This window comes from Lates calcarifer, linkage group LG19 (assembly GCF_001640805.2).
Source record: "Lates calcarifer isolate ASB-BC8 linkage group LG19, TLL_Latcal_v3, whole genome shotgun sequence".
Lineage (NCBI taxonomy): Eukaryota > Metazoa > Chordata > Actinopteri > Centropomidae > Lates > Lates calcarifer.
Genome location: NC_066851.1, coordinates 13191242 through 13314667, shown reverse-complemented (window position 1 = coordinate 13314667; position 123426 = coordinate 13191242). Strand labels below are relative to the sequence as shown.

General features: G+C 41.9%; 2 protein-coding genes across 5 annotated transcripts; both read left to right on the top strand.

Moving 5' to 3' along the window:
- The first annotated feature begins 10497 nt into the window (after positions 1-10497).
- colec11 (collectin sub-family member 11) lies at positions 10498-12986 on the top strand. Of its 2 annotated transcripts, none has more exons than XM_018683924.2 (7): positions 10498-10696; positions 11132-11296; positions 11393-11464; positions 11915-11986; positions 12089-12142; positions 12261-12356; positions 12519-12986. In XM_018683924.2, exons 2-7 carry the CDS (start codon positions 11161-11163, stop codon positions 12926-12928), a joined length of 840 nt encoding a protein of 279 aa, XP_018539440.1. In that variant the 5' UTR covers positions 10498-10696; positions 11132-11160; the 3' UTR covers positions 12929-12986. The 2 variants fall into 2 exon arrangements, with proteins under 2 accessions (XP_018539440.1, XP_018539441.1); XM_018683925.2 differs by having other exon boundaries at positions 10511-10696; positions 12537-12986.
- Positions 12987-16127: 3141 nt separating this feature from the next.
- LOC108888151 (doublecortin domain-containing protein 2) lies at positions 16128-99466 on the top strand. 3 transcript variants are annotated; one of them, XM_018683991.2, is made up of 12 exons: positions 16128-16658; positions 17120-17168; positions 17298-17374; positions 17487-17618; positions 18151-18303; positions 18443-18491; positions 22094-22226; positions 24036-24136; positions 24689-24814; positions 27799-27868; positions 97092-97218; positions 99061-99466. In XM_018683991.2, the coding sequence occupies exons 1-11, from the start codon at positions 16213-16215 to the stop codon at positions 97094-97096; spliced, it is 1341 nt and encodes a 446-aa protein (XP_018539507.1). In that variant the 5' UTR covers positions 16128-16212; the 3' UTR covers positions 97097-97218; positions 99061-99466. The 3 variants fall into 3 exon arrangements, with proteins under 3 accessions (XP_018539507.1, XP_018539505.1, XP_018539506.1); XM_018683989.2 differs by lacking the exons at positions 97092-97218; positions 99061-99466 and adding exons at positions 45542-45695; positions 46236-46333; XM_018683990.2 differs by lacking the exons at positions 97092-97218; positions 99061-99466 and adding exons at positions 29915-29969; positions 31064-31204.
- The last annotated feature ends 23960 nt before the right edge of the window (positions 99467-123426 follow it).

Genomic DNA, 123426 nt, shown 5'->3' with positions numbered 1-123426 from the left:
AAATAAAAGCTTTTACTAATTATTTTCTGTGATAATATTTTTTCAGAGCTCATCATCTGTGACAGCTCTTGGCTCTCCTGACTGTAACCTCTCTGTGGCAGCTTCTCACAGACTCAATCAACTCCTCTTCCCCTCCCCCCTCAAACACAAACACAAACACACCCACACACACACACAAACACACAGAGAAATACCCCCTCCCAAAAGGAGATAAAACTCAGTTTTAACTTGAGTTTACAAGCTTTGAGCTTTGGAGCAAAAGCATTTTTTAAGTTCTGTTATTGGGTGCATATATAAATCATTTATGCTTAAACAAGGCTTATAATGAAGTTATTTGAACAGTGAATATCTCATCTGCCTAAAGTCAGGGCGAAGCCACTAACCAGCTGTAGGGATGGGTTATCATTAGGATTTTATCTTTATCCATACAGACCCCTATCAGTCCAGCTCAGACTGTTACTGGTTTAAGAGAGTGAAGTTTATAGCAATTTGCAAAATTTTGAGATTAGTGACAAACTAACCAGTTAGACTATATACAGACAAGCTTTCATTTTAGCTGTTAGTAACGGTTTGCCATGAGCTTAATCAGCGTGCTGTGCTTCATGTTAAACATGTCATGAGACTGTGGACAACGCTGAAAATATTACTTTACTAACTACTGGCCAAACAGGTGCTTTGACAAAGAAAAGGTAAAGGCCAGCAGCTTTTACTTTTCAATGCACTTGTCGTCAACTTGAGTGGCTTATATTCAGCTGGTTAACCTCGACGCCGGTGGACCTAGTGCACTTTTCCTGTCGCCGTACACTGAGTAACACGAAAAAATCAGCTGACCCTTTGTGAAATTTCCTAACTGATCAAAACCAAACTGTAAAGACAGCATCAATCCACGCTCAGCTTTGTTCAAGGGGAGACATATGGGAGAAGATGAGTAGAGAGATAGAAAGAAACAGAAAGGGTGATGGAGAAAGATTACATCAATTCAAAATAACCTAGAATTCCTTAAAATTAATTTGAAGCCAGTTTAATTTTTTGAGCCAGCTTTTGACATCTACAGATATGAGTTTCTGAAGAGGGGCCTGCTGAGGTTAGATGTGCTGAATAATATCCATTTTCATATCAGAAAAAACACTGCATTAAACATTGTCTTAGCTCACTGAGCTGAGGTCAACAGGTAATATAACCAACCTGTGAGGTGGCTCACCCCCGTAAGATAAACACATAAATGATCCCTGATAGAACCGATAATTAAAGGCACATCAGTGACAGGGAATGCTATTAAAACTAAACTATAAACTGGTGACATTAACTGCAAAAGAAGATTTTTATTGATACATTTCAGGTAGAATTTAGTTTTCAATAAGGGAAACAGTGTAAGAAACCTGAATTTGTTGCAACAAATTTAAAATAAAAGCTTTTATGCTAATTATTTTCTGTGATAATATTTTTCAGAGCTCATCATCTGTGACAGCTCATGGCTCTCTTGACTGTAACCTCTCTGTGGCAGCTTCTCACAGACTCAATCAACTCCTCTTCCCCTCCCCCCTCAAACACACACACACAGACACACACACACACAGAGACCCCCTTCCAAAAACCCATCAAAGAGTAATACAATGGCTCCATCTGTAGGATAAAGTAGAGAGTCGCAACAGGAAGTTACCCCAAAATCTGAGGTTTCAAACAGGAAGTTGGGTTTCCGAACTTTGACGGGCCAGAACCGGCACACGCTTCGACCCAAACTCACAATTTTCGGAGCCAGTCTTCCAAAAATTGTCAAGGAGGGGCTGACAACATTTGAAGTGAATCTGGGTCACCCGTCTAGAAACTGGACATCACACTATAAAATATGTCATTTCCTGCTATAAATAGGTGGCGCTACAACAATTGTATGAATATTGACATATGGATGTGTGCAGATAGGTACCATTAACAATCCTGTAAAGTTGATGCAGTTTGGACAAAGTATGGCCGAAATATAGCAAAAATAAAGCAACTTCCTGTTTCGTGGCGAGTAATCGAACTTTGAGGGGCCATAACTTCCACGCCCTTCAACAAAAACTCAAAATCTGCCGCAATTTAACATCGTCTATGTCTTAAGAACATACTATTAAGTTTTGAAGTCAATGGGATAATGCGTCTAGGACTAGTTCGCGTTCAAGCGACCCTGGAAATGGCCAAAAACACACAATTTTTTCACCTTCCGGTCAAAATAAAAATACTTTCTGTTGGGTTTAGAATATGGCTCCAAGAGACTTTTTGGTGCGTCATGGGATGTTACATATGTGTGCAGATTTTCAGATTTTTAGGCGCAACGGGCTTGAGGGGCTGTTCCGTTTAAAAATGTAGGTGGCGCTACCGAGGGCATTTTACCACGCCCATGCTCAAGACCCCTAAATTATTAAATTTTTCGCCGTGCCTGACGCGTCTGCAAATTTTGGTAAGTTTTCACACATGTTAAGGCCCTCAAAAAGCCGATCTAAGAGGCGGAAAAAGAAGAAAAAAAAATAATAATAATAATAATAATAATAATAATAATAATAATAAACAGACCGAAAACAAGAGGGTCCTTGCAACTCGTTGCATGGCCCCGTTGGGCCCACGCAACTCGTTGCTCGGGCCCTAATAATAATAATAATAATAATAAACAGACCGAAAACAAGAGGGTCCTTTGCAACTCGTTGCATGGCCCCGTTGGGCCCACGCAACTCGTTGCTCGGGCCCTAATTAAAGCTGCGAGCAGCGTTGAATGGGCCCTCGCACCGGCGCCCGTCGGGGGAGTGGCGACCGCGGGACCCCGGCAACCGCGGGGTCAACGCAGGTCGCAGGGCACACGCTGGCGTAACAGTTCACACTTCCGAGATGTAAAAATTTTAAATAAAAGCTTTTATGCTAATTATTTTCTGTAATAATATTTTTCAGAGCTCATCATCTGTGACAGCTCTTGGCTCTCCTGACTGTAACCTCCCTGTGGCAGCTTCTCACAGACTCAATCAACTCCTCTTCCCCTCCCCCCTCAAATACAAACACAAACACACACACACAAACACAGAGAGAGATACCCCCTCCCAAAAGGAGATAAAACTCAGTTTTAACTTGAGTTTACAAGCTTTGAGCTTTGAGCAAAAGCATTTTTTTAAAGTTCTGTTATTGGGTGCATATATAAATCATTTATGCTTAAACAAGGCTTATAATGAAGTTATTTGAACAGTGAATATCTCATCTGCCTAAAGTCAGGGCGAAGCCACTAACCAGCTGTAGGGATGGGTATCATTAGGATTTTATCTTTATCCATACAGACCCCTATCAGTCCAGCTCAGACTGTTACTGGTTTAAGAGAGTGAAGTTTATAGCAACTTGCAAAATTTGGAGATTAGTGACAAACTAACCAGTTAGACTACATACAGACAAGCTTTCATTTTAGCTGTTAGTAACAGTTTGCCATGAGCTTAACCAGCGTGCTGTGCTTCCTGTTAAACATGTCATGAGACTGTGGACAACGCTGAAAAGATTACTTTACTAACTACTTGCCGAACAGGCGCTTTGACAAAGAAAAGGTAAAGGCCAGCAGCTTTTACTTTTCAATGCACTTGTCGTCAACTTGAGTGGCTTATATTCAGCTGGTTCACCTCGACGCCGGTGGACCTAGTGCACTTTTCCTGTCGCCGTACACTGAGTAACACGAAAAAATCAGCCGACCCCGTGTGAAATTTCCTAACTGATCAAAACCAAACTGTAAAGACAGCATCAATCCACGCTCAGCTTTGGTCAAGGGGAGACATATGGTAAGATTACATGAATTCATGTAATCTTCTTTGAGGCTACAATTTCAGACTTAACTAAGTCATTCACTAGTGTCTTGGCAGCGTTTATGGGGTCTTTAGACAGGTCTCTCACTGGTTTTCTTTCCAGGGTGATTGAAATCTTTGGCTTCCTACCTCTGCCAGGCTTGTTCTGCACAGTGTGGCTCTCCTTGAATTTCTCGGTGACGCTTCTCATTTGAGTTCTTGACGCTTGGAAATGCTGTGATAACTTTGTATATCCTTCTCCTGCTTCCTGAGCATCGACAATTCTTTTCTTCAAGTCTACAGTGATTTCCTTAGTTTTTGGCATGATGCTTTCTCAAGTGACAGCTCAAATCTTAACTGAAGTTTTTATACCGCGTGTAAAGCAGCTCTTGGCTCTCCTGACTGTAACCTCTCTGTGGCAGCTTCTCACAGACTCAATCAACTCCTCTTCCCCTCCCCCCTCAAACACAAACACAAACACACACACACACACACACACACACACAGAGACCCCCCTCCAAAAACCCATCAAAGAGTAATACAATGGCTCCATCTATAGGATAAAGTAGAGAGTCGCAACAGGAAGTTACCCCAAAATCTGAGGTTTCAAACAGGAAGTTGGGTTTCCGAACTTTGACGGGCCAGAACAGGCACACGCTTCGACCAAATCTCACAATTTTCGGAGGACATCTTCCAAAAATCGTCAAGGAGGGGCTGACAACATTTGAAGTGAATCTGGTCACCCGTCTAGAAACTGGACATCACACTATAAAATATGTCATTTCCTGCTATAAATAGGTGGCGCTACAACAATTGTATGAATATTGACATATGGATGTGTGCAGATAGGTACCATTAACAATCCTGTAAAGTTTGATGCAGTTTGGACAAAGTATGGCCGAAATATAGCAAATTTAAAGCAACTTCCTGTTTTGTGGCGAGTGATCGAACTTTGAGGGGCCATAACTTCCACGCCCTTCAATGAAAAGTCCGAAACTTTTGCAATTTAACTTCGTCTATGTCTTAAGAACAAATTATCAAATTTTGAAGTCAATCGGATAATGCGTCTAGGACTAGTTCGCGTTCAAGCGACCCCTGGAAATGGCCAAAAACACACAATTTTTTCACCTTCCGGTCAAAATAAAAATACTTTCTGTTGGGTTTAGAATATGGCTCCAAGAGACTTTTTGGTGCGTCATGGGATGTTACATATGTGTGCAGATTTTCAGATTTTTAGGCGCAACGGGCTTGAGGGGCTGTTCCGTTAAAAATGTAGGTGGCGCTACCGAGGCCATTTTGCCACACCCATGCTCAAGACCCCTAAATTCTTAAATTTTTCGCCGTGCCTGACGCGTCTGCAAATTTTCAGGAGTTTTGACGCATGTTAAGGCCCTCAAAAAGGCGATCAAAGAGGCGGAAAAAGAAGAAAAAAAATAATAATAATAATAATAATAATAAACCGAACGAAAACAAGAGGGTCCTTGCAACTCGTTGCATGGCCCCGTTGGGCCCACGCAACTCGTTGCTCGGGCCCTAATTAAAGCTGCGAGCAGCGTTGAACGGGCCCTCGCACCCGGCGCCCGTCGGGGGAGTGGCGACCGCGGGACCCCGGCAACCGCGGGGTCAACGCAGGTCGCAGGGCACACGCTGGCGTAACAGTTCACACTTCCCAGATGTAAAAATTTAAAATAAAAGCTTTTATGCTAATTATTTTCTGTGATAATATTATTCAGAGCTCATCATCTGTGACAGATCATGGCTCTCTTGACTGTAACCTCCCTGTGGCAGCTTCTCACAGACACAATCAACTCCTCTTCCCCTCCCCCCTCAGACACACACAGACACACACACACAGAGACCCCCTTCCAAAAACCCATCAAAGAGTAATACAATGGCTCCATCTGTAGGATAAAGTAGAGAGTCGCAACAGGAAGTTACCCCAAAATCTGAGGTTTCAAACAGGAAGTTGGGTTTCCGAACTTTGACGGGCCAGAACAGGCACACGCTTCGACCAAAACTCACAATTTTCGGAGCCAGTCTTCCAAAAATCCTTAAGTCTGTCCTGACAACATTTGAAGTGAATCTGGTCACCCGTCTAGAAACTGGACATCACACCATAAAATATGTCATTTCCTGCTATAAATAGGTGGTGCTACAACAATTGTATGAATATTGACATATGGATGTGTGCAGATAGGTACCATTAACAATCCTGTAAAGTTTGATGCAGTTTGGACAAAGTATGGCCGAAATATAGCAAATTTAAAGCAACTTCCTGTTTTGTGGCGAGTGATCGAACTTTGAGGGGCCATAACTTCCACGCCCTTCAATGAAAAGTCCGAAACTTTTGCAATTTAACTTCGTCTATGTCTTAAGAACAAATTATCAAATTTTGAAGTCAATCGGATAATGCGTCTAGGACTAGTTCGCGTTCAAGCGACCCCTGGAAATGGCCAAAAACACACAATTTTTTCACCTTCCGGTCAAAATAAAAATACTTTCTGTTGGGTTTAGAATATGGCTCCAAGAGACTTTTTGGTGCGTCATGGGATGTTACATATGTGTGCAGATTTTCAGATTTTTAGGCGCAACGGGCTTGAGGGGCTGTTCCGTTTAAAAATGTAGGTGGCGCTACCGAGGCCATTTTGCCACACCCATGCTCAAGACCCCTAAATTATTAAATTTTTCGCCGTGCCTGACGCGTCTGCAAATTTTCAGGAGTTTTGACGCATGTTAAGGCCCTCAAAAAGGCGATCAAAGAGGCGGAAAAAGAAGAAAAAAAAAAATAATAATAATAATAATAATAAACCGAACGAAAACAAGAGGGTCCTTGCAACTCGTTGCATGGCCCCGTTGGGCCCACGCAACTCGTTGCTCGGGCCCTAATTAAAGCTGCGAGCAGCGTTGAACGGGCCCTCGCACCCGGCGCCCGTCGGGGGAGTGGCGACCGCGGGACCCCGGCAACCGCGGGGTCAACGCAGGTCGCAGGGCACACGCTGGCGTAACAGTTCACACTTCCCAGATGTAAAAATTTAAAATAAAAGCTTTTATGCTAATTATTTTCTGTGATAATATTATTCAGAGCTCATCATCTGTGACAGATCATGGCTCTCCTGACTGTAACCTCTCTGTGGCAGCTTCTCACAGACACAATCAACTCCTCTTCCCCTCCCCCCTCAGACACACACAGACACACACACACAGAGACCCCCTTCCAAAAACCCATCAAAGAGTAATACAATGGCTCCATCTGTAGGATAAAGTAGAGAGTCGCAACAGGAAGTTACCCCAAAATCTGAGGTTTCAAACAGGAAGTTGGGTTTCCGAACTTTGACGGGCCAGAACAGGCACACGCTTCGACCAAAACTCACAATTTTCGGAGCCAGTCTTCCAAAAATCCTTAAGTCTGTCCTGACAACATTTGAAGTGAATCTGGTCACCCGTCTAGAAACTGGACATCACACCATAAAATATGTCATTTCCTGCTATAAATAGGTGGTGCTACAACAATTGTATGAATATTGACATATGGATGTGTGCAGATAGGTACCATTAACAATCCTGTAAAGTTTGATGCAGTTTGGACAAAGTATGGCCGAAATATAGCAAATTTAAAGCAACTTCCTGTTTTGTGGCGAGTGATCGAACTTTCAGGGGCCATAACTTCCACGCCCTTCAATGAAAAGTCCGAAACTTTTGCAATTTAACTTCGTCTATGTCTTAAGAACAAATTATCAAATTTTGAAGTCAATCGGATAATGCGTCTAGGACTAGTTCGCGTTCAAGCGACCCCTGGAAATGGCCAAAAACACACAATTTTTTCACCTTCCGGTCAAAATAAAAATACTTTCTGTTGGGTTTAGAATATGGCTCCAAGAGACTTTTTGGTGCGTCATGGGATGTTACATATGTGTGCAGATTTTCAGATTTTTAGGCGCAACGGGCTTGAGGGGCTGTTCCGTTTAAAAATGTAGGTGGCGCTACCGAGGCCATTTTGCCACACCCATGCTCAAGACCCCTAAATTATTAAATTTTTCGCCGTGCCTGACGCGTCTGCAAATTTTCAGGAGTTTTGACGCATGTTAAGGCCCTCAAAAAGGCGATCAAAGAGGCGGAAAAAGAAGAAAAAAAAAAATAATAATAATAATAATAATAAACCGAACGAAAACAAGAGGGTCCTTGCAACTCGTTGCATGGCCCCGTTGGGCCCACGCAACTCGTTGCTCGGGCCCTAATAATAATAAACCGAACGAAAACAAGAGGGTCCTTGCAACTCGTTGCATGGCCCCGTTGGGCCCACGCAACTCGTTGCTCGGGCCCTAATAATTAAAGCTGCGAGCAGCGTTGAACGGGCCCTCGCACCCGGCGCCCGTCGGGGGAGCGGCGACCGCGGGACCCCGGCAACCGCGGGGTCAACGCAGGTCGCAGGGCACACGCTGGCGTAACAGTTCACACTTCCGAGATGTAAAAATTTTAAATAAAAGCTTTTATGCTAATTATTTTCTGTGATAATATTTTTCAGAGCTCATCATCTGTGACAGCTCTTGGCTCTCCTGACTGTAACCTCTCTGTGGCAGCTTCTCACAGACTCAATCAACTCCTCTTCCCCTCCCCCCTCAAACACACACAGACACACACACACAGAGACCCCCTTCCAAAAACCCATCAAAGAGTAATACAATGGCTCCATCTGTAGGATAAAGTAGAGAGTCGCAACAGGAAGTTACCCCAAAATCTGAGGTTTCAAACAGGAAGTTGGGTTTCCGAACTTTGACGGGCCAGAACCGGCACACGCTTCGACCAAAACTCACAATTTTCGGAGCCAGTCTTCCAAAAATCCTTAAGTCTGTCCTGACAACATTTGAAGTGAATCTGGTCACCCGTCTAGAAACTGGACATCACACTATAAAATATGTCATTTCCTGCTATAAATAGGTGGTGCTACAACAATTGTATAAATATTGACATATGGATGTGTGCAGATAGGTACCATTAACAATCCTGTAAAGTTTGATGCAGTTTGGACAAAGTATGGCCGAAATATAGCAAATTTAAAGCAACTTCCTGTTTTGTGGCGAGTGATCGAACTTTCAGGGCCATAACTTCCACGCCCTTCAATGAAAAGTCCGAAACTTTTGCAATTTAACTTCGTCTATGTCTTAAGAACAAATTATCAAATTTTGAAGTCAATCGGATAATGCGTCTAGGACTAGTTCGCGTTCAAGCGACCCCTGGAAATGGCCAAAAACACACAATTTTGTCACCTTCCGGTCAAAATAAAAATACTTTCTGTTGGGTTTAGAATATGGCTCCAAGAGACTTTTTGGTGCGTCATGGGATGTTACATATGTGTGCAGATTTTCAGATTTTTAGGCGCAAGGGGCTTGAGGGGCTGTTCCGTTTAAAAATGTAGGTGGCGCTACCGAGGCCATTTTGCCACACCCATGCTCAAGACCCCTAAATTATTAAATTTTTCGCCGTGCCTGACGCGTCTGCAAATTTTCAGGAGTTTTGACGCATGTTAAGGCCCTCAAAAAGGCGATCAAAGAGGCGGAAAAAGAAGAAAAAAAATAATAATAATAATAATAATAATAAACCGAACGAAAACAAGAGGGTCCTTGCAACTCGTTGCATGGCCCCGTTGGGCCCACGCAACTCGTTGCTCGGGCCCTAATAATAATAATAAACAGACCGAAAACAAGAGGGTCCTTGCAACTCGTTGCATGGCCCCGTTGGGCCCACGCAACTCGTTGCTCGGGCCCTAATTACTCGCTTACAGGAGGGTGGAGTAAAGAGTTAAGAGCAGGGAAGGGATCCACCGGAGACATTATGGTGAACTACAGTACTCATATACGGTAAAATCTTAATTACTTATTTCTTGACACTGGATGACTCATGGGCATGGGATTACAAAAATCTGCAGAAATGGCTTAGACAATGAAAGAGTCAAACAAAGATAAACTGTAGTTATAAGACAAATACTGTACTGTACATGTCATCTTCAGGGTACACTGAGCACAACCCCAGAGTACAACTTAAGGATAATATTTATTTGACAGTGAATCACAGTGTTATTTGAATGAGAATAAATCCTCAGTTAGTGTTTTGCAGAGGCAAAAACTGTTCATATTCCACTCTAAAGCTCTGCAAAGCAAAAATCTGTGCTTTCATGTATATATTTGGGTATGTTTGGTCTCACTAATCTTGTTTATTTGTGTGTGCCCATTTAGGCTACATTAATTTTTAATTAAAAAGGAATTATATAAGATGATGGATATGGAGTGTGGCACTTTACAAGGTGTGATGGTGCATTTTTAGAGGAACAAATGAAAAAAAACTTGTTTTTAATCACACAGACACTAAGAATACATTAGGAGAACTAAAATCCTCATATCATTAATACAGAGCTGTGCATTAGCCATTTCAACACAATAAAATTACAGATTTATAAAAAAGCAGAGAAAGTTTGGACACAAATTGAAACATAGGCAAAGCAATACCACAGCTGCACAGGTGGCAGCATAAATGTAAGCCATGTAATTTGTCCTGCGACAGTAATAAATGTACTGGTCTATGAAATTAATCTATTTAAATGCTCTCTTAAAATATCTAAAATACCTTATAATTTTCCATTGCTTTACCAAACATCTGACAGAGTTTGAAGTTAAGTCAGTGGATTTATCAGGCCCCTCCACTGTCAATCACTCGACTACTTTCCCAGCCAATTATCTGCGGAGCCCCAGCTGCTTTGGACTTTATCTGTGAACTGTTTACGAATGTCCTATCACACACATTCTGTGGTGCCTGTGGGGGAACATGAAATGTCTCTGTAGGACCACCACCGCTCAAAGCTCCTACAAGTCTTTGCAAGCTGGCAATACATTTCCCCTGTGTGGAAAGTTTCTCTACAGGTAGGCCATCCATATTCTGAAACTCGGTTTACTATTTTGTCCTTTCTAGGTACGTAGGGAGTTATTGACATTGCCAAGATTATCACAGTGAGGCTGAATATGTATTTGGTCAGGGCAAATATAACCCTGGATGTGACTTCCATGTCTTTTGTGAACAGCTATTTGTATCAAGCATTATTTAATGTAGTAGATAAATACAAATTAGTTTAAAATCATGTCTTTTTCCTTATTAATACAATAACGTCAAATGTGTGGTGGAAGTTATGTTATGCTAATATATTATGGGATTAATTTGCATTACTGCTCTGCTACTGAAACAAGTGTTTAATCCTGATCACACTATTTCGGTTCTGTAATACTATTTCCTCTGTGAAATCTATCATCAAACTTGGGTTACTTTTTGAATAATTTTCTCAATTTCTCATGATTCTCCAGTGTAGCCTCCTAACAGCCCATGTGGAAGAATGAAAGGAGAGAAGCTGTTAATACCAATGGTACTAATGTCTGTGATGATGAGTTTTGTACCAATACAGACATCTTATGGACAGCACTTGGCAGAGGAGACCTGCACTGTCCAGATCCTTGTCCCTGGACTTAAAGGCATGCAGCTAACACACACACACATACACAATACAAAGTGAACAAAAACAGAATCAGCCTTTCTATTTTCTGATTATTTTTCTCTGCCCTTCCCAGGAGAACCAGGAGAGAAAGGACAAAAGGGAGCACCGGGGAGACCGGGAAGAGTCGGCCCTCCTGGAGAGATTGGTATAGTGTATACACCTGCAACAAGTGAAAATGACTGCAGGATATTTTTCTTCTCATAAATGCAAGCTTATGCATCTCTTCATTTTTTTCACCAAGCTGAAACAAAAATGAACCAGGGTAAAGATCACATTGCTTGGGCTGATAATGCGCTGTTACATCACTAACAGGCCATCCAGAGATGGCCAAGTGTTTACATTTGGGTGAGAGGTTGGAGGAGAAACAACTTGCAGAATCCACTGCTGCGGACAAGTGTTTACTGAAGACCTTAATGAGGAGTGGAGAGTGTTCTCATACTTTTAAAGCAGATTACACAGACTCATCGTTTTAATTAACGTACCTTAGCGGAAAGTAAAGGGTGGCTGGAGAATTTTTTCATTAACTTTAATTTGTGGTCTTTTCAGATGTATGGCTTTTCATTTAAAATATTCCTATCACATGCACTTTTTTCAGGCCAAGCTGGGCTTAAAGGAGAGAAAGGAATTATGGGTCGCTATGGAAAAGTGGGCCCAAGTGGAATGAAAGGTCATTATAAAATGTACAAATATACTTTAAATGTAGTTGTTTGGGAATTAGTTAAGTATACCATATTACATTCTTTATGAATAATTATATTTCATATCTCAGGGGTAAAAGGAGACACCGGGGATCCAGGTCCAAGAGGCCCTAATGGAGAGCCAGGTGAGATAATTATTCAGTTTGTCAAACAGACTGTCGCAGGATTAAATGCACACATTTGGTGAAATTTGAGAATGAATTATGGCAATGATGTAGTGATCCTCCACATTTTTGTCTTCAGGAGTTCCGTGTGAGTGCACACCAATGAGGAAGATGATCGGAGAAATGGACATTCTCGTGGCCCAGCTATCCTCTGAACTGAAATTCATTAAAAATGGTAAGATCTCAGCATTCTTTTAAAAAAGTACTTGTGTGTTTTGACAACATTCTGACGCCTCTTGTCTGACTTCTTGTATCCTTGCTGTTGTATCCTCAAAGAACTGCAAATGCTGGGCATGTCAATGTGAAATTTATAGAAATACAAGTGCTCATTTTTCAGCACTGCCCTCCCCTGCAGCTGTTGCTGGCATAAAAGAGACAGACAGTAAAGTCTATCTGTTGGTGAAGGAGGAGAAACGCTACTCCGACGCCGAGCTCTACTGCCAGACGAGGGGAGGGCACCTGGTCATGCCCAAGGATGAGGGAGCCAACGCAGCCATCGCGGGCTACATCACTGAGGCGGGCCTGAGCAGAGTCTACATCGGCATTCACGACCTGGACCGAGAGGGCGTTTTCACCTATGTGGATCGCTCTCCCATGACTACGTTCAGCAAATGGAGGAAAGGAGAGCCCAACAACGCCTATGATGACGAGGACTGTGCTGAGATGGTGGCCTCTGGAGAGTGGACTGATGTGGCGTGCCACCCAACCATGTACTTTATCTGTGAATTTGACAAAGACAGTGTCTGAGTGCAGTCCTTACTGAAGAGCTGTGACAAAAAAAAATGATAAATATAAATGAGCTACACATTAGTTGTATTCAGAGTGTTTGTGCTTTACCTTCTATCTGTAAATATGATGACAAAATGACATGTAAGTTGTGCAAACTCATATATTTCCTTTCTTTTTTCCCTTATAGCCTGATATTTATTTTCTTATCTCACAAACAACCTGATTTTTTGTTCTTTTTGTAAAATTTTTAGTTATTGTACGTACACCTTTAACCTCATACTCTGTGATTCACTAGAGCTCCCAACAGCCTGCCTGGTAACACACTGACTTTTTATGTTATGCAAAGTATCCACTGAGCAATATTTGCTCCAGTGCCGTCAACAAACAAGGCAAATAAGCAAGTGCAGAGGGCTGCAGATTTTGTAGAAAAAATGAAATTAAAAGAAAGATTTTGTAGTTCCAGTTGGGTGCTTTTAATCAAAGAAACTGAACACACTGTGCATTCTATATTCATATTCACATAATAGGTTATGTGGCGGTTGTTGCACAATAAACATTCACTAATAATTTTTAAAAAAAGAGAGATGGTGTCTGTACATTATTTTCTGCCCCTGAGCTGACTGGACTTATTTAGTGGAACCAAACCTTTGAACCAAATCCTGAGCCAGAGTGAGACTGTCTCCACCCAGTGCTTGAAAACTGTGCTGCACTGGAATAGTTTCTTACAGTGGGATGTGTGTTCTGTGGCTTTGGATCAGTGGGCTGCTCAATGGGCCTTTTTACATCAGACATTTTGACTCATGGAAGAAAATGCACAGGTGTTACTGATAACACTAAAGATTGCTGAATGAAATTGTGCCATCATTATTTTATTTATTTATTTTTTTTGGACTGTGACATGTCATAATGTCCTACAATGATTTTTAAAAGGGTATCTACACATACTAAGATAGTTTTTAAAACCTTTATATGGCACTGAATAAATGCTTTGTATGTTATACCCACTATAAACAGATAAGACCTCCCTCTGTAGCATACCAAGTCCTTTGGGTGCCGTAATTCACACAAAATATCTTATGGGTGAACAAAGTCTGTGTCTCATTTATTATCTAGGGAGCAGAGAAATTACATCTCAGTGACCTCACATCTTAAAACATCCACGTTCTGTGTTTCTAGCTTTAAACAGTCACAGGTATTGACTTAACTACTGGGGGAAACGGTGATTACAGACTGTTCAAAATGTGATTTTTAAAAATGGGTGACACTGACCTTTAAGAGTGTCAAAGGAAACTCTCCCACCGTTACTTCCTGGTCCGCCACTTGAGAAGAAACAGGAGTCAGCTCTTTAGGTAACCACACATTTTATTTCAGTTGCACTTGAGGAACATCACTAGGAAAAATAAAACATAACCATTCGAGCAAAACACCATGTCGATTTTAATCTATATAGCTGATTTAACTGTGATGTTTTAAAAGGGATATTTACTTGTACTTAACTGTTGGAATTTTTAAATATATTAATATTGCTTTGGAAAAAATGTTGAAATCTATCTTTGGCAGTGAATTAAATCTAATGGACTGGAAGAAACACACTGGCAAGTAGTGTTGATTGGTTAGATTAACACAGACGTTTTTTCTGTGACATGACTATTATTAAAAAATAATGTATCATCTAAACACAAGAGGGTTTACAATAATAATAAATTGATTACACTTGGTAATTGTTTGACACTGTAATGTTTGCTGAATGACAAAAACAAGACATTACACACCGTAGGTTAGTATGACATTTTCTTCTTTGAAAATCCTCTATGGTTTAGTTGTGTGATTAATAGAAGTTGTCTTACAGCCCTGGCTGCTATTGTTTTTTGGGATGGGCATCCCAGCTGAGATAATATTGCATGCCTCTAAGAAGAGGAATTTGAATATGTATGATGCAGTTCTCCTAATAAAGCACAGCACCGGTCCCTTAAGAAATGAATAATTAATGCTGAGATGAATTATGCATTTAATTGACCAGGAGTTGTCTGGCCTGAACCAATTAGGTGCCATTGTTGGTGCAATCTCTGGTTACATTTGTGGTAAACAATTTGGACAGCTCTGATTAACAGTGGACTAGCAGATAATCTGTAGTGAAAAAAAAAAAAAGCCTGTGAATAAGAGATATGGCGACAGTGCATGAAAATAAAATAAAAAAAACACACACCATGCATTTGCAATATTTTAGCTTGTGCTCATAATAAATGACTAAAATTCAACTTGCCTCTGCAGAAAAGCAAGGATTAGAAAGTGTACTTTGAATATATACAACGAATAAAACTAAAATTAAACACACATCTGTAAAAATAAGCAGCTAAATGGATACACTTCTTTGTCTCTCTCCACAGTATTTCATATACTTAATAAAGTAAATCAACATATCTTGGTAGATGTGCTAAGCTCTAGAGGAGGTTGGGGAAACATGCATATGGGTATGTATCAATAGCATCAGCATCTGCTTATCAGTTGACAGCCTCCAGCACATACTGGAAGATATACTGAGGAAAATTCATTAAAACACATTTCTAAGCAGTTGTTGGACTTCACTCTGCAATTGCCAGATGTAGAAGGTAGTTTAATGAAACTGCCTATTACATCTGGCCAATGTGGGATGTCTGTCTTCTTCTTCTTCTTCTTCTTTTTTTTAATATGCCTGATGTAGCAGTTTAGTGTATATAGCATATCAAGGTTTGTGGCTGCAAATACATATTGGAGTCTTTCTGTTGCAGTCAGACTTAACAATTGTAACTTTAATACAATAAGGTTATTTTGCAATGCAAAACGTAACTCATGTTGCAGCATATGATATAAAAGTCTTCAAAATGCTGATCATCTATGACTGCTGAATCTGGTTCATTTAATATAAGTCCTGTAGTCCAGAAGTTGCTGAGATACTATGAATCGTGGCCCCCTGCAAAGTACCCCAAAATCCTGGTTGAGGAAAGAAAGCAGACAAAAACCTCATACAGCCTTTACCAAAGAAAGCAAGGAAAGGGGAAGCTTTAACATGGGTAAGTAAGTCACTGTACAGTGATATTTGAAGCAGTATAACTCAAATTACTATAGGCTCGATCTAATGTGGGCATACATCTTTAAACTGCTGCTGTTTGCGTTACTACTACTACTGATTAAATAATGTATTATTTTCTGGTGGCTGGTTGCCTCGGAGACAACTACGTTTTGGAATCAAACACTAAATTAACGTTAGCTGCACACAAAAGAAACAGGCCAACAAACAACACAGACGGTGGATTGGTTTCTTGATGCTGCTCCTCTCATGTGGAGGAATTGGTTTCCATATCAGATGCTATCTCCAGTTACGTCTCCGGAGACTCATCACCCACCTACCAGTGACACATTTACTTTTGACACCAAGCGCTATTATTGTTTGTTGGTTTAAACTGCTACTGTTTGCTAGCTTAAAGATGCCGGGCACAGCAGGGACAAGTGATTTGCCACCAACAAAAACAATAACTGTTTACAGGAACGGAGACGCTTTCTATCCCGGAAGGAAAATAGTTGTGAATCCGCGGCAGGTGTCAACCTTAGACAGTTTTTTGACCACTTTGACCAGGGCCGTTGAGGCTCCGTTTGGCGCCGTGAGGAGGCTGCATACTCCCGTACAAGGCCACAAAGTTCAGCATTTGGACGACTTGAAGCACGGGAGTGTGTACGTTGCAGCCGGAAATGAACAGTTCAAAAAACTGGAGTAGGTAGCATGCTGTAAGGTGTGTGTGTGTGTGTGCGGTTTTAGGAGGGAGGTCAGTTCACCGAGGACAGGCTTCACTCTGGGGCCTGTAAAAATACATGTGTTCCGGACAGTGAGCTATCTTAGCACAGAAAGTTTCTGAAGTGTTTGCTGCTTTTGTCCTGTGAATATTCGACGGTTTTAGAACTATATAGTCCACAAAATGCGTCGCTATCTCAACGTAAGTACCTACGGTTGTAAATATCCTAAACTTACACTTAAATATCTTTAAGTAAAGTCTATAGTGGGGTATACTGTGCTGTTTTGCGTATCAATATTCTCATAGTGTAATTGGCTTAATCTAACACTTTTTAGTTTATATTTAGCTGTGAATGCAGTTTCTCACTGGCAGCCTGTATATGTTAGCAGCTTAAGCTCGGGTTTAATCCACTTAAATGATTTTTTTTTTAACTGTCTTCCAGCTATTGTGAAATAACAACCAAGAGGCCCCAGAAGAAGAAAAATCACCAGGTAATGTTGGAGCAGGTGCACCTGCTCTAACCTTTGTTTTCAGGTGCTGTCTTGTTAAGTATGACTATGTGATAGAGTGTTTTTAGTGAGACTTTAAAAAATCTAAATCCCTATTTATATGATTTTCAGATCCAACCTGTTGTTCACAGCAGAATAGTAGTTTCTGCTCGCTGGAGTAGAACTACTGATGAGTCTTGCACAATAAAGTGAGTATTGAATGGATATAAACTTAAATCAAACGCCAAAAGAGCAGTGTCCTCTGTCGTGTTATGCAATGATAGAAATATATTTTTCTTTTTGCGGTATTGTGTTTCGCAGTGTCTTTACCAACGGAGATGTTTTAGTGCCTCCAGCTCGAATACGGATTCCAAAGTACACGCTCAGAAGTTGGGAAAATGTTTTAGCCTTGGTGACAGAGAAAGTGCATCTTCGAACTGGTGCTGTGTACAGGTAATGTCTGACATCAGTACATTGTATTAAGTTAGTCATGTATCAGTGAGTGGCAAGCAAAGACATAACCTGTACTTCCTCTGCATTAGAAAGATTGATCCTCCTTTTAGTCTCCTACTATACTATGAATCATGACACAAATAATGTCCTTCAAATTAAAGTAGTTTATCAAAAATGGTGCACATGACTCTAAAGAGTCAGCTACTCTAATATAGATGAAGGAAACATGATTAGTGGAGGCATTCCAGTCAGTTTAAATGCATTTAGCAGAGTGGAAGGATTTTTTTGAATTAATTAGTGGTTGGGACTATGTTGGGCTATGATGTGCTGTGCTTACTGGAATTCATCCAAAACTGATTAGGCAAACACTGCTTTGATGGATATTTGAAAACAGGCTAACATTAAATTCAACCACAGTATCTGATACATCTAACTATGTCATACTCATAACCAAAACACTTATATTTATAAGCATAGTTGAATATGTGTTGTGTTTATATATTTATATTTTTGCTTCTTTATTTGTTCATAGGCTTTGCACATTAGATGGACATCCTATCTGCGGTTCCACTGAACTGGAGAACAACCAGCACTACGTTGCAGTTGGGGCAGAAAAGTTTAAAGCTTTGCCATATGACCAGTGCGTCCCTGGGGTTTTAATCAGGGAAAACAATGTAGTCGAAGGGTATGAGAATTATGCTTTTTAGTCAGCGAAATACATTTTGATTTACGCAAATCAAATAAACACTGGATTCCTGTATTGATGTAAAAAGGAAAGAGAAAATATGTTTGTCAGTATTGGTTTCCATTTTTCTTCCCTGCAGCCAACACATCCTGCCTCCTATTAGGAAGACAAGACATGCAAAGGATGTGGTGAGTACAGAGTTGGGTGCAATTTTCCATCTGGTTCACTTTCTTGCGACATGCTGAATTGTTGATTTTTAAAAATATTTTCTAGTTTATTGCTATAACACCTTGATAGCATTACAGTTGAAAAACATATCTTTGCACACACAGCATTTCAATTAACATTTCCCACGTGCGAGACTTCTTGTGGGGGTGTAATTCGTTATGAAACAGCACCATCATCAATCACTGTCTGCAGGAGGCATTGAGTTACCGTTGCTTTCCACTTTGATGGGTAATCCCCACAGAGACAGACTGGCCCACTTGATCAAGTGCAGTGAGCCTCACAGACAGATCATATGCACCAGGGGGACTTCACTGACTGAAAACAAAAAAAAAATCTCTTATTCAAACCAGAACCGGGACAATTTGTATTGTGATTAAGTAGACAGTGAAATGCTTTGAATCCATGTGAGGATTGCGCTGCTGTGGGCCTCGAGATGAACACCAAATCACACAGTGAAGATGAGAACATGCCCACTCAGCAGGTTGAGGCAGAGACAGGGGCCCCTTGTGAGAGATGTGTCTGACATCTGATTTTTCTAACCATGAAAGATGACAATGCTGTGGCAGATGCCAATTTTTTCAGATGGAGAAAAATACCCCCACCTCACCTCTAGCTGTATCTGTGGTAGACTTCCATTATATTTAGAAATCAGATGAATATTTATTAGTAATATATCAGAATCTGTTTAAATGCTGTGACTTATTTGTAAGATTTCTTGAGCTCATTAAAATGTATCCCGAGATGAAACAATAGATGAAAACCACAACCAAACTTTGCTTAGTTGAGGTTCGCTCCTAACACAGGTAGAAAATCTGAATCAACACTGCTGAGACCACAGACTTTGCCATTTCACACAGTACCATGAGGTGGAGACAGAGACAGAGCTATGCCTCTGTTTTGCATCCACCAGCTCATTGTAGTATTAGTCATTCACTAGACATGATGCTGCCGCATTTCACTCCCCTCTCCCCTTCGCCTGATCCCTCATGAATTTGTAAACATGATTTGACCAGTTAATAAGGGCCTTTCAGAGGGGAAAGATACATGTGACAAATATTGCCCACTCTGTCTTGATCTGTCAGTTGTTTAGCTTACTGATTATACATACATTTATAGGGTCATGTCTGTCATTAATTTCAGTTTGACCTCACAAAACAACAGCAGTCTGGTTTGAAATGCCTGTAAAAAGATCCTTTAAACATGCCCAGTGAGGCTGTGTAAAATGTAACCTTGCTCTGTCAACCTCGCTGTATGGGAATGATGTCTGTCCTGTCCCATCTGCACCGGCGGCAGAGAGTTTCTGTGCCGCTGAATGGGACATCTGGTCTGGAGCAACCACTGAAGTCTAAACTGACGGCTCTGCAGAGTTTAATATTGAAACTCTCTCCAACATACCATGTTCCCATCGGTAGCAAGCATATATGCTGAGTTAGGTGTTCACAGACATGATGAGGTAGAGAGATTTTGAGGTAGACATAGCATGAAGAGAAGATTAATAGGGGAGAGAGGAATGCAAAGAGAAGAAGATAAAAAATGAATAATGGTGTACATCAAAGCAAAGTATTACAGTAATGATAATGAGCAGTGCAATTGTGCTTCAAATGTATAGTAGCTCACATGAGGCATCCTGTGAAAACTGCCCAGAAAGTCTGACTAAACCTTTAATGGCTGCGCTCTCTGACATCAGCAATGACTTGCTGCTGCTGCTCCCCGTTTCTCCACTTTTCTCAGATGATCTCATTGGTTAGGGGAAGTAGCAGTGCCCTGTGGAAAACTATACCCCCTCACTGCTGCCAGCATGTCTGCTCGCTGAAGGACCTGGCCCTAGGAATGGCTCCTGCTGATACCACATCCAGTATGACTGGGGGCCGGTCGGTCCAATTGGTTGGGACCCCTGGTTTTCCCCTGGCTATCATATCACAGTGTCCTCTTGTTGACTCCTGTTCTCCGCCACTTGAGAGGGCTACAGATTACTTGCTGTTTGGTCCCCCTGAGCCCCCTTCACACTAACTCTAGCACTCTCTTTCTCTCTCTGTCTCTCTCTCTCTGGGGCCTCCTGATACACACAGTTGTCTGCTCCCACAGGACACGGTACTGTAGATATGTAATGCAGAATGAGAGGGGAGATGACCTCAGCTTTTCCACTGCCGTGTTTCCAGTTGTGCTGCTACTTGTACTGTACTCTCCCGGTACTGCAGCACCCCTCGTCCTCTGCTTTCCCCTCCCCAAGTGAGACAGTCTTGATTTAACTTTGTTGATTTAAATAAGATCTATTTACATCTCACCACCAGGCGGTAAACATGGAACACAAGTTGTTCATTTTTTGGCTGCCCTGATATATTTTGATATTGAACTTTTAGTAAGAAGTTGTTTCACATCACTCACAGATGAATTGAGGTTATGAAACTGAATTAACAGCTTACCACTGCGACAGTGCCACTGCTCTTCTGTCTTTGATCTTGTGTGGTTGTGGACACTACAGCACTAGAGTGTGAACTCTGTTTCAACTCCCCTTCGCTGAATATACCAGGCAAACTTCACTCTTCTTTTGTTGTTTTATTTTTCTCCCTCGGCCCACCAACGGCTGTAGAAATTCAAAAGAATATCAACAGACTTTGCCTCTGCATTAAAGAAAGCAAACAAGTGAAGAAACAACGCTGCTATTCCCCAGACTCCATGTTAGTGAGCTTGCAAACACCATTGCCAGAAGTGTATTCTGGTGGAAGCCTGAGATCACTACACTATCCCCCGAGCCAGCCCAGGGATCCAGCCAGGCAGCTGCAGTAAAGAGCACTGTAGCTGAAAAGAAACATTAAGTCTGCTCTCTCCTGCTCTCTGTGTCTGTGTCTCTCATTCTCTGTAAAGGAGACATACCTCACCTTGCTACCTACAGAGGGGATGAGGAGCCTGTGAGGAGAAAATTGCCTTTTGTGGAAGCATTAATTCAGATGTGTACCCTGCTGTCTGAACATCACTCTGAACTCTCCCCGCTGCTCGCTCTCTTTTCCTCTCTTTTCCTCTCTTGCTCCCTCACTCGCTCACAATGCAACTAAGTCCCAAGCCTGTTTTTTTTTTTCTCTTCCCTCTCCATCAATAACCTTCTGCCGTCTACTGCTGAAGAATAAGTTATTCCCTACAACTCCCTCCCTTTCCCTTTAAGCTTGTTTGGATTTTCATTGTTTGATCTGGCTTGATAAATAAGACAAATGCAGTTAGAAATTCATGGCTGCCCCATTTCATCAATAAATGATTAGTTTGCCACACTCCCTAGTGATTGATAGGTTGTGCATGGGATGTATTGGAACCAGATGAATTCAATACAGTAGGAGTCACAGGGGAGCTACAAAGCATATCAGCTCATGAAAAATTGAGGTCAATGGAAAATGTAAAAAAGCGTCACAAAGAGAGGAGAAACAAGTTTCGCCCCACTGTGTTTTGTCTTTTTTTCTTCTTGCTCTTTACAGAACAACAGCAGAAAAGTCAATGATGAATCACAGAGAAATCTGAGGAAATATGCCTTAATCTGTGCCCCTGATTTCTCCCCTTTTGTCTCTCCATGTAGTTTGCTCACACAGGCTTTGGAGAGGACCTTGAGCACACAGCCAGGGGCCAGATGAAGAAACACACAGCCAAGCCAGAGAGAACCAAACAACAGAGGCAGGTGTCCAGAAACCCAGTTCTGCTCTTGACAGGGGGTAAGCAGAGCAATTCTATAGTAATATCTCTCTTTCTGTCTCTCTCTCCAACCCCCTGTCCTCATAGTATGTTTATTTTATCTCCTACACATCCTCTCTCACTGTGACAACATGTAGAAACCTGTTGGCTGCTGAAGACAAACTTATATGTATATGCATGTGTTTGGTGTGTGTACACATGTGGGGCACACATGAAGGAGTGTGTAGCATAATATTTTCCTGTGAACGTGTAAGTGCAGAGATAGGAGTCTGGTGTGTGTTGGGAACATAAAGAAAATCTACCGTTTGGCAGGTGGAAGAGCTTTCTTTGAATTCTCAACCTGTTCTTTAAAGTCCAAAACAGAACACAGCTCCCTGCTCTTTGAAAGAAACACTACTCTTTTCTGTGAATATTAAACAGAATAAGACTTCAAACACTATCAAGGGGGTTTAAATCATAGATGAATTCAATCAGGCCATTTTGTTGAATATGAATCCAGAAAGCCCTGCTAACTATGTGTGGGGAAAACAAAATGCTCTAATTTTCTCCTGATGCCGGGAATCAAAATGGTAATAAGTTATTAATCAAATAAATGCTGACAAAGACTATAAAAATGACAAAATACTCCTTTAGATTGATGGGTTTGGACATTTCATCAGTTGCGCTGTTTAAAAGTGATACTCTGTTAATCATTCATAGAGAGTAACTGTGTCTTTACTTCTTCTATTTAGTTATTCAGTAGGTGTTGTTTCATGGGTGTTTGTTTTACCATCTGTGCTCAGTAATACAGTGGCTCAACTTGAAAGACTCATCCTGGGCCATGAATAACATAATATTATGTGGTAGAATAAATTGGATAATTGCCACAGTTTGAAACCTGCCATGCTTTCATATTGAAAGGAAAAACAATTTCTTTCTCCCATTGGGCTCATGTCAAGATGCTGCTGTTGTTTGTAGTGAGGCCAGAGTGCAGCTTCCTGGCCACATTTTGGAACTCTCATCATGCCTATAGTATGGCTTCCTCTCACTAAAGTCATCACCAAAGGCCTGGAAGTTAAAAAGATAAAAGTCAGGAGGCTTCCTTGTAACTACATCACGGCTTAGAACCCTTTGTAAAGGCATGTAGTGTTCACAAGCATCATCAGCTACAGGAGCTTAGGTTTTGGCAGCAGATTTCTTTCATCATTTTGCTTTTTTCTAACGAAAGTGAGTCTAGAAGGAGATCCAAAAGTAATGCCTGACTGAAAAATATAATAAAGCCTACATATTTTGCAGCTGTTTAACTGCCTCTTGGAGCTAAACCTGAGAATGTATTTTTCTGAACATGTTCCTTTGGTCTATGACTGATGAATCTACCAGACCTGGTTATTTACTATTTAGCTGAAGTAGATTCAAGCTCAGTAGTGTGTTTCATTATTCACATTCCACCCTGTATCAAATCCAGCAGCTGCAGACAAAAGGGAGTTTGTTTACAAGAGAAGAAACACTATGACGTTGCTATACAAGCTATTCCCCACATGCATCAAGAGCAACCTGTCACTGTCAGGAACTAACCCTGGACTGAAAGTTCACGCTGGCTGGCCATATTTGTGGCGTGGCAGCTGTGGCTTTCTGTGGCCCCTTTCGTCTGTGGGACCATTCTAAATAAATAAATGACTTGACAGCAACATTGATCTCTTGTGAAGTTGAACAGGAGAGTAAAAGGGAGAGGACAGGAGGGCAGTGAGGGATGGAGGGATAGAAGAGAGGGAGAGAGTGAGAGTGTGCAGAAGAATAAGAGGGCGACTGCCAACAGATGAGGTAATTGTGATTAATCACTTTTCACTCAGAGGGCAGCGTGTTCAATGCACAAAACAAAAGAAGTGAGATGGCAGGAGCAGCGGAGGTGCAGGAGGACCGCCAGCTGAAGGTGGACCTGCCAATTGATCAGGTAAAAAAAAACAGTCCCACACAGTATTGCAGCCTGATGAGCTCTTTAGCATACGATCTTTGAACAGCTCGGGCCTGTTTATCTGACAGGAAGTAAGAATTGATCCCAGTCTAAAAACACTATCATTAACTTCACCAAAGATAAACATAGGCTATGTGCTGAATTTCATTTAACTGAACAGTATGCTACTAACTGAACTTATCAGTTCATATGATTCAACAACTTGCTATCAATGAAGATTAACAGGACAGTATAAATGTTGAAAAAAAAAACAAGGTGTTTACAGCTGTTTTGATGCACAGTAAAATGAATGGGTTAGATTGGAAAAGTGTCTGCTGCTGTAGCATAGCATCCTTTCCCCATTTTTACCTCTCTGTGTGTTTTTCAGCAGAATTAAGAATATACTTCTAGTACAGTGCAGCATAATTTTCTGCTCAGAATAGGGCTCATGAATAGAACAAGTTACATAAATATATAAATATTTAGCAAAATCAATACAACAGTACAGTACAGTGTAAGCCAAGGGGGATCTTGTTTTTTCCCTTCCTGCAGGTTGAGGCCAAGATAGTTGAAGAGGAGTATGAAGATGGGAGTTCTGCGAGGCCCTGCAAGGCCTTCCTCCATGATTCAGACAGCTTGTATCTGCAGAGGTCTATGTCTCCAGGTTCCAGGAAGGATGTAAGTACCCTTATTAAAAGTTTTATGTAGTTAGTATTTCATGTTTAGTTCATTTTTACTTTATAATTATGTCCAATTTTTTTATTTGCTTTTGGATTAGGTCACACAGAAATGGTCTAACCAACAATTATGGTAATCACCATTTTTATAATTGCAAGAACATCACATGGACATGCTTGCAGCAACTATACTTTTATGTAATGTGTGTGTAACCTGTTTTTCTGTCTCCATGGTTCTCTCTGTGTATTGTGTACTGTGTGTTTACAAGCATAGCCCTTCCTCAGGGCAAGGAGAGTCAGTAAAAGGCACAGGGCACAATACTGGCACTGACATAAGATTAAAGACACCTGAGCTCCAGGTCCAACTTTATGTACTATGAGAAAGCTTAGCTGTAGCCAAAGATACTGTATGTTTCACAGCAACATCTCACTTAAAAATACAGAGAGATTTGTGTTGGTTATTAGAGTTGTGCTCCATAACAGCATGTGGTTGTATTTGATGTCTGTCCTTTACCCTGGTTATTGTGTACGCTCACAGTGATGAAGTAGGCCTGAGCTGTGTATACAGATGTTTTTGCATGGATCTGTGGTTCCTAGAAATTACACTCATTTAAATACACTTATTTTGCTCTAATAATCCTCGAGGGACAGCAATATGAAGCAGTGTAACTGTGATGAATGCACACAATAGTTGGGTGATATTACTATTCCAAGCAATTTCATTCGGCTTTGAAATGAGAAGATATTGAGTCTTATTTAAGCAATCAATAACCTTGAACATTTTGTTTTAATGAAAACTATAATTTCAAGCAGTGGCAATTACACCATAGGGGAATGTTTTGGTGTGGTGATGATTTTGCTGCCGTATGCACTTTTGCAATAAAGATATTCTTATCAGGATTATTATTGACTTCTGGGGGCCAGTTATGACCCTGGCTAAAGACCTCATCAATAGCCTAATTCATTACTTATCGCTTTTAGTCGAATGTTGCTGATTCAGATTGGCTATGGATCGCAGGGAATGACCATTAGATAATGGAAAATAATAATAATAATCCCAGTACAGACTCAGCTACTTTTTGCAATAATCATCTTGCCAGGCAGTTTTTGATTTGTCAGCTAACGAAGACTGACGTAAGGAGAAGGTAGGGTTGTTGTTGCAAACGCTCCAGTTGAAAATATTGTGCCACATCTGCAGGCTACAGTTTACAGTACAGTCATCAAAACTGTGTCAATGCTAAGGACATCATTTAAGCCTAAAATGTAGAAAGTTACAGTAGACAACATGAAGGGAGGCAACTTTTTTGATTTGGAGCACCTTCTACCTCACGAAAATCTACCTTTGCAGCAGCCTGTTTTATCTTCATCCATGTTTTATCCAGGATTACATTATATTTATAAAAGTCGTTGTTAGGCTAGAAATGATACTGCTGCAAGTGAGACTTACCTCACTTAAAGTCTGACCATCATTCATGCATACTCTCCTCTTTTCCCTTTGAGGCCAAACAGACTGTCGCTGTCTCGTTGTCGGCAACCTCATCATTTAGAGGGCTGTGAATAATAATGAGGGATAACTGCACTGCTATGACTCATACTTTGAGCTGAGTTCGGACAGATTTCCTCCCACTCCGGTGCTCATACGTGCTTGTGAAATGCCCCTTGTACTCTGTATATGTGCACGTATATAGTAGATATTGATGACCAAATTCAATTACATGATTACATTTTCAGCCCATGCTTTAAATGATTTATTGCATTGAATTTAAATAGTGAATACATTTACAGACAGCACACCGGTGAGGCGGTTGCGCGCGTGTGATATTGACCTGTGTGGTCCAGGCCAAATAAAGAATAACGAGATTCAGCATCTCTGCCAAGTGGAGATGTCCGCTGGGAGTGAAGGCAGGCTATCTCAGTGGAAGAGAGCGAAGGATGGCGAGCTCGAGTCTGATGCACATTTATCAAAGCTTTTCTTATAATCACTTGACTGACTTTTGTTGGGCTTTCTGAAGGTTGGGTTTTCCTTTAGAGTGCACTCTGTTAAGGAGCTGATTGATTTCATGAGGGGGGACTCTCTGTCTTATGTTGTAGATGTCACACACTTTGAGGAAATGCAGACAAGGGTATGTTTGCACCCACTGGTGTGGTATCGTGTTTACAGCTATCATTTGTTTTGATTTAACAATATTGGCTGATTTATCAACCAGTCAGCTAAGCATTTTTTCTTAATTAATATTGTTAGAAATGCCAATACGACTAGGGATGTTTGATCAATCGTCTTCCTCTTCTTAAGAATTTTGTGATAAAAAATCGAATCATTATTGACTGCCACATTGATCCATCCCTTTCCTTTTCCAATCTAAGTCCATTTCATTTGTCTTTCAGCTGGTTTTCCATGCTCCTATTCCCCGAAGCTTAGGTTAGCCATTTCAAAGGCCTTATTCACCCCATGCAAGGTCAACTATAATCAACTCTAGACAATGTCACAGCCTTGCTTTTCCAGTGAGCGAGGCAGAGGAAGACGATTCCTCTGGGCTTTTAAGGACCTGCTGCATTATACCATTCAATTACTGTTCATTAGACAGTGTACAGCCATTAATCAGACTGAGATGTTCTGCTAGTCCTCAGCGGGGACAATGAACTAGGGAAATTTACCCTAGCTTCCTGTCTGAGCCACTGTTTAGTGGTAAGGCGAGAGATGACACTTTGGAATGCACTGAAGCTTTCAGTACAGAGACATCCTCAACTGAACTGCTACTCCACTCCCTGTGTCTGTTTTCAAGCGAAGTTCTCCGCTTCATGCAGCCCTGTCTTTGAATTTTAAGAAACATAGGCTTTGTCAGAGATTTACTGCATATGTGGGAGAGTATTACGGATCTGATATATCACTAAAAGGGGAGGAAGCTGACAGATTTACTGATTAGAGCTTCATATGCATTGAATATGACTAGATGATGATATGAGAAACTGATTTATGTTTTCCAGGAGGCTAAAGAGAGGGAGGTGGCTTCCAGGCTCAGCAGAATACGGTCACGCATGTCCCGGTTTTTCAAGGGTAGGTTCATCAAAGCATAAAGCCGGGTAGTAGCTCACTGGCAGTAGCGGCGGCGGCCCCCGCATTCCCCTCCACATCACCTAATGCACCCATAAAGAGACCACTAATACACTCTGCATTACCAGTTCCTCCTTCACATTGCATGTCACCAGATCCACAAACCACCTCTCAACATCTGGGAGAGCTTTACGCCATGCTTTATGGAGACCATCTGGTTGAGTGGGGTTTTTTGCCTCCCCCAGTCTCAGATGACTTATTCTAGTATTAAAGGCACCTGCACATCAAGGTGTGCCACGCTGAGAGCCTGGGATTATTCACCACTCTTTTTATTTCCCATGTCATTTGTAATTTGGAACCAGTCAGACAGAATGAGAAGGATATGTACCTTGTTACTATGAAAATCCTTGTTTTTCTCCATGAGTCCTTATTCTGAGTAGAATTGCATGGTCTTGCTTTTATTTGATTGATCTAGAGAAGAACACATCTGAAAAAAATACTAAATAAGTGCTATACACATTTGATTATTGGTGAAAAGAAGATAACATAGTGTTAAAACACAAGCCAAAGCAATGATGTAAACTTGGCATTCTCTTTGTTGGGGGAATGTGCCTTTCAGTTGGTTCAGGCAATTTCATTCTAATTGCCTACAAAACATAGGCTTTGGTCGTGAGGCCCATTCAGTGGTTTCCCAGCGTCCTCCTTTTGTCCCTTGTGAAAATTCCAAAGGTGACTAATGGAACACGATGTGAATCCCTGTGGGTGGTTATCACTGTCTGCCCTTCAATCTGAGGTCTGTGCTGTCAGTGTGACACCAGGAAAATCACTGCATCCTGTACTAACAGCAGGCTCCCTACCTCACGCACGTGTCATCCCCGCTATCATGAAAGTACACAAATACACATCCATGTGCATGCACATATGCACAGTTATCTAACAGACAGCAGTTTACATCAAATGTTGCTCTTGTACACATGTGCATGATTTTTCGTACGTACGTGTATTCTCTTTCAATTACCCTCATATTGATAGTACTGGAGGTCGAGATGCAGACTTGTACACTCCAGCACTGGCTATGATTTCCCTGCAGAATGTCAATGGGCACTGCAGGGGGCATTTGAAATAAATCACAGCACATTATTGCTTGCCGACTCCAGACCGACATACTCATTTTTCTGTCCCTATCACATTATATTGTTGTTGCTGTTTATGAATGGTTCTGCATCATTCATGCCTCATATTCCCTAGCTGTCATAGTGGATCTGCAGATGACACAGATGCAAAGCACAACTGGAGACTCAGAGCCGTAGAGGCGGGAAGTGGGATGTGAAAGGAAATGTAACAGAATCAAACCTGCCTGCCACCTGCTTTGCATCAAACTGTCAATATCTTGGCCAGTTTTTATACTTGGAAGGAAATTTTTCAGCTGAGAGAAAATAGTAGGCCTTTTTCTAAGAGCAAATCTACTATCAAAGTGCTTACTGTACCCTGCCTCCTTCATATACTTTACTGGGGGTGTTCCATCTTGACTTTCTTGTGTGAAAGCAGGAGATACTACTGGGTTCAGTTTTGCTGAGATTCTCCTTCAAAAGTTATTGGCACCATGTACAATGGCCTTGTAATTTATGAGAACTGTTAAGGCCTCTGACAGAAGTTGTAAAGCATCTTGACTGATTGGGTAGATATGAGATGTGTGCAGTCATGGCATATTGTCGTCTGTATGTGCGCGCGACATGCAGAGAGTTGCATGGCTTGCTCTGTCACAGATAAATTACTCCACACAGTCAAATTAAGTTGTTGTAAATCACCTTGTGGACCCGGGACTAGTCCTGAGTGACGACCTTTACGCCTATTTGACTTTAACTCTTATTTATGTTAATCACATCTGTATTATACCGACAGTAAAATTGTGTCATATTCTAAAAGGTCATTGTTTTGCAGCTCAGCATATGACAGGGACAGAAAAACACACTAGTTTTGTGTATTGTTAAGCGTAAGAAGTCTTGACTCTTATTACTACTATATATTTTCATTCTCTCATTTTTGCAGAAAAAATGAAACATTAACATGCCTTGTTTTGATCTGCATGACATTCATTCAAAAGGTATGTGATATATAAATAACCTAATTATGTATCTCTTTGATTATGAACTGAAATACATAGAATGTAGTAGAGCTCCATACAGAGGACAGAATTGCTCATGGACCATGTGGGGATGCATGGCGTGTCCATGTTATTGTAACACATTATAACAGCTTGTGAGCATTACAGATGCTTGATGTGGATATTAAATGCTTATGAAATCTCTGTACAAAGACCATTGTCATGGCTTGTATGACACTGAAGTAATCATGTGTTCTGTGGATGTTAGTCCACTACAGAACATATTTTATTTTTCTTTAGCTTCATTCACGCATCTGTGCAAAGTTTTATTCGGGCAAAGAGCAAATGGTATCCTTGGGGATGTCTTTGCTGAGGGAGCTTTAGAGCCTCTATTAACTACAGTAAAGTTGGAGGAGAATGTATGCTTTTCTTCTCATTCATCATATACATGTCATGAAAGGCCTTCAAAAGGCAGCAGCTCCCAATAGCAGTAAGTGTCCTTTTTTTTTTTTTAACCACATTTACATGGTGAAAAATAATAAGTTCCAAAGACTGTGTGTTGAAAATCAGCCATTGTGATGTGAGAGACGCGTCTGCGTGTGATCTCAGCTGCACTCGAGACGACAGGCTCTGTGAAGTGCACCACTGCCCAGTTACACATTAGCTTTGATTGCCAGTTTGTTCTGTGCATAGCCCATAGCTTTGAACTGCGTCTCAAGATGAAAGCCAACCTTGTCCACAGTGTGTCCACTGTAGACCGCTGTTGCTTATTTGCTTCAGGCACCATCAAGGGCTTCAGGACTGTTTTTTTAAAATAGTTCTTTACCATGCTGGGATGAACATTATGTATAATTTATCATACAATGCATCCCGAGACAGCACCCCATCTCAAGTCCATTTTAATTTAATGCCCCTTCTTTCTTTCTGCATCTTGTGTTGACTGTGGTCAGTGTATGATATCACTAAGGTATGTCTTTGTTGTGTCAGGCAGATAAGACTTTGATATTAGTGGTTCCCATACTGAGAGCATCACCATTCAGTGCTCATTCTATCTCTCCCTTTCTCTCTGTCTCTCTCTTTCTTTCCTTTAACAGCCAGAGCCGTAGAATACAGTGTCAGACTGCTAAGGACCAGACGTCCTCATTCACTTCTTTCTCCAGAAGCCAGCTGCTCATGTATAAGATGAAACAGTGTTATAAACCAAATAAAAATGTCTTGCCTCTTGACAGCCCCACCGTGAATATATAGCCTCTTATTTCAGTGAATATATTGCATAATTATGTATGGTTATGAATATTACATGGAGCCTCACACTGAGCGCATGGTAAGATGCCTAATTGCAGAGTTTAATTATTAAGAAGCAAAGGTCCTGAGCGGATTTTGTGAGAAGCACTTTTGATAAATTATTTTTTGCAGTTTTCTGATGAATTATTTTGGGGGCTTGTGTCTAATCAGCAGGCATAGTGGACGGCGTAACTGCTCTTGAGAGAGACTTATCTTCCCATGGAGAGGAATTACTATGCTGATTAAATCCACTGAAATCAACTAATAACTTAATGATATTGGAGTGGATCAAAAAAAAAAAAAGAAAAAATTATTGCCTCTCATAGTGGTGGCTATGTAGAACACAAGGGCGCAGTGATGGGTAGAATGAGGGCTGTTGCCGTTGACCTCGGGGCACAGCTTTAATATTTCTGTGTAGCGTAATGGAGGGAAACAGAGAGCGTGTGATGGTATGTACTATAGCAAACCTCATATTAAACACAGTGTAGTACAGCTTTACTTTATACTTCATATGAAGCACTTCAAGGAAAAAATCCAGAGAGGCTGACTAAACAAGGAATAATAAACTAGTTCTCCCTCAAGTACTGCCAAAGCCACCAAACGGAGGCGCTTGCATAACTACACCACTCTTGCTACTGCCTCTTCTTCCTCTCCAGCATGTACTGTAACTGAGGCGCCCACACAAAAATATTCCTCCCTAGTTATGTATTCAGTTCAAGTGCACTCAGTATGCAGAAAAGTTTAAGTCTTGACCTCGGAATTGTATCGAAAGGAATTTGAAAATGAATAAAACAGTCTTCTTTGCGTGTTACTTCAAATATAGAACTGGTGCACATGATGTATTCTTTCCATAAAAGCTAATGGCTGTAATGCAGACAATAAGAATCATTGACCCACTTAATCGCAGCTCTGTGTCACGCTGTGACAGTGCGAAAGTTGGCTCACCTCAAGCGTAGGATCAAGTGCGGGGTAATAGCCGGGCTCCCTCCATTCCCCTCCTACAAAATGCATGTTGGTCTAGCACTTATGAAATGCAGTCAAGCTGCTTTTCGCGAGCCAGCACAAATATGTGAATAATTGATTAATATTGATGTGAGGATCACCTCGGTGTATCCACTAGTTGTTTGGTTTAGAAGTCTCCTGTGGAGGTGCGGGAGCCGGGGGCTATCTGTCAATAACATGTCAGTCGTCTGACACGCTGGGCATTCTGACCAGCTCAAATGCTTCAGTAAGCAGCTGAACAATTGTTCTCAATGTGATGTTAAATCAGCTACTCGGGCTCTGAATGGAGACTTGAAGCTTAAGTGTTTTAGGTCTGTTTCAGTCAGGGGTCTACAAAGTTGCCTGGGAATAACGGGTACAAACTAAATCTGCTCTCTTGCTGTGATGTATTTGCAGTGATTATAAATGATGGATTGGATGGAATAATGGTACACATTTTCCTTTTTAACCTTATCCCAGGTGAATTGCCTACAAACACGTCTTTACAGCAAACATATAGAAAAAAATAATGTAGGTGTAGGATGTGGGAGCTGTTTCAGGAGCACAACAGTTGAGCACTTTCGGGTTCAAGACCTTGCTCAAGGGCACATTGCAGTTGTTACAGACGTTTTTTTTTTAGCAGGCTCAAAAAGACAAAAGTGTCTGAACTTTTCTATCTTGTGTAAGTGAAATGAAAATTGTCAAAGGTTAGTTTATACAGAGGCTCCACTGCCTTTAGACCTGTATTGTGCATCCTCGCAGACAAGATGGACAGGTGGTGTTATAAAAAGACCTTTTTCGCCACTGACATCATCCAGAGCCAGCAGGAGGCCTCTCTCTCTCTCTCTCTCTCTCTCTCTCTCTCTCTCTCTCTCTCTCTCTCTCTCTCGCTCTCTCTCCTCTCTCTCTCTCTCTCTCTCTCTCTCTCTCTCACACACACACACACACACTCACTGCCTGGTAGCTACCCACTGTCTGAAGCTAATGGCTGGAAGCACAGCTAAAAGCTCTCAGTGTGATAAGGTACTGTGGAGTCAGAGGGAGAGAGCACTGTATTAGTGGGGCCATATATACTGATTATACAGTGATGAGGAAATGGTCTAAAAATAAAAACAAATGGAGAATGCTAGATGATATCACTGCACCCAGATTGCTGACTGCAGTGTTTGGAGTCATATCCAGATGGTTATGAAGTGGGGATGACGGTGGGAGCCGAGACTTACTGCTGTCCTCTCAACTGACCTTCCTGATGCCGTGCTTAATAAAATAAAAGAGAATAACATTCTGTTTTGTAGATTTATGAATATTAAATTAAAAACATTACATAATTCAGGGATATTATAACGCTCCCAGTGTTGCACTCTAGTTGTTATATTGTGCTTTTATCTGTAGTAGTTGGCCAAATGAAGCTTTAAAAGTAAAGTTGGCTCATTCATTTAATAACAATTCAGCCTTTCTCTGACTACCTATTATCATTCTGTACCACAGATGTTATCCACTTTAGACTTTTGTAAGTCTGTAAATGATCACAGCAGTACCAGAGAAAAACCTGCATTCTGTGCTTGTGTAATTTGCTTTCACTGTCTGCAGATGATGCCTGACTAGTTTAGATTTCTGTTATAGCCATATTTTTTTCTCTGCTCTCACCTCACTCATTTGCCCCTTTGCAGCTTCCCTCACAGACATACACACACAGACACACGTGTGTACACATTTACTATTCCATTTCAATTTTTTTTTCTCTGTTTCTTCCCTACTGCTTCCTTTTCTGTCCCTCTCTCCCTCGCTTTCGCTCTCTCTCCCCACGTTGTTTTCCTTTATCTCTTCCCAGACTGGTTGTCCTTAGTAAGATGGATGTGTGCATTCCCAGGGCAGATGGCCCTGTTGTTTCTCTGTGTACCCAGCTCACACTTTAACACCCGGCCTGCTTGTCTGGCCTGACGGGCCATTGCCTGGGGAAAGGACTCTACTTGTACACCGTGCAGCGAACGTGGGGTTGTGCAGCTAACCGCATGGGTGCTCACATCCTTTTCTGTAAGGGAGTAGACTAGCAGGCTGTGTGCCAAATACACAGATGGGTTCTTTCTTTAAGGATCACAGGTTTTGTTATGGGAAGGCTTCAATACACATTACTATAGCACATAGCAAGCTATTTATTTTGGTCTCATTTACGTAGATGTACATGAAGATATTTTTGACATTTAAAAATAATGATCTCTATCTACCCCCCAGAGTACCAGAGAGGATGGGACACCAACAGCAAAAAATGGAAAGTATTTTGTATATCTGCACTGTTAGGTGGCAAGATTAGATGCAGGGCAGCCTTTTTGTTCGATTTCCTGTTAAAAGGGAACTTCTCAAAAACTGAGACGTTTCAGCCCAGGGAACAGTCTCTTAATAGAGTGTAGGCAATTGCCAGGTTCAAGTTCAGGGGCTCGATCCTCTAAAGTCAGGGGTTTTTGAATGAATATATTTTAAGAAACCAACCAAGGCTTATCCCTTTTCAAAGACTCCTCCAGGTTGGGCTGTAGAAATACAAGCTTCTTTGACCTTAATTTTGAGCACACAAAGGTGTATCCTTTACTCAGTAGCAAATGTACTCGCTTAGTTGCCATGGTAAATAGTGAACCCTAAATAGAAAATTGTATGTAGGATTCTGTCCCTACATACTTACCATAATCTTACAGTAGTTCCAAAACAGTTTCTGTGTTGTTTGTAGAGTTTCATATTTCAGTTAAGTTTGCTAGCAATAGCTGCTCTCTGTTATTGTTTAGCCTTGTGTTTAGCTTACTGGACAGCTGTGTATGGACATCTTTTGATGCCAGTGCATATATAGTGTATATTAAAATCAATCATCATCACATCTGAAATGCCTGTTTGACCACTGACACTTACTGTTTGAAGGCTTTAATTATACCTACCAACCGCTTGCCTTTTCATTAGATATGAGTCTGATCAAACAAAAAAACAGTGTTGCTGCATGCATATGCTGCATACGTTCAATCTTTTTGACCCCCTACCTAATAACCACCTCAGATTGGGCACCATTTTGCATGACGGCAACCTGTGCCTTTTTGATTGATTCATTCCATTTCATTGCCATGATAAACTTTTATAACAGCTATCATTTACTGGCAGCATGTGTAGACCTCTTTAGGATATCTGTGCTTGATTTCTACATGGTGATCTAAGGATGATAAATCACTGGGTACACATAAATTACATCAGTGAAATCACATGCACTACGGGCCTTTTGTGGGCACATATGTAAATCCAGCCAGGGATGGTTCAGCTGTGCGAAATTGCAGTCTTTGTCTCCCCTCTAACCATACAATTTCTTTCATTTCAATCTCAGCACGCAGTTGGAATATTGTCCCTTAGCTGCTGCTATCATATGTAATGAATGTGCTGCCCCAAAGGTGAGAGCAATAATTGATTAAAAACCATAATGTTTTTTCATGCCTCAGTGTAGTCAGTTAACGATATCTGTGATCTGTGAGTATGTATGTATGTAGGTATCCTGTGTGTGTGAGTGTTTGTGTGTGTATCTGTATGTCTGTGGGTCTGCGTGGACAGGACAGGACATCAAAGTCACATGTGCTGTGGCTCTGTTTCATCCTGGCTAATGAAGAAGCTGTGAGTGTGCTTCTGGGTCACAGTGGGAACTTGCACAGCGAGGTCACTTCAAAGGCAGGATAATGACGGATTAAGTCTAAATCATGGCCGCGCTTTAGTCGCTGTCTCACATCTAGCCTGTCACTTTGCATTTTATTAACAAATCATCGCAACATGATCTGGTAAAATGTGCCTGCCTTAATTTTCCTTGTCCGTCTTCCCCAAGCAAATCCTCTACATCCAGATTAATGGATCGTGGTGGGCAGAGTGGTGGGCCTTTTATAAACCCTTGATGGTGATGAAATATTCTTTCATTAGTGGCCATATATCTCGCCATGTATTCATGTTTTAATGCACTGCTCTCTCTGCAGCTCCTTATTGCTTTATGTTGTGTCCATGACAGTGGTGCAGCTTTTCATTTATGGTAGCCCTACAGCTTGCAGCCAAGATATTCCATCCTTGGCTAGTTCTGTTCTGCTTTCAGAATTAACCAACACACCCACAGGCCTTAGCACTCAGTCGATGAACAGGTACACTGGAGGAGTTTCTGTATCGTATAGCAAAGGGATCTAATGCTCCAACCCTTAGAAGTGTGCATGAACTAGAAATGGTTTGCGAGAGGACGATACTCCAAGATTATTGAGCTCCTGGCACTCTTATGTGTAAGAGGATGGCACATGAATATACTGTTTTACTGCCATTCATCTTGTTCAGTGTATAACCCTCACAATCTTTGACCTCAGGCCTGCAGTAGCTGTGGAGTTACAGGTATGTAGGAAGCACTCAGGGAAGTGTAATTGCTGCTGGAGTGATTTATCCTCCTGTAGACCCTCCAAGAGCACTCAGACACTCAGATACTCTGGTCAAGAACACACCCTAGGATTATAATCAAGGGGACAAGCAGTGGGCTCAGGCACCAAAATGCTTGTTTGTGATGGAGAGGTGCAGTGTCAGGACATATTTGATAAATTTCAGCAGTAATTTGGGCAAAGCAGGTCTGATGTTATTCAAGGTTCCAGTAACATTGTCAGAATGAATCCAGACTATTGCTGAAAGTTTGTCAATTAATTGGATTGGATTAGTCTACCCACTGTATAACAGCACACAAAAATGCAAATACAGAAATCTCTTTTGTGAAGTAACCAGAACTGTTCAAACTTTCGCAGATTAGTTTTTGTTCGCTTGGGACCCCATCGCTCATACTAAGAAGCTGTCAGAGAAAAAAAAGTTTCCAGAGATCTTACGTAATTCTTCAGGCAATAATGCTCTTTTTTCCACCTCTGTGATGTGAAGATTTATCTGTTTTATAACAATATAAAATAAATAACTTTGTGTTTTTTGACTGTTGTTTGGACAAAACAAAGAATGTGAAGATAGCACCCCAGACTCTTGGAAATTGCAGTGGTCATTCTTCACCGTTTTGACATTTTATAGACTAAGTGAGCGATTATTACTCAAAAAATACACACACGTACACAATCCAGGCTACTCTGGATGTTAATGTACACATTCCTGTTTAAGTTCATTCACCCAATACAGACACTTAATCCAGTATACTGTGCATAGATTAACAAGATACACCACATAAATGTTCAAGTGAATACTTAGTAGGGGATTACTGGAGCTGAATGTGCGTTGTCCAGCTTTTGTCCGGAGAGGAAATCAGCCGAGCCGCGGAGCCTCATTTGTTGGAGCCTCTGTGGCAGCTCCCATTTCACCTGGGCTCTCCCATGTTTAATTGGCCTCATTATGTGATTAACTTAGCAAATTTACCTCTTACCCTCAAGGCACAGCTTTGAACACTGGCAGACCACAAACCTTCCCAAAGTCACTCCATCACTGAAACCACAATGTCAGCATTTAGGCTGGCCATCACATTCCAGTGGGAAGTTTTCATTTTCCTGCAGAGATGCCTGTTTGCCTATATTAACCTCTACACCTTTGACTCAACACACCGCTTCTTAAAAATGCAGTAATTCATTCTAGGATGATTAGCAATATATCATTGTTTCCTTAGAAATGCTCAGTATGCATATTATGTTGCTTATCATGCTTTATATGCTTAGCGTGATTCCTGCAAGCACTGTAAATTGTTGTATTATGCATGGCTTGTGTGGTGTCGTTGGGGGTGATGTTTGCATTCAGATCTCAGCCCTACGCTTTCAAAGAGTGAGAAGTTTTATACATGAGATATAAATCTATTTTATTTCAGGGTACAACAAGCACATGTTGTAATGCAGTCTGTTCATCTTCAGTGAATTAGGTGGATTTACGTGTTGCCTTTGCCTCTCAAAAGAAGCTCAACCATGGAGTGAGTGGAGAGAAACAGTGGCTTGTCCAATCCAACACACAAAATCTAATATTTGGAAAGCTCTAGTTGTTTGTTTGTGGGTTCATAGATATTGGTTTCATTCTGTTGATGTCCATGGAGAATAGTATGGAAAATGAAGGAAGATGAAAAACAAAGTCCATGATGTTAATCTATCTTGTCATCACAGGAAATCTCCCAGGTCTCTCTGTGGGCTCCCTGACAGTAGGATGAAATGACCAGTAAAGTGCCAATTTTACCAGACCACTTGTTATTTGCCAGCAAAGTCATAGGTTTGCTTCCTTGTTTAATAACCAATGGTGGAGAAGGTGATGAAATGGGGTGAAGGAGGGGTGTGTGTGTGTGTGTGTGTGTGTGTGTGCGCGCATGCATGTGTCCATAAGCGGAGGGTAGAGGAGGAGGAGGAGGAGGAGAAAGAGGGGCAGGAGGGTAGAAGAGAAGTTTACAAATGGGATCCATCATTTTTCATGCACAGGGGTGACATCCCTCTGTCAGCCAATTTCGCTCCGATAGCCCAGTCCCTTGGTTCATTGATATCTGCATTAGGGACCTTTGTTAAAGGTCTCATCTAAATGCATTGAAAAACGCCTTGCTCCCTCTGTGTACCTCCTACTGTTAAAAGTGTGTGCATGCATGCATGTTACTTGTGCAAAGATTTGCAGACTTGGCTTTGTCTACATTAAGGTTAGTCTTTGTGGCAAAGCAATGTGATGTCACTGAACCTGGGAAGGAAAAATAGCCAGGGAGAAAAACCATCAACAAAGCCACAACAAAAGCCAGCTGCTCTGAGTGCTCTCAGATCAGGAGCTGCGGGTGTTTTTTCACTCTGTTGCTACTGAGTAACTCTTCAGTGTCTGTTCGTGTTAGTAGCATAATGAATTTAATACATCTATCCAAATTAACAGAAAAAAATGGAGCATGACCTTTAAACTTGTTTCAAGCATAGGGCAGGAGGCATTGTGAAGGAGCTCATTTCAAATTGGTATAAATATGACAGTGCCTTCTGTATGGCGTTAGTTTGAGTAGGCCCATTAACCAAAACACTTCAAAGCCACTTCATTTTATTCCACTAAAAACACCACCCTTGATATTCCCGCACTTGTACAGTCCTGCAGTTCATGGCAACCTGACTGTACATCCCTCGCTACTATTAAGACGATTTAATTTGCTATTCCTGTCCATCTATTTTACAAAGCCACACTGTGATACAGCAGAGGTGCTGAGGGGCTAATGTCGCTGTCAATCCGCCGTCCCCTCAGCTACAATCTCATAGCTTAATTTCCACACAGATCCAAGTACCCTCAAGCCTCGAGAGGTCTCATTCACACACTTGAATCAAAATTGCCCCAAACTCAACACTTTGGTTATAAGCAATGTTGCACTTTGAACAATTTTAGCAGGTGTGGCTTCATTTTGGCTCGTGAACTTTCAAGTAAAAGGCGAGCTCCTCACCAGGCCAATCCAGTATTTCATTAATATGTTTTAATATAAATGTATGTCGAGCATTTCATTTGCAGCTTTTAGGTAGTTAGGCTATATCTCCTGGCACTTTCATAAGATATATTAAGAATAGTAATTAATAAACTTGATAATCTGAAATTGACTAATAATTTGGTGCTTGAGGACATCCCTGCAGTATGGTCCCATAGGGATCACATTAAAAGTCCTACTGACTATAATCTATAGTTGCACAGTTGTGCTATATGATTCAACCATGTTGCCCTTGCGACAATATTGAAATCCACTTTCAAATGACTTTGGAATTAATAATTTACATTAAGTCTATAGACCCTGTGGTACATCACAATAAGTGTTCCTACATGAATGACGTGTCCCAGAATGTTTACAAAGAGAATTGCACTGGGACCATCTGTCACTGCCTGTCACTAGTTTGAAGAGAAAATATGAGTGTTTGACACATGCTATTACTGTTTTGTTGTTGTCCCATTTTCAGATATGGTGCGGGAGAGGACAGGTCCATGTTAATGTTCTGTAGTCGGAGTTAGTATTCCTAAAGATAAATTAAAGTGCAATTAACAGCGCAGAGGCCTTGCCCCTCACTTGAATAATACTCAAAGAGAGTGGTGCCCACTCTTAATGCACACGGTGATGCACTCTCTTTTAAATAAACGTATTGCTGCTGTCGTCTTTTATCATGCGAGGCGGAAATGTCAGCGCCAACTCAAACAGGCCCAGCCAAACCTCCCAAACATGGCGGGATTGGATGTGAAATCAGTGCAAGGGTCACTGACAAAAGAAATTGGGTTTTATGCAGAGCGTGCCTCAATACACAACACTCCCAAACCAAAGGTAAAAGCAAAGCCCTTACCGGCTATTTTCGACCCATCATTATTTCTCATAAATCCCAAACTAGCCAAGACCAGTGCCTTTGACAGCATGACTGATGAGTTTGCCGTTGTGAATGTCAGGAGAAATGGTCTCCTGCACCTTATCTCCCCTATTTCTCATTGTGAGTGAGACTTGGGGTTTTTATGGAGAAAAGCCACGGCCGTTGTGATGAGCATTACCCGGTGATAATGAAGGGCACGCTGCTGTACTGTCAGCCTCTACAGACAGACAGGCAAGGGAAGCGGGCTGGGACCCGCCGGCTGCTGAGAGACGTTGTCCATTCAAGCGTTTATGTGCCCTTATGTCTTTATCTGGAGACCAGGATAAATGAGAATATTTATATATTTACACTATGTCAGTGCTGTGATTGCCTTATCTACTGCTGCCTTCATTCATGGGGGGAAATGTCAAGAGGTAATCAAGTCAGATGTGCCTTTTGTCAATGCTATTCATGGATCTCACATTGTATATTGAGGTGATGGGTCTGTAAAATTCCTCCTTTCTGACATATTTGTTTGAACTGTTTCCATACCGTTTGATTATTCATATGATCCACCTTTAAGCCACATACAGTTCCATACATAATGGAAAAAATAGAAACCATACATACTTAATGTTTGGGTTTCCACTCAGAAAGTCTTACCGCTCATTGAACAATTACTGTCTGAGTGCATTTGAAACTTAACCTCACAAGTTAAGTATAGATTTTTTTTTCTCTCCAGCACAGCTTACTGTATGTTTTTAAAAAGAAAAAATAACCCTCTGATTTGATGAGCCTGCTTTCTAGTCCCGGGAGCAAGCCACATATCCCACTGAGGTTAACGTTAAGGGTTTTTTTTTTTTAGTGATCCTGCCTGTAACTTGGCATGCAAACCTGCCGATGCAGACGAAGGATAATGAGGTCGGACCTGGACCTGAGCGGTGACTGTTAGGCAGGAAGCTGCATATTTATGATGGCTTTAAGAAGCATTTATTGCCTCGTTTCCATCAGAACATTGTCTGCAGAGACCTGACAGCTTTCCTCAGAGATTAGTCTCAGATACCTCCTGTTTAGATGGCAGTCTGGCCAGATCACCTTCCCCTGCTGGTCTGCTCTCTCTTTGTTTCTCTGTTTTTCTTTCCCCTGTCTTTATCTCTCTTCTTCTTCTTCTCACTCCCTTCTCTTTATTTACTTTACACCCCCCCCTCCCCTCCCCTCCTTGCACTTTCTCCTCCCTCTCTCTCTCTCTCTCTGTCTCTTTCTCCCACACTCTCTCAGAAGTTCTCCACACTTTGTGTCACCGGCGTGTCCTCCGGTTACGCTGATACAAATCAGGGTTAAAACATTTGTTTACTGTGAAGAAGGGGAGAGCGAGAGAAACAGCGCTGTGCTAAATGTCAAGGATGATGAGGTGGGTCAGGCTGGCAGTGCTGCTGCGATTACGGCTGTCTTCGCGCGGCATCATCACAAACTCTGACAACTGCGAATCGACTGCACAATTTATGCTCGGGAGGGCTAAGTCTCCCAGTTCCGCTGTTTGCCCGAGAAATTAAATTCACATGTTATCTTTGAGAACATCCTTCCTCTCTCTCCTCCAATACCAGTGTCAAGAGTAAAGGAATGTGTGGTGTCAAACTGCACTGTTCAAATCAAAGAATAATGAATTCTGGCATAAGAAATCGCTTCTGTCTTTCTGGGCAAAACCACATCCATAAAAGCATACTCCTATATGCTTACTGTTGATGTCTGCTTCCCTCAATAGTTAAGCAGATGTATAGGCACTAACAGACATTCAAACTACATAAGAAAAGTTTTATATCATTTTTTAATGACTTTTTAACCACAGAAAACCAAGCAGGTTGTCAACTGTTTGGCCTGCGGTATGACAGGTTTGGATGTGCTCATGCCTACACTCCACGCCTGTATGTTTGCTGAGTGCCTTGTGTATGAGCTATATGATTCTTTCATGAGCTATGTGGTGGCTGGTCTTTCATAGGCGTGCTCTCATTGAGCACTTAATCAATACCTGTCATCTTGAACTCATCCTCTAAAGTGGGCCCTCTGTTCTTTGTCTGCCCCGTAATCCATCTCCATACAGCTATTTGAATTTGTATTACACACTAAGAGGACTTTCTTTATTATCGGAAGACTTAACAGATTGTTTAAGGGCCCTCAGTACGCATTTTCATAAGCACAAGCCCCGGTTTATAAAAATCTATATGAGGGGCTGAGGACCCGGGGCATTGTGGCAAGCAGGGTAAGCCAGGAACGTGCGGAGAATTTCAGATCTGGAGGAAGGCAATTTCAGTGTCTTGGTTTTTCAGATTGTTTTGTTAAAGCTGGTTTTATTGCTGTTGCTCAGCTCTTCTGTCTGTCTATTTGCTTTGGGTTTAAGGAGTCGCCAAAGGTAATTTATAGTATCCCACACCCCCGCGAGAGTATTTGATAAGGCACTTCTAAAGCTGCCCGACTACAGGCTCGAAAAAGGGGTGCCTTTGGATTCCGCACAAGTACGGTTTCTAAATCACTGGCAGCGTCTTGTGATTGTACTTTTGTGAGTCTATCTGTAGTAAAGACTGATAGTACTCTGGGTGCAATGCAGCGGGCAAGTTTATCTGAAGTAAACATTGGTAGTATTGGAAGAACAAAGACACTATGCATTTAAGTGTTTTTTCCTCCTCTTTATTCAACTTCTGCGTTCCAGTCCTGCAGCTCAGCCTCCTCAGAAACAAATGTGCAGTGATCCATGCTCGTAACACAGTTAAGAAAATAGTTTTCGAAAATTGGACCTTGAAGAATTCAGAGTGGGTGAGTAATTGGAGGTCAATAGAAAGCAATGCTCCACGACAAGAGCTGAACCCGCAGAGAGAGAGCGAGTGAGATAGAGAGACGGAGAGTAGAAGAGAGAGAGAGAGAGAGAGAGAGAGGAGCCAGCAGAGTGTCAATCAGCCGGCGTTTTGCCCGCATTGCCCCTTAATTTAATCACTGTTTAATTACTGCTGTCCCCTGAGGGGTGCTCTGCTAGGTTCAGTTACTGAGCTTTTCTTCTTCCTCTGCCTCCGTCTCTGGGTGCGTATTTAGCCCTCGGACACTCTCTCCAAAGCGGGCCACTCTCTCAGAAGCCTCAGCAGTATTTCAACCTTACCTCTGGGCCCCCCTAGCACAAATCTGCTGATGATAATGTCAAGGGCAAGCACATATGCATATGTGTGATGAAAGCTGCCTGAAGGAGGAGAGACACCACAAACACACAACTTTATCCAGCAGAGCAAGGGCAAGAAAAAAGCTGGGAACGTCTTGAAGGACCAGCTACCCACCCTCTGTCCACTCCACCAGGACCACCCTTTCCTCATGTTAAGTCTCTGCACGCAGGGTTTGGATGTAATGTGAAATCCAGGAGCTGTGCAACTCATCATTAAAAATCACTGCTGGAAGGGGTGGTCAGGTTTACATAAAAGCTCCCTGGCTCTGCATAATGTGCACTGCCATATCTGTGGCCAAACACAGCGCACATGTTGTGGTTTCTCTGGATTACCAGCAGCCCACCCCTGCAGATCCTACACAGGGACCGCGTCAGGGGAATAACTCACATTTAGCTCTTAAGCTACAGCAATCAATATAAATTTAGCATGGTAATGATCAGGTGCAGGGGGTTTAAGTCTCCTGTGCCTCTCTCTCTCTCTCTCTCTCTCTCTCCCCCTCTTTTTTCCTGGTACAAACCATGGCACACCAGCTCCCAGAGGCCTGTGGGTAACACAGCTCGGGCTCCACTCTGCACGTCAAAACCTTAACTGAGGATTACAGCGGGGGAAACAAACAAACAAGGCTGTCTCAGAGTCTTAGTGACAGGCATAGGCAATAGCCCACGCTGGTAATGAAGCCACTGACGGCGCACACTTACACACACACACACACACACACACACACACACACACACACACACACACACACACACACACACACATACATACATATACATACCTCAACAGCCCTCAACTCTCCACATTTCCCTTCCTGGAGCAGCAGAAATATTTTAGACTGTGTTAAGGATATAATGGGACAAATAGAGATAATATGATGATGGGTGTGTGTTTGTGTGTGTGTATGCGTGTGTGTGACTGACTGACTGATAGATGAGATGCTGTCTCTCAGGAGAGTGTCCGTGATGATGACTATCGCCAGGGGAGGAGAGTTGAGACAGTTGTGACTCCTGGGTATTCAGATCGGAGTGTTGACAGGTTTATTATTGAAGTTCGTCCCTCGCCCACCCCCCAATTCTTTCTTTCACTGCACGGGTAGTGTTGGGGTGTGATAGTCACTGTCTTCTTCTGTAGTTTCCTTCTTGACAGAGAACAAGTCTGCTGTTTCTACACCAGCTGGTCTCCTGCCACTCTGGCAGCCATTTCAAGACATTGGGAGGTGGCTCTTTGAGACAACAATAATGTCAATTAATTAATACACATAACGTCTTGCTGTCTATTTTTACACTAGAAGTTGTAAAAAATTTTATACACCGTAAGAATTGAAATTGGCTAGAGGATTGTGCCAAATGTAATCCCTATCAGCCGGCTCGCTGGCCTCGTTTGTGTCAAACAGGATGCCTAGCCTGAGCGCCAAAGCCTGTAATGCAATTGACGACCTGCTGCCTCTGACATTAATAAAGATGGAACATGTACAGGAAATTAAACTCTCACTTTCCCATTGTAATGAGATCTTATCCATCATGATACTGTTTACCTCACAATCAGATAAAATGATCAAATTGAAGCTCAGTCAGGGCCTCGCGCAATGCCATCGCTGTAACCTGCCGGCATTACTCTTCTAAATGGATGGAAAAGTGAATGGGATTTAAATAAAGACTCTATATGTTAATGGGCAAGGCTTAGCTCCCCCCCCTGGTGATCCACTTCCTACAGAGACAGGGGAGAAGAGGTGGAGGGGGGAGGCATGGAGCTGGCACTGAAGATGAATGTCAGTAAAGTGTTGTGTTATACACATTTCTAATCTCGTTCTCTGTGTGTTTAAAAAATGCAGGAAGGAGGAAAGTGAACATGTTGACCTCATAAGTGTCTCAGGGATCTTTGGTGTCCTGGTTGTCCACAAGAGGGAAGTAGCTAGCTATGGAGATGGGATACAGGCCACAGGTTCATAATCACACTGGAGAGATGTGAGATATATTAACTAAAAGGTATTGTCATTTACTTTTATAGATCACTGGATATTTTTTTTCATTACATGAGCCTGTGATCTTTGCTATAGAAGAGGGAGAGAGTACTGTGGACAAGGAGATGAGGCAATGCAAATTTAATGGTATTGGCTTTTATAGGTAATAAGGGGGCCACTGATCAAAGGTTCACAATACTCAAAAGCAGCTAGGTTGCACTCAGGAGGGGGACCAAGTGCTCTCCAGCCAGGCTGAGTAAATTGCCAGATCAGCTAATCAGAATTCAACTGGAAGATGTAAGTTAGTGGAGACTAATTGAAGACAGATTTAAGGGGCATCCATCTGGATATGGCAATGCTCTCTCCTGCTCTCCTTAGTAATTTCTGGTGAATATTAATAATGTGTTTTATATAATAGTATATGTGTGGAGTGTGTGGGGTGGGGGTGTAAGGGTTCTCCAAATGAAGCCCCTAAAAAGCTTCAAATGTACAGGATGAAATTACTCTGAGGATATCTCAAGCAGGCTATCCATTTACTTGCCCTCTTTGCTTCTCTCGGGCACAGGAAGGGCAGTGGTTGGAGGAGCTGCACACTTATGAAAAACAGCGCATGTGGGATGTTATCAGCACCTGTTCAACACGGCTATATGAGCCAATTAAACAAGTATTGGTGTATGTTGTCCTCCTCTACATGATTAGAATCACATCCCCGGCTGTGTGGTCCTGCTTGACCCAGCTCACGTTAAGATTGAATATTCCCTGGAAAAAGGTTCAGTTAATGAAGAGTATTGAGCTACAGCCTGATCAAGAAGTAGGCCAGGATGGATGCAACTGCAGATTAATGAAGTTGTGAAGATGAGAGCGGATTGAATTTGCATAAGACACTCAACAAGAATTAATGGTATTATATATGTAATATAGGCAGTGCAAGTGCAGCAGAATAAATCAAGTCTTACCTGTAGACTGTATAGAGGAATATGCACTAAATGAAAAAATGCACTTCCTCAACTTGGTTAAGTTAAACTGGGCATTTCCAGAGAATTTCTACGGTTAGAGCCATAAAGCTGTTTTTCCTCACATGGTTCTCACATGATCCACGTTCTCGGTTTCCATGGATTCAATTCTGTGACCCTGTGACATCATTCCTTCCTTGTGCTTTCCAGCAGATCCCGCTCTGTCAGTGAAAATGCAGGGGCAAAGAACATCGTCAATATGGCATTCACAACTGCTGTTATTTCCCCCAGGGCCTGGAATCACACATTTGAAACAATCCTCCGGGGACGTATTTAGACAACAGACTGATCTGAACTGCTGGTAACTCAAACCTCACTGTCACACCGCTGCTCTTAACAGGCTATAAAAGGGGAAGAAAAAAGATAAAGAGAGCGAAATAGATAGATGTAGAGACCATATCAGTTGCCACAATCTGGGACTTTACTTTATTTGCTCAAAAAATAAAAAAAATAGATATACATATAAATAATATAAACAATGTGTGTCTATTGAAAAAGCTTTGGTCATCAGGAAGGCCCTAAGTCGGCTTTTGTTGTCACCGAGAGGTGCATATTCCTTTTTCACCAGAAGTATTTAGCGAAAATAATAAATCCAAAAAGCTGTCATCATCATAGTGATCCCATTAAGGTATGATTACTGTCCCAGATGTCAGTGATGATGGAGGCGACCAGGAGGAGTGTTATATTAGTCCCCAACGCCTGACAACCATAATACCGCTCCTATTTTACAACCTAACTTTCTCTTACTCACCAAGGAGATCTTTTCACTCTGCTGCTTTGATATGCCTGGCTGCTTGGTAGCTGTTGTAGAAGAGAAAAGAAAAGGAAAAAAAAAAAAGCAAAAAAACAAAAAAAAACTACTGCCGCACCAACAGGTGTCTGATTTCTATTCCCACGGCAAACACGCCACAGCTAGAAGCAGATTGCCTGTGGAGATCACCGTTTGTGCAAAATAATAGTGTATCTAGAATTACTGGCCCTGGGACAGTCTGCGGGCCTTCAGATGAAATGTAATGTTTGAGAAGAAATGATACAACAGTGAGGGAGTGATTGCCATAATGATAGATCCCTAACCAGACATTTTTCATAAATGGAAACTTGGATTTAGGCCTGAAAAGAATGAGGAATGGGTATAACGACATGCAGGACAATTTAAAGAAAATGTTTTTGCACTAAATTGCTGCATCATGGATCCTCGGGATGCTTTGAGGTAATGGAGTTCACGTCAGGGGTAGAATCGGTCGATACCATGAAAGTTTGAGAAGAGTCTTGTTGACAGACTAGAAGAAGGTGAAAAGTTTTTTCATCTGGCTTATCTTAAGTGATTTTTTTGATTGATGGGTTTACGTTTGACATAATGCACTGCACGGCCATGAATAAGTGGATTACTTTTTACATATATTTAACACTTTCAGTATATCAAGGCTCCCCTTCAATGCCATTTTCCTCTGGTATGCAAAATGGAAGGTCTAACCTGAGGGTGCGACAATATGATTAGAATGGGAAGTCATTCCCCCTCCTTCCTCACGGCCACTGTGATAAAAATATAAGAAAGTGATTAGGGGGTTGAAAAAGCTTTGGTTCATTTATATTTTATACCATATGAAAAAGTAATCTGACCTATAGACACTGTGGCTCATACTTGATATGGAAGTAAGGAAGCCTACATCTGTTTGAGACTGCTTAATTTCAATGGAATTACTGCATTATTTACATCATTAAAATCCAGGACCACTGTATAACCCATATTCAGGGGACAAATTATGCACTAATACAAGGCTGGAGATGAAAATAAGGTGACAGCACGAGTACTTCCCAAAGAGACATCCTAAATCAGCCTGATCAGTCTAGTATAATGTGATGGTTATTACATTTAGGCTGTATATATGGATATCTGTCAGGGAATATGGCATGCTGTTAGTGTGGGATCATATTGAATGTAGCCTGAGAGTTTGACATCAGAAAGGCATTTGTTGAACTCCATACATTATTAGTGTTGGGATGTGTCAGTTTCAATTTTCACTCAGTTGCCCTTGTGGTTGATGTTTTGCAGGCAGTCAATATCTACATTCAACAGTTAGACTTCAAATTTTGATTTGTATCCTGCCATAATCCTGTAGTAACCAGTGTTTTTTGAAACTTGGTAGCAGCACGGACATAACACTTATCACTGTTGAGGGTGATATGGTGAACATGTTATCAATCAGTTGCCTTTAGTTGTGGGGTGGGGTGGGGTTAATTAGCTAGAGGATAACTTCTTCTGCAGTACAGAGCTGGGCTGGTAGTAGACATTGGCTGCTGCAGTTTTGAAAACAATGAGCTAAAAGATGCTTAATTGTTGTGTAGAGATGAGTGGACCTGCAGAGATTTGTCACAATGACAAACTTCTTTAATCATGTGAATTAACATAATTATAGCAGCTTTCAGGCATTTATACTTGCATACCTATTTTCATAGCATAGCATACAAATGTGCAAATCTATCACTTATTGTTGCAAACCAATTCAGCACACACACACAGAGTATAGTGCTGTTTATGCAACATACTATTATGGTGTTCAGTATTCTGTTTTAGTGTTGCTACCCGCATACACATTCTGCTTTGCATCACCAAACCAAGGTGAAGCAGGATACCGACATGCATTAACTTTGACCCTGCCCAAACATTTACATACACAAAACACAAACCTCATCTGTTGATGCCCCCATAAACATGACACATATGTGAAGTGCCTGTCACACACAGCCCGTGTCACTGTGACCGTGTGACATTGTGACAGGGCTTGTATGCCTATGTGCAATTTGTGTACACGTGTGACATGGGAGCGTGGGGGCGGGGTTGCATTTTTGCTTTTTTGATGAGTGTGATTGCGTGGGCGCGTTTATGCTGCCTCACTTTGACAGCGCTGGTCTGGCTCCATCTTGCAGGTCAGCTGGGGTTTAATTGTCAGCCTTAAATATTCATGGGCACATTGAGTAGATAAATGAAGGTATAAGCACACTGTAAAATTTTCAATAGGTCAGGTGTCACTGACTTCACCGGATACAATTTACTGTATGATCCGACATTCGCTGTAATGCCAATTAATATGTTAAGAGCATGAAAAGAAACCCTAATGGCATTTTCCATTTATGCATTATGAAGTAATCTACAATGAGATAGATACCGTTAAGACTAAAGGTGCACTGCAATAAAATGGTGTGCTTTATGAGGGTGTTTTATATAGGTATGAATCTATATAATTCTAACATAGACTCTCACCTTTGATGCTTTCAGTCATTACTTTTTACCTGAGCATGAGTTCCCTCCTGATAACCTGGACATAGTGGTCAAATTATTTCGCAGTTTGTCATTATACTCTTCAAAAAAGCATCTGTATTATAGGCTGCCAGGAGCTGCTCGGCTTGCATCAGTTCTTAATAAGTGCAAATGTACTGACAATTTAAGTTATCAAGTGCAGATTTACACATCGCTATAAACTAGTTCTTATGTAGAGATTAGTTGTTATTTAATATTTACACTGCGTAACTGCCACGTGTAACAGTTGTTTAGCTAACTAAAGTAAGTGATAAAGCTAATGATAAAGCTTGTTTGCTAATATCAAAGTGAAATGTAATGTATGTAATGTAATGATGTAATGTAATGTTGACTGAAATGCTGTTTAGCAATGATGAAGATTGGCAATATTTTAGATTACATTTCACAAAAATAACACATATCCCTCAACTATAAACTGTTATGCTAATTACACCTAAATGGATAGGTTTAAGCATCGACTAGCTGCATGAACGCTTCTATTTTGGAAACACATATCTCTCACCATGTGTACATAATTAAAAGTTTTATATACATACCATTTGTGTGATATATTGTTAGGCCTTCTAAAACTGTCATTTTTGGAAGCTATGCTACAGCTTGTGATGCCACAGTGACTTCTTTATCTAGCTGATTGTTTTAATTTGATTTTTTGATTTCTAGCTAAGCCATTTTTTAAGTTTTAATGGTGCAACCCAATTTAATAAATAACTGGCTTGAAACTACCTTTTACTTGCTAAGAACTTAAGAATGATTTTCATTTTTAGTTGTGTCAAAGGCAGCCTCACCTACCAGCGAGGACAACCACTACAAACACCTTGGCTGTAGAGTGTAGTCCAATTATATCGTGTTAAGTAAATATGTGAATTTTGAAGCTTATTCTTCTGTTCTGTCTCAGTACATTACTTTTTGGCTCTTTCACAAAAGCTAGTCCCTCTAGAAATCTGATTTTTACGCAAACATGACCAAGTTAGAGTCCGTACCTTAGCAACACAATCAATGCCAACTTAACCTAACTCAGCCACCCAGCTGTCGCCCTCTTGCCAAGGTTAGCATCCCCTCATCCTCTGTGCTTCCATCCTTCTCCTTAATGGCTTATTTGACGATAATTAACCCTGAATCCTACAGAGACAGGCCAGTGAGAGATTGATGGCCTCGTCGGCCTGCAACACCTGTTCTGCTACAAGACTCACAGTTACCAAACCATGGCCAAATATGACTGCCCTGGAGCCCCACATGTTAATGTCAAAGACAAACACGGGTCCTCCCCAGTGGCCTGGGTGTTCTGTATAGGGCAACATTGTGACCACAACCTCTGATTACAGTCATTATTCCACTCAAGGCTGGCTGCTCTAAGGGGGCATCCTGCAGTCCCTTTTGTCCCAATTAGCTGCACTGTCCCTTAAAATGTCTATCCATTTGCTGCCACACATCTTCTTGCATACAGATGCTCTGACTTACTGGAAAGCATATTTTATCAGGCCAGTCCTTTCGTCAGTGAATCCATTGAAGGAGGGAAACTAGTGCACATTTGGGAATTTTGTAGCTCATGGGGACTGTATAATTGACAGTTGAAGTGAAATAGTGGTGAAAGTTCTTTCATTTTAACAGCAGTTGCTGTTTTGCAGACCTCTCCATTCTTTCCATACTAAGTTATTATGACCATGCTTTTGCTCACAACTTAGCGAATTATACATGTACCACTCTTGATTTTGTTGTCACTATTTAGCAAACTGTTTTTTGTTGTGGTGGATCACTGCTGTGAAAACAGATCATCTGCTGAATGGCATTTCCAGGCTTCATGTGCTTACTATTACCATGAACAGATGTTAATTACTTCTTCTTTTTTTCACTTTACTTGAGATGTTCCTCACTCCTGTAGGTGGAAGCCCTGGTCTTCTTCTCAGCATGTTGGGGTGAAGCATGGGCTTCTGTCTTGTTTGCTGCAGAGGGGCTTTCGGGAGTGGGGGAATAATCGAATGCAGAAAAGTGATTAATTTTTCATAAACAGAGGAACCACCGAATGCACACAACTAACAATGTACCCCAAAGCAGATGTAGAGCGTTTTTAATTTATGGAGAACTGAGCAAAATGGGCAGATGGAGCAAGAGGAGGTGGAGGCATGCTGAGGGACTCCACTTTTCTCTCTTCTCACCTCACAAACAAGAGAAGCCTGTGAGCGTGTGCCACAACACACACAAACACACTCCCACACACACCGCTCAAAGACACGAGCACATGCACAAACGCAGACATGTACCACCCCCACCATTTACACGCATACTTCCCACCGCCGCCATCACTTCCAGCACAGACACACAAATTTTTTCCCCCATTTTTCAGCACAATCCTGCAGAACAAAAAACACATGGATATAACCCCCCAACACACGCACATACAATCCAACCAAAACTGATCAACACCATCACGAGCCCCTCTTACACACACACACACACACACATACACACACACACACACAGGCAAATCCTTAGGGTTCGACTGGACCCAATTGAGAACACCCAGTAATGAACTGCCTCATGCGCTCTACAGAGTCTGCAGCAAGTAGACAGGCTTCATTCTGACGGGCCATATGTAGGTATGAATATGCATGGGAATCTGTCATACAGGCAGCAAACACTACATATATATGATGCCAAAGGTCACCAGTGTGAGGAGTGAAATTAGCTCTCTGTTGGGCATTTGGAGACATGTAAGACTGTGTTTGGAAGGCGTGGGTGGACTGTGAATCATGCTAATGTGTGAATGTAGTCCTTGGCTCACTTTTAGAGGACAACATTGATTGAGAAGTTTGGCCACTTAGTATTATCTATTTTCATTAGAGGTAGAGGAAAAATGGTGAAGTCAATGGGTGCATGTCGCACATGCACCAAGGGCGCTCTAGAGATGCAGTGGCCCATTAATGTGTGTGTATATTTTTGTCTCCCATGCTAGAATTGTAAGTAAAGTTCTTTTTTTAAAGCACAAAGTAATACCTTATGTAGAAAGGAACAGGACTATCCAACAGTTGTTTATGTGATAAAGAAATGAAGTGTATATGGTGACCAATAAGTCATAAGCAATTGCTGTATACAAGTGTCTGTGTTTTAGGTAATTCAGCAGCAGTGTCACTGCTACACAGTTTGTTTCTTGGAGAGTACAGACAGGCTTATTTTTCAACTGTATAACAAGCTGCTATAAACAGCACTGGGATGTGAGCCAGTTTTGATACAGTGGCCACAGTTGGAACATGCAGCTAATATATACTTATATAAATCCGTGAATATATTTTTCTAAGCATCGCTCACACTCAAGGTACAATCACATTTTGAGCAATTAGTTCCAAAAAAAAAAAAAAACATAACTTTTGTCCAGTAGTTCATTATTTCATGCCATTGATCTCAGAGGACTCTAATGCACAATGCACATGCTCTGTTGGCCCAAAACCACAGATGCTTTTCAGCACATGCATCCATGTGCAACATCCTAGAACACAGTATTCACTTAGAAAGTAAACATTATACCATTATCTAGTATTTTTAAACTCCTAACTATTGGTAACAGACTCAAAAATCCAGTACTGGCCAGGCTGTGCTGTAAAGTTATGTAATTCTTTATGAAAAAAATCATTGAAGGCACATCACTCCCCTAACATGCTTGATAGATATAAAGCTACAAAACTTTCATAGCTTTTCTTTTTAAATAAATATGCACTGAGTATAATATCTGCACTGTGCTGACATGTTGCCAGTCACACTGCAGGAGTACTTTTGCTCTAAATCAGCATCTTTTTTGACTTTCTGTTGTTGGCATTTGATTGCACAATGTCTCTCTCAGGCTCTGCTGCTTGACATGATTTTGTCAGAGTAAGATTTGGCCCTACTGTAGATGCGTTTCATCTCTCCCAGCTGACTTGTCACTTCATCTCTAAACCTGAAATCTTCCAGTAAAAACTAAAGAAATGAGATATTTTTGCGAGCCAGGCTGCAGTTCCAACAAGCACGACTATCTCCAGCTTGTTAACTATTTATTTGCAGTGACATTAGACCAGCATTATGCTTCACCAAAACACATGTGTCCCGAGGCATGGCCCAGACGGCCTCACTGTCCCGCAGTCTTTCTGCTGTAAATTCCCCACTTAAAATTTCATGATCTCCGCTCGGCAGGATACCACTTCCATCATGAAAGAGTTCTCAAACCTAATAACCGTTACTACTCTGGCGGAGCCATCAAAAACCTATTTGTTTCAACAAAAGCCCTCTCCCCCATGCAATGCTGCTGGGTAATAATGCCAGATAGGTTTTAAGGGCAATGAATTGTGGAATTACCATTTTCTCCTCTCTCTGTCTCTGTCTCTCTCTTTATTTCTTTTCTCTCTCTCTCTCTCTCTCTTTTTCTCTCCCAAGATCATTATATTAAACACTTAATTATTCATTGGTAATGCCTGTCATGGTGAAATATTGTCCTCTGCCAATCTGAATGCATCATACTGCCTGGGCCTGCCTCTCTTCCCGAGGTTAATGGCACAGCCCTCACTTGCATTAGCTTGGCTAAATGCAGTGCACCTCATAAGTCAAAGTTCCCTAAGTGAGTGGAGAAGTCATCACCTCGAGTGCTCTCTTTTTCTTTCTCCTTCAGCACGTGGGTCAGTGAGATCATCTTCACACAGGAACTGGCTGTGAACACACACACGCACACACAGGCACACTCGCGCACACTCGCGCACACTCGTAGGTGTTCACATTGGGTCTTTATTGTTTTATCTGAAAGATGGTTTGGGCCTGACGGAGCGGTTGCATCCGGATGGGGCCTGCCATCAGGGCTTTTAAAGGTGAGGGGTGAATGGATCACTATTCATGCAGTGCACTCATGGACTGAACATCCGTAGATGGGCCCTATAGGGTACAGAGTGTTATGACTAAATTATGAGACTGACATTAGTCATTCCATACCACATGTTCAATTTGGGAGGACATAAACAGTATTAAACAGATTACAGGAGATAGTGGTGACAAGGATCTCTCAGGTCTGATGCGAAGATGCATGGCATCCTCCTTGTGTTAATACACTCTGGCATGCAATATTTCTTCAGCAAATATGCAGTGCTAACAAAAATGATAGTTTTGTGCACTTAAGCAAATTGCACGTTGATTACATCTTCCTGATAATGCTAAAATGAAATTCATTTTATCACTGGTTAGCGGGGTATTACACGTAATAAGAAATCCTTCTGGAATAAAGGAAAAAAAATGCAAACATTTAGTTGTGTGCCAATAACGCTGAAATGCTGACATATGGGTAAACATTTCACCAGCATTGCAGCTTTTCTCTGTGGCAAATAATACCAAAAACAATTAATTTTATTTGAAGGGAGGTCAATCTGTTTTAACCCTCGCTGAATGAAGTGCCAACGAAAAGGGGGCAAAAGGATGCCGGAGATTAATACCTTGTCTTAAAAGCCAATATGGATCATTATTTTACAGCCTTCTATTACCTGGTTAAACATGTATGACTTTATGTCAGCACATTATTAAAGGTGCCAGCGAAAATGCTTCTTTGCCCTGATGCTTACCTCACCACTGGGGCATCTGGTAAAGATTGCACATGGGGGAAAAAAAAAAAAAGTTATTGGAAAAGCTTGCAGTCTGCCTCAGTGGATTGAGTACCCTCTCAAATAATGAATACAACGTGCTTACATTTGTGATTTGATCCGAATCTGCACAACATATATAAATTGCTTGTTAATTTCCAGATACTGTTTACCCTCACCTGAGTTGTTTTGTACATTTGTGGCTGTGGAAAAGCATTAAACATTGTGAAATTAGACCGGACACGTCGTCACAAATCAATTCCATCCATGAGGTGGAACTGCTCAGTGTTTTTCTTTTACTTTCATACTTTAGATGCTCATTAAAAGCACAGAGAGGAGAGAGAAAGTCTCGAGGGACCAACAAAAATACCATAGCTGGTTCCTTTAAATCATTTGTTTGTTATTAGTTAATGACTCCTGAAGTCCAACAGCACATTTGAGCGATGAAATTTCTGACCTTCACTTCACAGTTGACTCTCCTCACTGTAGAGCTCATTAGTGAACCATCTAATCTCATTAGACGATGCTGGGCTAAGATGGCACCGCGACAAAGTAACCAGCCTCCCTCTCTTCCTCTCCCTCCCTCTCTTTCTCTCTCTCTATTTCTCTCTCTTTGGTTTGGACCAGGAGCAGAAACAGGTGTGGGAGCGGGCGTGCGAGTCTGGGACAGGCAGAGTCCTCGCTAACCCTTCTCCTCTAATTGCCGCGGATGCCAGTATGCTCGCTATCCGCTGCCTCTCATAACAGTTGGTGTTTGGCAAGGGGCTTTTATGTTGATTTTAGCTGATGCTTTGCTACTTATTGTGTCTCTGTCAAAGGAATACTTTTGCATCCTCGGTTGAACTGAAATGTGCGCGTCCCTCGTGGATGTGGATGCCAACTGCTCCAAGACACATTACAGGGAAACAGCCACTTTTGAAACTTCCAGCAACAATCTGATGTTGATTTAGTATTTTTCTCTAACTATTTACAAGAAACTTCTGCACATAGTGGAAGAGACAGAGGCACTGCAGGACAGCTGTGGGGATTAAACAGTGTATGAGCAGCCTTACTGGTTTCAACAGCTCCTTAGGCCTTAGGCATATAGGGCTAGTTATTTCCATGTTGACAACAAAGATAATCAAATTTTTGCTTGCTGTAACACGTTAAGATCTTAGATCAATCATATCAGTCATTTTCCATCATATTATACTTGAGCTTTGTTCTGGAGCCCAGCTTCAGTTCAATAATGAGCCTTTTTTCTGATATACCTCACCAATATTTGTCAGTCTCAACCTCTGATAACCTCGGCTCCAAACTTAGATTTTACTCCTCTGTCTGCACATTTTGCTCCATGAGGCTCATATTCCAGATCATGCGGAGCCGTATTTATCGTCGCAGCTTATTTAAATAATCACCGGCATGTCAACGCACATTATGGCCCTCTGTCAAGGTAATAACACATTGTCATTGCTGTTGGGAAGCAAATATTAAACCATAGATCAACGTTTAACAATGCATAATGGACTGGATCTGCATGTTCCCGTTTCCATTTCAGTTGGCCTTCGGCTATATTAGAATAATTTAATGCTCCAAATAATATGAAAAAAAGGCTGTTGTTATTATTGCTTTTTTGATAAATAGTTAAGGGAATCAGTGTTACATGTATTATGGAATATGAGGCTGTTTGCATGTGACAGTCGTTTGACTATGATGTTAGTGAGCCTATGCCTTTGCCTTTGTAGAAACAGCAGAGTAGCAAAAACTGTGTAAACCAAGATCACATATATAAACTCTAAACTCTATGAATCATCTTCTTTGATTTATTTATGCTTGCTGCATATTCATAATGAAGCAATGATGCATTAGTGGTCTTTACTGTTTGTCCTACAGAGACTGTATCTGGGGTTGTGGGTTTTCTTTTGATAATGCCATATTCAGGGGATTCTGGCACATGCTTCATGCATGTTATTATTCTATATGAAACATTTGCAGACATATAGAAAGATTTAAAACCTGCAATAATAATTGATTTTTGGGGTCGTTTGGGGTCAGTGGACACAAGTTGTAAGCACAATACTGCCTTTATCACCATTTGTTAGCACACATGTTAGCAAGCAGGTGCCTGTGTGCACATCCAGTAGTTATGGCGCAATCTTATCTCCTTTTTTGAGGTGTGCTTTTGACCACTTGGTAAATGTGTGTCCAATAAAAGTCCAGTATTCACTCTTTTAGTTCAGTACTGCTAAATGCTCCATTATATTCACTAGCTAGTCACTAACTTTGTACAGCATATCTGCTGTTTGGTGGTGGGCAGGTAGTGTACAATTCCTTCATCGTTTACTGAGACAGCTGCCTGCTGCATCCAAAAAATCAAAAGAAGAAAATGCTACGTGAGCAGTGAAAGTGAAAAAAATGCTTTCTGGACAAACAAACCAAGACAGTGAGTTGAAGGAAATGCTAAAATGCTCCAATAAACTGGTAGGGACTGCAGAGTTGCGTGGGTCTGTCTCTAGAAGCGGCATTTTTCACATGCAGTACATGTGATCCATTGCTAATAAGAGATATTGCATATTGACAGCTTTAGGTTAGCCAGTTACTTGGAGAAGCCTGGATTCAGTATATGATTTATTTAATGGTGTGTACATAAAAATCCATTACCCACATGTATGTATGTTATCAAAACATACAAAGACCAAACTAACTAACTTAAGTAGAGACAATTAGACAATTTTTCCAGGTGCACATACACACTCTCACTCCCTCCTCTGTGGTGATTCTGCTCGAGGTTCAATGAACCATCACTTGGAAAATCTCCACGGCTGATCCTGTGTCAGTGTGTGTTGGGTGCCAGGCCCGCAGCGCTTGCCCCAGGGATTCCCTCTTGGATCAGCTGTTGCTAGCTGAGCCAGCAGCTAACAGAGCACAGGGGAGCTCCAGGTGGGTCTGATTAGCTCTCCATGGAAGAGAAGGGTCAAGGGAAGGCAGCTCAAGTTACCTTCACAGAGGAGGAGAGGAAGAGAAAAAAAAGGGGAGGGGGAAAGAGGAAAGCAGTGTGTGGTGGACAGGCAAATGAGTGGTTGTGGGGCAGTGAGTGGGGAATTAGGCACATGTCGGCCAAGGTCTCAATTTTCCTGCTATCAGCACGACACCTGGCCTCGTCTTAATTGGTCAGGATACCTCACCTAATCCATCGCCTGTCCTCTTCAGTGTCTGGAGCCCTCTAAGCTTCATCCGGCGCTGTGGCGAATGGACAAAAGCCAGGGATGAAAAAGGGGCCTCTCTTTGAGGCCTAATCCAATTAGATAACTGTTAGAAAACCGTGAGTAGAGTTTCACGTCCCTTAAAAGTAGACACGAACTCTGGCAACCTCTGTGACCTCAGAGTCGCAGCAGGGACCCCTATCCCCCCTCTCTTGATCTCTCTGACCAGAGGGTGTGTGTGTGTGTGTGTGTGTGTGTGTGTGTGTGTGTGTTCATGAGCAAGAGACAGAAAGACGGATAAATGGTCCCGACTCATAAAGCAGCTAGTCTACATTTCATCCAAGTCTAAAATAGATCAGGATCTGAAGGGTCTCTCCTGATAGTTCTGTAATGGAGCTTGTATTTGTTTTTCAGTTTAAACTTAATTAACTCTTTAATACTCTTATGTAAACACAACAAAACAAAATAAAACAAAACAACACAAGAGCCACTGTAGCATATAAGAGTACAGAAACTGCACTACAGGGACCTATCTGATTTATTCATATTTACAGACTCCTGATTGCCTTAGGTGATATCTGCGCCAGTAAATACATGAATATGTATCGCTGCTTTTTGAGACATGCTATGACTTACACATTTCCCACACACCTCCCGTTTTTATTCATGCAGAAGCGTTTCGGGGGTGCCGCATTAGAAGAGGCAGCGTTTTTCCATTTCTGAAACACATCTAAGTATCGTAAACTTGTGATGTGCCCTGCCAAAGTGGCACGGCCTTGGAGACTGGCCCTAAATGTTTGCTAAAGGGGGGCACTGGCTGGCCCTCGGAAATACCCCATAATGTCCCTGCATAGTGATCAAACAATGAAATTTAATCAGTGGCCTCCAGTCTTCCTCCCATAAAAATGTGTTCTCTAATATAAAGTTCATTTCTATGAATATTAAAGCAGCATATCATCTGTTGAATATTTCATTTGATCTGCACCTTTAATAATGCAGAATGAGGAATTGGACATTCGCCCCTTTTCCTATAGATGATGACTTTGTCCACTATTGTATATATCACATACGGCATTACAACCTGTAATATACAGCATATGTAGTTAAAAATTGCACCTACTGCAATGGATATTACATCACTGCTTAAGGCACATTGGCTGTCATTGATATGTAGTGAATCAGAATGATGGAGGTTTAAGCAAATGGAGTTAAGTGAAGCATTGCTTGACACCTGCTCACTCTGGATGTTTATTGGAGTTAACTTTGAATTAGCTAGGTGGCTGGAGACAGGAAGTGGAACAGACAAGCCAGGCAGCAGATTTCTTTCCTGATATTAAAGGTAATGTAAGAAATAAAAATGGTTATGTAAGGGCCTGTACAAACTCTCTGCACAGCTTTGCTTATCTAGAATAATTGTGTGACATTATAAGGATGCAAATGAAGTGTGTAGACATGGCAACCCTGTTGGAAAAAGCCTTGAGGCTGTCTCCCCTTTGTTTCCTTCCCCTCTCAGCCATGTTCTAATTATATTATCCCCATCATTTTAGTTATTTGCTTCTCTCTCGTTTTCTGTCGCCCTCCTCTGAATGTCTTTGTATGGCACAGTCATCAAGGTGATAATTGCATTGCCAGTCCCCAGTAAGAGACATTCTTAATTATTTCAGCATTAGGTGGTAGTTATACAGGCAATTAATGCTTGACTTCACAATTATATACTTTGTTTGATTGCCTTTTATCAGCAGGATACAATGGGCTTATTTGCGGCTGACAAGAGGAACACCACAGTTTTATACAAAAGATAAGTGATGTGACATTCCCTGTATGGCTTCCATTCACATGCAAACATCGCGTGTTGCCTTGAAGTGCTTTTTAATCTCGCAAATAACCACACACATGAAAATAGTTGCATGGAAATGTGTGGACACTGAATGAGCTGTCAAGCCATGAAAAGCAGTTTGGGTCAGCCTGTTCTTTTGAAGACTTGACGTCTCCTCCTTTTAAAATCTCCCAGTCATTATCCGGTAGAGCTTGGTCAGAATTGTTGACACCTTTCTTGGAACACGTGTTTCTTGCTCATATGGATTGCTCAAGTGCTATGCTTTTTATGTGCGGACGAGCTGTTTGACCCTTTGTACTTTATTGTTAGTTGATGTGGTTTCTCTGTATCATTCCTTGAGAGTCTGCAATCTTAGTAGAAGTAACACACTTAGAATATGCTGCTAATAAGTGACATTATATTTTATATGCTGCTTTATAATTCGATTCAGGCCTAATTACACTGTGGTATACACCTGGCACTAGCCCCCACTACCACATTCCTCTGTCTTTAAAGTCTTGGCCAGGGCATCAAAGCCGTCTGGTTTTGATGATATTTTGGCACTGGTCTGTGTTGGCTTCTACTTAAATGGGATTAGAGTGTTGCATGTTAAAAAGGCCTCTGCTCTTCATCTCAGCATAACAGGATATTATAAGCATTTTTCAATGTCAAAACCAAATATGCAGCATATTATCATTTAGAAGTATTTCCGCAATCTCTTCGTCCTCAGCTATTGCACGTCATTGATATTGTAGACATATGCAACAGACTAGATTTACTGTAGCGGACCCCTTTCAACAGACCAGTCCACTAACAGTCCAGTAAAGTGCACCTCTGGGCCGAACTTTAACTGAATGCTGTTTGCCTGCCAACATTATTACAAGCTAAAATTGGGTTCAGATATTGCTAGTCAGCGCACCAGATGTCAAATTCAATAAAAAACTCTTTTCATGACACCTGATGGCATGGGCAGAACAGACAAGTGAGGGGGAGAAGCCAGTATTCAAATGAAAGAAAATTCAGTGCACACTATTCACAGATGTGCATTTACATTGTTTGCTAACTGCCAGTTCATTGCTTATTCGGTTTTTAATTATTGTCTGTAACTGCCAAGCTGGGCTAGTTTTTGGCTGTAATATTGATCCATAAGGCTGGAACAACACTACTGATGTAGCATGAATTATTCTAGCTAGTGACCAAAAGAGAATTTTAAAGCTGCACTGGGTGATGTTTTGACCACTAGGGGGCAGGGCTTGGGTGTGAACAAACAACAAGGAACACAACATGAGCATGAAGCAGCAACAAATATAAATTCAAATCCACTTTCTTTTTAGTTCTGAAATGGTACACTAACTCCTAGGTTAAAATGTCTACATCTATAGCTGCCATATGCTAGGTGATAGTACCATTATGTCATCATGTGTGTCTTCAAAAACAAACAGTTATAATGAATAAATAAAAGAAGTACAGAACAGAAGCTTGAAAGAAAATGACAGATACTGTGACTGCATAAATAAAAAGGCTCCAAGAAAGACTGCTCGACTCAAAATGTCTCTTGTATAATTTATTGGAAAAACATTTGTGTGTTTGTTTTTTAGATATAAAAGGCTGAAATGCTTTTTCTTTACAATCATCACTGAGTCTGTGAAAAGATTTACTTTGCCTGAGCTGCTGTGTTGGAATAAGGGTGCAAATAGGCTACACAGAACTAATCAAGACTTAAATGATTTAATCGTAATTAAACATGCAGCCCACAGTTTATGTATATATGCAACAATTAATGTGATGAATCATTGATAACTAAAATCAAGTTGCCTCCTGCTGTTTTTGTTCTGTGTTGAAGTAAGAGTGGATAAATGGCTACAAATATTTCTGATCTTTCTAATATAATAATCATGGAAAGCAAAGTGATTTTACAGATTTGCAAACATGTCATCTGAGCGCATTAAGATATGATACTTTAATGTTTTGTTTTGCTTCTTAAATGTAGTACTTATGTCAGTCTGTAGAATCATCAGAGTCTTGTTTAATAGTTAGTCTAATCTGATCTCAGCTTGCTAAAAAACAGGAAGAGCATCAGTTGTCCCAGCAAGTGTCTTGAAAAAATTTACAGAAATGTGTTGAAAATGTTTCCTTCCTCATAATGCATCTGTGAAACTGATTTTTAAAAGATTTTTTCTCCAGATTTTTTGTGATTTTTTTTTTTTTTGTGTAATTGAAAATGCACAAGAACAGGTGCACGAGGAAAAAAAATTACCTGTCATTCTAGGTTGCATGGAAAACAATGTTTTTTGTCATATAATTCGGAGATCTTGTTGTCCAAAACAGGCTAGCCATGCAGCATTGGTTACTGTGGTGATTAAATAGTGTAAAAGTTTGCTGACTGTGTTAAGCCCAAAATTAGCTGGTTAACCAGTAATCATAATTCACCATACCGACACCAGGTAACTGTGAGTTACAATATGGTTAACTGTACTTGGCATGAATGTTAGAGTCACAGGAAAGTATAGAGGAAATAATCGTAGAGCTCTTCCACTGAGAGAAATGAATGCTGACACATCCAATCATTGCTGGGATTAGAAATATTATTACTATTTACTCACTCAAGTCTTGAGGTGCACCACAGTCAGTAAAGGCAGGGGCTTGAGTCACATTACCCAGTATAATCCACACCTTCCTGCCTGATATCTACCCACAGATAAACTCCATACACACTGGCATCCACCCACCCACACACACAGACACACATGCTGCTGCAACAAACACATGCACAGCAGTCATTGCCCATGCAGCAGGACATACATCAAGACCACCGTGTGGACATCAAAGATCAAATTACACCTCCCAGTATGAGACGCATTGATAACCCTGATGTCAGTAGGAATCCAATCAAAATCTAAATTGTGCCCCACTAAAACGGCCCCCTTGATTAGTTCTCCAATAAAATCCATTTCCTGCCCTCATGCCTATTTTAGGCAGTTTATTTCCCCTGTGGTATCAAGCAATAGGCCCTACCCAGGACTCCCATCTCAAAAGGCCTAGTGTGATGTGTGTCTGTCTGGAGTGCTTTACAGGAGCTTGATGCTTCTGTCCGCCCTCCGACCATTCCCAGTGATTATACAAGCCCCACCGTTAGCTTTTCCAATATTCACTGCTGGCTCGACCTTTTGTGTCCACCCTGAGCAGAACTAAATGGGCAGTGCTTTCAGACAATTGTGACACTTTTTCTTCATTTTTTTTCATCTTGAAGTCCTGAATTGTAGAGCTATCTCGCAGAGGCAGAGAGAAATAGCACAGATGTAATACAGAGCCATCTAGTCTCTCTATCACGGGAATGGTGCCATGATTCACTCACCTACAGAAAGTCTTATCACCTGATAAGTAGTCTTATATTTCAAAAAAGTGAACAGACATTATGTCTGCTTCTGTATTATCATTATTACATGCTGCAAGTTTTATGTAAATTCAACTGTAGCACTTCAAGTAATATTTCTTTCTGGTGTGTTTTCATTTTTATTACACTTACCACTTTGTTATTCCTCTAGTGCCTACATTATGTGTTCCCTGGAGTGTGTATTTGTCAGTACTTTCCAGTGATGTTTCTCTTTATTCCTGACTCTATAAATGTCTGTTAAGCACAAATTATGTATTGAAAATGACCCCAGAGCAGGGGATTGATGATTCAATCTTCCCTCTTCTTCTAGCAGTAGAAAGGAAGACATGGAGCCGTGGAAAAGAAATATCTGATCGCAGGTACATGTAGTGTTGGATGGTTAACTATAGACAGTCCTATAGTGTGTAGGTACAGTACCGTATAGAATATACAGTATATCAAGTTGCACAGCCCCAACCAACATATGGGTTATTCGTTCTTTTAAACTACATTTGCTTGAGTAGGGGCTTTGGCTGGCCTTGTTTTTAAAGGGGCACTCCACCAATTTTACATGTGAGGTTAAGTTTACTCACTGTGAAAAATGACTGAGCCTGTGACAGTATACTGTCCTCTGGCTTTGTAGGGAATCTCTAGACTTGTTTGGCTTGAGATTTAAAACATTATACAAAATGAGTACATTACAAATTGAATGTGTGGAGTTTGGAAAGAAGTGGGTATTTAAAATGCTATTGAGTTGCGTTAGGGAAATTGGAAGATTCTGTGTCTTTGGAACTTATGATTCAGAATATCTTGGCTACTGGTGGTTATATTTTGACTGTTCTTTTTCAATCTGTCTATCACATCCTTGATGTTAGTATCAAGTACAAATTGCCAAATCAACAAGTAATAGTATTGATAATACATGAATAAATAAATAAAAACAAAAAGAAGAAATCATGATGAAATCCCTGAAGAAAACAAATCATTAAAAACATGATTTTGAACTCGTGACATGTGCAATACAGAAAGTGAAATATTAGTCCTTTTTGGTGTCTTGGGGACCCCATCTGTAAAACATGGCTAAATACAATGAATTTCATACACCATACTGTACAGAGGTAATGTCACTATCTATGTGACACGTTTCTTAAAAAAAATAAATATAGTGTTCATGCAAAGCCCATATATCATATAAAACTAAAATATCTGTGCGACTCCAAAAATATCTGTGTTACTTTGCCTGTAGATTCTGTAGATCCTCTGTTCCTGCACAGCAACACCATATATAGTGCCCTATTGACCCTTATCTCTTTAGAGGCAAGGCAGTAAAGGGTTAAATGCCACTAATCCTCCATCGTCTATAGAGGAGTGATTTATCATTGGACTTGACAAAAGGTGATTTGTTTACTCATAGATCCGCCCCTTTAGATATACATCCTGCCGCCTGGTTCGGATTCAATCTCTCTCTGTCCGGTGGAAATGTGTGACAGCTTGACACCTTGACATGTGGACGTAATTGTGTGTCACGGATATAAAGTTTACTAAAATGGAAATTGACCATCCTGGGATGTTTTACAGCAGAATTACCTAATTTACTGTATTGACATTATTGACCTCTTTACAGGCCGGAGAAGGGATTCTGGTGACCTCAGCCAGTAAACAAATTGGGAGGGATCAATACAGCAAAGTCAGAGTTCACTTGGTTCCCCCTGCCAGGTTGATTGCAGAATGAACTCCATTAAAAGTTTCCAAGGCCCAAAAGTCAAACATCATTTGGCTCGGATGTCAGAAAACGTCTGCAGGAAAACCCAAAGACACGCTGGCGGTAATGGAGTTTGTTTTGGGGGCTTTAATTGCAGGTGCACCCGTGCCAATAACTCAAAGAGCTGCCATGGCGAGGAGAATTTGTTAAAGGGAGCAACTGTGTCTGAGATTAAAGTCAAAGGACGAAACTTCACTAAGGCCTGTCCAAACCGCAGATTTCTGGCCCAGTGACATCTGCGTCTCCATTGACAGCTGTCCTCTTAGATCTGAGGCCGTGTCACTGCGGCAGAACACAGAGCTCCGAGCCGGTCGGTTCTCTGCAGCTCGCTGTTTTAACTTGTCATAGCCGTCGCACTTGCAAAGAAGTTTTTTGGTGACACCTCTTTATGTGGGGACACCTGCCATAGTCATTACTCTAATTGTCCGTTTTGTTTCATGAATGAAGGGCATACAGAATGAAATTAGGCACTTGAGTTGCCACCACAGTGTTGATTCGATTCAGTAGTCAGACTTGGGAGGTCTACAGTAATTGCATTCACAAATTGAGCAACCCCCACCCACCCTTGTACACCCTGCCATCTCCTCCTCATGAAAGCGGCATCTCTGGACCTGTCCCCCTCCCTTCTCCTGCCACTCTGTGTATTCTTCCCCTCTTTCTCCACCAGCCACAGCTCCACACTCTCCTCATCAGTCACCTCACCTCGCTTCCTCCCCCTCCCTCTCCTCCGTCATCCCTTCATCCTTCCGTCTGCTGCCAAGACTCACTTTCCACCCCTTTCTCCTATTTACAAAGATAAAGCCATAATGGCTCCCTTTGTGCTACTGACGGCCACTCAGCCGTGGCAGCCCAGTCAACAGATAAATATTTCTTTTCTCCGTTTCCCTTTATCGTGAGCTGACTTCAATTAGCGCAAGTTACAGTCGTTTAATGAATGTCCTCTGCGACCTTTGCTCCGCTCGCCTCCTTTCAGGGAATTTGACTAATTTAACTTTGTCTGGAAGGTTTGCTCTGCACTGACTGTGGATGTGTGTGTGTGTGTGTGTGGCATGAATCAGTGGGATTCAGGGTGGGTGGGGGTGTCGACATGTTTTGTTTGCTGACTGATAAATGGATGTATAATGCTAGTAGATAAAGGTTTGCAAAGGGGATGAGGCTGGAGTTGGGGTGGGAAGAGGCAAGGGAGTACATTTATACCCCCTCCCCATCTCTCTCTCTCTCTCCCCCAAGCTGTCCAAAGCTGTGACATGTGGGCCGACACTCTGCCCCTCTCTTCGTTTCCCTCTCTCCGTCTCCTCCCCCTCTTTCTGTAGATAGATATTTTTATTCCATGGCACCTCACTGTAGATAGGCCATTGGGCTCCTGTCTGCTGGGGCAGCTGACTGGGGGTTGGAAAGGGATGAAGGATAAGTAGATTCAATCAGGCGTTGCAAATCAACTTTTCCACCAGCATCCTGGGAAGACCTGATAATACAGGTTTCTAATATCTGACCTGTCTGGCAGGAAAGAGAGAGAGAGGGAGGGGATGGGCTGAGAGAGAAAAAAAGAGGCGAGCAATGGAGGCAAGAGAGAGCAATGAACGCATTGATTTGATGTGGCTAATAGTTCTGCAGTTGATAAGCACACTGGCGCCAGTCACCAAAAATGAAAGGCTATAGCAACAGAGTGAAATAAATTGGGTCTAGCTTTCTTTTTTTTTTTTGTCTTAGTCCCATCAGAGTTTGGACATGTATCAGAGGGGTATGGCAGACGTGGCATCAGCAAGGTTTCCTGTTTGTGTCTCTCTACCTGTCAGCCCTCACCCACTCCCCAATCTGAGCGCTGTTATCATTGCTGTTTCAGAAACTCAAACACATTCAAGGCTGCTTAGGCGAGTCAAACTCAGAGCTGTGAAAGAGGGAAACAAGACAATGGGAGCATGACAGTCTGAAGCATGCAGTATGAGCTGCTGTAGACAGCATGGCAACACCGTGTGCTCTTTCTAAATGTGAAGATTAGTAGTTTAATTGACATCCATGTATGGGCTCAAACAAGAGTCATTTAAATGATGTTAAAATGTGATGCCAAAGCCTTTGAGGTTGTGTATCATCTTTTGTAAACCTGTGTAAAAACTCACACAAGTTTAAAGATTTGCAGCTGTAAAAAAAAATGTATGCACAAGTAAGTTAGTTAGTTTTAGCACTGATTTTATAGCTGATAACAAAAATAATATTTGTACCTCAAAAAATGTGTTTTTCATAAACAGTCACTACGATTTACACATTTGTAAACTTGAATTTCTTTCACAGCTTTACAATGGGTGATTCATAATCATGGGTTTTAACATTATTTCAGAACGCCATTACACAAACTGCAAATCTTACTGACCCTTACTTGAGCCCATACGATCGCCCTATTAAAAATGACAGTCTTGTTATATTTCGTTTACAGCTGACAAGCTGTAACCAAACAGACCTGCTCCTCTCTGAGGTTTTCGTGTAAAAATTCAGCCTCCCCTGGATCAGGCCTGCCCAGACAGACGGGGCAGAACCTGCTGTGTCTGTCCAGCCTGCGCTCAGTGTGACAGTGCAGACACTGCCACTCTGACCTTTCCTGATGCTACCAGCTACGACGGAGCCAATACCAGCGCTAACGAGACACTGACATGGCTTGACAGCCAGGGGTGGCACGCAATTATTCTACCGAAGAAAACTGCATGTCGATGTGTGTGTATAGGTGAGGCGTACACATGTGTGTGTTTGTGAAGCCAGGGAGAAAGACTCAAAGAGTGCATGCTTGTGTCACCATCTCCTACAAGTCCCTGTGAAGCCAACAAAGCTGCATTCTCCTTATTAATGATTGATGTGTCCAAATCTCGGTAGAACTGCCCTGTCACATCCCAACGCAGGTGAGTTTCATCAACATGAACTCAGTCACCTAGAATGCCTTGCGTTTGGTTAGGGGTTCTGATCTCAGAATAGCCTGGCCTTGTCTGCTCCTGGGATTGCCTGATGTGACCCATTTATTGACTTTGTTGTCAGCTGTGCTGTTTGAAGTCAGGGTTTTGGCCATAAGCAATTTATTTTTTTTTCCACACTATTGAAAAAAGCCTCAACCTTGAAGAGAATAATATGTGGCTTCACTGTATCCATGTCTCAGATACACTAGAGTGAAAATGGGAGAGCTGGTCATACCATGATATCACATGCCCTGTATTGCAGACAGAGAGAGTCATCAGAACTCATGTTTTGTTTTGGCTTTGCTTGATATCAACATTATATTTTTGTCAGAGGATTATCTCATAAATAGATGATTAGATCCATCTTCATCTGATTAACATCGGTTAATTAGCTGGATAAGCCACTCATGCGCGGCAGTGGTGTTGTTCTTGTGGAACATTTCAGATGAGGTGACTTTGAGAATAGTGTCAGCAAATCAATTAAGTCCTCAGTCAATAAATTAAACTGGCAGAAGATAATAAGAGGTACTGTATGTTGTATACACTGGTGCCACCGCCTAGTCTTGAATTTGACTTTGACAAATTGATTGAATGATGAAATCCATACCTTTCAAACAGATGACGGTATACAAGGCTGTAATGTTTATTTGTATTGTTGACTTCGAAGTTGCTTCCAACTCAATATATTCAAGGTTGTTAATAGCAGCGGTGGATAATTTGTGGTATTTTCAGCCCTCAGCTCAATGCGATCATTGTGGAAAGTACAAGGACGGCTATAAAATATTTTTCGAATCCATAGATTGGATGGATGAAAAAGAAGAAAACAAAAAGCATAGTGTTTCAACAAAATCTTCGCAAAGAATAGATGCTAGTATGACAAATCCAAAACACGGATACATTTGACACAAGCTGTCTGTTGCGCTCTCTCATCTGTCAGGTCATCGCTCCATCAAATTCCACACTGACTACAAGTTGCACATAGTTATTACATCAAAGCAAGTGCATAGAGTATTACAATAATCCAAGAGGTGGGAAGGGAGGGAGGGAGGGAGAAGAGGCGGGCATCAAACGTGGAGGAAACAGCAATAGGGAAGTGGGGTCAGGACCTTCCGCTGCTGCCTGGATAATAAAAGAAGGATTTGTGCTCAGAACAAAGGAGGAGAGGTGGAGGACTTTGGAGTGACAACGTCTGAGCAACATCCAGCACCCAGTCAGCTAGAGATGACTACAACACACAGAGGAACAATAAATTATTTTAAAAAGACAATGCAGTTAAATTCCTTAGCGCTGATGCTCCGTCTGGCAGCGTAATGTGGAACCTCATAAACACGGTCACTGTCCGTCACTTCCTGCTAAGCATTGAAAACGAGTTTAATCAGTTTGAAGGAATTAAAATCAAATGCGAAATAAAGCCGGTCTCATCATACACTTTGATCTCTAACTCTTTGTGAATTAAGAATAACAATTTTGCTTCAATCAGATAGTTAGATGCTCTTTGGTGGGAATATGTGCCAACTTCCAAGGGCGTAAATCAAAGGAATGAGAGGAAGCTGCTGTTCCTTTGTTGCAAAGGCCACTTGGCTCAGATACATAAGTGGCTGAGCTTACTGCAATGCCTCTGAGGTCTCAGTGCTAGGCGCTGTTATTGATCTGTCTGTGTAAAGTTTCTGCAGAGTGATTCCGTGTATAAAGCGCCTATGCATTTTTAAAAGCGAGCTGTGAGTCCACACTGGACACGTAACATTTATCTATACTCTAAACCCTAATTATAGCAATTCCACACTTGACAAATTGTCGTCTTTTTGAGCTCACCTAGCCTATTGGTGTTCTCAAGTGTCTTCATACTCTTAATTTGTAGTCATGTGTTTGTGATTGATGGAAATTTCAGCTTGTGTGATATAGGACTGATGGGACGCAGTCTGTGGATTGTTATTATGTGTATATATATATATATAGCTCGCCACACTCTTAACATTTCTCCCTCTCCCCTCTCTATAAGTGCTGTGTATTCTTAACAGTGATCCATTGTGGTGCCTATGACAAGAAAATAATGTATTTCTACCAGAGTCTATCAGAGAAATGACTTTGGAGGTAGAGGGAAGAGGAGCTAGATCAATATGTTTCAGGCAGCTGTGAGTGTTTTTGAAACTGAATTTCCACCTTCCTTTGAGTTGTTTTGACCTTGATCTCCAAGAAGATATGTCTCTGCTGCTCCCCGGCTTTCACCACTCCGTGATTATCCTGTACAGCATGAAAGATAACCTGCGTGGTGAGCTCCACTTTTCCTGGCCCCCCTCGCGGCAGCCCTCGCCATTATCTTGCCAATCCGAAAAAAACAGAACAAAAGATGTCACCATGCGGCCATTGCACACCTTCATCCCGCGCGCACCCCTCATTATTATTATTCCCTTGCTGTCTAACTGTTCTCGGTGATAATTGAATTTAAATGAAGAAAAGGCAAAGGAGAATGTTCTTTTTGTGCTGCGTTAACATGCTGTCATTAAAAGCGCTGGTTGTTTTAATGGGCCAGGTCTTAAACTATCAAGACTGCAGAGAACGGAGAGAGAGGTAGAAAATAGCAGTGAGAACGAGAGAGAGATTAGAAAATTGGATTATAATTAGTTTACTGCAAATTGCTGCAGCACTTTAAAGCTTGTGGGGATCTTCATATCTTCCTGTTTGTGCATGGCTTAGGCCCACCGTATGTGCAGATTCTATTTTCAGTCTAGTTTACGGTGACATGCAGGGCCGCTCCTCGGACCAAAAGGAAATGGGCTTGAATGCATGATGGGATTTCTGCCAAAATAAACATCCAGCGTTGTCCCCTGACGATTGCTCAAAGAGAGGTGCTCGTTGAGGCGTCAGCAGACAGAAACACATGTTGTGACAGTTCACACGGAGCGATTCGATGCATGCAAAAATCAAATGATATGCCACAGCCAGGGAGCCCTCCCAATGAAAACAAAATCAGGGCATTAGCATGTTTCAGCTGTGCCTCAATCAAGGTTGTCTGTGGTCTCTGGTTTTCACGGCCCTCGGTGGGATTGGAGACAGACACTGCATTAAAAAAAAAAAAAAAGCAACACCGGTGTGGTGGATATTAGATGGTTTTTAGAAAGAATCTTTCCCCACACTACTCGCTCCTTTCAACCTGACTGGTTAGCCAAGCAAAAGGAAATATCTACAGTTCCATATGGTCATGCTGTGCCAAGATACAGGAAAGAGCATTAGTCTGACATGGGCTTTGATAGATGTCTCCCTCATATTGGCTGAAATGATGGACATTTGGAATATTTAAAAGGTGCACCTAGTTTTTCAATTTCAGGCTGAAAATCTGAACAACCACGGTGTATTCACACATACAAAAACAAACCAATGCAATATAAATGTGCACTCATGATGCAGCAAAGATTGAACCAAAAACCTCATAAATAGGTTGAATTGATTTGAAAAAAAAAAAAGAGATACCTGGAGAGTAAGTTCATACATATCAAATGTTGAATTTTCTCTTGTATGTGCATCATTTCTAGGAACAAGTAGGGCAAGTTATATGAGTAATATCAACAGTATCAGCTCTGTCTAGTGCAGTAGTGATGGCAGCTGGAACCCAAAATGCATTACATTTTCATTATGACCAGAGCAATGTGGCACATAGTAAGGTGCACTCTTGGTGCACCCCATTTATTCTGAATGAAGAGGTGGCTGCTGCAGTTCAATGACCTCTTATCTGATGGTGTGCCGCTGTCATTGAAGCCATCAGAGTGAAAGGATTAAGCCTGGCTTATATCGATATAAGTCCTGAATGGAGCTAAACACACACACATACACATACAGTGGACACAAAACACACACACACACACACACACACACAGGCAATATAGTATGTCCTTCTGAAAAACATTAGAAAGGCATATTAGGTCAGAGCTTCTGGGTAGGAAGATATGTTTTCATCTTGTGAGCAGATGAGGAAAAAAGGAAAGTCAATAGAATTCTCTCAACTAGATATTAAACAAATCAGCCTTGGCCGGCGGTCCATCCCTGGATGTCAATAGTACAATGACATCACATTAAATGTGCACCACAGAGCATTTACATCATATGTTGGTGAAGAATTGAGCCAGTGCCTGCTTTGCTGCACTGATGGAGAGGTTAGAGTACTGCTAGAATGCATTGATCACTTTGCAAGGATGCAAATAACTATTATCATTCTACAAGTGCGTACACATACAGTAGATACAGTGTGTATTATACACGGTGGCATGTTTGGATTCTATTGGCGTTTTGTACAGTACTTGACCTGAACGCCCTCGTTTCTGCTTTATTTTCAGTAAACGTGAAAATGTGCTGACAACAGACTCTTAATATCGGGCTTCCTATGAACTTTGTGGGGATTTGCTGTAGCAATCAAGACTTGGTCCATCTGGCAATTAGATCTGATGACCTTCAGAAAGCGTGCTTCTCAAGCACAATGTTGCCCACATGCATCACTCCAGCAGCATATCAAACATTTATGTTCCCTGACATCCTGAAACCCTTTGAAAGCAGTTACTCAAATAATGAGATGGAAGGATTTTAATATTCAGTTGAAAACCTGCTTTAATGTTTCACCATTGTCACCTCTTGGTCTAATAACACAAACAGTCTAATGATTAGAAGCCACGCAGTGAAAATGCCATGTGAAGTAACAGGGAGCTCCTGCCTCCTTGTTGATCTTTCGGTTTCAGCATGCGTGGTCATAGTTGCGTGAAGACCTGCCTTTGAACCTACCTGCCTTAATGTGCACTAATGCAGAATTTCATCAGATAGGACCAAATTACTTCTCTAACATGCATAATGTATTGTTATGTCTTTACACATCTAGCTCAAGATCAAGAGAGTGTACTTATGTAAAGGAAAAAGGGTCAGCCTTTCTTGCTGATTTCCCACCGACTGTAACCTATTGTGTTCTCATCTGGAATCCATTTGTGATAGTGAAGTTACTTAAAATGTTACAACTGGGGGTAATCATTAAATGTTTTGAATCTTAACTTTTTACAGCTACCACATTTTAGCACTGTTTTGTGATTTACATATATCTACTATACTCACCCCTGATTCCTGAAATGTTGGAGGCCCATTCATATTTCTCATAGACATTGTTACTGTACATGACTCACAGTTGGAGAAACTCTATAGCCTGGATCAGGATGACACTCCTCCAATCATCGGTCTAAAAGATTAACAACTGCAAATATCTAGTTCTTTGAAACAACAACAAAAAAAGTTGATGCTACAAGCTAGTTGAATATCTCAGATACTAAATTGAAATAATTAAAACTGGTGGTCATAACATGAACCTATAGGATTATTACATAATCAGGGAGAGTCTATTTCTGTGTTAAGGAAAACTGAGGATATTGCTGAAAGAATTTTAAATGGTAATACAGAAGGGGGAAAGACAAAACACGCATCACAACCCCTCCCAAATGCCACTCTTCAGGTGAACAGACAAATCCTCAGGTTTGTGTTGTCATCCAAAATATCAAAATATCTTGGATAAGTTTAAAGTCAGTCCAGAGTTTAGTTAATCAGGTAATGCTGTTGGCCTTCAAGCCATCAATATCAGGTTTGAAAATTAAATGAAGTCTTCTAGTCAATTAAAGCATACAATATGTGCACAATGACCTAGAACACAAATTAATGTTTAGGCGCAGAAATTGAAACCTAAGGCTAAATTTATTTAATTAACAGTAAAAAATTTGAACAGTTAAAAATATCAAATGCTTCTCTTGTCTTTCAGTAGAGACATGCCTAGCTCTGGGCTCAAAGAGGAACCATGTTTGTTCTCATATATGAGTCCCACAGAGTGAGTTATTGGGCACTGGCCTTATGGCAAAAAAAGGTCATTTTTCAAAGACTGATTTCTCTGATTTCTTGGTGTGGGGAAGCCTGAACTCCACTTGTATGTCTCTGCTGTAATCTAATGCATTGTATATGACCTTCCTCATGGCAAATGAAATCGCAGTGGTCATAGTTAACAGTAAAATATATCATAATTAATTTTTCTCTTTTGCTGTGCTGTGAAATCAGTCTGTTAAATCAGTTTAAAAATCTCACAGCAGACATTGATTCCACTGGGTCCTCAGCCAAGTTTTTCATATTCTATTGCACTGTGGATCTTGCTGCCTGTAGATTAGTTGTAAAGTTGTGTTCCTCAAAACAGGATTGCTCATCTGTTTGCCAGTTCAACATATTCCCATTAAATGATACCAATTTCAACAAGAGACTTATTGACTAAGACAGAACTGTATGGTGTCATAACTAATAACTCAGCATCTTGATTTACCATCCATAATTCACTCCAGCAGGGCACTTACTGTCTTGGAATAAATTGGAATATTTAAGCAAACAGATATATGCCTTGTGGCATTTAAATAAGTAATACATCTCCCTCCCAAGTGTTCTTCTGAAAAAAGAGTGCAATCCAGTATACAACTTTGATGCACCGCTCACCAGAATGAGTGTTTTATTTTTCATGCTTTTGCCATCCATTAGCTGTGTTTTTGAACCAGGTTGACACACTTTGAAATACAGTTATTCAAAATGTTGGAGTCAAATTGAACATTCATTTGCGATGCTGAGATACGGTACGCAATGATGCATATGGATGCACGCATCACGGACTTTACATCTCTCTAGTTCATGGCTAGATGCCCAAAGTATGCAGTCAGAAAAGCATATGATAGCATCATGTTGAGTCTCAGAAGCTTCTCTGAATGTAGCATTTTATCTGAGATTGTAATTTCTATATATATATATATCTATAATATTTTAAGAGCTACAGAAAGTTCTTTACCCCAGTGTTGTTCAGTTCTTTCTTGTTCCCCGAACTCTTGAGTAAATCTTCCATAATTTTAAGCAGCAATAATATAGATATGACTCCACAACATACGTTCCATTCGACAGACCTCTGCCTGAAAGGTGCTTAAGGCATGGGGTTGTATGGGGTGGGTGGGGGACCTGGCTTCCACCTCTTCCAAGCTCTTAAGTCACTCTCTAGCTCCAAACCCATGAGTTGCTCACTGAGCGAGCTCCTGCCTCGCTTTTTCAAATGCTAATGACAAGCCGCGCTGAAAGCCTCAAATTGGGCCATGCAATTCAGCCTGTGGTGTTTGGTGAGGCCCTGCTCATGTTGGAGGCCGTGGTCTTTTCTCCTGCCCCCCCCTCACCCCCCCTCCCAGTCTTTTGTGTGCTGCGGTAATAGGCACAGATGTTCCTCTTGCCTCACACAGGGCCACTTTCCCCCTAATCGCCACCTTGTATGCGGACGGCTTGCACCTGCCCCAGCAGCTCTCTCCTTTTTCCTCTCTCTCTCTCTCTCTCTCCAATTCTCTTCCTCACAACCCCCTCCCCACTCTCTTTCTGTGTTTTTTTTTTTCTTCTTCTTCTTTCCATCTCTCTCCAGACCACTGTAAGAAGGCCTTCCCTAATGTACCCCCAAATTTCAGACGCTACTTCTCGGGCACCTGATTGTTTAAACATTGAACTGTGGAGACGCAGAAAGGGAAGACGAGAACGGGATGGATGGAGGGTACAAAAAGAAGCCGAGGTTATTTATTTTTTTTGTGTGTGTGATTGGGGAATGGGTTAAAAAAAGGAGATGGGCGAGCCTCTCCTCACTCCAGCTGGAGAGAATTTGGAACATAATACCCTTGTAGCAGCTCAGCCAAACCTCAATGCTGATGGTGCATTTAGGCTGCCTCCCTCCATTGGGCTAGTGGATTGAGGTGCGAAGGGGAGGGAGGTGGAGGTGGTGAATTTGGGGGGGGGGGGGGGGGTATTGTAGCCAGGCTTAAAAATTGGACCGAAGTGCAGTTTGCTTCACGGCCCCTGTGGTGTAGTGTGATTTACCGTCATCTTCAAATGGTGCTTTCAAACAGAGTGTGGAAATGTGTCAAAATTTGGTCTCTGTAGGGACCCGGGGAAAAGAAAAAAAAAAAAATCACATTCCTCTCACTGATGTTTTTCCAGCAAAATAAATTTGATAAGTATCTTAATCACCTTGAAATGAGACCACGGCAGGTGCCAGTGTAGTCTAATGGCACATTTGCTGTGAGCTATGTTGGAATTCAGAGTAGGGAGAAAGAGACCTTTTGTGGTAACATTTAATAAATAGCAGCAAGAAACACCTTATTGCTTCAGAGGATCACATTACATCATGTTTTCTTACATTTTCCTCTCACTTTCCGTCTGTCTCATTCTCACTGAGGCCTCACGGACTCTAGCTCCGCCTGTACATACAGTGTATGCTCTGTGCTGAAAATCAGTTGTTATCCTCAGTCTCCAGAAAGGACCTGGCTTCTCCCCCCTCCAGTTTTGTAGATGATTGCAGCATTAATGCACAGATAAAGACGAGCTGCAGTTGAACACCCAAGGATTAAATCAATGGATTCTCTTTGGTGGCTTAGTATAGTGAGCATAGGCTTCATACTGTATTGCTGTGAGGCGAGAGAGAAACTTCCAAGGCACACCAGTCGGAGGCAAAATAATTGATCATTAATGTTCATGGCACTATAGCAGAACCAAGGGATTTTAAAATCAATGTAGTTTTTCCTGTCCTCCAACACATATTCATTTAATGAAATATTCAGCCTCTGTCAAGTTGAGCAAGTGGTGATTGCTCAGAGAGGAGAGTGGGTGAAAGAGTGAGCCTTCTTTTGTTGTTGTGCGTGGTGCATCTGACACTTTTGTGATGTATTTTGACAGTTTTATGGTTCAGCAGAGACCTCTTTATTGCGTGTCTTCGCCGAGTGCATCACACTTGTAATCATAACTTAACCACGACCTTGGCCCCCGCTCGGGGTGGGAAAGAGGAGGCTGCGAGATTGCTTATGATGCAACACAAGACGAGAGAAGATGAGAGCTAGTGGAGGTCATTGATTTGCTTTTTTTTCGTGCAGATGCCTCTTTGCTTTTCTCTCATCTGAATCCCAAAACAAACACGAGCTGAGGAAAGACTTTACTTGATTTCATCTTATAGCACTGAAGATCAGTTTTTATCACCAAACTTAATCTGATCACATAGGGAGGATGTTACACTGTTTTACTCTTTACTGAAGTTGATGCACTCACTGTACAGTACCCACACCCACTCAAACACACACACACACACACACACATGTGCTATGCCCAGCACATTCTGCGCAGTGTGTTTATTCAGCCTTTCGTCAGCTGTTTGATTGCTTCTCTCAAAGGGCAAAGCCCTGCAGTAGCTTGCATGGAGGATAATTAGTGTTGTGATTGTACTCAATAACCACGGGTACCTGTCTGCAAGAACTCATAGGCCACTCTGGTCAGTTTGACTTGATGCACACCAAAGGAACCTATGCTCGCTGAGCCAATCAAGCGAATTATTGCAGGTTACAAGGGTTTTGATGATATATTTATGCGGCATATGTATGACAAGACTGCTGATTCTGTTACAGCAACAACAGCCGCACCTTCCATCTGCTGAATAGTCTGTATTCATGTTCTCGCAGAGGCCTGAAACTTCCAGGGTTGTAATACAAAACACTGTCGTCTGATCACTTCCTCGCGCTCAGTTAATTGGATTTACCTCTCTCGTGCGGTGTTTGAGTTTAATTGCAGCTCATTATTTGGGATTGAATTTCATAAAGTGGATTGTTCAAGAAAGACGCAATTCATAAGCTTTTTAGAAAACACCTCCCTCCTTGTGTGCATCCTCTTCTCTGCCAGTTGCCGATTTTGGTACCTATTGACCGAACAGCTTCTCCACACACAAGATGTTTGTCAATATTTGACCATGTTCCTCTACAAGAAAAAAAATGTTTCTGGGCTAGACAACAGCTTTTAATATTGCTGCAATGTGGCAAAGTATTGTCTAAAGGTGATAGATTTTTATAGTGGATGCTGAATCCTGAAACATTTTAGCGATTTTTTTCAGAGCCCATCTTATTCAGCATAGGTTTAACATCAATATTCAGTGCATTTTTTAATGTCTTTACTTCAGCATCAACAAAAGTAGAGACATAGGAGTAACATAGGGATCGATGATGTAATCTATCATCTGTTTAATGTTAATATGTTTTCTTCACTGCAAAGAAAGAGTAAAGAATACCCACAGGTTAGATATCTTTGTGTGTGATGTGTCCACTTTGGTTCACAGGGACAAATTTGCATCGCGTGATTAGGTGATCGACATATTTCTCTGACATTCTTGTGTCAGACAGCACATTTGCAAAGTCTTTGCAGGCCTTAATGAATATTGAGTGTTCTATCTCTTTTGCCTTCCAATTAATGAATAGATGTTGGTAATTATTTGACCAATGCCCCTCTCTCATGACATGTCCCATATCCATCACTAAGTTAAAAATAAATTAAAATCAATACAGCCGGCAGACTCTTAGGACAGTGTCAGTGCTTCCTATGGAGAGACCCATGCAGGTCTGAATAACAACTATTGATCCTCCTTGAGGAATATTCTCTTTTATCACCTCCCCTCCTCAACATGCACACACATGCACACGAGCACACACGTATACAGACACAAGATAAGCGTTTCTTTTGCCCTCCTTTCTCGTAGTTACAAACATTGGCAGCTGTTGACAAAAACCCCATCTTGTTTGTTCTTATCCCCCCCCCGATAAAGAATGCAAAAAGATCAGAAAGTCGAAACCAAAAAAACAGGACAGAGTTGTTGCCGATAGAAGCTGGCACCGTTGTTGTGATTTATATTTCAAACAACTCCCTCTCCTGTCCCTTTTTCCCTCTGTCCCCTGTGTGGTAGGTGGCCATTGTGCAAACAGCTCCTTGAAAAACAAATGGCTTCCTAAATCGTTGTAAAGAGCTGTGGCAGCTCGATCCGACCGGAGGCCCAGGGAGAGAGAGAGAGAGAGGGGAGGACGGGAGATAACGTGTGTCAGCAAACATTGACTGGGCTTTATCACAATGAGGTTTCTGTGTTGGAGGAGCTAAGAGGCTGGCCGGCTAATCGTCCTCCACAGAGAGCACACATTCCTACAGGTCAGGGCTCAGGGTTATATATGTGTGTGTTTGTGTGTGTGTGCAGAAGGACTTCTGGTGTGTTTATGCAAAGGCAACTCAGAGCAAAAGCTGCAATTTTGTCATTCCCCCCCCCCCTACTCCAACTCTCCCCTCCTGTCTGTACACCGTCGTCTAACTTTGTATGCTGTGACCTGCGATAAGCCCTGACGAAAAAGCAGTGTTTGCAGTTATAACTGTGATGACTATTTGTTTACCCTTATCTAAACTGCGCGATAAATCACAGACGAAAAGTAACATCTGGCGTGGTGGGAGTCAAAGAGGAGAGGACAGAGTGTGTATGTGTGTGTGTGGGTTTCTTCTTCTTTCTTTTTTTTTTTTTTTTTTTTAAACAGAGGGGTCACTCTCAGCTGCCGGGGAGAGGGTGAGAGTTTACTGCTCAAGGACAGACCAGGGAATTAAGTTTCACACAGGCATGAAGGGGTTTACTCTCTTAACAAATGACATCTGAGGAGAAAGGCACACTAAAAGCACTCAGGGTGATTCCGCTTCAGCTGTGAGGTTAGCCTGGAGGCATCTTTTCATCTCGGTTCGTGACTCTGGAGTTTTTTTGCCCCTTGTGTCTCTTTAAGTGTTTTCTGCTCCGTTCTTCTAGGGCACCGGTTCTGAGCTGTTTCATACCTCGGTGCAATAAGACCCCGAGTCTGTGTGTCTGCCCTGCTGGTTTTTCTCCCCCCTCAAGATCCACCGAGCTGCAGTTGCATATCCGAGCCAACAGATGTCAGCCTTTCCAGCTGATTTCCTTTAAATATTGGTTTGTGGGGGGAAAAAAAGCAGTGCTGTCAAATCCACAGCCTCAGACACTGCACTAAGACTTAGGATTAGCAATGCAGGGGACACGCTGGTCTGAGATTTACTTTGATATACATCATGTATGTTAATGTGATTCTTTATTGATCCCCCAAGGGAAAGACTCCATTTTTTTTTTTTTTTTTGCCTTGTCCCTCCCCTGGGGGAGGTCAGAGTGCGGGGTCAGATACAGCATAACCCCCCACCCACAACTCCACCTCACCCAGAGCTGGTAGGGACCCACTGTCTTGTTCAATGACACTTCATCAGGGTGAATGCGTCCTGACGTTGGGGTTTGAACCCTGGTCATGTGACTGAAAATTATGCCACCTTGCCATCCTCTTTGGAAGATGGAGAAAAATTACAATCAGTGGTTGTGAATGGTAATTCACACTGTGTTTTCTTGCAGGGGCGGGGGGGTCAGCACTGTCCTATCCTTAAAAATATATTACTATTCACTCTTCGCGTTGCATAATGCCGACCGTTTAATCCTGTTTAGCCGTCAGGCCCCGTGATAACTCCTGGGGAATCGCTGCTATCCTTATCGTATTTATCCAGTGATGACAGATTAGTGGGTGTTAAATGCACTTCACATACAGTAGACATCGGCCCCGGATTGGTACAGCGTGTTTCAGGGAGGGAGGGCTCAGGCGCAGAGTATTTTCTATTTTTTTTTGTTGTCATCAAAAAAAAAAAAGGATGAATGAAAATCCACTCACTGAGTCGGCTGCATACTGGAACAAGATAATTCTTGGCAGTAAGTGTGCACTGTAATAATTTAGCAGCAATGCACAGACAGATATGTGCAGTGTACCCGCTCCATAGGAAACTACCGTGGAAAAAACTAATACAGTTTGCAGTATCACCCTGTTTGATACAGACACATATAGCATTTACCCTTCACATATTCCAGAGGGTTTGCATGGCAGCTGTTGGTTTTTGCTGTGAGGGTTTAAAAGGTTCCAGCAGAAGTTGTGTGCTTATGCTGTTCAATTACTATGAAAAAAAAGCTGTTGGGATAATGCTCATGAGCTCATACACACACACACACACTCACACACTAAGTAGCTGAGTGTGCAGGGTGAGTCTGTTCCTTCCAGGCAAGGGCTTGTCTGAGAATCTAAGAGGCAGGCAGGAAGGCACAAGGTGGAGACCTCTTCAGATCTGGCTGCTATTAACAGTCTTGTGATCTGCTCATGTTTACCTACTCTCACAACACTGGTACTTGGGGCTGTGTGGAGCATGGGACGCGGGGCCCAGCCTCTTTGAAGTGAAGTTGATCCCTCAGACTACGCTCTTGGTAATTGCACCTTCTCTCTTCTCTCTCACTCTCTTTTCTTTGACCCCCCCTTACCTTCTCCCTATCCTTGTTTTTTTTTTTTTTTTTCCATTTTCCATCTCAACAAGATGAGATTTGGAGGATGCAGATGGGGAGCTTTTAATGTGATTGTAGGCCTCTTCACGTTTGTGCTTTAATCTCATACAAATAAGAGAGTAAAAAGTAAAACATACACAGTATTTAGTAAAACATATACAGTATTTTTAAATGTTCAAGCATGTTTTTTTTTTTGCAGTTTTAGAAGAAAAAATTAGGGATTTTCATGTGCATTGCTGATACTGTTCATATGCTATACTCACTCTCTCTCTATTCTCTGCTATAGGGCTTAAAAAACATCACGTCTTTCGTCTATAATTCACTGTACCAGATTTAGATTATCATAATTGAAAAGTGGAAGCAAAGCGACGTGAACAGACGGAGCATAAAAAGTCCATGTTAAGCACCAGATGACAAAAAATGCCATTTGTTTGTGCACTTACTGTCTGTCGATAAAGTAGCCGTAATGACACTTGATTTGAATTAGTTTCGTTTTTTCTTTTTTTTTCTTCCTTTCTTTTTATTCAGTGTTGTTTGCTCCATCCACTGTCACTGACGTGCGCTGTGTTCAGTGGCGTGCGGCGTGGAACACCTGTGTGTTGTTGTAATTACTTTGATTATACCTACTATGGGGTGTTACAGCAGTCTGGAGAGAGGGTCCAATTTAACCTGCAGTGAATTTCAATTCTAACTGAAAACAAGAGAAAAAATTGCTTTCTGGAATATTTGATCAGCAGAGGGATATTCATAGGCTTACATGCTGTGAGTTTGTTGTGTGTGTGCGCACATGTGTGTCTGTGTGTGTGAATATAATAAGCAACAGGGATGCATATTGGACTGTGAAGTTCAAGGTTCGTACTTTCCTTTTGCTTTTGATCAGTTTGCCATGATGGGTATTGGTCTGCATCCAGACATATGACAGTCCAGGGGGCCTCATTGGTGAAGCCTGCTCTCCCAAAAGATGCCAGGTGCCTGATTCGGAACAAATGCTCACAAACAGAAACACAAACACACCAGAGGGACCCCGCGTGTGCATGTGTCTGTGTATTCCTCTTTCTCTGACTAGGGGAAGGGGTAAAGCTGGCAGGTATTGAGCTGCGTTGAAGTAGAACGAGCAGCCATGGGCATCTCCCGGTTCATGACGCTAGTCAGAAAATTGACAAGCCAAAGCTGCTTTTTATTCTGCAGCTACAATGTAAATGAAGCTACCTCCTGTCCCTCATGCAATCACCCCCAGACCCACTAACTGTACAGACAGTGGTTTAGGTTCCCTCTCTTCCTCCCTCACTTTCTCTTTCCCTGACTGTCTATAGCTTTTATACATCTCCGTCTTTCTCTCTCTCTGTCTCTCTCTCCTCTCTATACTGCTCCCCCTTGTCTAGTTAGAGGGCATATATACCTTTCTTGCTAGACAGGAGAAACCTATACTTTATCACTGCCACATATGGGGAAAGGTATTTTCTCCCAAAGGGAAAACTGGCATGCAATTATAATGTTCTTGCTACCCCAAACATCCTTCACAAAATATATAGCATCCTGTTTTTGACTTACATGAGTTTATGATCTCTTACATGGCACCACAGTGTTGCAGGTCTGCTGTGGGTGTTTCCCTTTATGCCGCCTTATGGTTTATTTACTCACTTGGGCAAAGCTCTAAGACTATTTAAGTTGACCTGCAGTTTTTTTCCCCCACCAGCTGTAAAAAGTTAGTCCTTTTAAAAACCAAAACCAGTGTTTCACATGTCAGTCAGAATAAATGCTTTTCTATGACGGAACAGATTGAAAATTGCTTTTGTAATTAACAATATTTCACCTCTAAACAAGGTCGCCCTCAGTTTCACATAGTGTGTTTCATCCATATAAATATTCTCACAGAGATAGTGCAAACACACCTGTGATTAGTTGGAGTAAATTGCAGACAAATAAATTGAATGGGTAAATGCACAAAATTACAGATGACAGCACTTTGAGATGTCTGGAAGCAGTTTCTGAACCCAGCACAGAGCTGCAGTGTGCCCGTCATACTAGCCGGCCCTCTACCATCTGAGTGGTAAAGTGGGACAGATGTTGAGGGTTAGAGAGGCCCCAGTGGGATATTGAGAATGATGGTTTGGCAGGGGAGCGCAGGACAATAAAGGGAAGAGACGGAGAGGCCAGAGTTCTCTTTCCTGACCATCTGCCTGACTGTTCATCCGAAATCAAAGAAAGGTGCCCCTCCGTCGTGCCCGATGCTAATTTCCATTTACATTTGAACACAAAGATTCACAATATTACCTCATGAGAGTGGAGAGAAACAAGGCTTGCGAATGCTGCTGAAACCAAGGAAGGAGTGTGGGTTTCAAACATTAAAGAGGCGCTTGCGTGCAATAACATCCCCTGGAAAGATGGGAGCGGAGAGCTTCAAAGTGAGAAGACATAAAAGTGCATTCTAAAGTGTCCAGTTATCAATTCCCAATTCATTGAGGGATTGGATCAATAGCTGTCCTCCTAAATTTCAGGACAAGCCTTTGAAGTGAGCAGTGGGGGTACAGTAGGCGTATAATACTGTATATTTTGTTTTCCTGGAATTGATGCTCCACAGACTCTATAAACCACATATCAAACTTCACAGCTTTTCATACTCCCAACAGTCCTCCAAACATATCTAATAAATGCAACATCAGTTACTGCAGTTTGGATGTCTCACTTTGAGCTCGAGTTTCAAATTTCAAAAAATTCACAGTAATAAAAGTGGATTCTCTAGGTTCCACTGATGTACTGTATAACTTTTTTTTTTCGAGAATAAAAAAGGCATCCTCTTTCTGTAGAGGAAAGGCGCTGTTTTGTCAGATTGGTATTCAAGTTATCGCCGGATGCTGCATAATTGTAGGGCTGCAGCTGCCAGAGCACGGCAGACCTGCCATTGGTTTTACATTTCATGAGAGTTTACATACGCTATGTTTCTTCAAGTGGAAAATTGTTTTCTGCGTGATGCCAACAGGTGGACTCATTAGAGAGTCAACATAATCATGGCAATCATTCCTCTCTGCAATTAGAAATATTGATCATTTACATATTATCCCAAACCGTGGTTGAGTTTATGGTTTTAATCACTTACGTTTCTAAAGCCAAACATCTGTAGTAAACAGCAGTCAGGACTGATTTTATTAACTTGGACTGTGCTTGGTCTTAGAATACAAATATGAACAAGGCAGAGTTGTTTGGCTGGATTTATTTTATGTCTCTTAAAAGTTTTCACACTGTTTTCTCCTCACAGCAGAATTTTTCATATGAATCTTTGAGCATTACAAACTAAATTCCATTCACCTTAACCTTACTAAGGTGGAGGCCAAAGTCTCAGAGCCAGATATCTCACTTGATGCCTTACCACTAAATGAGAAAATATTTTCTGTATTACTTTTTGGGTTCACCGACCTTTTGAATGAGTATACAAGGTCTTGAGATAATAAATCTGAATCTTTATGTGGAAGAGTTTTGCTTCAATTTTCATCAATTCCCAAAATTGACATAAATTGAAATAATGGTAAAATCTCTTTGAAGTCTTCATTGGCCTTCCAGTATAAAGGACAACCTTTCACATGTTTTAATGTATTTTAATCCTTTTGAATACAGTAATTTATATATAGATGTTAAGAATATAAAGCAACAATTGTACATTCTGAATTTTGAAACACATAAATGACATGACAGTGGCCTCTACGCAATCCAGTATAGTCAGGAATTCTGTCCGCACTCGGAGATACCACATTTTATGATTTACATCTAGTGCCATTGTTCAGTACCAATGAGGCAGAGTGTTTTAATTGCCTAACATTAACTGTACCTTCACCATGATTTATTTGCTCTAGCCACAGTCTTTCCTTAACCTTAACCTCGCCATAGTTGCCATGCACAGATGTTGTAGAAAGCAATTGTATTGCAATTGCAATTTAAAAATGTTGACATTGGACATTAAATTGTTGTTACTGAATGAAATCTGGGGTTTTAGCAGAATCATCCAATACTGACATTCTTGTCTGAGTTACTCAACCACACAGTTCAGCTTGAGGGAACCAGGTCTAAGGTGAACCGCCCCCATTAGACACTATTGTTGTGGTCCGGACAGCCAAGGGTCGAGTTTCCATGTCCACTCACCACCATTTTCTGTCTTCCAACCCCAACGGCTTGCAGATGTCGTCCGAAGGCTGAAGGTTGGCTCGGGGCATTTTAGTTCGCTGCACCTTGTTGTCTACCTCTCACTGTGTGAACCAAACCTCTCTCCGGCCTGGCCTCCACGGGTCAACCACAACATTGACTCGCTCCCCAGCTTGTCAACGTGTCAGGGAGCATGCAGGCGTGCTGGAGAGGCTGAGGCGAGGAGAGAGACAGACACATGAAAGGCTTTGCGTGTTGTGAAAATGGTGGTTTAAGATGGCCCTCTAAAACATTGTTCGCATTATGCTCTGCCTAGAGAAAAAAGGCAGTCCAGTGGAAATGAAATGACCCCTTTGGACCTGCTGTCATGTGACATCTTTGTTTTCCAAGCCTGTGATCCAACCCATAGGTAGCTCAAAGAGAGGCAGAATCAAATTTCCTCTCTTAATCTATTTTTGGTTATTGCTTTGGCTTGAAATTAATTACACTGCTATACATACTTGACAGCTATGGATCATCACTTGAATGCTCCCATAGAAGCTATGTGAACCCTGCATTTTACTGCAACCCTAGTATAATCTCTCCATGTCTCTAGCAGACACATTAAAACTGTTCTCACAACAAGTCCTGTCATTCTGCCTCAACCGAAAACACTTTCAGCGTCACATCACATTAGATCACTGGGCAAAACAGACACCACACATAAAAAACATTCCTTTTTTTAACACTTCTCTTCTTGTGGGCTTAAGCCGGGATTTGAATCATGTAACATTTAAAGAGGATTTTCACCACAGAGGAAACAAATGAGTCCTTTTGAATAGGTTTGTTTAAACTTGTGCTATAATAAGTTCTGGCCCTCTCAGTTTACGCCATAGTCGCACGCAGCTCAAACAGATGTTGTCCTGGCCAGTAGGGACAGATGTACTGGTGGTGGACATAAACCAATGTGTCCCCTCTCTCCATACAGTTTAAGTCACTGTCCAAACAGGATTAGTGCCAGCTTCGAAGTGTCAAAGCAATTACAACAATGACATCAGTGTGGTTTGGGGGGGGGGTTATGGCTGATGGAGTGTAAATGTCTGCGGAGATGAACGCCTACTAGCTCTCAGTTGTCACCGCCCACTCTCCACGTCCATCTGCTCCTCTTTCTCATGCATCAGATTGGGCTTTTTTTTTTTTCTCTTTTTTTGACAAAAGATGCACCAGTCCATCAGAGTCATGGCAGTTTGAGCTGCTGGCTAGATTAAAGATGGCCGTTAGTCATCAGCAACCCTTATTCAGAGCAATTGTATTTTCACAGTGTGAACAGTTTTCTCTTATCTGATGCAGGAGACAAATAGATGCTCACATTAAACAAATGATGTTTGATGAAATCAGACCTTAGCAGTAATGGTAATAAAAAGGTCAGAAAAGGTCAGAAAATAATATATGTCACCATTGTAACTCTTCATTTTAATCCCAAAGAGGGGAAAAACATCAATTAAAACCTTAAACACGTGGCATATATCTTGCTGATCTCCAGCAGTTTTGCACATACATGGAGCTACAATATATAATGCTATCAGAGACTGCAGAATATGCCTTTTTTCACTCTATGCTAATCTGACACACTTGGCCGTTCGTGCGGTGTACTGAAGAATCGAGGCGTTCCTTGATATATTCTGTGGGGGAAGTAAGTTCATCAGTTGATGAAAAATGAATTGATGAAAAAATGTACCTTGAGTGTCCTGGACAAATACATCCATAAGCCACTTACGTAGATAAGCTAAGTGGCAAACCTTACTCACTCCTTTTAATATGCCTCACTGGTGCTCAGAGAAAGAAGGAAAGCAGTACAGATATGACGTACCCTCTTGCTCCCCCTCATTAATCTTAATAAAACAATTGACCCCTGAATAGCTTATTCCTGCCCTGGACCATTAGGCTGCATGACCGAGGCTTTAAATATTAAGCAGGCTTTGTAAAATTTGATAAAATGTTTAGTAAATGGCATAAGGCACGGTACACTCATGGGCTTTTCTCTTACCCTTGTGTTGTAAATGATAGATATGTTTTTATTAGGCAGAATGCTGTTTTAAGCTGCGTTGTGGTATTGATATTTGCCTTCAGCTAGCATGATTTAAGATGGCAGATACATGCAAGCCCATCAGGCTTTTACCTTCCCTACCTTTCATAACTAACTGCTCTGATATAATGTTGCAGTGGATTTCCATGATTTACAAAAAAAAAAAACACGCAGTGACCATGTGAGCTTCACTCTCTGCCTGCAGGGATACTATGCCATTTCTTGTCTGTGTAATGCAGCGCTATTTTTTGCCCCCTTTGCCCCCTCAGTCCGCGACGATGGAGCACAGTATACCACACAATATACAGTAATTTGTCTCTGATTAAAATTTCTGCTGAGCTTTGAAGCCCGCACTGGTGTTCTGTGCTGAAGTGGTCTTCCTCGTCTGGTAAAAATTGAAAGCCTTTTCATCTCAGAGGGCTTAAGGGGTCAAAGGAACACCAAATAACCCTCCCTGTTGTGTTTCTTTTTTTTCCTCCTCAGAAGCTTGTAACAAACTGCACCTTTGTACGGACGCCGGCCTCTGTCAGGCCGGGGCTTGGGTGGGTGGGTGGAGGGGGGACTGCCCTCGGGTTCAGGCTTTGGAGACCCTGTCAGCGTCAAAATGGGGTCTGCTTTATTTCACCCCCTGACCTCGGGCCCAAAAAGAGCCACGCAGGAAAAACAGAGAGATATATGATACATCAAGGCCTAGTGAAACTCCACGGCTGGGAAATGAGGAAGCTGCAAACTGCAGAGTGAGCAGAAAATGAAGGAGCTTATTGTATGGGGATTTTTAACACCACAATTCCTATTTGGGGGGTGAATCAAGGTTGCTACATCGTGAGATTGAAGCCAAGAAGTTTTGCCTTTTGATAGTTATTTCATTGTTGCACACTGTCATGCAGTGTATTGTGAAAGTGAGGTCGTCTGTCGCAGGCTTTGCACACAATTTGCACCTTCCTTACTTCCTATCATTTACAAATAAATAAATAACACTGAAACAGAAATGAGGTAAATTCATTAAACAGCCCGGGGAACTGAGTGGTGTCCAATTTTCTTAAAGTGTAAATTTAAAGATAACGAAGTGCAACATTTAATAAGAGTTACATCAAAGAGAATACATGTTTGCACCTGAATTGATGATGACAAAACCATCACATGGAAGATTTTCTATTCTGGGTAAAACTGAAATCCATGGATAAATTCTCTAATTTGGTGCATCTGCATTAAATGAATGAAATTGATTGACTTGGAAATGTTGCTGCATAGCCAATCAATCTAAAGAAGGACAACGCAGGGGGCGTCCACGGGGATGCGGAGAGGAAGGGCCTCCTATTGTTTTGGGGCCCCGATGTCAGCTAGTCCTTGACCTTGGGGGGGGGGTCCAGGCCTCTGCACTCAGGCCCGAGTGAGAATACTGGGACAAGGGCTGGGATGCTCAATATGGGAGAGCCAGGCTTTCAAGCTCAGGGTCACGGGGTCAGCATCAATGCTCAGGAGTATTAATGAGTGACCTTCGGAAAATGGTGGAGGAGGACAGAGAGATGGAGGGAGGAGGTGAAAAAAAGAGGGAAAAAAAACGTAGGAAGGGGTGGGCGGAGTGAGTGGCAGAGAGAAAACTGTAAAGCCCTGAGAGAATGGAGGCTGAGACCTGTTTCTCCAAGATAACAGAGATTGGCCTATGAAAATGCATCCATCACAAGGCCACTAAGCCGGAGCCTTCTTTTGTGTGTTCGTGTCGGCTGAGAGTAGAGGGGTGAGGGGGGGAGGAGGAGGAGGAAGAGGAGGGGACAGAGAGAAGGGAGGGTCAATCTGTGGAGATGGAAACTGGGGTGGAGGTGGGGGAGAGAGGGAGGGAGAGAGAAGAGGGTAAGGGAGAGAAAGGGGTCGCTCAGGCCAGCCTGGCGTGGACAAGTGAAGTGGGAACGCTCCATTGCTTATTCAACAGGGAGCAGATAGAGGCCCACCAATCTTTTGAGTGTGTGTGTGTGTGTGTGTGTGTGTGTGTGTGTGTGTGTGTGGGTGGGTGGTGGTGGTGGTGGGGGGGGGCAGCCAATTCGCAGGAGATTTCTAATTTTGTCAGCGAAGGTCTTGGCCGAGGGGTTTGTGACGGAGGCGGTCTCGATGAGCAGGGAATGATGGAGCGAGGTGGAGAGGAAGACATATTGCTGTAATGCTCTTAAGGGTTAAAGGCCTGGGCAGTTCTCTTTCAATAAAGGTTTAAGAGCATGTTCTGGGGAGAAAAAAAAATTTGCATGAAGTGCATGTGTCAATTAACCTGCGTTTTGCTTTTGTTTTTCATTTCATTTTATGAGACAACTCCTAAAACATTGGTTTTGATTTTTGTTTCCTTGCCTCAGTTCCACTGAACGTGCATACTTTTCCTCTGCTCATCTCATCTTTTGTGTTTAAAGCGTGCTGTTAGAGGTTTTTTTTTTTCTTTTTTCATAAAGCTTTTCCTGTACAGTGGTGAGCTTGTCATTCAGAGTACAGTGCATCTCCATCTCCTTTTTCCATCGCAGATCAATGCCATCTGCAGGAGTGTTGGAACAGGATTGTCTGCTTTATACTGTTTTCCTCCTATCACCTGCTGCACTCTCCAGAATTTCCAAGGAAACATTCTCCCTCTCCTCCATGTCGCCGCTTGTTCGGTTCCTGATGTGAGGAGCAGGTTGACACAGATGAGCAACAGACGAGGGATAGATTGTGTAGAGGGGTAATGGTGATGGTGGGGGTGGGGGGTACACATTGCGCTTGTGCTGATGACTTCTGTTCTGCATTGGAAGTGGCACATTGACGCAGTCAAATTAATGTGACTGCCTTCAACTTTTCGCTTTTTCTATCTCTCTCCCTTCTTCTTTACCCCCGGGCTTTTTAATTTTCACTGGTACTTCCTGGGGCTTCTGTCCAATCTGGAGACAGATGCACCATAGGCACTTTAAAGCTCCGTAATGTATACATTATTCATATCACTCCACAAAAGGTGCTCATTAAACTTTACATGGCCAATGGAGTAGGCAGCCATAGATTGAAAGCGTTGCCCATATCACAAATGTCACAGTGGATTGACAGAGAAAGGAGAGAGCGTTGCTGGGGGTTTGATTTGAGGATGGCTTTGATTTAACTCCAGGGTTATTTGCATCCAGCTTTATCCATCCTCCCCTTTCAGTTCACTGTCTATTCTCTCTGGAGCCCGTGACCTGTATATGTGAGTAGTACACAGAAGTTAATGATACTAGGATATAAATACAAATTTTATGTACAAAAATACAACATTTACTGAAGATTATTAATATGTTCATATGTTTTGTCAAGCATGAAGCATGCAGAACAATAAGATACTGCAGGTCCATATAGTGCAGGCGGCTGATGTATGTATGTATGCATAAACTCCATATATAGTAATTCAACATCAAATGCATCTTTAAATCTGCCTGAACCCCAGCAGTGTTTCTCACCACACAAACAAGCTGCCACAGAGGGCCCTTTGGGTAAGACCTACACGCTTTCCTTTTCCTTAGCTGGAGTCTCTGCAGAGCATTCATCCCTTAATAATACAACACTTAACCCTCCTGTATTGTCCATAAAAGGCTTGGCTGGCAGGTACAGTAAGCTGGTGGGACTAACAAAAGCTTGGTGCCGAGCTGAGAAAAACATCCACACAGGGAAATGAGCTGTCATTACAGTAGCAAGGCAGCACTCAGGCACTCCTCTGTATGTGCTCATCTCTTCTGCTTGCTACCCCCAAGGTCCTCTTCCTCTCATAAATACATAATTACGCCCACCGCCCGCCATGATGATTTCTGTTTTCATCAGCTGTCAGAAATGACCTGAATTACCCATCACTGTTTGACCCAAATGCAGCCGTCAGATATGTTAATCACAGCTTACATAACCACTCAGCCCTCTTTCTACCAACTTAAACCTGTGTGTGCGTGTGTGCCTGAAACCCCCTCTAAATAGCACCTGTCACCAACAGAACACATTAAATAAAAAAAAAACAAATGCGAGAAATTTAAAACTCAAGATGAAGTATTTTGCATCCATAAATTAACCTTGACTTTGACGTCTCTCGGCAGGAGGCGTGCTGAGCTGTACCTTTTTAATGTTTAACATGACAGACAAGACGGAAAAAACAGAAAAGGCTGATGTCCCTGAAAGCTCTGACCTGAACTCATCCAATATGCAGCATGAGGAAAACAAGATAAATGTTATGTTGACTGTCCTTTTTTTTTACTTTTCTGTCTTTCTAGAAATATTTAGACAGTGGTAATTAAATATGTATTTATGTAGATATTGTCAAGATAGTTTTAAATGATGTTTTAAACAATTCTTTTTCATAGCTCCAACAATGAATTGTACACTTAAATTTATTCCAGTGAAGCCTTCCAAATGCTGAGTCTATGCATGTCTGTGGCATAAAAAATGCTGCCAGTAGAGTGTACATGCAGTGATCTGGGAAGACCCTTTCGGACATCTTAAGTCTTGCAGCCTTAGTCTCCTGATGTTTCATGTTGCGTCTCACACCCCACCGTAACCTTACTCGAGTGTTTTAAAGTCAAGTGTGTTTGACATTTTACTGTGTGAACCCATGTAGCCATGTACGAGAAGACTGTTCTCCTCAGTCAAAACATGGCCGAGGTCACAGTGGGATTTGTAGGTACAATCCTGCAGACCGATGGCATTAATATCTCTCTGTAACACAGTTACAGAACTAATCCTGAACGAGAATTTACATCAATATATTATGACAAAATTATGTGCCTTTTCAAGTCCACATAAATTCACAGCCGGCGGTTATTTGCATTATGGGTAAGATGTTTGCATAGTGTAACTAACGGATCATTTTGTAAAAATACCAGTTGTTCAAGTACATTATATTATCTCTGTCTTATATCTGATGTATGCGGTTGTAATTAGACACTGACTTTTATCAGCCCATCAAGAGTAATATACAAGTGAGAATTTTTGCTGTCAACGCAAGCATCACAGCAACAAGTTGCATAAACGGCTTCTTGCAACGTTATCTCATTAGTGGTAATTATAACAGATATCATCCTGTATTATTGTGTGAGCCAACATATCCCCAAGCAAAAGTCCTTCCCCCAGCCCAATGCCTGTTTTCACCTAACACTGGGTAGATTTCGCTCTGCCGTCTTTTTCTTTGCATAAACAGTGCCTGCAGTCAGAGTCTGCTCTGATCAAAGGGACAAATCTATCCAGGAGCAATCAGGTTGCTGCGCTAGCCCGGGCTGCTGACAACTCCAGGCTCTTTGATCAGAAATACATCATCTTCAGCAGGCTGCCTGCCTGGATGCCTTTGTCTGGGGCCAGGAAATAGGGGAAGTGATAGCTCCCTCTTGGTGCTCTTCTTCGCTGCTACGCCTTTTGGCAGGCAAGATGAAAGCTACCCCAATTATAAGTGAAAATACCCCCAGTGAACTGAGCTGAGCTTCTGGGGTGCAGCTAGAGCCACCACCCTCCTATATCATCGCTAAATCTCTATATGCTGTCTATGCATGATGGTACAAAAGATATTGTCAATTTCTCTTTTCTCTTCCCCTGTCTTTCTGGGTGAAATGAGACTTTGGTTGAGATAGTGTGCCAGTGCAATTGAGGTCACATCCAAAAGCATCGGTCTCCCTCCCTTCCAATTTAGTAACTGCAGTTCTAATAACATGGTCTTGTCGGCAAGGAAAAAGAAAAGTGAATGTCTGGGCCTCTAAGCACACCTCCTTCGCTCCCCTCCCCTGCTTTCAACCCCTTGACTGTGAGCTAAAGCGATTTTTTTTTTCCACCCATCTTCAAGAGGTGGAACAGGAGATGTTGAATGATGGACAGGTGTGCAGGCATTGTGCTGTTCTGCTCTGCACTGAAGGAGATCATTGATTTGCATTACAGTCCCGCACATAAGACACAACCCTCTACACACACAAACACACACAGGCACACACATACGCACGCCCCCATCCACATCTTACTGTTTCACCCCTATGACTGCACCACCTCCCACATGGCAGCCCACACTCTGGCTCCTAATCAAGGGGCGAATGTTTATCTCACTTCCTGTCTTTTATAGGGGTGGAGTGTTATCGCCGGCTTCTGGTACCACCTCACCTGGGCTGACCTGAGAGGGAAAGCTATCATGCCTCAACGCAGACTTTACAAGCCTGGTCAGACAGTTTCGCAACCGTACATTACCCGACAGAGAATATACATCTAAATGAGGGTTACTGCAGAAGATTCAACCTTTTCTCATTGTCACGCTTTGCTCATATCTTGGCTCAAACAAATCAAACCAATTTTACTTTGAATAGATTACCTAAGCGTTTTTTTTTCTGTCTTGAAATACACAGGGAAAAAAAAACAAAACAAAAACACCCAGGGAAGCCGGTGCTGCTTAAAGGTGTAATCCCCTGCGTCAACAGCCTCAGAAGCATATCAGGTGTCTTTAAGCTCATCCACCTGTCAGTGAGCTCTTCCAGCAATTACACATCTGTCAAGTGTCACCTATCTCAGCTCTCACTGACAAGGGTTATGTCAAGCAGTCAGCCATTACAGCGGCCCAAATGGAGTCTGCATTGTTTAGAGCCAGCAGGAAGTGACTGTGGCATGGAAGAGTGAACAGGGTCTCCATAGTGTGACTGGGAAGCCAAGCTAACGGTTAGTTTCGGAGATGTGTGGGGGGGGGGCTTCTGTCCAGATCTCTTTTCTTGAGTCTCCTCGTATTTCTCAGAGCTGGAATGGCAGCAAGCGTGTTTTTTGTTCGTTACACCGAGCCTTGAGACTCATCCGGGCTGGTTAAATCTTTGCCCAGGGCAACGGCTTTTATATGCATGAGCTTGATTTGACCTGTCTTCAGGCTGTGAAGAGGGTTATGCAAAAGAGAAAATCAGGCAGAATATTAAATATGATATCAGGTTTAGCCTTTCCATGTGCTTTAATATTGGCAGTCTTATGGTTGGCTTGAAATACATACTGTGTGTTTTTATGTTTTTATAGTTTTCATATCCCTTTGTAGAGTTTATTTTACCCTGTGGTGGAGGGAGCGCACCTTAAAATAAGGAGAAGTTGCCTCACAGTAGATGTTTTCATATTTTTTTAATGACAAACTCAAACCACTAGCTTGAGATATTTATGAAATATGCTTATTTGCTTTCTTGCCAACAGTTAGATGAGAAGATTAATACCACTCTCATATCTGTCTAGCAAATATATATTGCTACAGCTAGCAGATTAGGTTAGCACAAGCACCAGAAACAGGAGGGAAACAGCAAGCATGGCTCTATCCAGAGATTAGAAAATCCACCCAATTAGCACCTTAAAATTGTAACAATCAACAAATGATGTCTTTTTTGTTTTATATGTACAAAAAAAAAGCACCACAAAAAGGATTGTAGTTTTACTTGGGGTCATTTTCCTGTCTACGTCTTAGCTAGGTGCAATAACATCCTTTGTTAACAAGACACTAAAACACTGAACTGTCAATCAAGTTACTTCTTATCATGAATTTTTACATTGCTGACTGTGGACTTAGGACCTTAAAACCTTGTTGCATTAACATGAACTAGGCAACCATTACATACCGATTGGCAAATATTGTGCATGTGGTTATTACACAGACTTTTGAAGGGCTTCAAAAACTACTTCTGAACAGCTCTCAGCCCTCTTCAATATTTTACTGTATATTTAGTCTGAGAGGATCATCAGATCGCGTCTCGTATGTGTGGCCTGTTGTAATGGCTGTTAACACCCGGCCTTTGTTGCTCTCTGAACTGAATTTTGTATCACAGGTGCTATACTCAGTGTTAAAAGCTTGCAAGTAAAGAAAGAAAGATTGAATCTGGGTCACTTTAATGCTCTCGTCCGTCACACCACTACATCTCCTCAGGCCTGAGACGCAAGGCACATTGTCAAGTATTAATGAAGAAAACGTCCCTGTAGGGCTGGTGTTTGTCAAACCAAATTACATACTTTCAGTTGGAAAGGTGAGGATTAATCTTTCAAATCCCTTCTGGATGTGTAGGATGAACCATACAGTCCCACACTGAAAATAACCCCCCTGATGCTGACGCGAATTGGCTGAGCAGAAGCATTGTGCTGTTATGGTATACATACTGCAGGACGTGATGCCAGTAAACTAGTGAATATGCTGACAGCAATACAGTACCTTCTATAGCTGCAGCAGCTGGTAAATATGCACACACTTTAACAAAAACTGGGACAGAATACATTCTAGCGGTGTGCCAGCGACTGTTTGGTGTTTTCATTATTGTGCTTTCCATTTTTGGCTTTTCGTCGAATGAATAATTCTGACTGGTGATAGAAAACAGAGAGAATAAACATAACAGAGGAGCAATTCTAACTTTGAGGGAGGCTTTAAAATAAAAGAAAAAAGAAAACAAATGAGAGAACCTGCATGACAATAATGTCTTGCTTAGGTGGCCATACAGCAGCAATCCTTTGTGGGCTTAAAACATATGCAAATATTTCTTTCATATTTATTATAATCATATGAACAAAGAGTGTATGAAAAAATGCAGTCAAACCCACTCATGTAAAACAACCAGACAAACAAATGAGCAAAAACCTCCAAACTCTATTCTTGCACAGCCAACTGTATGTCAATAGCTCTGTATTTTTCTGGCAAAAATTGCTTTTTTTTTCTTCCATAAACAGCTTTACATTGATGGCTGAAGCTTTTGTCCCATGAGGTGGTTTTATTTGGATGCGTTGAGCAAAAATAATTCTTAGTCAATTAAATGCCATTGATAATACAGACATTGGGCTGCTGTGAGAACAGCAAAGCAATCCACATCCTCACTCATTTATGGTGGGGATTTGGTCTACCATGGGAAAGAAGCACTGGAGGTGGATCTGCAGAATTCCCCCCCTTCCATCTCTCCTGCCAGTGTCTTGCTGAGATTTAAATAAGCCTAAAGATTACTTGAGGGCCTTTAAATGCAAATTTTGGTGAGTGTGCAAAGCCCCTCCTGTAAACCTCTGCCTTATCATTTGCCTCCCAGATTAGGGCCTGTCTGAGATGGGAAGCTGGCTCCAGGCCCCCCAATAAGCTGCAGGCCAGGGGCCACTCCTGAGAGGGAGCGAGATGGATGGAGAGGGAAGGAGCTTGCTATGGATATGTGTGCCAAGGTCAGTGATGGCTACACTCACAATAATGAGCGAGTATCAAGAGACTTGCATCTGCGGGTTTGCTTATCTCACTGTGTGTTTTTGTGTCTCTGTGTACACGTCTGCTCGTGTTTGTGTGTTTTCAGTCGCTTCAAACACAACCACAGTACATTCAGCCATAAGGGCTCTGAGCCAGGATCTCTGACAGATTAGGCAATAATCAATTAACAAATTAAGAAAAAGTAAGCATAACTGCCTTGTATCCCATGCATTATAAAACACTTTGATGCACAGCTACAGCGATTGGCCCAGTGTCTTGCACTGTTTTTTATAGAGGGGATAACAGATGTTGGAAATGGCTTTGATAGGTATATTGGCTCTGAGGAAAATCCAAGAGTATTTATGGTTTGAAACATGAAAGGATCCTGGCTTGTGGATGCATTTATATTTGAATGGCACCCACTTCATTACTTAATGATTTGAAAAGGCTGTTAGGGAGCTGAGCCTGAGCCAAGGAACCCATGACCCTGCTGAGTCAATGTGCTAAACAGACACAGTCTCTCTGCTTCAGGCAGCTACACTTCTCACACCATGGAAATATGACATATGACTATGGAACAGAGGAGAATACATTAGACTAGATTAAAACACACTGCCTTGTGCAAGAATTAAATATAACTTAATTTTGTTAAAGCAGCTATAATCAATATTTTTATAATAACAATTGATCAAACAGCTATGTGGAAAAGGGTTGGCTGTAATGACTCACAGGGAATTATCACCCACTCTGCAGTTCTCCTCAGTTTTATAGCCTCTTTCAGCTCATTCTTTTTCAACTGTTTTGATTCACTAGCAGCTCTTATGGCATTGTTTTTGACATTAGCATTTAGCTCTAAGCGCAGTACTGTGTAGCTGCAGACCCTGGTTTAATGTCACGTACAGTGTAGCATATTTTGATGTAAAATGTTGTATATTCCAGTCAGAAACTGAGCCACAGCAACTGAAAATCTTGAGTTAGTGAAAAACACCCACAACTGTCTTGATGCTTTGAGGGTTTGGAGCAGGAACTTTCTTCAACTGTCCTCAACATACATTAGAAGAATCTAAAAATTGCTTTTGAGACCGCAACTTTGAAATCCTAATGCACTTACTTTATATTGCCAGAGTTTTTCTGTTTCAGTATAGACTAATACAGAGTTGTCTCAGAGCCAGCATCTACCAGACATTACTGGAACTGCAGCTCAAGGCAATTCTGCACTGGCTTCACTCGTGAAACATAATGGTTACCGTTGCTGCTAAGCTGTATGACTCAAGCACTTATGTTGCTCAAGGGCACTACCATAGTAGTTATTTGGGAGTGTGCATTTACTTTCCCCACTCTGATGTTTCTATCTTGGATTTTCATGCTCCTAATTCTCTAAGCACCAGCTTGCAAAGGTCTGCAAAGCTATCCATTTTACTACATATTAGACTCGAGCACTGAGGTCACAGAATTGCACCCATATTCTTCAGTGTGCTTGTACTGTATAGCACATTATGTCATTCAACCCCTTTGATTTCTCAACCTCGCTGTAGCCTACATCCTGTGCACAGTGTGTAGGCACAGCTGCTGTCAACAAGGACCTATGCTGTCAGAAAGCACCAAACTCAGGTCAAAGTCATGGAGGGGAAAGTTAGTGATGGTGGGAGGAAGGGTGGTGGCAGTCTTGACTGATGTTGTGGTTGACCGCTCTCTCTTTATAACCCCACCTACCTCCACCTAGCAAACACACACGCACACACACACACAAACACACATTCATACACATGCACACAATCTCCCTTTCATCCCCCTTTTCTCTACTATATACCCTTGTCATACAGGCTCCCCTCCTCCCTCCCGGGTGCTCAGAAACGACGTGGATGAGGTCGAGGACATGAGGAGCCCACCGGAGAGAGAACAGATGTCACATGCCTCTTGCACCACGCTCAGGGATGTGTGTGTGTGCGCGTATGTGTGTTCCGTGCTGTGACAGGTAGCGTGTCGTGGTTGAAAGGTAAGGCCGGGGCCCTACTCCCAGAAGGAAATAGAATGAGATGGGGGCCAATAAGGGGGGGGGAGGGGCACTGGGATAAAAAGAAATGTATGAAAATAGGTCCAGGATGTAGACACCGTTGTTGTCTGGTGTTCAGTGTGAACTTTACAAAAAGCTGTCAGTCGAAAATGGGACTGTAAAATGTCATGCTGTGTATGGGATGTTTTCAAACCGAGCTTGGGAAAAAAAAAAACAGTAATCGATAATTAAGCAATAAAATGCGTGTTTGATTTAAACTCGCTGCCTTACAAAGAGCTGGTGTAAATCACTGAGACAACCATCCATCTGAGTGGAAAGTCCTTTACTGCTGTTATACCTGAGAAGAGGAGGTCTTTTGGCATGTTCTAGATTGGATTAGACCATTGGCAGATTCAGAGCTACATTAGTGACCAAGGCATATACACATACACAAGATTACATTTTGATTAGAGGCTACCTTTTTGTAAAAAAAGAAAAAAAAAAAACGTACGAGCCCTCTACTTGCCAGGCTACTGTAATTGAAAGGCATTATTACTGGTTAATTCAAAACTACTGTAAGTTCTTGATCAAGATAACTTCACCTCTGTCATAATTATACACGTAGCCCGCTAGATGTACACTCACCTGTGAATTAACTCATTAGAAATCACGCTGATAACAGACATGTCATGTCCACCTACCACATGTAAAGTGATCCGCTGCGTCCCTGGTGATACCTCCCTCTGTGATAATGTACATATTCATTATTCAACGTGGCCTGTCAGATTAACAGAGTATACGGCAGATTAGCTGGTTAGCTGTCTGGTGGTCTTGTCTTTTATCCAGTGACTAGAGTGCCCTGACTAAGCACATCATAATGGCAGCAATCCCAGGTGGTGTGTAGTGCAGGAGGAGACCTACTTTTGATCTGGTCTGAGTTTCTGAGGGGTTTGGATGGATTATGCTGTCTCTGAATGTTTGCATTGAAGCCAGACTGATCATAACTACACTCATGTATGTGTATGAATATTTACATGCCATGTTTGGCCACAAGGGAAAAGGATTTATCCTTCAGTTGGAGTCAGAGGTATCTGTGAGCCAACATCTCCCATACCTTCCAGGTACTGAAGCCTATGTGTATCCTGTAGAGCTTAAGCGTTCAAAGCCACCTTCATGCTGTGGCCGGTGAGTCCTGCATGATAAGCAGGCATCTTTCTCCTGCAGCACAGCCTCTGTTGGATGATAGAGACATCAGAACTGAAAAAACGACTTCTGAGCACAGGACTGCTTTCCCAAAAACTCGCACTGTGCGCGCGTTGGGGGTAAATGCATGCATGTGTATTTGTGTCTGTGTGTGAATGGGTTTATTCAAGTGTGTTTGTGCGTGCTAACCAAGCTGTGTAATCTGAGCCAATAACAGAGTTTAGCATGGTTTTGGCAGCTTTTTGTCTTTCGATTTAAAGGTGACATCACTCTGAGGATTCTCCATATGAGCGTGCCTCCTGTGTGTGTGTGTGTGAAGCTACAGAATGTGTGTATGTTGCACATATGCTGACAATTATACGTCAGTTTCCACAGGGAAACCAGTGGGCAGGATGGAAAGTGTATTTGAACCTACGTTACATAAGTCTACAATCAGCGGGTATGGTAGTGATTCAAACTATGGTAAACATGTTGGCAAAAACTAATCAGTGCATCTTTCATCTTCTAGTGTTGCAGGCAATTTATTCATCATTCTGCCACAGTACTGTATACTTTAATGTCGAGGTCTGGAGGGTGTAGTGTGGGTATATGTGTGTGTGTAAGTGTGAGGGAGGGGGGGCAAAAGAGTTTGAAGGTGCACAAACGTGTCTATCCCCATAAATAATTAACATCATCCATTTTACAGCAGCATTACAGGCTACAACTTGTTTTCTCAAAGCAGATGAGGCAAGATCCTCATCAAACCGCTTATTCCAACAAACACTAAGGTTAAAATCATTAATTGGTGCAGCGGATTTCATTGGACAGGGCCCTTTATTAATGTTTTACAAGCGGATTGCCTCATTCTCAAATTACCATCCGGGCTAAATGTATTGCTGATTTAGCCTTTGGTCTGGGACCAGTGCAGCGCTCTTCTCAGTTCCATTTGTCGGGCCCCCTGAGTGTTTACAATTGCCTTCCGTTGTAAAAATCAGACTAGTCTGACTCTCCCTGCGGTTGACTTTTGGTTAACTGTGAGGTGCCATGTCCTTGTTGTGTATATAGGGGAGAAGCAGCCAGAAAAGCACTGCGGGGGCATCGTAAAAGAGCCTCACAGGATATTGAAATAATGACCGTTGTTTGCAAAAAAACAGGATAGCCCAACTCAAATCATTTCCTCATGTATTTGTCCTGAGCGATCATAAAATCTTCCGAGAACACTAAAAGTTGTCTGCGGTCTGCTAATCCAATATGGAGTGGGGCACATGGAAAAGAAACATTGCCTCTAACTACCAAGTTATCTGCCTGCGTCTGCCAAGCAGCCTGAATCTGCTCTGATTTTTGGCCTATCAGTCTGGAGAGTGAGGGCACAGGCAGTGAATTAATGGTCAGGAGATTTATTTGTTTGGTGTAATAAGGACTGTAAAACAGTAAGAGCTCTGTGCAGCCTTGCAGGCCCCCTGCCCCGTGGGTACAATCAAATGTTGCCAGTAAATCAATAGAGCTGGAAGAGGTTTTTATAACCCGAGTTTAACACCAGGCTCTAAGTGCTCCAGGTGGCAGGTCATTTGTTCATTATCCCAACTTATCACAATAAACAATGGCAACTCTGATTGGACTACTCTGCTACTACGAGAGGAAAAATTGGAGAGGAAGAAGACAAAAATCTCAGGTGGGCAAGGGGAGGGCTAATAAGGAAGGCAGAGAGTGGGCAGGAGACAGGGGAGAACTGGAAGATTAACCACTGTAATTACGTACAGGAGGACAGAGGAGGACTGGGACAGTACGAGTAACAGATAGTGTGAGGGCTCTACAAGCTGTCAGCCAGTACCGATGACTCCTCTGATGCCAGGGTTATAATCATGCCTCTCCTATCAGTGCCACTGAGAGGTCTGGGCTTTTAATATTGTAAATGCAAACAGTGCTGCCTGGTCTTCCTTTTGGGATTGAGGTTGTAAATGTACACCTCAGTGTAGAAAGAAAAAAAAAGGAGGGGTGTGTACAGAAATAAGATGAATTGCTTCAATAATTTTGTGGCCTCTTTAAACATGTCTCAGGCTGGTCCTGAGTTATATTGCTAAGGTGGATGAGAAGGATCTAATGGCAAGATATGACAGCCGATCATTAAAAGCCAGCGGTGTTTAAGTCAGCACAGAGATACAGTACGGTTCAGGTGCAGGCATCATTTGTGCTCAAATACTGTTGAAAAGAGAAATGTAAACACCATGCTTGTGCAGCAGGTAAAGCAGTAAAACAGGCCTACATGCTGTTTGCAGATGGCTTTACCCAAAGGAACTTACAGTAATGTGAGCGCATTTTTGTGACCCCACTGGGAATTGAACTCCTAACCTATGACAACCACATGCTTTATCAACTAGACTACACCGGACCACATGGTTCTGCACCTTGTAAAGGTGAGCGGGTGTGTTTGCAAAAGACACCGCAGCATATAGAAACCACATGGAACATCATCGCCATAAGGCGTGGTGCAAAATTGCTCCAATCCTAAGTTATTCAAATTTTGTGTGCTTAATTTATGACTCCTGTACAGGAGCATGGCAGCTGGAGTTTGTAATTATACAGCACACTCCACTCTTTCTACTCTGCTGCCGACACACTACTGCATAATTTACATGTCTATTAGCTCATCAATTACAGTGTAATTACTTAGACGCACAACTAGCTTTTTACCATATTATAAAGCAAGTCATCAAATAAATAACTGAGCAAACAAACAAACAAACAAGCAAACAAGGCGATAAAGACGGAGCAAACAAAGAGACATAAATTGAAAGGCTTGGATTTTCAGCCTGTGACATGAAGTCACCCCAGTTGTTTTCCTTCTCCTCCTCTCTGTCTCCCCTCCTTGCATTCAGTCTGAGAGGGCCTTATCCTCAGCTTATCATCTGCATTTGTTTACCCCTGATTCCACTGTTCTGCAAACCGTCTCATGATTCATTACTGTGATTAATAAGCCTATCATGTGAAACAAAAATACTGTAGCGCCGCATCTCAAGACTCATTGTCTCTCCCATAAGCTTTTTTTTTTTTTTTCAGGGATGCATAATCTAGCAACATGAATCTGTTCCTTCTTCTCTCCCTTATGCTTTCCCTCACGGTCCCTCTCTCTTTCACTTTTTGATGAATTAATGACAGAGTGATTTTAGAAATGCATTATGCATGATAAGAATTGCTTTGTAATGGAAACAAACAGAGACAGTGGTGTAGGTTGGGGTGGCAAATCTATTGACCATCAGCAGCACCTCATCCAGTATGCATTACTTATAGAGGATAGATTTGTTTTTGTGCTGTGAATACTAAAAACCGGAGCCAACGCAAGATACTAAAACTGCTGATGAGCCCTTTGCAACATGGCAATATGGTTTGAATTCCTATCATTTCAATAACCTTACAGTGATGTGGCTGACAAACACAAAGCTCTCTTCAAAACTGAAATGGGGTGTGTTTGGGGTTATGCTGGGAGCACATTTCCTTTCCATTTGTGATTGGTGTCAGTTTCAAACAGTGTGGCTCTAAAATGTAGATGGAAATAACCATGGATGAAGTTAAAAGAAATAAATGGCAGTGATCCCATCATCCACTCACTTCGAGCACAGTCTCAATCAAAGACATCTTCACTGCAGCGCCTCAGCGTTGCACACTTTACTCTTTTCTCAAAACCATACACAGACGGTACTGTCTAGACACTGACAGTTTGCGCTGAAGGTATCCTTGAAATATACTTTTAATAAGCAAAGGCCTAATTTCTTTGCAACATCAGGCTTTTATTGAGCCTGTGCTCAGTCAGAACAGCCCATTCAGCATTCAGCGCGTTCACACTGCTGTTGTTTTGGCTGCTGCAGGTCATAGCGGTGATAAATCTGGGGAAGTTAGCCTTGGTAATGGACTCCAGAAGGGGTCTGGGAGTTAAACAGTGATGAGCAATGGAAACTGTGGTCAGCTAGAGAGCAGCTGTAACCCTCTAACAGGCGTGGACAAGATGGGAGGAAGGAAACAGCCAAACGTTCGGAGGCCCAGCGATGGGTCTATTTTAGGGAGAGAGGGCTGGAGGGAGAGGAGGGGAAATCCAGCCGAGCTGCAGTCGAGCAGCACATGTGGGTATGTGCGCTCACTGCCTGTTGAAGAAGCAGTGAAGAGCTCAGCGGGAGAACAAGAGGGCTGGAGATGAATTGCTTGTACAGAGGCACTGTTAACTCCTAAAACTAGTTTTTAATGTTGGGTGTGCCCTGAGAGTTTGTGTAAAGGGTAAGTGGAGCTACACAAGTATAGCCCTGGAAAAAGATGTGTGGCAAGCCACCGTTGCATAATCCTCTAGAGACATGGTTAGAAACTAGCAAAGGCAAAGAGGCTATAAAGAGACAGAGAGGAAGACGGGAAGAGAGAGAGAGGGAGAGAGGGTAGCCTGCTGCTTTTTTGTCATTAAGTTCTGCCATAAGTGCTCTCTCAGGTTCTGTCCTCTCCTTTTCACCTTTGACCCCAGAATAATCCTAGATTAATGCCATTTGTTGAACACAACAGATTCTTTGTGAACATGCAAGAGAAATGGCTCAGGTATTGATATGTATATTAGCCTCCACAGGGTCAGTCTCTCTGCAGTTGCACAGTTCTTATTGACGAGCAGTTGCTGCCACCACAAGTTATTGTCTAAATAATTGATCTAATTGATCAGACTCAATGGAAATCAGCAAAATGACTGGGTTAATAGGTGAAGATGTTTCTCGGGAATCAATACTGATTATTACTCAGAAGGGCTAGACTGTTATTGCAGGGTCATCTATCGGATGGCCGTTAGCTGTTTACATTTTAATCTGGCTTCTATTTGTGTTTTGAGTTCCAAAGATTCTAGCCATGAGGCTGAAATCCCCTTGTCTGGTTTATGTCTTGACAAAGTAAATAAATGATTCGCTCACCAGTCAGGCTGAAATGTCAAAGGCCACAGGGTCAGAGCTGCAAGCAACCAAATTAGGTTTGAGGACACCATACACTCAGTTCCCCCTCTATTTGATTACCGCCTAGCCATGTGCCCTAGAACATGGACAAACAACCCCAAGCGCGGATCACTGGTGAGTCTAATGTTGGGAATTTGAAGGTGAACATACAAGCATAGTAATTCAGTCACCTTCAACATCCAGCGTTGAACTTTTCTGCAGACCAGTTCTGTTTTGATTGAGACCTCATGTGGTTAAAACAAATGCTGGGTTTGAAGAAAAGCAACCACGTAGAGATGGTGAGGTAAAGTACTTGGCAGTGCGCTGTGTCTCGATGGGAGGAAAAGAGCACTATGTGTCTGTTATTGTTGAAAAGTTAGGACTTCTCCTGTGCAATCTGTCATTTGTTTTCAGGGCAACAGACAACCCACAGGGAATGGATCTCATTTCAAACATTAAAGAGGCTTCCAAGGCACTTGAAGTAAACAAATTAGACTTGGTGGTTCCGATGGCTTAAATGACAGTATTTCTCAATTATTGGAAATGATAAAGAACGTCTTTGATATGTTGGTGGCTTCACCATGTCTAGAAGGCAGTATGAAGGGAGGCCTGCGGTTTCACTACACAATCTCAGTCTCATTATAAATCTTCACAGCAATACATTTTATAATGCGCTGTTTGGCTGGATAAACAGTTAGAATTTGGCACAAAGCAGACACAGTGGACTCCTGACTTCAACGAGCTGCCAGCTTCTCTGTGTACACGCTGGAAAGCGGGGGAGCCAAGGAGGCTCTCCAGTGGAAATTATGAATATAGTCATGCATTATAGATTTGCAGGTGAATTTATTTATTCTCTTGCAAAAGTCGGAAATGTAAGCCAGACAAATCAATGCGGGAGAGTTCATCTCTGTCCACCTAATCATTTGCTAATGGCTACTATCAATTGTCTGCCCACGGCCTCTGCATCCAACACTGTTGCAATTAAAGTCAACAAGCACATATACTGTACTGTCGACTAAAGGTGCTTTAGCATGGGATTCCAGGTTAATGTATTGATTATCTTCTGCATGGTAAATTGGATTTATTCCACATCATCAGTCTTGTTTATTTATTTATAACCACACTGTAATTCATCAAAAATGAAAGATTTCCTATCTTGCTGATGGGTGAGCAGCGTTGGCTGTCAAGGTAATCAAATGTATTGTTTTATTTTTAAGTATAACACGCTCCGCTCTTTTGATTTATGTGCCAGATGCTGTCAAACAATAAAGTAAATCTGAGGAAAAAGTCAGAATTTGTGGGGGGAAAAGTAGAATAACAGGCCTAAATGTGTGGTGCTGTAGTAATGCAGCTCACTGGACACTGCATGTATGTCACACAGACTTAACAACAGCTTGCACTTTTTCAACATGTTACTTATTTATTTATTTGCTCCCCAGCCGGCCCTGCACCCACACCCTTGTGCTTTTGCCAGCATCAACAAATACAACACTATACGAAGGAATGCTTGCTTTTGGAGTATTATTATTTATTCATGATGCCCTGGAGTCTTCCTGTCCGTTCCAGACATTATTTTAGTGTTTCTGTCACTGTTTCTGTCACTGTTTTTGTAAAGACAGTGACATTGGTCTAACTACATCTCCAGATCACAAAAGGGGAGGTAGTGGTTGATTGTGTATAGTGTATGGCATGTGTGGCTGTACCTGCATGTGCGGGTCTGTGACGTGTTTATCATATACTCACATATGCAGCGATGTCTGCCTGCATCAAGTCTGTGGCCTTTTGTTTTGGCAATGAATTCGACCATGAAGAATCTATATAATTAAAGGGAAAAGAAAGGCAAGAAATCTGTCAACAGCCTTTTGCATTTCTAATCCACTTCAAGCACTGAAAATATCCATAATACATATGATAAACACATTTATTTTTTTATATGGTTTATAGTCTCAATATATTATGAAAGTGATGTGTTTCTTTGTTGCTGGAAGTGATCCTAGGCTCCTTAAGTCACTCTCAAGCTCAGGAGAGCTGCACAAGACAGTGTATGGAGGGACTACACTGTAAGCTCTCCTCCTCTGGCATTGATGCACACTAATGTACTCCACCTCCCCTTGGGTAGACCTGTCTGGATCATCTCATCAGAATCCCATACACCCATCCATCCCATCTCATGCAGCCTCACACCGTCGTCATTGTCCTTAATAGAACGGTCTCAGCTGAGAGAGAGGGAGAGAGATTGCTGCTGGCCAGCGAGGCAGCTATTCACCATAATATAATATAATATTCCCCCTGTAGTCTGCACTTTAAACCTGTCTCACACTGACAAGTGCGCATCACCCTGTGAGGTCAGTCGGGGTCTCCCATCACTGTCCAACCACCTAGTCTGACTGACGTAAATCCTATACAATTGCCTGTTTTGAACTTGAGCGCGTGTCCCCTCTTGACACCTCCACCATGTCCGCAGATCTCCAGTAACAATATCGCCTATAGAATCAATCTCAGCTGCGTGCTTTGAGGCCTATGGAAGCCATTGATCAGCGCTTTGATGTCACGGCCTTTCATAAATTGCAACCTTTTTTGTATTGGCATACCCCGGAGACAGACGTGTACTCGTCTCTCTCTCCAGTGCACAGAGTGGAAAGGCGGAGAGTCCAAGGCAAACCAGCGCCATGTCACAGGTGTCAATACAGCTGCTCCTTATTGACAATAAAGCTCCTCTGGACCCCTGGAATGAAATCGGAGATGACAAGACCCCGACTTTGATCCTGACCCTACATCTCATCCCAGAAATATGTAATTGTACCCCCTTTAGGGGAATTCAATTTTTTACTAAGAAATAAAAAAAGGCAATGCTTGTGTGGAGTCTGGTTTTTAAGGGAGAGTTATGAGAAATGAGAGGATTGGTGCTGCAGCATCACTCGATTCCCTTTTTTTAAAAAGAGATGTCCAACATTATGCGTTCTATGTGCTGGTTGAGCCTTTCCAGTGACACTAGACCATCTTGTGCTATTCTTTCCTCTCCATTGCTCTGAGTAGTATGGGTTTTCAGGAGAGGGCAGCAGTCAGAAGTACTTTAGCTTGTTAAAATTGACCATAAACAGCTCATTGTTTTAAGAGGGCCAGACACAGTCATTTGATACCGGCACTAGACTGGCTTCTCGCCCCTTAGCTATCCTGATATTTCACTCTAGTAGTACACATGGGGTTCTACAGATGAAATATTGCCAGTATAAGGCAAGCACACACTGCTTGGGAAGCATGTGCACAGAGCATTCTCTCACACTGGGGAAAACGTTAAAAGCTCAGACTGAAAACTCATGGTGGATATTAATGTTACAGTGCATTATAACAGCCTGATTTTGCTTTCATTTACAAGAATGTCAGCTCTATCAGATAGATTTTTGCACAGTGTTATCCTATATTTGCATTTTTCTTTGAAATTGTTCCGGTAAAACAAATGAACTTTAAGCAGCGTGCAGCAAAAACATGATCAGAAAACAGCTAAAAAGTAAAATAAGCATTTATTATTTTAAAAAAATCTGGGTTGTTTGTTTGGATTAATGCAGGATTTTTCTGTGAAGATAAAAGAGATGGATTCAGTACCCCACCTGTCTCTCTCCACATTGCTTTCCCTCCGCTCCCTCCCCTCTCTCCATTTCTCTCTTTCATATTCAGCCCGTCATCGGTGCGCCTGACGGCAGTCTGATGTGTTCTCAGCGTGCTCCTTTACATGCACATGTCAGCGCAGTTGAATGAGTCACCCGAACTGACAGCAGATGGTGCTCTTTGGGTACGAGAGGCCTGATCCATCCCGCTCAGCCCACTCTCCATGCAATCTATCATCATTCTGCTTCTCTGTCTTCTCCCCTAAGACCACTGAAGGGACTCTGGACCACCATCCTCTGTGCCATCATTTACCTTTGTGCAGGGGAATGTCAGCCCTGCTCAGCCTTGGGCTTTTTATCCAGGGAGCTGGCGGCAGCTAGTCGACGTGCAGTTTAGACAGGGATCCATGGGGCACTTCTTAATGATGTGGTTCAGTGATAAACCTGGGAAGACTGACTGACTGAGAATTGTCTTGGTGAGGCAGGAGAGGCAAAAACGAAAGAGAAGCACATTGTAGAGACTGCTGGAGGAGAGAATAGACAGAGGGTAACCGAAGTTCAATGCTTTAAACTTTCAAACTTGTCTCATTCTCCAAATGTTTGCATTATAAAGTGTTTGAAAGATGGTTTTCCAGTAGCAGGGGCATACTTTAACAAACCCTTAAGTGGTGTGGGCTAACTACAAGAACGCTGTAAAATAAGGAAACCAAGTCAATTAGCATACATTAAATGTGAACACGAAGACACATTTTGCTCAGACAGTGTCTGTAATGTTATATAAAAGCCATCATGAATCCATTCTGTAGCCTGATATACAGTGTGTAGGATTTAGTTGCTCACAAGCTCTCTGACCCATCTCTGCAATGCAAATGTTTTAATATGCCAGAGTGTTGCTAGGAGCCAATCAGGTATAATGCAGTGATTAGATTAAAATCTGATTTTTCAGTCAACTCAGCAAAGCTGTATCGGTAGTCAATTAAGATCTGTCATAATGTGATGGAGGACAGTTTGAAATGATCCCTTGCTCTGCTAAATGTATGACAGGCTACTACTAAAAGGGTCACTGCCATGACCTTGATTCACCAGAGGCTTTAAATACACAATCTGCTGGTTTCAGCATATGCAATATTTCTCCTCGTCTCCAAGTGAAACGTCAATGAAGTGTGTCTGCGGGCGTCTGTGCAGACTGTTCTTTATACATTTCCCATTTTCCCACACAATAGAAATCAATGCACAAGTAATTCACATATTCATTAAGAAAATATGTCCACAGTTCTAAACCTATTTGTGAATTAGCTGACAAATTATTCCCTTTCACATTAGGGCTTTGACTGAGCGACAGGCAGTGGAATTCAGACTTAGACACTTTTTTTTCCCTCCTCGGTTAATAGTCCTACTTAATACTCATCAATCATAGCAGTCAAAAGATATTGATTGCTGGCTAGATTAAATCAGAGTTATTCCACTGCGATGGCTATTACAAAGTACAGCTATTACAGTGAAACAGTTCTTGATTTACTATGAGAGGATCTGCTGCCTTGTTGTAGTGTATTATACTGAGCTGTGTGTGTGTGTGTGTGGGGGGGGGGGGGGGTATGTGTGGGTGCTTGTGTATGCAGTTGAATCCAGCTGATTCCATCTTTACACAGTGTTTGGAAATAAATTTTATTTTCCACAGCAGGTCTCTGCATTTCCATTCACCTCCTGGGAGGTTTATTACAAAATAACTATGCATAAGAAACAACTTTGACTACTTTAAATTTTGTCTGCGCAAGTTTTGTTGAGGGACCACACGCGGTGGATGTTACACCGTATGACAACATCTTTGCATAATGCGGATGACCCATAAGAGTGTGAGTGTGAGTATGTGTGTGTGTGTGTGTGTGTCAGAAATGATGTCATCAGAAATACTCACAGTTACTAAGCGAGCCCTTAGCACCTGTGACACTTTGATCATTTCTGTGTCATACAAGCAAACAAACCCTTTTTGCTGAGGTACAATGATGTTTTCCATCTACTATAACTTGTTCTCTGCCACGCTGGCAGTACAGAACCACGCTCTGTTGGAGACTGTCTCCGCCTGCCCTGTTTGACCTCTGTTGGCTTCATCACCAGGGAGTTATGAAAGGCCTGTGAGTAGCGGGCCTGTTCTGCTCTGCAGTTGTGTGAGCCGAAAACGCCTTCAGACAGGTGCCAGCGGAGTGTGCCTCAGTGCGCCCAAACAGCTGGGGCCGGTCATCACCGCTCACTGGAGATGACATCACCTGACAAGTGTTCATCTGACTCATCTCCCGCTCTCTGGCTTCATCTCAGGGCCCCCCTCCTGACACATGCTTCACCTCCGAGGCGCTCGTACAAGGAGAAAGGAGGAAGCTCGGACAGGGAGGGGGGTGAGGGTCTCGGTCGTGGTTGCAGGCGCTCAGTTCAGTCATGCTGCGATACCATGCCAAGACCGTGTAAAAAAGGAGGTGAGGTAAGAGGGCATGAGGCAGGTGATGCAGTCCCACTCATCACCACCCTTTGACAGGTGCAGTGTTTTTCCTCAGCGCGTCAATAGCCCTTTAATTTCTCAAAGAAGAATGCTGCACTCCATGTATCATATATTAGGGCAGTTAGAAAAGAAATAAACCGGACACAAAGGGCAATTAAACTAGAGGAGTCAAGAGTAGGAACAAGGCTATTCCACTTTAGTGTGGAGGGTTGTGAATCAGGGAAGGTCCATCCCTGCCTAGGACATAAAACAGTGATCTCTTTAATTATCTAGCATAAAATCCACAGTATAATATTCTCACCCCAGTATTATACAGGACTGGAGTCGTATGATTCTCTGGAGGTGACTGTCTCGTGCTGTGGCAAGGGGAAAGATGAAGGTAATGTAAATGGATGGGCTCCTTTGTGAGTTGCTGTAAAAAGCAATCAATTAATTTGGTCATTTATATATTTCGGTGGATGGGTGAACTGGATGGAATATGTGATTCGCGGTTTAACTGTCCAACACATCATTCCTAACTTTAGATGGCCACGCATGCGCTGAATATCTGGTCAGTGTGTGCTCCGTATTTTCATAGCAGATCTGTAGTTGTACTACATCGCTGAAGCATATCTCTCTGATTTATCAGGCATATAGAAAAATCTTCCAGTATGAAATGAAAGGACGCTACATAAACTTACTTTAGAATTTCAATGCTTTCTGTTGGTTTGAAAAGAAAATGACCAATTTAGCTCCAATTAAGTTAAGTAAATGTATATATAGAGGGTATGCTATGTATATACACACACACGGAGCATGATGATGATTGCTACAGTAATCATGCTTACGTTAAAGATGATGATGCCTCATAAAATCATGATGGAGGTGTTGTTATTGCATTGGTTTCCTCAGCCTCCCTCCTCCATAGCGCATCTGATAAGTGCGTGCTGGTGCAGCACGAGCAGCATTACATCATCCTGCTCCTTTCCCGGCAAAGTGAGCCGTGGCACGATGAGATCAGAGCCCCCTTGTTATCCCAGTAGCAGAGCAGACTGCTGCAGGACCTAAAGGATTCTCTCTCCCACAGTCAGGGAAATATGTGAGACGCTGTTTGTCTGCAACCCAAAAAAAGGGAAAAAAAAAAAGAAAAACAGAGCGAGTTCAGGTTCATCCGCAGGTGAAGCCTCTATTTCAGGTGCGGAGCAGAGAAAATCTGTTGAAGGCTTACATACACACTCACACACACATACAAACAAATAGATAGGACATAAATATACACAGACACTTGGAAACTTCCAAATCCCGAAAACACCCTATGGTGTTTGCTGTGTGATCACAGAGCATATAAATAATTTTCTAGATCAAAGTGTCTTTCTAAGTTAGAGAGCTTATTCAGTTTAAATCTTTTTATATCTTTCTGATTTACTTCCAGTTTAACTTCAAACACAAATCCAGACAGAACAGTTTCATTTATTGGGTAGATTCACTTTGTTGTATAACAAAAGCAGATTTCAGCCTCCTAGCTGGTTCTCAATGAAGATTTAGCCTTATCAGATGTATGTTAGTCTGAGCACTGGTCTGTGTCCTTTCCCCTCTGGGTTACCAAGTGCTCAGTTGCCATTTGGGATTCAGGCACATGAAGATGAATGGACAGATGATCTGATTCTTGTAGACCTAGGTGACTCTTGCCCCGGCTTCACTTACACACACCTCCGCCCCTCTGACCATCCTCCCCACACACACACACACACCTTTCTCCACATTCTGGTTATCCTGTCTGTGACACTGGTAACGATGACAAAGACTAACCAGTAAACAGCAGCATCCAGGCACCACAGAGGACCCTTTTATGGCGCAATGAAAGTGAGGGATGAAGCACGGGGTTGTCATCCGGGGGGAAGCTCCAGCAAATCACTGACACAACGGTGAACAGTCAGGCAGCGGAGTGGAGATGACCGCGGCGACGCTAGGCATTGAGTTGAGCTGTTTGTCAACAATCAGTCGATCTGTCAGTGTAATGCAGCGCAACAAATCAGCTCTGCCACCAGTCTCTGTCCGTGGCCAAGTGCTGGCGATGGGGGAAAAAAAGGAACTGTGTTACGGCTGCTGGAAGCCGTAAAAGAATCTGCTCACATACCTCAGTGTGACTTGCTCTTACTAATGAGGGACTGATCCTGCATTAAAGTGGTGTCAGATTTACAGTCTGAGCAAGTTTTCCACTTTGAGGTGCCACAATAATACCTTACTAAGTCAAAAGTAAAGTGAATAAATTTGTTTTGTTCGACATTTTGGCCTTTATATCCTCATAAGCCGGTGCTTTAGAACTTTAGATTTTCTTCAACATGCTCTGTAAAGTGGATAAATATAAAAGTGCAGGCTGACAGCTTGTGGATAAGCCAAATGTTTCACACCCTAGTTGCCCCATGTGCTGATGCCTACTTTCCCCTTTTGTTGCCCATCCAATGCCAAGTTTCAGCAGCTGTGACAACACAGGGACCCAGAGACTTAAAGAGATATATTGTTAAACACAACCCCGTCACACACGCTGTCATTCAAACACTCCCTCTAACTAGATTAACACGTTGCCAACACTGATGAGTACAACTTACATACTTTTCTGTTATGTGCAAAGGGAGCAGGGGACGGTATAATGACCTCATGAAAACTGACTGGCATGTCCACACTGTGCTTAATACTGTTTATACTCACACACACATAGAAACACATGTGCACATATACACACACACTCTATTTTTTATTTATTTATTTTTTCCCCTGTGCATGAAATCAGTGCTCAGACGCTGTGGCCACGCTTGTAGTTGTCCCTTTTCAGTGCTTTTACTATTGTTGAGTAAAGCGCCATTGTGAGCCCAAAAAGGATTAGAAAGCAAGGACTAAGAGCGAGCTGCATACATTTTGAAACTTCTTTAAGATGCTGCCCGCAGTGATACAATACACCATTGCCAGTACACAATGCGAGCTGGAGCTTTAGGGGGGAGATGTAATCCCTCAGGTCACCAGTTACACATGGCAAGACATTCTTAAACACACACACTCAACCTTGTATTCTGTAGTGTGGATGTGTGTGATTAAATCTGGTATTGTCAAGTGCAGGGTGGCACATGGTTATCAATATTAATCATCAGTAGAGCATATGGTCCTCAATCACTGCTTGATTAATCAATATATTGACACTATCACACCTGCGCAAGATAAATCACCCATGAACATGAGCTTGTTGTGCAGGTTCATTCAATATACATGAGAGAATCATTCAAGAGGTAACATCCCTGTGGTACAGCTGAGGACGGCCTGAAGGTGATGCAGCATGTAGGAGGTGTGTGTATGTGTGTGTGCTCATTTTACTCCCACCAGAAACACACACACACACATGCACGCACGCACGCAGCACAGCAGACAGCGTGTGGAAACGCATGTTCCACTCTGATGACATCACCGTCTTGGCTTGGTGGCTGGGGCATTTTCCATAGGCTGTCCTCTGTTGCTGTGGAGAGGCCTCCACCAATCCCCTCCCCTCCCTCCCTAATGTATACAACACAGATTCCATGAATGATCTGTGACATCGCTTCCTTGGGCCGATCCAAAGGCAACATTATATGACCGTTCAGATCCCCACCACCACCACCACCCCCCACCCCACCAACAAACCCCCCCCCCCCCCCCCCTTTCAGCTTTTTTGAACGCGTCCTGATGCGGGGGTGTTTATGGCTATTTGTCGTGCGCTGTGTGAGCAGAATACTGAGCGGGCCTCTCGGGGTGTCTGATATGACATGTGACAGCCCATCATCTGAGGGAATTTATGTTAACTAAGCATTTCCATTTAACTCAATCTCCTGGTCCTGGCTTGTACACATAATAAAGGTGTTCCGCATGTCAGAATTTGTTTTGGGATCTTAAGCATGATACAGTAAACACTGAATGCAGCAGCCCGGAAAAGAATTGACCAGCTTTGTATACAGTCTGTGATTTAACACTGAACAGAGCTCATAGGAAAAGCCATGTAGAGAACTGCTGACAACACTGTCTATTACTCTAGGCTCTCTGCAGCCCATGCACAATACATGAAGTGTGCATGCTATAATTCCTGGGCTGTTTTGCTCGATACCCATACCTGACACAGGCTGAAGATCTATACCTGAAATGTCCCCCCACCCCCACCCCCCACCCCCCCTTGTCTCAATAGCAGTGTCCCTTGGTAGACATTTAAAGAGGCGTGGGCAGCTAAAGCATTCTTTCTCTGGGGCTTTCGGAGAAGAAAGAGTTCAAGAGGTCAGAGATATGTGTTATTTTCCCACCGGTGCAACGCTCAGGATGTGTCAGAGCCGTGTGTCAGGGAATGACAGGGAAAAGAAAGACGGCAGGAGAGGTAGATCTGGCAGACAAAGGCCAGACTTCACAGAGAAAGCTCGAGATCAATGGAACGGCAGGCTATGCACCCCGAGCTCACAAACAAGCACACACACACACACACACCAACACCAACAAACACACACTGGAGTTTGAGATTGACCTATCCGGAGCCCGTCAGAAAAACTTGAGGAAGACATACGGACAAACACCTGAATAGACAGACTGAAACACGCGCAAGTGAAACACTTCCACCTCTAAACCTCGCTAAGAACATTCAGGGTGCACCTCAGCAGTCCCCCTCCCTAAGCTTGTCATCTTGACGAATGGATCTGAGTAACTGTCAATTAAAATGAAAACCCATCTGCGGAGTAGAATGAGGAGGACACATTCAATGAAACACACGCACACACAGACACATACACACACACACCACAGTTCTGGAGACCAGTCTGAGCTTCTGCTCGAAAACAGGGGTTGATCCACACGCTGGGCTTCATATGGGCAATACATCAAACAGACAACATTATCACTGACTACACCTCTGAAAACTTCAACATGATTAATTATAATTAATTAGTGAAATGCTATGTGTTAGCTAATTTATCATATTTGCATTATTCAAAATCCATCATCAAAATGTAGCCAGCAGCAGGCCTCATGTTTTTTTTTTTTTTTTTTTTTTTTCAAATTGCTAAATCAGCAAATTGCAATTTGCGCGTTTTCACTCACTCCCTAGAGATGACTCCAGACAGTCGTTGGTAAACAATTTAGTTTCAGCCTTTGTGGAATTCCGACTTGAACCAAATTAATCTGTTTTCGATGTGTGTGTGTGTGTGTGTGTCTGTGTGTGCGTGTGTGTGTGTGCTTGCTAATTCATTTTAAAGCACATTTGTCAGTTATATTGATTATTGATTGACAACTCGTAACCTTGCTGAATAAGGTGCATGTGTCTGTTTCCGCTGTTAAATAAAGTAAAGCATTAACATGTTGGTAAAGGAGCATTTTTGAGCTTGAAAAATATTAAGTTTTATAAATATTTGCTGAAGTGTAAGGGTATAAGCTTTTTTTTTCAAAGATTTCTAAAGAACATAGTAAGCTGTTTAAAGTGTTCTTCATTTAAAGTGGAACTAAATGACAACTATACATTACTAATGACCTGAGCCGGGACTTTAGCCAATCCCCCTTTATGCAAAATCATCACTATATGATTGAGACCAAAAGTGGTGGTGAAAGTCAGTATGCAAGCCTCATTACCCCAATTAATGGCAATTCCTATTGCATAAGCAAAACTCATCTGAGGGTTGAAGTCAATACCTTTTTCATGGTTATGATAATGGCCTTAAATGCTCATCTGTAGTGATGTGTACAGGGAGAACTTTGGAGCTTGACACTGAAGGACATCAATGCTGCAATATAGGTAATTAAAATGAGTGTGTCTCAGCCATTGCAATTAAACAGGGAAAAGTGTGTCAGGGCCTGTGTATGATTTGTTTCATTAATTTTCATTACCAAGTGTTTATTAACCTTTTTATCTTGTGTAGCCCTGACTGTTGTCCGTTCTGTGTATATCTTGACTGTGGTTGTGTGTGTGTGTGTGTTTCTGTGTCCCCTGGTATTTTTCACCTTCTGCAGAATGTTCCTATCATGGGAAATTTCATGTGCGGTCCAGGGAACTGTAAATGTTCATGTTCTTAATACACAGCGCATTCATCAGCAGCAGAAAACTGCGCAGCATTAGCAGGCGGTCCAATGAAGGAAATATTATGGCTCGTAATTAAATTTGAAATTAAGTGATATTTCATCTCTTCTCATTAATTAGAAAAGAGGTCTTCTGCTGGTATAATTATTTATTTCTTGCAACAGAGGAGGACAATTGTAATCCTCTCAGGGATGTCAGGTGTTATTGCACATCAGGTGAGGTGGTGGTATGGACACATTTGAGATTTATCTGTAGTGGTGTGCTGTAGTTCCTTGTCAGCACGTTTAAGTGAGAAGCGAGGTTCCATAGATTTTCAGAGCTCATTCACGACTGGCCAGTGAGGTGTTTTTTGGGCATTAACTAGCTGATAGCGTTAAGGAGTGATCCTGAATCAGTAGACTACCAGACAAAAACCACAATTGAAGGGGATCCTCACAATTGACATTAATCAGCCTATAATGATATTACACCACTTCCTTTTGTGCATCTGGGGGAGGTAACAGTGTTGTTCATAGACGATCACTATCAAAGCTTAACGCACCAATCCTGTTACAGATGCATAGAGGTATGGGTAGTGGCTGATGAGGGATTAAGAACACAATCTCTCATTCCAGCACCATACATTTTCCATAATGTCAAGAGGGGATCTGGAGAATAAATACCTTTGCCCAGATACATGGATACCAATGCCACCTGAGTCACCTGGTCTTAACTTTGATCAGTAATTTTGTAGTAACGAGATTTCTCTGATTTCATTAAATAGTCATTTCGCACCTGGAAGCCCAAGGCTTTGCTGAGAGATCAATGATCTAATCACGTTACCGTTAAGCCAATTGGCTTGAAAGTCCTTTGTGATATCCCTTTACTGTTTTAATGACTTAGTTCAGATTAAACAGGTTTTAGGAGCCAGGGATTAAGGGACACATCCATTGAGGTGGAAAAAGCTTTTTCTGATGCATAATTTATTGCAAAGAAAGGGAAAAGGATTAACAAGGGCCATGTGCCCGCCTCTCAACATCCACTGGTCAGTGATTAGAACAGAGGCCTTAGGACAGGGGAGACATCACCAGCTTTAAAAGATTGAATTTCTCCCTTTCTTCTTTTGTGGTGAAAAATAAGTTACAACATTAATATCAGCGCTGGAAGTGTCTCAGAGCCGCTGTTTTGGCTCTGTTGATTCGTGACTCTCCACTTCCTCCTCAAAGAGCAGCAAGTGATGTGTTTAAACCCACAATGAGTCAACATCATTAACCAACAACCCTTGGCAATTATTTACTAACCATGTACAGTAGCGGGTGATGATTGCCTGACTCAGTCAGAGATTCACACAACATCTAATTTGCACAATTAGTGTTTTATTAGTCTCGTATCTGACTTACCTGAAGGCTGCCTAAGGTGTAGTGATTAAAATCAAAATAAATTGCTTGATAACATTATGCTTTTTCAGTGCGAGAGGCAAAGACGGAATAAAAATCAAGAAAAATACAGATATTGTTTCCGACATAAACCACTTGATTTTCCTGTCTAAGAGAGCTGAAACCCATTTACCATCCATGCAGTCATACAGAGGTCTCATATCTAATGACTGTTGTATTTCTCCTGCAGAGTAAATGTGTGTTTTTTGGCCCTCTGGCAACATGTGTTCCCTCAAACTACCTCATGTACGGTTGGCACTGAGAAAACATGTAAATAAACATAATAAAACACCGCAGAGTCACATCTGCCAGTGAAAAGGAATAGCTTTGCTGGCATGAGCCCGCACCCGTAGCTTTGTGAAGGTTCTAAAAAGTTAATTATGAATTGGAGACATGTGGTTGAACACTTTCCAAACATATTTTGTCTCTCGCTTCCCCGCTTTCTCCTCCCTGATTTTTTCTGACTGTTGCTTCATCCTCTTACCCAAACTGTCTTTTTCTTCCAGCCCTGTTTTATTTCTTTGCTGCAGTAATCTTCCTCAAGCTCCTCAATTATGTGTCCATGGGCAGGAAGAGCCATTTGCTCCTGCTTGAATACCATGAATAGCAGTAACGACGCTTCAAAAACACATTACCAAACACGATTAGAGCAGACAATGCTTCTATAACCTGCAAGGCCAGTAACTCTCAGCGCTGTAAACATGTTTACTTTTAAAAGAAGTTTATTCTCTGTCTCTGCTGTTGGGGTCCTTTTCCCCATCTCTATCATAAAATGCATGTTTTCTTCTTAAGAGTAATTTTTAATGTATGTAATTGGCTGGAGTGGGAGTGTTGGGGAATGGTGGATATATGAAATAAGATACAAAAAAAAAAGGTGAAATGCCCCTCTGGTGGGATGTTTAACAGAGCTTTTTTCATGCACTTGCTGTTTGTAGATGAATTGCCATTCTGTTGGCCTGAGGATACCAAAGCTGAGTTTTTTATTGGTTCACCTGGTGCCTATAAAAGCCACTGGTAGGCTGTTACTGTGTCAGTGACAAACGGCTGATTCACCATACACTGACTAATCCAATGCAGCCGAGAGAGAGAGAGAGAGAGAGAGAGAGAGACGGCCTGAGAGCTTCATCTCTTTCAGACACCCTTCTCTAGTAAAACACTCCAAAAACAGCCTCTGGCTGTGCAGGAAGTGAGGATTATGAGTATACACTCTCATACTCTTCTCGCTTTGTCTGGAAGTGTGGGAGCGCTGAGGCAAGCAGTGGAAGTGAAACATGATTATGAAAGGAGAGGTAGCATAATTACACATGTTAAATGTGTGAGCCTTTTGTTATTTTTGACACAAATATGGCAGGTTCGAATATCATGGCTAAAAATAGCATACTGTAGCTCATAAGCTGAATAAGGAGAATACCATGTTTAGACATTTCTCATCATCTCATCAGAGTTTGGGAAAACTAAACTTGAGTAATTATTTTACTTTATGGTTACACTACCATGTTAGTTTCTTAAAAGTAAGAAAAAGAACTTAGTGCCCTCATAGGTTTCAGGTTTTTGAAGGTAGACCTGATATATTATACGTTTATATATATACGTTTTTGCTATCACTACATAGCCAACATTAGCATTAACAGCTGATTACTTACCAAGACCCACCACCATCATTGTGTTTACAAGAGGTTAGAATACGTCCTACTTCTTCATCCTCTCATGTTGGACAGAGGGCAGACTGAATGCAAGAGTGACCTGCTACAGCCACGTAATATTACAAGATGTGTTGGGGCTAGCCAGTTAGCATGCTAACTTCATAAGAATAATAGAGGTGGTAGTTTAATGCTGAATTTGCAACCTTTCTCCTAGACTGGTAAACTGGTTATTAAAGCTAACATTGGCTCTGCAGCAAAAACTTATAGCACCTTTAAAAAAAGAGTCATTTAGTTGAAAAAATAAAACACAATAAAAGGCCTGTTGAGAAAGAAAAAGCAGTTGATAAAATAAATTGAAATTTCTTATTACTACAATAATACAGAGAGGAACACAATAATACATTACCCCAAACAGAGCTGGTTGTGAATGTCATTTCTCTGCAACTGAAACTACTTCTTTTTTTCCATGAAAATCATGTCTCTTCCCAGTAAAAACATAATTAGTTAAGACCCGACTTAATCCACCTTAGGGAACATAGCCCAGGATGTACCATTAATGGAGGCATTTTTGCTAGAGAGCACACCTGCTAATTTTGTGTTGTCATATAGTGTGGGTGATTGTCAAACTGCATTATTACACCTGTCTGAGGAGCAACATACAATGATGATGAGTACAATGCTGCTCACCACCTTCTGTCTGAGCACACGAGCATTTCAGCTTATCATGATTAATTATCATATCCAAACGTCCAAATGTCAGTGTTGACTGAAAAACAAATATGAGTGTGTCTTTGTAGTGCAGCAGAGTTTGACTCACGCAGTGAAGTTATTAATCTGTTCTCCCCAACTCATCTCATTGTCCCCTGTATAATGACAGTCTGTGTTAATTGTGACTGTTTATAAAATGGAGCTCGACGTTGGAGCCAAGCTGCGCTAATCTCATCATCCTCGTTTTCTTTCTCTGCACCACTAGGTTTGAAAATCAACTATTGATGTTCCTTATTACATTAGGTGAGCTGCTTGATGGCAACACACAGCTGCAGGCCGTTTGTATGGATATCCTATTGATCTGATTTACATATATAGAGAGTTTGTTGTTTGTTGCTGAGCAGACACTGTGTGTCTGGAAGTGAACTATTGAAAATGTGACATTCTCTGTCACTTTGAAGAGGGTTTTATTAATACACTCGGTGACAAAAGATTTATCACAAAAGACACTATATTCCTGAAAAATGTATCTGCAGAGAAGCTTCAGTGTCCAGATACGGCATTTTTGGTCTAAATGACATAGATACATATTTGTTATACCAAGCACCAGTGACAATGTTGTCACTGAATGCTAACAACAACATTAAATTGAACTTGTTTTAATGTTTCAGAAAGACTGATGTGAGTCTCTATGAGGAAGTGGAGCTGAGGCAAGCCAGTGTTTAGGGGATAGCAAAGAAAAGGTGAGTGGAAAACTCACCACGTTCTTTCTGCTGTACAGCCAAAGCAGTAAGCTATAAGGGCTGCTTGTAACAGCTTTACATTCACAAAACTTACCGGGAACCCCAGTTTTCTCTGGTCATTTCTCCTCCTCTTTTGTACATTGATGGAGTAGAGTGGTCCCATCTTACCCTTAGTTTACACTGTTAAAAAACTTGTGTTGCAAACTTGTGTCTTTTAATCTTTGTAATCGCACTGGTCCTAAAACTTTCTTTTTTGGGGTCCAAAGAAACACCTAAACATTTTTTTTTCTCTATTGCAGCCCCAGTTTGTTGATAAGGCTGGCAAGATGGTGACATTAAACATGAATTGCTTGCCTTGTGGAACTGTAAGATTCTCGTGTAGTCAATGACTGGATCATCAAAGCAGTGTCTGCGTAACAGAAAACAGAGAAAACAACAAGGAAACAAAGAGTGCTTCTCATGCTAAGCTCTCACTTGAGAAAACATTAACTTGTGCAAAACATTCAGACAGCAATAGTGCAACACTTGGACAGTAAAATACTACACAATATACTAGATAGACAGTTCTGGAAGCGTATTTAAAGTTACATTAGTTTGCTGCTGTGATCTGGTGGTAGTTGTAAATGATGCTGCCCTAATTTCACAGCTTTCCGGGGCGAGAGGAGGAATCCTGCCTCATTTGTCTCTAATTTGTTCCCAGTGCACATATGAGAGGGGTTATAAATACATTAGTCCTAGCCATAGCGCAGCACGCTGGGGGGCCGCCGGGCAATCAAGCAGCTTGCTGTATGTATAGTGCTGCTTTTTACCCAGTCCAACAGTGGCAAACGTGGAGATGGGACAGCATGTACCATCTACCTCATGCAGCGACTGTGAGCAGGTTGTGCTGTCCCAGAGGTGGGCTGCCTGCGCTGTGCATTAAAGCCTTGAGCATTAGATAGATCGGATGCGAACCGGTGCAATAAAGGGAACTGTAGGCCATGTAGCTACAAAACTACTCATATCTCCCAGATGTAATCCACTGGTGGTTTGAGTCAGTGGTGCGGAAACATCAATTAAAACATGACGATTATCACTAAATTTGTCATTAGCCCTGAGGAGGAAGCAGCCACAGCCAGAATTTCAGTCTTCTCTTACGCACACATATAGACGATCGCCTGCGGGACTTTACAGAGCGAGAGATAGGTCTGAACTTGTTCTCCACTTGGGAGAAAATCAAATCCTGGTGCATTTTCATCAGCTGTCAGTGTCAGACAGATATTTCTGCCGGGCTGGGCAGGAAATTAGGCTATTAAATTACAGCTTTTCACAAGGCCCTCGTCATTTTGCCCTGCTTTCCTACAGATGTTCTATCAAAGTAAGTCATTGTAACCATCTATCTTTCCCATGGCTAAATACCGTCTTTCAGCAG

Excerpts from the sequence above, each read along its gene's own strand:
- colec11 (XM_018683924.2), top strand. The coding sequence starts at position 11,161 with ATGAAAGGAGAGAAGCTGTTAATACCAATGGTACTAATGTCTGTGATG. Across the intron at positions 11,297-11,392 it reads CCTTGTCCCTGGACTTAAAG|GAGAACCAGGAGAGAAAGGA; the intron begins GCATGCAGCTAA and ends TGCCCTTCCCAG. Across the intron at positions 12,143-12,260 it reads AGGCCCTAATGGAGAGCCAG|GAGTTCCGTGTGAGTGCACA; the intron begins GTGAGATAATTA and ends TTTTGTCTTCAG.
- LOC108888151 (XM_018683989.2), top strand. The coding sequence starts at position 16,213 with ATGCTGCTCCTCTCATGTGGAGGAATTGGTTTCCATATCAGATGCTAT. Across the intron at positions 17,375-17,486 it reads GATGAGTCTTGCACAATAAA|TGTCTTTACCAACGGAGATG; the intron begins GTGAGTATTGAA and ends TGTGTTTCGCAG. Across the intron at positions 17,619-18,150 it reads CGAACTGGTGCTGTGTACAG|GCTTTGCACATTAGATGGAC; the intron begins GTAATGTCTGAC and ends ATTTGTTCATAG.